The following is a 144,179-nucleotide window of genomic DNA, read 5'->3' as shown; positions in this document are numbered from 1 at the left end:
ACATGGTTAGGTTTAATAGGCAGCATGTCAGCTTGGACTTTGCAATTATAAAAAAAAAAAGCAACAGCAAAATGTCCTCAACAATATTAGTATTTTCTCTTTGTAAAGTGGGCTTTGATTTGCCATCAGTGTTTGGCCAATCCCTTTCCATGTGATTGTCACTTTCTAGAATATGTGTCTAATTTTACTCTGAAATAAGGAGAACCCAACTTTTCTAAACTCATTTTCATTTTGACATCAATTATAATTATATTTTATTTTGCCCTGGCATCTCGTTCCAATTGCCTGTACTAGAAAGAAAAAAGAAGGTTGGGAGAGTCACAAACTAGATTCTGAAATCCTTAAATTGTTGATTTTAGATCTCTCCATTTTGTTGATGTAGGAACTCAGAGCTATACACTTGCCTCTGAGTACTGCTTCTTCTGTGTCCCAGAGGAGCTGGTAATTTGTGTGCTCATTTTTGTTGAATATCATGAACATCTGAATTTCCTTTCTAATATCTTCATTGCCCACTCGTGATTCAGCAGTGTGTTGTTCAGCCTCCATGTGTTACTGGACTTTCTATGGTGGCTTTTGGTGTTGAGTTCTAATTTTATTCCCTTGTGGTCAGGGAGAATGCAAGGTATAACTTCAATGTTTCTGAATTTGGACAAGTTTTCTTTGTGATCTAAAATGTGGTCTATTTTGGAAAATGTTCCATGTGCTGCTGAGAAGAACGTGTATTCTGATGCTGCTGGGTGAAATATTTGGTAGATGTCTGTTAAATCTAGTTGATCTATGCAGTTGTTTAGATCTGCGGTTTCTCTGTTAAGTTTTTGCTGAGTTTATCTATCTGGTAGGGATAGTGGTGTGTTAAAGTCCCCAACTATTAATATCTTTGGATCTATGTAAGATTTGAGGGAAAGTAGTGTTTCTTGGCTGAATTTGGGTGCTCCGTTGTTTGGCGAATAGATATTTAGAATTATAATATCTTCCTGAAGGAGAGATCCCTTAATTAGTATTTAGCAACCTTCTTTATCTCTTCTCACTAATTTTGATTTGAAGTCTATTTTATCTGATATTAGGATTGCAACTCCCGCCTGTTTATTGGGGCCGTTTGCTTGGTAGATTTTGTTCTAGCCTTTTGCTTTCAAAATGTGTTTGTTTTTATGGGCAAGGTGTAACTCCTAAAGGCAGCAGATAGAAGGATCTTGCTTTTTAATCCAACTAGACAGTCTATGTCGCTTAATTGGAGAGTTAAGTTGGTTAATGTTGAGAGATAGGACTGAGAGGTATTTGGGAGTTCCTGCCATTTTATCCACCTTCTTGGGGGCTGCGGCAACTGGGTTCTTCCTGTGGTTCTTGGATTCTCAGTTTGGGTGTGGTATCTTGGCCTTTATTGTTGGTTTTCTATTGTAGAACATCTTTAAGTATCTTTTGTAGGGCTGGTTTGGTGGATATATATTGTTTCAGTTTTTCTTTGCATGAAATTGCAGAGGTTCTGCATGGCAAAGACAGAGCTAGTAAGATCAATAGAAAGCCCACCAATTGGAAGAAGGTCTTCACTAGCCATACAACAGACAAGGGTCTCATATCTAAAATATACCTGGAGCTTAAAAAATTAAATCCCCCAACAACAAATCCTCAAAGAAACAACTGCCCAATAATAAGTGGGCTTAAGACTTAAAGAGAAAATTCTCTGAAGAGGAAAGAAGGATGGCCAATAGACACATGAAGAAATGCTCAACCTCTCTAGCCATAAAAGAAATGCAAATCAAAACAACATTGAGATACCACTCACCCCAGTTAGAATGGCTATAAACAAGAACTCTAATAACAATAGATATGGAGGAGATGTGGACAGAAGGGAACCCTACTGCATTGTTGGTGGGAATGTAAACTTGTTCAACCACTTTGGAAAGCAGTATGAAGGTTCCTCAAAAGACTCCACATAGAGTTCCCCTATGACCCAGCAATCCCACTTTTAGGCATTTATCCAAATGATCACAAACAAGACTATACTAAGGCTCCCAGCACAACTATGTTTATTGCAACATTATTTACCATAGCTAAGATATGGAACCAACCCAGATGCCCCTCAGTAGATGAATGGATCAAGAAAATGTGGTATATATACACAATGGAATTCTATGCCTCCATCAGAAAGAATGGCATTGCCCCATTTGTTAGGAAATGGAAAGACTTGGAAAACATTATATTAAGTGAAGTAAGCGAGGCCCAAAGAAACATAGGTCCCATGATTGAAATCTTTTCTTATTATTCTACTGCTTTATAATTATACTTGTTTTTTTAAATCTGTTCCTTTTTAAAAAATTTATCTATCTATCTATCTATCTATCTATCTATCTATCTATCTATCTATCTATCTATCTATCTATCTACCTACTATCTATCTATCTATTTATTCATTTATTGTGAGAATACCTTACAGAGGAGTTAAAATTACATGGGCAAGATGAGTACATTTCTTACCAAGCATTGTTGCCTCCTCTTTGTTTCCCCTTCCCATCCCTTCCCATACTCCCCCCACACCTCCCACCTGATCTTCCCCAAGCCCCACCAAAGTTGTAAAGTTCGTTTTTGACATAAGGACTTGTACATCTCATTGTTGCAATGGGTCCACCTGTATCCCTAGTTAAACGATTTGTTTTTTTCCTTCCCTCCACAAATTATACCAACATCAAATATAGTGAAAGCATTGGTTATATCATGGGGGAGGGACATACAAAGCAACATAGAAACCATCTTGTAAATATGTTAGAAACAATTGCATGAAAGGAAAAAAACTCATTTGAATACTTATCTTGGGGTTCATTTCCCTAACATCAACTTATCTGACCTTTTCTGCTTGACTTAGACATATACTAGTTATTGCAATTAAGGGAAAACATGGGACCTATGTTTCTTTGGGCCTGGCTTACTTAATATAATGTTTTCCAAGTCTTTCCATTTCCTAACAAATGGAGCAATTTCATTTTTTCTGATGGAGGCATAGAATTCTATTGTGTATATATACCACATTTTCTTGATCCATTTATCTACCGAGGGGCATTTGGGTGGGTTCCATATCTTAGTTATGGTAAATAATGCTGCAATAAACATAGTTGTGCTGGGAGCTTTAGTATGGTCTTGTTTGTGATAATTCAGGTAAATGCCCAAAAGTAGGATTGCTGGGTCACAGGGGAACTCTATGTGGAGTCTTTTCAGGAACCTCCATACTGCTTTCCAAAATGGTTGAACAAGTTTACACTCCCACCAACAATGCAGCAAGGTTCCCTTCTGTCCACATCTCCTCCACATCTATTGTTATTAGAGTTCTTGTTTAAAACCATTCTAACTGGGGTGAGTGGTATCTCAATGTTGTTTTGATTTGCATTTCTTTTATGGCTAGAGAGGTTGAGCATTTCTTCATGTGTCTATTGGCCATTCTTCTTTCCTTTTCAGAGAAGTTTCTCTTTAGGTCTTAAGCCCACTTATTTATTGGGGAGTTGTTTCTTTGAGGATTTGTTGTTGGGGGATTTAATTGTTTAAGTTCCAGGTATATTTTAGATATGAGACCCTTGTCTGTTGTATGGCTAGTGAAGATCTCCTCCCAATTGGTGGGCTTTTTATTGATCTTGCTAGCTATGTCCTTTGCCATGCAGAAGCTCTGCAATTTCATGCTATCCCATTTGTCCAACCTTTCTTTGATTTCTTGTGTTTCTGGGTCTCTATTAAGAAAATTTCAGCCTGTGCCAAGAAGACCTAGGGTTTCTCCTATTCCATGCTGTAATGTTTTCGGAGTGTGTGCTTTGACTCTGAGGTCTTTGATCCATTTGGAGTTGATTCTGGTACAGGGTGATATATAAGGATCTAGCTTTAGTTTTCTACAAGTAGCTAACCAATTTTGCCAGCATCATTTACTGAAGGGGCTGTCTTTCTTCCATTTTATTTTTTTTAGCTCCCTTATCAAATATTAAATGGCTATAGGTCTTTAGGTTCATTTCTGGGTTTTCAATTCTATTCCATTGGTCTGAGGTCTGTTCTTGTGCCAGTACAAAGCTAATAAATTATACTTTTTATATTTATTATAGATCATGATTTTATGAGACAGTAATTTTGACAGGACTCTTGCTCCTCCATGTCATCTGGAGGGAACTTCGGTACAGGGTCTGAAGGCTTCACTCATATGCCTGATACTGGGGGAGATGGCTCACCTGGGTTTCTCCTCCCTTCATAACCTTGAGGTCTCACTAGATAGACTCAGGTCTCTTTTCCAAGAAACCATCACTCAATCCAATCTCTAAAATTCTACCTTATATGTTCTTTCAATAGTTTTATAGTTGTAGCTATTAAATTTAGGTCTTTCATCCATTCTGAGTCAATTTATGTATGTAACATAATGGAAGTGTTCAGCTTCATCCTTTTTCAAGTGGATATTTGCCTTATACTTGATGAATAAAAATATTTTTATTCACTAAATAGTCTGAGCACTTCTGTCCAAAAGTCAGGGTTTGTTTCTGGGTTGTCTATGCTATAGTCATTGATCTCTTTCTCTGTCCTCAGGCTAGTACTATACTGTAGTTATGTAATAAGTTTTTGAAACCATGAACTAGAAGACGTCAATATTTTCTTTTTCAAGATTGTTTTCACCGGTCAAGATCCCTTGAAACTACATGGAAATTTTAGGATATATTTTTTCCACTTTTTGACAAACATGTTTCTGAAATATTAAGAGGGATTGAATTAAATTTGCACATTGCTTTGCTTACTAATGATACCTTAAATACATTAGATCTTCTAATCCATGAACACAAGATGTCTTTCCATTTCTTGTGTCAAATTATTTTTTAATAAGTTTTTTATTGTAAAAATACCATACAGAGGGGTTACAATTACATGAGGAAGGTAATAAGTACACTTCTTATCAAGCATTGTTGCCTCGTCCTTTGTTTTTCCCCTACCATCCCTGCCTTCCCATCTCCACCCCTACACTCCAACCTCCTCCTGCCAAAGTTGTAAAGTTCGTTTTTGTACATCTCATTGTTGCAATGGGTCCACCTGTATCCCTATTTAAGCAATTTGTTTTTTTTTTCCTTCCCCTCCTCAAATTATACTGATATCAAATACAGTGAAAACAGGGGTTAAACTGTGGGGGAGGGACATACAATTCTTTACATAGTATAAGCAAAGCAAAAACATTTTGGATGTATACATAAATAATCAATTCAAAGAAGCTATCAAAGAAATGGTTTTGCATTTTTACCTTAACGAAAAACAGTATTTTTCAGTATAGAAATTAAATTGATCTTCTAGTTTTATGCCATAATTAAAATAAAAACATTGCAAATAAAAATTCAGATTTCCCATTAGAGAATAACTCTTGCAATGCACAAATATCTATACCTACAAAATATTACCTGTTGTTTTGCCATTTCTCATGGCTTCAGAAATACATATAATTGAATGTTCTGAGACTTAACTTGCTATCTATTAATAAATGGTGGTCAGCAAAAGATTCTAAACTCCTCAATAACAAGAACTGTATTTCTTTTCTTTTCTTTTATCAATTTCTCTCTCATGCATAGTGTTTCTCGGTTATTTGAGCCCAGGGGCCAAACTAAATTAAGGCCAATGATTTAAGCGTATCAGCATTTTAATGCTTAGCAAACATTTATTATTTTATTGGATCTTATCAACAGAGATGCCTAACAATGTCTGAAGTTTTGTTTTAAGGAAACCTGTCAAGTTGCTACTTCACCATTTCTTCTTATTTTAGAGAAGCTACATTGTCTAGACACCTATATCTCAGCTGGAGCAGACATTTATGCCATCTTCTGTCAAGTTACAATATTATTTTGTACACTTCAGGCATGTGTACAAAATGATTCCTGCTAAGCTTTCATGCTAAGAAAATGAGATGTTTTCATTTAAAAATTTGCCCAGTAGATTATTTCAACAATCTATTAAATCACTCACCATTGCTGGTTTATACTTCGTGTTTGCACCATTCTCTGTTAAAGAACAATTGCTATATGTTTCTTTTGGGCTTTAATGGAATTAAATGCGGAAATTAATACATTGCTTCTTACTGATTTGAGCAAAATTATGAAAAAGAAAATAAGGAGGGCTGGGAAGGTGGCTCAGTGGTAGAGTGCTTGCCTTGCATGCCTGAGGCCCTGAGTTTGATTCCTCAGCACCACATAAGCAAAAAGAAAAAAGCCGGAAGTGGCACTGTGGCTCAAGTGGTAGAGCGCTAGCCTTGAGCTGAAGAGCTGAGGGACAGCGCCCAGGCCCAGAGTTCAGGCTCCACAACCGGACACCCCCCCTTGCCCCCCCCAAAAAAAAAAGAAAATAAGGAATTTCTTTCACATAATCTCAGGAGACTCATGAGCTCTCTTTTTCATGATTTGGAACATAGTAACACCAATGTGTTGAAAGACAAGGTAAACAAAATTTCTTATGAAGAAAGAGTCTGCTTTTCAATGAGTACCCTGTACTTCATCAGGAATTAATAACAGGAAGCAAACAATAAAAGCTCCATAATACTCAAATTCATCTAGATTATGAATACTTTAGAAATTCTTTAGACTAAATTTTTGGCAAAATTGCATTTCTGTTTCATATGCAACACAACCAGGTTAGTACACACCGGACTGCTCAATTTTCTTTGGAAAGATCAACCTTCTTATTTCCTTATCCAAACGATAGAGTAAAATGGTCCTCTGAAGATTTTTTTTTTAGTTGTGAAAATACCATACAGAGGGGTTGCAATTACATGGGCAAGGTAATGAGTACATTTCTTATCAAGCATTGTTGCCTCCTCCTTTGTTTCCTCTTCCCATCCCTTCCCATCCCTCCCTCACCTTTCCCCTCCTCCCACCCCCCTGTGCCAAAGTTGTAAAGTTTGTTTTTTGACATAATGACTTGTACATCTCATTGTTGCAATGGGTCCATTTGTATCCCTATTTAAACAATTTGTTTTTTTTTTCCCTTCCCCTCCACAAATTATACCAACATCAAATACAGTGAAAACAGGGGTTATGCCATAGGGGATGGACATTCAAAACAACAAAGAAATCATCTTATAAATATGTTAGAAACAATAGCAAGAAAGAAAAAAACATTTGAGTCCTTATCTTGGGTGATTGAGGGCATTTTCATGGTTCCACTAGATAATCAATAAAACATATCAATATGGTGCCGGTGAGGGGCTTCTTTGCTTCCTGTTTCCAAGGGGGAAGATGTATGGTGAGACTCTGAAGTTCAGACCCCCATTGTTTAGTTGGAAAAGTGGCAGATGTTTTTGTCACCTCTGTGTCTATATATTTCCTGCTTTGTATTAGAATAGTATCAAACTTGAGGGCAGGCACAAAAATGACTCCAGCTCAAACTTCTTGCTAAGAAAATGAAGTGCTTTCATTTTAAATTTCACTTAAAATATTATTACACAATATACTACATCATGTGACATTTTGCTGATTTTTTATTGTGTTCAGTTTACCAAAGGGAAAATTCCCTGTAAGAGCAAAGTCCACAGACAAACATACATTTAATTCAGTTCTTTCTCGTGGAATTACAGTATTTCTCTCTTCCATATACATCAAAAGTTGATCAGACTCTAGGGAAGTTGAAGTAAAATTTACTTATTTAATTTAAAAACCACAAGATTGAAAATTCATCTCTTTATCCTTAAGAAGAAGTTAGTTTTATTTTCTTTCACTGAGATGATTAAAGTGTGCTTTTGGGGAAAATATTCAATATTTGTTATCAGGTTTTATGTACACTCATGAATCCATTCAGGACAAAGCACACTATATGAATGAATTTGCTTTGTTTCACTTTTATTTAAAAAAATATGAATCCTCACTTCCACATAATTAAATCTAAGGACTTTTAAGTTGCAATCCTCCTAAATATCGAAGAATTGCTTGCACCTTGAAGGTTCTTGAAACTTTGGAATTGCCCTTCTAAAAAGGATCATGGGGAGGCTTTGGGAAAGTTTTCACCTCGATTTACAACTCAGGCATAGATTTAAGGAGAATGTAATTACTGGATACAATCCCTAACAGAATTGAATTGCTTCATGGGTGCCAAGTGTGTTGCAGGCTGACCTTCAAAGGGGAATACAAACCTCTGCAGTTTTGTGTCCTTGTTCGATTTCTGCAGAATCTAAAACTTTTTCTTTTTCTTCCTGTGTGTAAATGGGAGAATGCTGGTGTTGCTTCTTTGATACAATTTTCTTCTACTTGGTCAGAGAACCAGAAATCCCAGTTATCATTGCATTTCTTTAAAAACAAACTAAATCTTATTAAAGGAGCAATTCTAGAAGATCCGCAATAAATCACTTGCTCTGAAATTGAACCAGCCCAACGGTCTCTAAATCAACCACCTACTTCTTGTTCTCTTGAAGGAAACAAAAATCATTTCTTGTTCATGAGGCCTTAGTAGGAAATTGACCACAGAAAGCCCTAAATCAGGAAATAGGGTCTTTACTCCCATGTTAGTTCATATTCTAGAAATAGTCAAGTTTAATTCTGCTGTTTCATCCTAGAAAATAAAGGCTTTTTCATTGATAGGTTCTTTTTTTTTTATCTCTCTGCTTCTCACCAATAATTACACATGATAAATTATAGGTTATTATATCTTTCTTTTTTCTCTGGAAATGAAGCATTTTTGTTTTAGTCAACATCCGAATTAATGTTTAGATAATTAGATACTAGGGTAGGAAAAATATTCTATAAAAACCTGTTTTCAAAAGAAAACCAAACCAAAAAAAACAACCCCACCCAAAAAAAACAACAAAAAAACCTGTTTTCCAGAGTAATCTTCAAGCCAGTAAGTTTAATTGCCTGTATACACATATTCACACACATGCAAATATGTGCTCATGTGTACCAGTATGCACACACACGTACACCTGCACATATTTATGTGCACTGCACACAAAGGCTTTGTCTCTATGCTTGTACATCAGACAAAAGAGGCTTATACAATGCAATTACTGTTAATAGCCAGGTGTTCAGGTGCTTTTTTTTGTGCAGGGGTGAGGGGGTGTCGGTCGTGGCCCTAAACTTTGGACCTGGGTCCTGTTCCTCAGCTCTTTAGCTCAAAGCTAGTGTTTTACCACTTGAGCCACAGCACCAATTTTTGCTTTTTTTTGCTTATGTGGTGTTGAGGAATCGAACCCAGGGCCTCATGCATGCAAGGCAAGCGTTCTACCACTGAGCCTCCTTCCCAGCCCTATCTGGTGCTTTTTTTTTTAAAGCATGAAATGACATCATATTATGTATTTGTGGTAAACAGAATTCAGAATCTGCCAGGCTCTGATGGCTCATGCCTGTAATCTTAGCCACTCAGGAGACTGAGGTCTGAGGACTAAGGTTCAAAGCCAGTCTGGGCAGAAAGTTTGTTCTTATTTCCTTACCTGTATATTCACTCTACCACCATTGTGCTCCACACTCATGCAATCCAAGTAAGAATAATCCTTCAATCTCTTATATAAGCACACATAATTATACACACCCTTAGGAACTTTGCTCCCTCTTTATCTCACAAAGTATGTGACAAATGTGCAGCAGCTGACCAGCAGCTGGCCACCTGTGAGGCGCCTTTCAAAGCAGATGGTGCAGTAGCCAATTGGTTCAAATGTAGGCATTGCAATGTGAACCCGGAAAACACTAATGTGTGAGTCAGGCCTACTAAGCCAATTGGTTCTGATGAGAATGCAATGATTTATCTTGTGTTCTCTTTCTTAATAAGAAGAAATTGAAAAATGTGTGTCATGTAAATCTAAGGCGACTGTTAAGATTAGACACAAATATAACCCTTTCGGGTATTTACAGCTTTTTTTTTTTGTCTTTGGCAAATGGATAGTGCTCACTCGTGTTGCAACAGATGAATGCAGGCACTTCCCGTGCTGGCTTCCGTTTCTCTCTCTCCCATTCTCTCTTCTCTCCTCTTCAGTGCTTAACAGATCATGCTCCACTGGTATTGATCTATATCCAAATGGTCTGCACTTATTTTTGTTTTCCTCTGGGCTTTGTACAAAGTCAGTGTGAATTCTAAGACATGTTTCCTGATTTCCTCAAGTGGAAACTTCATGTTTACCCATTGAAATGCACCTGTGCACCTACCACCACCTCTACAAGGGGTTTCCGATCTATTACCAATCTATTCCACTGAGACAAAGCACTGTGCCTCCCCATCTACCCGTTCCACATCATTAAAGTTGTTCTTATAGCCACTTCCTTGTCTGCTCTATGCACTCAGAGAGGAAAGTGGCCACTTCTCATCCTCTCTCCTTCCAGAATCTGAAATAAGGCCTGAGCTACATAATCAATGGTCAGCAAATATTTGCAGAAGAACTATAGTTGGTCAAATAAATACACTGAGGTTTGTATGTCTTTCAGGATCAGGGCCATCTTTTGTTCAATTCTCTTTTATATCAACTAGCAGTGACTCTGGTGTAAGTTATCTAATTAAAATATTGTTCTACCCCCATCTTTGTTAATACTTCAATTAGGTAGAGCAGCATAAATAACATAGTTTTCCCTTTTATGAAAGTGGAGAGTAACCATAAATATCTATGTTACACACACATTTCCTAATTCAGGAAGAGACGGTATAACATGGTGACAAACTGACTTAATTCTGTTTTAGCTCTATGGCCTTGGAGATACTATTTTACATTTCTAAGCCTCAGCTTCCCCATCTGTCTATGCATCAAGTTGCTGTGGAGTTTAACTAATACATATAAAACAATGCAGTAACTATAAATATTGAGTTCTAACTATAGATTGCCTTTTAAGCTTGTGGTTTAACAATTTAAGGAGTTGGAGCAAAATGGTGGATTAGAAGTTCCATGAATGAAGAAGAGTCATGGTAACAAAGGAGAGACTATATTTTGGAACAAGTAAGAGAGGTAGAGCACCAGGAATCACAAAAGAGGGGTAGGATGGCTGAAAAGCATGGAGAAACAGGAAGATGGCAAGAACCAGGCTGACGTTCCTGGCTCCTCAGAACGGAGGGGAAGCCAAAGATCCAAGCACACAGTGAAGTCAGATGGCTCTGATGACACACTGGCAGACTAGGCCATAGGAGAAGCCCACACTTCCCACAAACGTCAGTCCAAGAATGGGAATTTGTTGTGGCAGTGACCATTAATGCAAGGAAGATAGCATTGAATAAGAAAGATACTTCATTTACTCAAAGGCCACCATGTGGACAGGTGTAGTGCTATGTGCCTCCAAGAACAGCAGGAGGTTGGGAGGCTGATGAGCTTGAGATTAGCCTGGACTATGTCGTGAGAACTTTCCTCAAAAAACAAAAAAGACTTATATATGGGTATTAGTTTAAATTTACATCTTAAATAAAAGCCCGAAAAAGCACAATTCTACCACAGATCTCTCCACTTTCTAGCGCTAGGCAAAATGTACATCTTTGCGTTTAAAATGTCTCACTCAATGCTGATCTTTATGTAATAAAGGACAAATTCCAGCTTGCTTCAAAGTAGATGTCTCACATCTGCTTCTTGGACACTTTACAATTTTCACTTTGAAATGAAGATTTGAACTCCACCTGTGGAAACAGGCAAAGCTGCCAGTAGCCCCTTCCATTCTTCAAAGAAAAAAGTTTGCATTTCTTTGTTATTCTGGGAAACTTTTAAAGCAGTATATATTGGGAATACTGAAAATGATAAAGTCTACTAATCAAATCTATTGTGTCTCTCCAAAGAGGTATGAGGATATAGCCTGATGCTAGTGTTATCAGCAGAAATGGACAGAAAGATATTGGCTTAAGATGTGAATGGCCAGTATTAAGAAAATGTGTTCTATGGTCAATTGGGGAGTAGAGGTGGGGTTCAGTTTCCAGTGTCACCACAGATTTGTTGTGGAAACTAGACAAAATTGACTTATCCTTGCCTAAATTAGCTCCTCTATAGAATGAGGACAACAATATTGTAAAGGCTGTACTGATGAAAGCTATGATGAGATGTGAGGTCAGCAATATTAGTAAAGAGAATACACATAGAGCCATGTTGTCTGGAATGAAGTAGTATTAGTGTTTGACTTTAGTGCCTTAGGCTGTTTGGGCTTGCTGGCTTAGCTAATATGATCGTACTTCAATCATGCCTCCAGCCCTGCCTTTTGCTGGTTACTTTGGAAATAGAGTTTCTCAGATGTTCCTGTCTTGGCTGGCTTTGAACAGAGATATATGTTTCCACATCCTGAGTAGTGAGGATTACAGGAATGAGCCATTGATGCCTGGCTAATGCTTTAGATATTATTGATATCTTCATTGCTGTTGCTGTAGTTATTAAGAAAAGAAAAAGAAAGGAAATCGAATATGGTGATTAGTAAATAGTTCTTTCTTTCCCAGATTGCTTCAAGTCAGTTCTACTCAGACAGCATATATTGTTATTTCTGCAACAGGGTAATGGGTGACCCTCTGTGGCAGGAACTCGCTTTCCTCTCAGACTGCTGAAAACAAAAGGTAATAAAGATAGTCACCTACTTTAAATCATTCAGAATTGGTTCAAACCACCTTGTGGGGTATCTTCTTTAAGATTCTACTTTGTATTTTTTATGCCCTTTGAAGTTCATATAAAATCAATACACAGAAATCAGCTTTATAAGTATTGAATTTCTACAAAACAGTTTTGTTTGGAATTCAAGTCTCACAAAGCACCGATCCATGCTTTTTATTACTATTAGAATAAATGGATGTGGTGCTTTATTATACTTGTTGAACCGTGGGTAAAAGACCATGAAACGTCCAAATAATCCAGGAACAGTTACCTTAAGTCCCCTGGGAAGGAAGGAGGATGGCTTGCTAAGAGTCTTTAAAGACCAATAGGTGCTAAGAAATTTGTTTTGACCCATTAAATTTATATTGGCTTCATAGCTTTCAATCTCCCTCTGTCTGCCTTTGCTGCTGTCTACAAGCTGCAGGCTGGAAATGACCAAGTTTTCATGCATATGTTAAGTGAGTAAGAGGATTAAAATGAGAACAAACACCATGCCAGGGAGTTCCACTCCTGCTCTTGCATTGCTGGCTGCTCAGTGGAGCTTGTGACCAGCATTCTTTCCTTGATAAGAACAAAATACCAAACCTAGGGAGGTTTCTTCTGCACTGGGCTCTTAGAGCCCCAGGAGAAACATCTCCTCCAACTGGGTGTAGGGATACAAAGGCTTCCCTACCCTGAGCTTCCCTGTACCCCAGCAGTGAGACATGACATCCAAGTAAGAAAGGCTGCTACTGCTGTTGAGGGAGATAATTGCAGATGCAAAGCAGCAAGTAAAAGGCTAAGCTTCCTGGGTTGGGACATAAATCACAGCAGGGCTGTGCCAGGGAGGAGGTGGGACTAAGTGGATAGACATTAAGCCTAACACAGGCGTAAATGTTTGAGGTATTTTAATGGAGTGTGTAACTGGGCCACATGCTCCCATTACGGTGGCCAATGGTATGCTGCATGAACCTGGCTCTTCACTGCTGTGTGGCATCCCACGATGCAGCTGTTGGGCCCTTGGAAGCAGATGGTGGACGGATGACCAAGCACTTTCCAGGAAGCTGTGCCAGATTTGAAAGGGAGAGAGAGAGAGAGAGACAGAGAGACAGAGAGATAGACACAGAGAGGGGAGAGAGAGAGAGACAGACAGAGAGACAGAGAGATAGACACAGAGAGGGGGGAGAGAGAGAGAGACAGAGAGACAGAGAGATAGACACAGAGGGGGGGGAGAGAGAGAGACAGAGAGACAGAGAGATAGACACAGAGGGGGGGGAGAGAGAGAGAGAGACAGAGAGAGACAGAGAGAGAGAGAGAGAGAGAGAGAGAGAGAGAGAGAGAGAGAGAGAGAGAGAGAGAGAGAGAGAGAGAGAGAGAGAAAGGAAGGAAGGAAGGAAGGAAGGGAGAGAAAGAAAGGGAGAGAGAAAGAAAACTTCAGAGAGAGATAGAGAGACAGAGACAGAGAGACAGAGAGACAGAGACAGAGAGACACAGAGAGACAAGAGACACAGAGATACAGAGACACACAGAGGGAGAGAGAGACAGACAGACAGAGACAGACAGAGACAGACAGAGATAGAGACATAGACACAGAGACATAGACAGAGAGATAGAGACAGAGAGACAGAGACAGACAGAGACAGAGACAGACAGAGACAGAGATAGAGACATAGACACAAAGACATAGAGAGACAGAGGAGACAGACAGAGAGTCAGAGACAGACACACACACAGAGATTTCACCAACTAGTGAGAGCCTCTAAATTCCCAAACACAAGCTTTTACAGGATTGAAAAGAACTAGAGAAACTAAGTTAAGTGCATTAGTTTCCAGTGATCAGGATTCCTTTTCATCATTAGATGTGCACATGAGCCCATAATCAGAATTCAGTTAATCTTTCTTTTCAATAAAGTTTTTAAAAAATATTTTGTTTATGGTGCTAAGCTCTCTCTGCGGATTCTTGGTGAATTTCATGATTTGGAATATGCATTAATGTCCTTTAATGAACCTTAATGTACCTTTCAGAGAAGTCTGCGCTTGGTAAGAGCTCAACCAAGGAAAAATAAACCTCACAAAATAGAAAATCAACCAAAGAAGAATTAATTTTTAGAGGAGAAAGAAACATAACTGTAGAGCAAGGAATAGACATAAATATAAATATGTTTTAATGTTGGCCACAGATAATATGCATTTTAAGTTTTGTCTTAAGATCAAAATAGTCATGATTATCCCATTTTTAACCTTTTGGATTCTGTGGAATTACTTTTGTAGCTAATTCCAGTGGTGGGTACTGGATCACTGAAATCACTGGCTATGCTCATCCCTTTACCATGGTCTGATTCAGGCTTGGGCAGTCATGAAGCAATGTTTTCTGGAAATTCTGTGAAAGGGAGTTTCAGTTGTCATCTGTATCTCCTATGAGAGATGTTTGCCCTTCCTCTTCAGGGTGTGGTCTGGTGTCAGGTTTTAAACTAACTCTGATGAAAGCCAGTCCACAAAATGAAGTTGATTCCTACAGGATACCCAAGCTAAGAACAAACTACAAAACTTCCCTCCTTCACTCCCTCCCTTCTTTTCTTCCTTCCTCCTCTTTTCCTTTATCTCTCCTTCCTTCTCTCTCTCCCTCTTTTCTCTCTGTCCTGTCCTCCTTTCTCTTTCTTCTTCTCTTTTTATTTCCCCTCTTTGTGGGGATCTGACTGAGATTGGCTTTGTTTACTGGTACTTTGGATCATTATTACTGTCACCATACTTCCTAGCTTTGAAAAACAATTCACCCTTTCTTCCTTTTTTAAATGAAATGCTGATTTGAAAAGCTTAATAAATTTTGGGTTACTTCACACACTGCTTGCTTCTACAAAGAACTGCTGGATTATCTAGTCAATCCTCACAGGTTATTCATTAGGGCTCCATGTTTACTCTTTCCAGATGACACTAACGGATTTTGGCACACAGATCTTTTGCCCTGAAATATAAGGGATATCAATGGCTGAGAGAAGAAAATAGGCTTTGCTTAATAACTGTATCTACATGTTTTCAGACATATCAAATCATTTGGAACAACCAAGCCCTTGTGAAAACAAGTGAATCTGGTTAGATGAGTTCTACAATAAGGTAGGTTGTGCTACTGGTTATTTAATATTTGGGGGTTCTGTACTGTTATGAAAAATCGAAATAATGAAGTGTTTTGGCTCTAATTCTCCCTGTAACTCCTTTAACAATCCCAGTGTAACATACCACTAATGGTATGACCAGAAGCTGTCCTGGAAATTAGTGCAATTAGTCAAACCAATGTTAAAACAGATTTTGTTCAGTTCTTTCACTACTTTTATAACCTCTAGTAAACTATAAATTGAAATAAATAACTCAACTCTTGTCTGTAGCATGATATTTACAAACTTTGAAATATAAAGCCCATTTTATCTGCAAAATTTACACTCCAATTAAATTTTTATCATGTTTCTAGGACTTGTTATTTTGAAACTAATTATAGATCTCTTTGTGACTTTGCTAAATTACTTTGAAATCATAGTCATATAAAAGTCAATAAACTCACTTATATCCTCGAGTATATCATTTAACTTGAAGGCACCCTATAAATCTATACTTTCTACCATGATCTCTTTCTAAGAATCTTTTCCATTTCCCAATTGGCATTACCCAAAATATATCTATTTACAGATCTATTTTATATTGAATTTAAATAACCTAAGCATATGTTTAACCTTTTCAGATTAGAAAGGTTTGGAAAAAATCTGAACATCTCAGTTAAAAATAAAACTTGAAATCATTTCTAAAAGTTTTTATTTTCAGCAGGAAGTATTTCAAGGCATAGTTACATTGATAGATTTAATATGTAGATAAGACAATTGGAAAGTTTATCAATATGAAAATGTAAATAAAATGAATTAAATGAATTAAATCCATAAATACCAACCTTTAAAGTTATTTATATTAAGTAAAAAATTCAAGCTATATATGTATAGAATATGTATAGAATCACCTTTTTTGTTGATAACAAATGAAAACCCTATGCTAACTTTCTGCATTTATTTCTAACCATTGAGTAAAATGTGAAGAATGATATTGGTTACTTCATTGGCTGGGGATTGAAGAATGGGCAAAAGGGTTTACTAATAACTTTTTATACAATGCTATATGGTTTGACCTATTGTAAGGAATATATATTACTTTTGTAAGGAAAATATATTACTTTTTTTTTTGGTCGGTGGTGGGGCTTGAACTCTGGCCTAGGGGCTGTCCCTGAGCTCTTCAGCTCAAGGAGAGCACTCTACCACTTAAGCCACAGCAACTCTTCCAGTTTTCTGGTGGTTTATTGGAGATAAGAGTCGCATGGACTTTCCTGCCTGGGCTGGCTTTGAATGGAGATCCTCAGATCTCAGCCTCCATAGTAGCTAGGATTTCAGTCATGAGCCACTGGCGTTCAGCTATGTATTACGTTTGAAATAAGAAGTGAAAATAAATAACTAAGTGGGTTGCAGAAGCTGTGCCAAAGGTCTCATTTTAGTGTTTTTTGAGCATATTAATTTCCCAAGAGCTGATGCAACTTTGAGTTCCTAAAGCATTACAAAATGGGACAGGTAATGCATATTAACCACCACCCCCCACTAAAAAAAAAAAAAGAAAAGAAAACAAAGTATTAACACATATCATTCCAGGTGTTTCCAGATATGGGGATGTTTACTTTCACATAATTGAGACATTTGGGTAGTGACTGATACAATGGGAGTGGCCATTATCTTGTGTCATCTTGTAGCATACAAAGGAAAACGTGATGTCTCTAGTTATGGCTTTTGACTGGGTAGTAGTGACATGGCCATACCAATGAGGATGGCTGACTTTAGAATAATGAAAAGGCTGTTAGGAGACAAATTACGCACCCTTCTCTCCCACCAAAGATGTTGATGTCTTGGCTTGTGATGCCTGTCAACATAACCTTATTCAGAAACAGGATTTTTGCCGATGACATCAAGTTAAGATGAAGTCATTAGGGTGAGCCTGACACTAATGTGACTGAGGTCCTTATAAGGAAAGGGAGAGCCAAACCCAGAAGGAGAGAGCTTCAGAAGTGTTAGAGGCCAGGACTGGAGGGAAGCAACTTCAAACCAAAGGAGTGTCCAGGCCTGAAGATGACATCAAAAGCTGGAAAAGACATGAAATACAGTCTCCCTGGGATCCTTCAAGAGAGAACAGAACTTCAAGACAATAAATCACTGTTGCTTCAAGCTACATAGTTTGTCCTGATAGGCAAAGGTAATTGACATAAAACACAAATACATCACCAGAAAAAATGGTAGGCAGAAATATGATGAACAAGAACACCTACACTGCAAAAACTGCATGACCAGTTGTTCCAATGTTACACTTAATAATCTTTTGAAAATAATATGTAAGAGGAAAAAAAGAGAATATAAGCAGAAATGCTTACATTCTCTGACAAAGCTGCTTAAAAATGACACTGACAGGGTTTGGAGGTGTGGCTCAGTTGGTAGAGTGCTAGCCAATGAACAAAAGCATCAGGTACCAAGTTTGAGTCCCAATTTCTGTGCAAAATAAATAACATTGACATTTAATTTTGTGTAATGTTTTGAGAAAGATATTCAAACCTTCAGTAAGATGTAGGCTTACAAAACTACTGTTAAATCCAAATTGATGGACCGTTTTTCATAATTATCTGATGGTTAGCAATCAGCTTGTTTACATCAAAATCTTTTGAGGTTATTTTCCTGAATCAAAGAGGCAATCATGTTGTCTGACAATGGGAAAGAAGGCTTGTGTGTAGGTGATAAATGATGAAGCATAGAGTATCAAGTAGAAAATCATGAGGACAATGTTTGACAAATGGGGAGAATGTTAAAGACTGTTACTTCATAAAAGCAATAACTTTTTGTTTCAGTTACCAAAGCAGAAATATTTATGTTCTGTAAGATGATTGTAATATTCACTTGCAAAGCATATTGCTACTTTTTTGTTAGAGTGAACCAGAGTAATAAATATTTTCTCTTGACAGTATTTCTGAAACAGAAATACACGAGCAATTATGAAGGCAGTGATCATAGTTGTATAAATATGGGGCTGGTAGTAGGGGTAGTTTCTACTAAGTTGTAGTCAGTTATTTGCTGAAGTGGTTTGCAGGAAGTACAGTGTGAAAGACAGCCTCAAACTTCAGGAGCAACTTCAGGTGCTAATGTGGGGAAGTCATAGGCTTATTCTCATAAGCCTATGTGCCATGAGGCAGAGCATGAATTCCATCATTAAAAACAGGTCAACAGCAGCATCTATGACCCCTTCAACCTTTTCTACTATCTTAAAGCCACAGCTGGTACTTATTGTTTTGTTTCTCAATATCTGCTCATTAATTAACTATGGATTTTTCTTTCCAAGATTAATCCCTCCTTCCCTCCCTCCTTCCCTCCCTCCTTTCCTTCTTTCTTCCCATCCTTGCTTCCTTTGTTCATCTCTCCCTTCTTTCCTTATATGGTGCTGAGGAATCGAACCCAGGGCCTCATGCATGCAAGGCAAGCGCTGTACCACTGAGCCACCTTCCCAGCCTCTCCCTTCTTTTCTTCCATCAAGCCTTCCTTCCTTGCTTCCTCACTTCCTTTGGTCTTTACTTCCTTCTTTCCATCATTTCTTCCTTTTTACAGTGCTGGAGATTGAGCTCAGCCCTTGAGTATATTCCACTACTAAGTTCTCTCTCCAGACTTTTCAATTCCTCTTTTTTTAAAAAAATATTGTTAAGATGTTGCTTGATAGGAAATGTACTCATTACCCTACTCATGTAACCCTGATGTACAGTATCTTTACAATAAAATTATTAATAAAAGATGTGCAGACAGGTTATTATTTCATAAATCAGGTCATGAGTATATTTCTTCTTTTTGGACAATGTCACACTTTTCTTTTCTTTCTCCCAGCACCAAAGCAAAAAGCATGAGGCCCTGGGCACTGTCCCTCAGCTCTTCAGCTCAAGGCTAGTGCTCTACCACTTGAGCAACAGTGCCACTTCCAGCTTTTTTCTTTTTGCTTATGTGGTACTGAGGAATTGAACCCAGGGCCTCATGCATGCAAGGCAAGCACTCTACCACTGAGCCACCTTCCCAGCCCCTTGTTATTCGATTTCTTGATGTTGGTCAATCTAACTGGGATGAGATGGAATCTCAGAGTTGTTTTGATTTACATTTCTTTTTTTATGGCCAGGGAGGATGAACATTTCCTTGTGGGTCTGTTTGACATTCTTATTTCTTCAAGAAGTCTTAAGCTCCTTTGCCCATTTATTTATTGGTCTATTAGTTTTTTTTTGGGGGGGGAGGATGTTAATTTTTCAAGCTTCCTGTATATTTTGGATATTAGGGACTTTGTCAGATGTATTGCTGGTAAAATATCTCCCAGTCTGTTGACTGTCTTTCTAGTTTATCAGTTATGTTCTTTGCTGTGAAGACAGTTTCGGTTTATAGTAGTCCCATTTGCCTTAGTCCCATTTGCCAAGTCTTTCTCCTATTTGCTGTGTCCCTAGGACTCGTTAAAAAGCTACTACCTGACATCACTTCTAATGATTTTTCTACTCCATCTTGCAGTAGTTTCAGTTTCTAGTCTGACATTGAAGTCTTTGATCCACTTTGCGTTGATATTGGTGCACGGTGACAATTTTAGTTTTCTGCACACATCGATGTCCAGTTTTCCCAACACTGATTATTGAAGAGGCTATCTTTTCCCTATCATATATTTTTGGCCCCTGTGTTAACTATCTTGAGTAATTTATTCAGTATCTCTGAGGCATGGTATGCAAATGTCATTTGGATAGGTTACAATCAGTTTATACATTATACTCTCCTGTAAGCTCTGCAAAACATGCAAGACATATGTTTGTTGTGGAGTGCTAGCTTGTGCATTACAGGATTTCTAATAGCATCTCTGGCCTCAAACTCACTGCCTCCCAGTTATGACAAGACTAGAGAAAATCCCAATGGGTCCAAATCCTCCTAACCTTCAGTAAGCCACTGCTCAAAGGCATTGCTGGCTATGCAGATTGGTGGTGCCCGCGTGATTCTAGGCTTGTCAGAGCCATTCTGGGCCTATTTTCCATTGCAGTTAAAGTCTACATTATAAAATCTCATATACACTACTAATTGGGACTGAGAAAAGAAAGAGTGCGATTCTAAGTGTTAGCTCTATTCTCTAGCTGTTTGTGATTCCTTTAGGGTGTTGAACTAAAACAAAAGTCACAAATGCAATGCTGACAGGGCCCACAAATACAGAATCCGCCTGTGAGAGACATCAAAATACATGGAGGTCCAAAGAGAAATGCCCAAAGTGCAGGCCCTGACTAGAAGACTTTGAATCACATTGTTAAAACTCAAAGGTGTGTCTAGATCCCATTTGGTCTTCGACGGTGGGTTAAGGAGCCAGGAATAAAATAATCTCTAAGATTTTTTTTTCAGTTAGAGTTTCTTCTTCTGACTAGTAGAAATATGCCTCAATGCTGTATGCCAAGATGGCTTGAGAAATGCATAGATGCTCAAGATAAAAGGTCCAAGAAACATGCCCATCTACCTGTAATTCAATACTTTAACAACCCCACCAAAGCATATTAAAAATTGAAGTTAAATATGTCTGAGTTTTTGACCAACAAAATGGCTCTCATTATGGCCAGAGGTATACTGAGTGTTTTTGCCATAACTTGAAAGATGTGAATGGAAATCTCCTCATTCATTTATTCATTCATTCATTCAGTTATTCCATCAAATTCTACAGAGCTCATAGTCCTATACAAGAAAAGGAATTTATAGAGTGCACACCTGAAGTGCTTGCTTCAGTTTTGCACCTGCAGTTTTATTTTACCAACACAAACTCTGCAATCTTGTCAAAAAGTGAGAATATGTATTTGTATTTGGTGAAAAGGGAAAAGCTGACATCTATTTGTAGCATTCCCTACAAATATCTTTTTTTATTGTGAAAATACTGTACAGAGGGGTTACAATTACATGGGCAAGATAATGAGTACATTTCTTATCAAGCATTGTTGCCTCCTCCTTTGTTTCCCCTTCCCATCCCTTCCTATCCTCCCCTCTTCCCCCCACACAGTCCTCCTCCCTCTCCACAAAGATCTTTACTAGAGAATAATTCCTGGCTGTGCTAATGTGGGAAACCAAGAGTTAATTTCAGAAAGCATTTAAAAATCTGATATGAGAAAATTTCCTCTATAAAAAAACAATATCCTGAGGCAAGCAATTATATGCTGAAATGAAAACAGAGAGACAAGCTATAGGATAAGAGCAGAAACCTCAAAAAGAGAAATATTAATCAGCAGTAATTTAAAAATAAAATAACATAAAATTAATCCCAATGTCCTCTAGGATTTTCTTTCAAATGCCTTTTCTTTTTCTTGGCAAAAATTCTGTCAGTTTGAGTTGTGAACATTGTTACAAAAACTTCCTTTCTTTTTTCCACAATTATCAGGGAAAATGGAGATACATTCTCCAATGGAAACTCAGATATATTTATTCTGGTTTGCAATGACTTTCTGCAGTGACCGTCCTTTCTGAATGCTAACATCTAAAGAGTAAAGGGGGAAGAAAGCTATGACTAATCATAGGTAATTGCCATGAATTGGAGTTGCACATCAGCCTGGCAGGAATAATTACTTCTGGGAAGTTTATTGCTAACAATTTTAAGCCTAAGGGGACACCAATGAGGTCAGTGTTCTGTGTACAAGCCCAGTGACTGGCAACCAAAGTTAATGGCATATGCTGACAAGAGTGTAAGGACTAGAAGAGGAACAGCAGCATACTGCCCCTTCGAGATTCACAGCCCTGCAGCTCAGAAAGATCCCTAGAGCTTCTGCAATTCAATCTCTTAATACTATAGAAAAGGAAAGCAAGATTCTGGATGCTTATATTACTGTGCTAAGTCATACAAGTTGGTCTGATTCCTTCCCTTCCAGTTTTTTTTCTTTTTCTTCAGGTTGTTTCTCAAAATGACATATTCTTCAATAAGATAGAATTCAGAACCTCATTAATAACTGACATCAGTCTAGCATTTTTTTTTATGCTAAGACTGACGGACATCCCAACCTAGCTCCTTTTCATCTGACTACAGATCCAAGGTGGCTGTGACTCTAACCAAATCATTTGCCATGTGAACTGGGCTTTAAAGTTTCACTGTAGCTGTTGTTCATAGTGTGTGAATTTTCTGTTTTGAAGACATTCAGTTTATAGCGTTTGGAATTCCTGAATACATTTAAATTTTTTTCTATTCACAAAGTGACTCAACATCTCCCGGACAGATCATGGGATTCAGTGGGGAGCAAGGACATTTATTTTGTTCATTTCTTTTTCATTTCTATTTTTTATTTCCCTCTCCTCTCCTTCCCTCCCCTCTCTTCCTCTTCCCTCCTCTTCCTTCTCCTCTCTTCCTTTCCCTCCTACCTTTCTCTCCTCTCTCCTTTCCTTTATTATTTTCTCTTAATGGTGGTAAGATTCTTGTGCTTTCTGAGCAGGTACTCTACTATTTGAGCCATACCCCCAGCTTGTTTGGTTTCATTATTTTTCACATAAGCCTTGCATTTCTCCCTGGGCTGCCTAGACTGCAATGATCATTTTTATATATGCTTCCCTTGTAGCTAGGATGGAAGGCCTGTAACACCTTGCTCAGCTCTTTATCAACTGAGACAATTTTTTTGTCCAGGCCTGTCTTGAACCTTGAGTCTCATGATCTCTGTCTCCTGAATAGCTAGGATTACAGGTGTGAGCCACAATCTAGATCTGTCCACCTAGTTTTTAATAACTATAGGTGCTTCTACAGGTGGTACTAAAGCCTCATAGCCTTGTTAGTCTATAGAATTTTTCATGATAAAGTATACAATTGCTTCTCATAAACAGAACTCCACGTGCTTATTAAAAATTCAAAGGCTGTTCCATAAATCTGTTAATGTGAGAATTAAAATATAGGGTATCAGGATAAATTTTAAAATCATTTGGCTATTTATATTGGATGTCTGAAGAGTATGACGTGTTGAACAGATGGATAAACATGAACTGAAGTTTGAATATGATGCTAATTTACTTTTAACCTTTTATATTCTGCATTAAGAATTTTTGTTATGTAACTATACATTGTAGAACTTTTTTTAATAGTTGTTATGGGGCTTGAACTCAGGGCTTATGGTGCTGTCTCTGAGCTCTTTTACTCAAGGCTAGAACTCTACTACTTTGAGCCACAGCTCCACTTCCAGTTTTCTGGTGGTAAATTGGAGATGAGTCTCATGGACTTTCCTGCCTGGGCTGTTTTTGAACCACAACTCTCATATCTCAGCCTCCTGAGTAGCTAAGACGACAGGCATAAGCCACTGTTGTCTGGTTTGTATGACTATTTTTAATGATTTTTCTAAGTTACCATTTTGAGATGACAAAATTGATAGACAATAGAGAAATTTTGACAAATTGGAAGCATATAAAGAATAAAATAAGAAAAAAGTTACTTATTATATAAGTATTTGGAATAAGCCAATGTTGTAAAAGATTATTCATTAAGTTTTATCATTAGATGCGTCTTGTCTAGGAGGGGGAATGGATAAGAACTGCAATGGAGCTATGTTAAATCACTGTCCTAGAGGTAAGTTTATTTATAAATAACTCACTACATCTTATACCAGGTTTAGAATGATAAAAGTTCACATAAAGATACGAGAAGCTAGCAAAGAGCTGGAGGTCTTAATAAGTGCAAAGTCAGAGAACATTGTCATAAAGGTCAACGTGCTGACCTTGGGCTAGTCAATGAGTTCTAGCTACTGAATTGGAAAGAGAACTTGGGTGGTTGCATGATTCACAAAGGCCATAATATGCAATAAACCATATGATGGTGTCCTAGACAATCTACTGATGATACATGTAACAATAATCTTTATTTTAAAATAATCTCTCGATAAGGCAAGACATCATTCAGGACTAGGAATGTGGCACAATGGTAGAATGCTTGCCCTCAATACATGAAGCCCTGGGTTCGATTCCTCAGAAAAACAGAAAAAGCTGGAAGTAGATCTGTGGCTAAAGTGGTAGAGCACTATCCTTGAGCAAAAGAAGCTCAGGGACAGTGCCCAGGCCCTGAGTTCAAGCCCAGAACTGGCAAAAAAAAGAAATTATTCATGTAGCTCAGCTCTACAGGCAGTATGGTATGCGATAGAGGCTAATACCGTTTAGGTATGTTCTCTGCTGCTTTCCGCTACCCTGGCTTTGCGCCGTGAGAATTCCAGGTTAGCCACAAGTTAGTGTTAAAGGTACCAAAAAATGATGTGTCTATTAAAAAGAAGAGTAGTTTCTGATGAAAATATTCAGGAAGAAAATATTTTTTAAAAAATATCTTCTTTGGGGCTGGGAAGGTGGCTCAGTAGTAGAGCGCTTGCCTTGCATGCATGAGGCCCTGGGTTTAATTCCTCAGCGCCACATAATAGAAAAAAATCTTCTTTTTGGCATATATTACATTGTCTATGATTTTGGAGGATGGTCTATTTCAATTAGCCTATAGCAGGTTGTTAATCTTTTTAGTTCAGATGAATATCTTAGAATTGAAAATTCCCTTTTTGTTCAAACAATTGTGTTGAACTTTTTTTTTGTCTTTTTTTAAAATCTTGGTATTGTTTTGATAAATTCCAAGTGTCAATGACCCTGAAATCAAATTTCTTGGTGACTGTGAGGATGGTTAACTGTCATCAGACACGTGTTTCTTCAGAGTACTCTGAGGTATAGACAGGGCAGGTAAAAGTACGTCCTCTCCCTCTCCCCGCTGTGTCCTACATCTGCTCCAGGCGAGCCTGAGAAGGTCTCCAAAGGTCTAGCAACTCTCTAGCATCTCTTTTGAATTGACCCTGTATTGCAAATGAGTGGATTCTTTAAGTCCTTTCATTAAAAAGTTTCATGGCACTCTATAACTATACCTCCATACCTGGCAACAGCCAAAATACAGCCAGCCATTGAACCAGAGTAACTGCCAGGTACTATTTTACATGATCAGAACAAGGAAGTCTATATAATAAAAGAGAAAGAATATCTGAGAATACTGAGTATCTGGAAATAGCCTATGTCCTTACCGTGAGAGGTGGAAAGAATGGCTTGAAGACCCTGAGAATTTGTTTATATGTGATGTTCCATCTAAAATGGAATATTTTATAGTGAGTACATGGGAACCAAATGTCCACAGACTTTACTCCTACCCTCGGTTTTAAAACATGGACACATGTAACATGAGCACCAAACTCAAGGAGAATATTTGGGTTGAGATTTTGCAGGTATATTTTTAAAACTCTGCCCTGATTGTCTGTGGGAAAACTAAAATTATAATTTGCTCCCTGTTCTGGGGCAAATCTCATTTTCCAGAATTAAAAAATATTTTCAAATAGATTTCCTAACTCACTTCTTGTTATTTTAAATTTAACCTCTGTATATGACCAATGATGTAGGCCCTATAGCAGTTAATTCAAAGCTTCCTGGAACATATCCACAGAGAAGGAAAACCTTTTGTAGCAGAGAATTCTGCACATACGTTTCCCAAACAAAGGGACACTGTTTTCCAGATTATGGCAAGGTGTAAGGGAGGCAAGTAAACATAGAAACAGTTTTCATTAGTACTGAGATTAGCTGGTTAAATGTGATGGCCTGGCATTATGTGTTATCTTTGATTATTTTGATTCCTGCTACCTACTAAATAACTTAAACTGGTATGGCAGAAGGGCATGCATCCTTGATCATGTGTTGGAATCACACACACACACACACACACATACACACACACACACACACACACACACACACACACACACACACACACACACACACACACACACACACCACTCACAGTCAGTGGCTAATTTGTTGCTCTTTTGTCAAATCAATTAACTTGAAAAAATTTCATTGTCAGGGAGTGACCTCTTTGCCAGTTTGAAGGTCACACATACAGCAGAGCAAGAACAACCTGGGTGGTTTGGCTCATGGGCCATTTTATATTTAGCTCTGCAATTGGCTTTTCTTCTTTCTCTTTTAAATTGTATGAAATTCGGGAGGACTCAGGCTGCTGACTTTTTGCAAGCTGGTTCCACAGAGATTGGAAATTTTGACTTAGAAGTGAAAATGTATCTGTGTTCAGCTCATTATACTTGCTTACAGAGTCAGTCTTACTCAGGGGAGAAAGTTGGAAGCAACTGGTGGCATGATCCAGGAACAGAAAGAAGGCTCCCTGTTCAAAGACGCAAGGAGACCACAGTTACCAAGTGACATTGTGCTGTTAAAAAACATGTCCCAATCAAAACTACTGTTTGGGGTCTTGGTTTCCTCATCTTTAAAGTGCAGATAAAAATCCCTGATTTTAGGGCCATTGACAAATGAAAAACATACAGTGCCATACCTAATTAGTGCTCCAGAAAGATGAATGATCATGCCTACTGACCTGTTACAGTCTTAGAAAGGAACATCTCTGTACTACAGCCTACTGGGAAGGGGTTTCCATTAAATCTGAGCTGTCTTTTACTTGCTTGTGTGAGTTCATTTAACATAATTCTTTCATGTCAGCAATAGAGAACAGAACCAAGTGTGACAGTACCGTCCTGGAGTAGAGTTCCTTGTCTCATAAGAAAGGACAAAGAATGATGGGAAAATGTGCTACAAGAAGTTAACAGAAACAATGAGATGTACAAAACACTATGTTGGAAAGGAACTTTACAACTTCGGCGGGGGTTGGGGGAGGTGGAGGGGCAGTTGTGGAGGTGTGAGAGAAGGGATGGTAAGGGGAAAACAAAGGAGGAGGCAACAATGCTCAATAGGAAATGTATTCATTACCTTGCTCGTGTAACTAACCCCTCTTTACAGCATTTTTTTACAGTAAAAAATGTACCCCCCAAAAAGAAGTTAACAAAAACAGTCTGTGATTTGAACAGGTCAACTGCATGACTGGGTTAAAAAATCGGGAAATTTCCAGGTTACCACCAGGGTTTCTTGACATTTCAGGAATTGTAAGGTGGTGTGGAATCAAATAAAAGTACTAGTTCTAATGATTTAGAACAGGTCTGGGGTATTGAAGACTTGATATTTCCTAGGCCATGAGTTAAGAGGTAGTGATTACTCTTGGTCTCCAAAAGATCACACATTTACAATGCAGAATGCCTTGAGCTTTGATGCTGGCCCATGGAGATCAGGTAGCACGTGGTTCAAACACATGCTAAGATAGACAGTAAGCACCGTGTGAACAGACTGGTCTCCTGTTTCACAAATGGTATGACAACAGCTTTGCACATAAGCTTAGTGTTATTTAGTTTTGAGGTTTGTATATCATTCCCAACCTATTCTATAAACTAGAATTTATTCCAATTCAGGTCAAATTGGCATTTTATTCTTTGTGTACTCAAATTGAGGATGCTTCTCCTTGGCTCTATTCACAGAATTAAGAATTGATCCAAGTTTTTCAGCTTCAATAACTGTTGGCCTTCAGACAACAGCTTGATTAATAAAAAATGTGATTTGGTGCAGGGATTTCCAGAGCACATACTAGGCTGTGCATGTAGTTGATTCTCTTCTTGGAGCTCATTGTACATAAGGCTGTCTGGGTGGTGAGAGCAGATATAAATCCATGGTTACTATTGGTCAAACAAACAAACAAACAAACAATCAAGCAAGCAAACCAGAGCAAAAATTAGAAGCCAAAGGAATCAGATTGGAAATTTCAGGTTATAAAATTATAAGCATTCTTTTTTCTCACACAGGCAAGGGACTATAAGGGACCTTGTCAAATTGTTTTCTATTTTAATGTCAAGGTGATGTATAGAGGGGTTAAGTTTATGTAAGTAAAGTAGTGAGTAGATTTCTTGTTGAACTTGTTATCCCCTCCCTCATTTTTCTCCTTCTTTCCCTCACCAGCCCCCTCTCCCCAGTTTATACATTCTTATATCTTAAAATATGTTATGTGATATAATGTGATTGGAGTGTGTGTGTTTGTGCGTGTGCGTGTGTGTGTGTGTGTGTGTGTGTGTGTGTGTGTGTGTGCGTGTGTGTGTGTATCTAGTGTCTTTTTACTACAAGTTCCTTGTGGGCAGAGCTCATGTCATCTTTGGATACATAGCCTGGGATGCCTGGGATGTAGTGTTGGCACACATCATTAAATAGCAACTATATGTAGAGATAATTAAATGTATCCTACTTTATCAGCATCTGGTGAAGGTAAACACATAGACATAAAGTACCCAGTTTGTGGTAGGCACTATTGTAAGTAACACACACACACACACACACACACACACACACACACACACACACACACACACACACACACACACTGATCCATTTTAGTGTCCCATAAATGCTAAAAGTCAGTAGTATTACTATCATTTCTTATCACTGAGGCTCATGGAGATCAAGTGACTTACTTAAGGTAGTACAGACAGTTATTGGCAGAAATGGAATTTTAGCATTTGACCCCTTACACCATGATATAGTGATAGAGGATTTGATGCTACAGTTATGCTAAATATGGCTGATAGGATCCTTGCAGTAATCAAAGCCAGTCAGTTTATTCATTCTCTGTAAGAATAAGTTTAAGGCTATTATATTCTCTTACAAAAATATGTACATGTCCATCAACTATGTTCCAACTTAAAATATAAGTTATGGGTCAAACACAAAATCTATTTTAGTGGTTCTTGGATGGTTCTTCAAAAGTAAGTGATCAGTCTCTAGATCTGATTAAAACAGGCACAGACTAGTTGAAAAGACTGCTGACAAAAATCCACGCGGTATGTAGAGTATAGTTATCAGGCTCTGTGTGCTATGCATAGTGGGTTAAGTAGTCAGTATGCATTTAATGACCACCAAAAGTCAAGAAATCAATAAGGTAATGACATTAAAAATGATTAGATCCATTCATCTACTGAGGGGCATCTGGGTTGGTTCCATATCTTAGGTATGGTAAATAATGTTGCAATGAACATAACTATGCTGGTAGCTTTAGTGTGTCCTGTTTGTGATTGTTTGGGTAAATGCTCAGGAATGGGATTGCTGGATCACAGAGGAGTTCTATGTTTAGTCTTTTGAGGAATCACTATACTGCTTTCCAGAGTGGTTAAACAAATTCACATTCCCACCAAAAGTGTAGTAGAGTTCCCTTTTGGTCACATCTCCGCCAGCATCTGTTATTATTTGTTTTCTTGATCATGGCCATTCTAACTGGGGTGAGGTGGAATCTCAAAGAATGACATTGCCCCATTTGTAAGGAAATGAAAAGACTTGGAAAAAAAATCATGTTAAGTGAAGTAAGCCAGACTCAAAAAAATCACAGTCTCCATGTTTTCCTTCATTTGTAATATGTTGATATGCCTAAAATAGCCCTAACAGAGGTTCACAATAGTCATTAGCCATGTACATATGACCACATAAAATGATAGAATCAAAAAACTGAGAGGGATTATTTCAGATGTTTTTTTTCTTCTTTTTTAGTATGTTGTTTGCAGTTATTTCTTTTGTCTTTCTTTTTTGTGTTATATAGTTTCATTTTATTTTACTTTTTATGTTTTTATTGTAAAAATAGTGTACAGAGGGGTTACAGTTACATGAGTAAGGTAATGAGTACATTTCCTATTGAGCATTGTTACCTTCTCCTTTGTTTTTCCCCTATCATCCCTTCCCTCCCTACTTCCCCTTTCTTTCTTTCTCTTTCTTTCTTTCTTTCTTTTTCTTTCTTTCTTTCTTTCTTTCTTTCTTTCTTTCTTTCTTTCTTTCTTTCTTCCTTCCTTCCTTCCTTCCTTTCTTTCTTTCTTCCTTCCTTCCTTCCTTCCTTTCTTTCTTTCTTTCTTTCTTTCTTTCTTTCTTTCTTTCTTTCTTTCTTTCTTTCTTTCTTTCTTTCTTTCTTTCTTTCTTTCTTTCTTTCTTTCTTTCTTTCTTTCTTTCTTTCTTTCTTTTTTCCTCCTCTAGTTTATTCCTCATGGTCACTGTTTCTGATTCCGGTACCCTTTGTCTTCTTTATAAGTTTATCTGATTCCAAGAAGAGAACAAAGGGTGAACCAATACAGCCCTGATAGTCATCACACTCTGTGTTGGAAATGAACTTTACAATTTGGGGAAGGGGGAGAAAATGAGGGAGATGGTAACACTGTTGGAAAAGAAATATGTTCATTACCTTACTTATGTCATTGTAACTCCTCGGTATATTACCTTTACAATAAAATTTTAAAAAGAATGATTAGAACTAGCTGGGTGCCAGTACCTCACACCGGTAATCCTAGCTCTTCAGGAGGCTGAGATCTAATGGTCATGGTTCAAAGCCAGCCTGGGCAGAAAAGTCCATGCAACTGTCATCTCCAATTAACCACCAGAAAATCTGAAGCAGAACTGTGGCTCAAAATGGTAGAGTGACAACCTTGAGCAAAAATGTCAGGGACAGTGCCAAATCCCTGAATTCAAACCCCATGACCACCACCATCACCAACAAAAAGAACAATTACAACTAGTTAGCACCATGACAAAATATAACACGGTACTTCCTTTAAAGGTATCTTCTTTCCATTTCTTTCCCAAAGTACTGTTGGGGCTTAAAACAAATGTTTTTTAGTTGGTATTCTATTCTTGTTTATTTCCTCACTGTTCATCAACCCATTTCTGAGAGTTTGAAAAGGCACGCTTTATTAGTTCTATTTCAATAAGAATGACTATATGGTGTTCCTCTCATGATTCTTTAGTTTCCAAATTCATAAAAGTTGGTAATTTTGGTAATACTTCTTCTATGTATTGTATAGGGTTTTTGCATCATTTAAAATCAAGGGGATGACATAAAACTAAGCAAAGCCAAAATTAATATGCAAATGCAATTCACTAATTACAACTAAATATTTAGGATCAAGGGCTTCAGTTTTGTCTCCTATTGCTTCTCATTTTCTTTGTCTTTACTCTTCTATGGTAGAGTGGGTTGTACAAAAAATAATAGTTTTCCACGTCCCACAGCTTTATGTCATAAAATGTTATAATCAAACCACAGTGTTTATGTGATGTGATAAAACACCATCTGAGTGTCATATTTTTCTCCATCTAAATATTTAATTGGTGAACCAATTTAACAGAAACTAAAATCAGTGGAGCCGTGTTGTTCTGATCTCTTGTGTGGAAAATTATGATAACTCTGTCTGTACAGAATCTGCATTTAAAATGGTTGAATAGGAGTTCTCCCCTCAACAAATACACTATAAGGATAAACACTGATAATGGAAGAAAATACCTATTGATTAGATTTGTGTACTTTCACTAGAGACATTGTAATGAGTGGATCCAATGCTTAAGCTTTAAAATTTGTTGTAGCTCCTAAATGCTGCTTGGGGTTTAACATTGTGTACCTTCTTCTAGCTATCACTATAGTTTAATCTTCTCATCACTGCCAAGCTTTTGGGAAGAGAAATAGAAACAAACTTATTTCTGCGGCCACATTTCCCCATTCATTCCTTGATGAATTACAGCCTGACTTTCACCTTGTTCTTCCTATTGCAAGGGCACACAAGAACTCCTTGCTGGTAAAGCTGAAGGATATTCTTGGATTCTTAGATTTTTGATAGTATTATAGTTCGTGACACCACTGATGCATCTTTTTCCAGCTCCTTCTTCTCTTGGTTATGAATTGCCCTTCTGTTTACTTTTCTTCTAGTCTGTATGTCTATTTTAAATTCATTATGCAGCTTAATTTACTTGGTCTGTCCTCTAAAAGTTGATGATGCAGAAGATTCTATCCTTGACCTTTACTTTTCTCGTGTTTTGCACATCATTTTTTGTCCTCATGCTTTCAAGGATCATCTTAGCGCTTGTCCACTCCAAAGTTCTTACTTATTTTTTTTATGACTTTCTTCCAGACTTTCTTCCTAGATTACAGACCCACATAATTAGTTGGCCATGGCAAAATTGAAAACATGCTATTCATTCATCCATATGTCAATCTATTTATTCAACTATCATGGCCTTTGGTATATCCCACAAACATCATAAATGTATCAAAAACCAAGTTCTGCCTTTTGTCCCCAGGGTAACATTTATTTACCTTTTGCTTTCTATCTGATGCCTAAAAATACCATCTTGCCAGTCACAAAAGTTAAACAAAATCTACTGCTGTAGTGGATCCATTAAAATAGAATCTGGGTAGGGGTTGCCTGGCCTTGGTAGTTTTAAAGACTCAGCAGGTGTCTCATATACCCTGTGAGTTGAGAACTCTACTGTAGACCAGCACTTCACCAATTCTAGTGTGCACTAGAATTGCCTAGGGATCTTGTTAAACTGCAGTTTCTGATTAGTGAGGTCTGGGTTGCAGCCTAAGTTCTGCATTTTTTAACAAGCTCCCAGGTGGTGACAGATGCTGTTGGCCTGTGGACAGACTGAATATTAAGACTACAAATGATTCTGTGATATGGCCGGGTGACCTGCCCTCTCTTACAGGCTATTTGGTGGAACATCGGTAGCATTCCCGGGGTAGAGTGTGGGGTCCTTAAACCCATGCTTTTAGTCGTGTACACTCTTTGTGTGAAATACGTTAACATCTTTGCTTCCCTTTTCTTTTGCACAACATACTCTAGTTTTTAATTTTAAATTAGAAATGTACTAGGCACTCTGGCTACAGGACTGAAAGCACCAAGTCATTCTGCAAGGAGAATCAATTCACTCTAACATTTGTCTTTGTTTCCATCTCCAAGCTTAAATCATACCTCTTGTCTTTGGAGCCCAACTTCATGTTCTCATAGCCTCATTTCCCAGGCTCTGCAGTTTTACAAATGCCATCCTGTCTAGGACACTTTCATCTACACCCTACTTGTCTTTCAAATTGCAGCTCAGAGGTCATTTTGTTTCAATTCTGACATTGTTCATGTGCTCCCATAATACCCTTTATTATACCTATTAAACATAGCTGCAGTATTGCTTTGTAAATTTTTAGTTTACTTGCCTGTTAACTCCATTAACTGCAAATCCCTTAAGAAGAGCACTTATAACTTCAGTGCTTAATACAATGCCGAACACATTTAGAGAGTCAATAACTTTTTCTGGAATGAATTGCAACCACCATTGAAATTAAAGTTTGACAAAATAATTTACCTAACTTATTTTTCAAGTTCTAGAGCTTGATGTGCCTCTAGATACATTTTTTTCCTAACATGGTCTAGTTTGAACAGGCAGCATGATTAGATTAATTAGGATAAAAATGACTAGAGAAATATAATTTTGATCATTTAAATTGGTTCACTTGATAGTTCATAAGTCATGAATTCAAACTTCCTTATTGATTTCAGTTCTTAAATAATCATAGAAGTTCACTGGCAGACAACATCATTTAAAAAGATATACCATAGGAGATTGGCTGCCAGTGTCTCATGCCTGTAATTCTAGCTACTCAGAGGGGCTGAGATCTGAAGATTGGGGTTTGAAGGCAGCCTAGGCAGGAAGGCCTGTGAGACTTTAATCTCCAGTTAACTTTCCCAAAAACTAACAGTGGAGTTGTGGCTTGAATGGTACGGCTCCATTCCCCTACATAAAGGATAAGGGACAGCAATCAAGCCCTGAGTTCAAGTCTCGGTATTAGCACAAAAAAATTATCACAGGAGATTTGGAGTTTTCTAAGAAAAGAGGACTTAAAGCTAAAAGCTGTTTTTTCCAACATTCTTCTCCTCCCCCACCATCTAACACAAAGAAAGTTAGTGATTAGCTAGGGAATAAGAAATTGATTCACTCATGAGGGTCAATGGAGTCTGTCTTATCTTGTCACGGCAGCTGGCAATGGAGACTCAGCCTGATGTTCCTGAACTTGGCCTGAGAGCAACCTCATCATGTTTCACACCACAGGCAATCATCAGCCTGAATAATTAAGAGTTAGTTGAGTAGCTCCCTTCCAAGAGGTGGTCACGAACTTGAAGCGGTTGGAGAGGATAGTTGTAATTTGGAAATGCCACAAACTCTTTATTGAGGCGGATCAGATGAGATTCTAAACAAAGTTGCTTTGGAAAGAAAGGACTCATGGCAAACACGTTTTCAAAAATGATTGAAAATGTCACAGCTAAACTAATACCTAATCTGGGAACTCTACATATGGAATATGTAGACTTTTCATTCTACTTACCTTCTCATGCTTGAAGTCATACAATATTATAAAAATACCTTCTCACAAAAGGGTCTGTACTTTTTACCCCAAAGCCTTAAGCTTGGGCCAAAATTAATCAGCTTGAAGAAAATTGAAATGCATCTGATTTTTCATTTATTAAAAGACATTGACCCATTTAATTGGTGACTTAGATATGTCTTTATGGTTTATCAAGTTCAGAAAATAACAAGGCTTAAAAAATTGGATGTTGTGACTTGAATGTAACAACCAGTTCTCTAAATATTCCAGAAATGAATGGTGCTTCATCAACTCACAGTTCTCAAAGCTATTATGTTCTGTACTCATGATGCTATCCTCTGTTGGATCAGTTCTTGCTACAAAAATAGCTGTGAAAGTCCTTCCTGGGGCTTCTTTGTGAAGACAATAACCTCTAGGAAGATAGAGTTGTTAGGTCTTTCTGTTCAAAGCTCCAGCTCAAGGACAATGCCAGGCATATACCATACATTCAACTATGAGTAGATGAATGTAAACTACAAGGGTGTCATCTAGATCCTCATTCCATGATGTTTTAGAAATGACAATTGTCAACATATTCTTTGAGTTTTAGTTTTTCAAACAGAACCAGTTCACTGACTTGCAAGGATACTGCGAACAGGGATCTATGTTACTTTCTCTCTAGGCCAGTGAAAATCAATTTATAACGAACTGCACTTTCAACTCACTAAACTAGTGATCCCTTTTGTGCCTAATTTGCCTGGCTTCACCAAATTCCTAGGGTACGTTTCCAAGTCATGGCATAGCATCTAAGTTCTTCTAGAAGTCGCTTATATAACTTTCCAACCCTTATCTACATGAGTTTTCCATGTGGGCTCCATGGTCCTGCTAACCAAGTCTTCTTTTATTCAATAAAATTTGCATTTCTCTGAAAGTTTCATTTGATTCTTCTGAAAATATCACCCATTTCCCTTTTCATTATATCTTTGTCTTGTTTTTTAAATCCCTGAACATATTTCTAATAGCTTTTGTGTTTTTAACACTCTTGTCTACTAATTTCATTATCCTTATTATTTTTGAGTCTGTAGCTACTGACTGCATTTTTTTCTCCTGATTTTGTGTCTGGTTTTCTAACATCTTTGCACTTTTTTGAATGGAAGCTATACATTGTCAATTTTCCATTGCTGAATGATTGGATTTTTTGGCTGCTTTCCTTTAAGCGTGCAACCTTGAAAGCTCCTTGTGCTATTATTTGATTTTTTTTTGCAGGCCTATTTCAAGCCAAATCAGAGTAATCTTTATTTAGGGATACTTTAGCTCTACCATGGAGGTAGACCATAAATAGTAGTCTTTCGGTTCTTCACGAATCATATATATTTTTTTGCTTTTGTATTTAGTATATTCTGACCCCTATAAGTTTGAGTTTTTCCACATATATATATATATATATATATATATATATATATATATATATATATAATTATATAATTTGTTGGGTTTTCTCTTTTGAAATTGAATGTATAATTACATATTTAGTGATACTTTTTCCTGTTGTATGGCAGCAGGAAAAAAATGAACAATGGATTCTGTTATATAGTACCAAAAGAAGGTACTATATTTTGGGACTATTGCAGAGATGATTTTCCTAATGAGAACTTGGTCACTGAACAAATGAATCAGTCAGAAATGAACCTTCCTACTAACCTGAAGGTACCAGAGATGCATTTATTGCCTTGAATAATATTTCCTCCTCTTTATTTACTTCTGAAATGTCTGCTCACATGGATCCTGCTGAAGAAGCAGTGATTCTTCTGATCTTCTCTTTCTGGACATGACTGGTCAGATTGGGGGTAGAAAGCCACATAGGGAAAGTCAATTAGATTCTTTATTTCAGAGACACTATTGAGGTTGGGGTTTTCTTTCCTGAGGCACCATTATACTTGCAGTGGGACTGAGCTACAGGGCAACAGGCCCAATAGAAATCTGTTGTCTGGCAGAACATGATGCCCAGAGCATATGTTCAGTTGATTTGTTGATGCCAATGAAGCTCAGAAGAGGGTATAAGGTAGGGGAGAGGCAGGCAAGCTAAATCTGGAAGCAGACCAGCTAAATCTATGAGTAGAAAAAAATCAAAAAGGAGCATGAATGCTTTGGTTAAAATTAGTGCTTGGCGTAGGTATGCTGTCCAGAGAGAAGTTAATGGGGCAGGGACCGGGACATTAGTCCACAGCCTGATTGATAATAACAGCTTCCTCGGGCTAAAATAACACATTACCACAAACAATGGCTTATATAATAGAAATTTATTTCCTCAGAGCTTTGGAGGCTGGAATTTGGAAGACAATTTACCAGCAGACTTAGTTACTTCAGCATGCTTGCTCCTCTGTTCCACCCCTCTCTCCTAAATTCTGGTGTCAGAGAGCAGTCCTTAGCATGCCATAGCATAGTGATGCATCCACTCAATACTCTGACTCCATCTCCATGTGATGTTTCTTCCTTTTGTCTCTCTTGTTTTCAACCTTCCTCTTTCTTTTCCTACAAAGATAAAATCAGATTAGAACCCACTGTAAGTCCAGAATGATTCTCTCTCTCTCTCTCTCTCTCTCTCTCTCTCTCTCTCTCTCTCTCTCTCTCTCTCTCTCTCTCTCTCTCATTGGTCATGGATCTTGAACTCAGGGCTAGGGCACTGCCCCTGAACTCTTTGTTCAAGGCTTGTACTCTCTCACTTTGAGCCACAGAGCTACTTCTGGTTTTTCTGGTGGCTCATTGGAGTTCAGGGTCTCATAGACTTTCCTCCCCAGGCTGGCTTTGAGCTGGCATCCTCAGATCTCAGCCTCCTTATTAGCTAGGATTACAGCTAAGATCAGAGGATTGTAGTTTGAAGCCAGCCCAGGTAGAAAAAGTCCTCAAGACTCCATCTTCAATTAACTAGCGAAGTACTAAACTGAAGGCATGGTTCAAGTAGTAAGGCACCAGTTTTGAGCAAGAAAGACAAGCAAGAGCATTAGGCCCTGTATCTTAGTACCAAGCCTCAGTACCAAGAAAAATAAAAGAAAAGAAAGAGGCAAAGAAAAGAAAGCAGAGTCTCGTTCCAGGATCTCACATTCAAATTCAAAGTCAAAATAGGACCAGTATCAATAAGAATGATTTCTTAGTTGATTCCAATAGAAAAGAAATAGACTACAATAGCCTTTGAGGGCAGGAATGATATATGAACTGTTATAGCAATGATTTTTCAGTGTTGTGATCTGGGAGATACAAACTTAATAAAATAGAACTGATTTGTAAAGAAGTTAATAGGTTTAGTTAGTTATATGTATAGAAATTTGTAACTAACTCTTCAAATTTTCTCCTTTGTATGTTCTGCAATTTTTTTTCTAAGTTAATGTGAATTCTTTTTTTTTTTTTTTTGTCGGTTGTGGGGCTTGAACTCTGGGCCTGAATGCTGTCCCTCAGCTCTTCAGCTCAAGGCGAGCGCTCTACCACTTGAGCTACAGCAACACTTCCGGTTTTTTGGTGGTTTATTGGAGATAAGAGTTTCACAGACTTTCTTACCCAGGCTGGCTTTGAACCGCAATCCTCAGATCTCAGCCTCCTGAGTAGCTGGGACTACAGGCATGAACCACTGGCACCAGGCTTAGTTAATGTGAATTCTTAATTTTCCTTTTGCTCCATTTCCAAATATGGAAAACTATATTATGGTTCTTCAATTCATCTCACCCTGGGTTATTCAGAACAAAGTGGAAATAATTTGGTTAAACTTTAGCCATTTTTTAAGACTCATTTTCTCCTTTCAGTTTCCTTAGCATTTGCATTATTTAAAATATTTTAATACAGAATAAAAATGAATATCACAAATATCCTCACTTCTTTTTTCTTAGCAGACAGCACTTCCTTGAACACTGACTTTTTAAATTCCATTTTTAGATTTCTTAAACAGTGGTGTCCCACTTTTAAAGATATTAAAATAAGCTCTAACACATTCAGAAACATATGTCTTGTCATTACAAATCTGGTTTTTCCCCCCCTACTATCTCCCAAAAATGAAAAGAAAAAGTTGAACACTTCCCTTTTCTGAGATCCAATAGTATGGTTTAGAACAGGCATGGCCATTACTGAACCTCTGGGCTCCTAGGTCTGAGTCTTCATCAAAGTTACAAAAATAAGTTTCTTCAGAATATCATGACATTTTTGTGCCCTTCCGTATCAAAATAGTGTGTAACTTAGCATGTTATGTCTGTTCAAATGACAGGCAGCTCTCTGTCCTTTTAAGAACAAATATGTCTCCCTTGGCTTTGAGAAACCTCTCTCGTTGGTCTGGTGTTTGATGAACGCAGTCCTGGAATCAGTATGTGCATAGTGCTTATGGCGGGGATTTGGCCAGGCTCCACACAGCCTTGGAAAATTCCCAGCTATTCCTTTACATGGCTTAAAGGAGCAGCTCTCTGATGACTCATGTGGAGGTTAACTGATCTAATACATGCCACATCCAATTGGTTCTTCAGTGCCGTCACTGGCTATCAGTCCAAGAGAAGACAGAGGCTTCTAAACCAGACAATCAAAGGGTCACCTCTAGTAAGTTCATAGGAAAAAGCCCCCCAAAACAGACACTTCAGAGAGTTGCTTGCATAGAGCTCTGTTTCTTTGATATTTTCTCTTACTAGATACTTTGAAAGCTCAAGAAGAATGAATTTAATCTATTCCAAAGGTCACTGCAACAAAGATTTCTGCTCCACTGCTTGGTCAGGTTTTAAAACTTCAATCTTCGTATTCTTTTTTTTTTAAAACACATCATCTATAGGAAGCAGTGAATGAAAATTGTCCATATTCAAGGCTGCAGATGAAACAGAGCAGGCCTTTTCTCTGCATGTATTAGGTTGCATTGAAATAGAGTTCCCATATTCCCTGAATCAAAAATCAGTTCTGTTATCTGACAAATACAAACAAATATAAACATTTTATTGCTAATCTGGGTGTGTGGTTTTTATATGGACAAAGGTTTGACTTAATTCATATTTAGTAATAGCTGAAGAAGACTCTGTGTATATTTGAGTGCAAGGTCTGTGCAGATTTGCCCTATGTTATTGCATGCTTTCCTCCTCCTCAGTCTCTGCATGATGGTAAGAGTATATAATAAAAGGCAGTTTTCAGAGGTGTCACATTTCCTCAGCCAACCATTAATAATGGTGAAACACAATGTCTGTTTGCTAATCAAATGTAATGAGCAGGTTAATGAAAACCACATTGCAAGTTCACCTAAGTAATGATCTTGCCTCTCTCTCTCAAGTCACCAGGGATGGTTTGACAAGCATGTGGCTCAGGGGTATTCAGTGATATGAATTTAGTTAATATGCTGCTGGATTTTCTTTCTGGAGAAACTATGGAAACAGTGATTTTCATTTTCAATACAAGTCAAGTTTCTCAAAATTCCATTATTATTACAATGGGGAGAATAACAAATTTAGAAAGTAAAGAGACAATAAAGGAGTATTAGTTCACTAGAAGGATAACAAAGATAAAGAACAGGGTGAAGGTGCTATGTGATTGATTTATGCTTTATTGTTTGGCCAGCATGATCAATCTGCCTTGTTGTTAGTCCCTTTCTCCCCCAAAACCAAAACCAAAACCAAATCCACCCACAAACAAAGACTAGTAATATTAATGCCTGTAAAGTGCTTTCCATGAATGATTGCCATAGATCCCAAGTCATTCTGGGAGTTAAATTAATGATGCTATCCCAGGCTTAGCACAATGAATCTGGAGGTTTGATAGGTTAAGAGACTGCTTCTTGGTCACAGAACGAAGCTGTAGATCCAAGATTGGAACTCAAACAATTTATGAGTTCTCTGAGCTTCTCTGGTTTTTAGGCAACCATTTATTTTTTAATAACGCCTCTGAGCCTCTGTGTGCTAGGCACAGGGCTGCAAGCGATCTGTGCTGTGTGCTGTGTCATTTAATCACCACCAAGAGTCAAGAAGTCAATGTCATTAACTTTGTTCTCAGTGAGAAAATTGAGACTCAGGGACATTAAAAATTCACCCCAAATCACAGAGTTAGTAGGTAATACATCCTGGATGTAAATCCAGCTCTATCTGACTTCCAGGACTAAGCTCATATTCATTCATTCCATACATGCCTTTATTCTCTCCCAGGAAAGGCTGCAAATAATCACAGATTTCCCAAATAAGATTTTTGCATTTCACTCAAATTTCTCTTCCTGAAATTTGAGCTAAGGATCTTGGCATTCTGCCATCACCTGAGCCATACCCTCATTTCTTTATGCTTCAGGTTTTTTTTTTTTTTTTATAAGTTCTAGCCTATATACCAGGTTGGCCTGGACCACAATCTCTGTATGTTTCTTGCATAATTAGGATAAAAGACAAGGATGGTTGCACCTGTCTTTTTCTTGGTTGAGATGGAATCTAATGAACTTTTTGTCTGGGCTGGCCTTAATATATGATCCTTTTGATCTCTACCTCTTGAGTAGCTAGAATTATAGGCATGAGTTACAACGATAGGCCACTTTTAGTTTCTTTATCAAATCTTCGATAAGGGAGCTAAAAAAATAGAATGGAAGAAAGAGAGCCTCTTCAGCAAATGGTGCTGGCAAAATTGATTAAACACCTGTAGAAAACTAAAGCTAGATCCTTATATATCACCCTGTACCAGGATCACCTCCAAATGGATCAAAGATTTCGAAATCAAAGTAGACACCCTGAAAACATTACAGTAAGGAATAGTAGAAACTCTAGGGTTCCTCTGCACAGGCCGAAATTTTCTTAATAAAGACCCAGAAACACAACAAATTAAAGAAAGGTTGGACAAATGGGATTGCATGAAACTGCAGTTTCTGCGTGGCAAAGGACATAGCTAGCAAGATCAATAGAAAGCATACAGATTGGGAGAAAATCTTCACTAGCCATACAACAGACAAGGGTCTCATATCTAAAATATACTTGAAACTCAAAAAATTAAACTCCCCCAACAACAAATCCTCAAAGAAACAACTGCTCTATTAATAAGTGGGATAAAGACTTAAAGAACAATTACTCTGAAGAAGATATAAGAATAGCCAATAGACACATGAAGAAAAGCTCAATTTCTCTAGTCATAAAAGAAATGCAAATCAAAACAACATTGAGATTCAACCTCACCTCAGTTAGAATGGCTATAATCAAGAAATCTAATAACAACAGACGCTGGAGGGAATGTGGCTAAAGGAAATCCTACTGCATTATTGGTGGGAGTAAATTTGTTCAACCACTTTGGAAAACAGTATGGAGGTTCCTCAAAAGACTCCACATAAAGCTCCCCTATGACTCAGCACTCCCACTTTGGGGCATTTACCCAAATGAGCACAAACAAGGCCATACTAAAGCTACCGGCACAACTATATTTATTGCAGCATTATTTACCATAGCTAAGATAGGGAACCAACCCAGATGCCTCCCAGTAAATGAATGGATTAAGAAAATGTGGTATATTTATACAAGGGAATTCTATGCCTCCATCAGAAAAAATGACATTACCCTATTTGTTAGGAAAAGGAAAGACTTGGAAAAATTTATAGTAGGTGAAGTAATCCAGGTCCAAAGAAACATAGGTCACTTGGTTTCCCTTATTTGCAATAACTAGTATAAATCTAAGACAAGCAGAAAAGGTCAAAAGCTATGTACATAGGACCATATAAGATGATGTTAAGCGAAATGAACCCCAAGATGGGTTCACTAGAGGATTTATCTTTGTTGCTGTTGTTTTTAATGTACTTATAATGTACTATGTGATTTTTTTGTTTGTTTTGTATGTTCTCCCCCCAAGGTATAACCCCTGATTTCACTGTATTTGATGGTAGTGCCTTGCATCTTGTATCGACATTTTTCTAATTTGGGGAGGGGAAGAGAAATAACAAAATGCTGCAATAAGGATACAGGTTGACCCATTGTAACAATGAGATGTATAAGACACTTTGTTGAAAACGAACTTTACAACTTGTGGGGGAGGAAGGGAGGAGTTGGGGAGGTGGGGAGAGAAGGGATGGTATGGGGAAAACAGAGGAGGTAACAATACTCTATAGGAAATGTACTCATTACCTTACGTAACTGTAACCCCTATGTACAGTATTTTTACAATAAAAAAACAGGAAAAAGAAGACAAAAAAGAATTTCAGGTACAAGATACTATGTTGAAAATGAACTTGGGGGAAGGAAGGAGTTGGGGAGATGAAGAGGGAAGGAATGGTAGGGAGTCACAATGCTTACTCATGTAACTGTAACCCCTCTCTACAGTATCTTTACAGTAAAATAGATTTAAAACTAAATAATAATAATAATAATAATAATAATAATAATAATAATAATAATAATTTCAGAATTTCATTGATGTCTCCATGATAGCTGTGTGAGTTTAAATTCTCACTAAAATTTGTAAGTTTCCTTTTCTTCACTTTTTTTTAAACCAACATTTGTGAGTTTTTAATGACAGTCCTTCTGAGATAATATTTCACTGTGATTTTGAACTGTACTTCCCTAACAGCAATTTTGAACATATTTCTTTTTTATAATTTTAATTGAGATTAAGTGAATACATAAATTTCACACTATTGTGAGGTAGTGATACTTAGTTATAATTCACAAATGTATTTTATCCTTCACCAGGAACATTGTCATTATCATAGTCTATAATGTTTGTGAATGCTATGAGTGCTGACAATACAACTATTTCTTCCACATTGGGTGATATGTACAGCTTAGTGTTAGCTGTTGCCTCTTTCCCTCTCATTCCCTCCCTCCCATCACTGCCCTTGAGTTGCTTAGTCGTATTCATCAATGTCCAGTGCAGCTAATGGGCCCCTCTATTGTATATTTTCCCCTGTTTCCCTCTGATTCTGTGTCCTCCTAGCTTTCCTCAGATGTGCACATATATATACCATATATGTGGTCAAGAACATAGAGTCATTTAGAAATGATATGACAAATTGAGTGGAGGTCTTTTGTTTCTCGAGCCCTGTTTACTTTGTCATACATATCTCCTTGCATTTTGGATTTAACATCCACATATCAGGGAGATCATGTGCTGTTTGTCTGTCTGCTCTTGGCTTACCTCCCTCAAAATGGTTTTTTTTCTAGTTCCATCCATTTCCCTGTGAAGGCCATTATTTTGTACTTTCTAATGGCTGCATAAGATTCCATTGTGTATAGGTGTCACAATTTTTGGATCCATTCATCTGTAGTGGGACATCTGGTTGTTTCCATAGCTTGGCTATCGTGAACAGCGTTGCATTGAACATGGAGATGCATGTGTCCTTGTATCCTTGTTCCTGTTGTTCAGGATAGATGCCTAGGAGTGGTATGGTTGTGTCATGGGGGAGGTCTATATTTACCTCTCTGAGGTACCTCCAGACTGCTTTCCAAAGTGGTTGTATTAGTGTACATTCCCACCAGCAATGCAATAGGATTCTTCTTTCTCTGCATCCTTACCAACATTTGTCATTGGCTGAATTTAGGATGTGGGCCATTCTGACTGGGATAAGGTGGTATCTCAGGGTTTTTATTTGCACTTCCTTCATAGCTAGGGATGAAGAGCATTTCCTCATGTGTTTCTTTGCCATTTTTATCTCTTCTTCTGAGAAGTCTCTCTTTAGTTCCCTTGCCTATTTAGTAATTGGTTTGTCAGATTTGGGAAGAATTGGTTTCTTGCGTTCCCTGTATATAATGGATATTAGGCCCTTGTCTGATATATTACTGGTAAATATTTTGTCCCAATTAGTTGGCTGTCTTTCTAGCTTGGTTGCTATAATTTTAGCTGTACAGAAACTTTTTATTTTAAGGTAGTTCCATTTGTCCAGTCTTCCTCCAATTTGTTGTGACTCTGCAACTCTGTTCAGGAAGTTCCTGCCTGTGCCTATAAGTTCAAGTGTCTCTCCTACTCTGTCCTGCAGTAATTTCAGAGTTTCAGATTTGATGTTAAGGTCTTTACTCCATTTTGAGTTGATGTTGGTGTATGATGACAGGCTAGGCTCCACTTTTAGTTTTCTGCATGTGGCCACCCAGTTTTCCCAGCACCAGTTGAGGAGGCTATGCTTTTTCCACTGTATGTCTTTGACTTCTTTGTCAAATATCAACTAACTATAGGTATGTGATTTTATTTCTGGATCTTCTCATCCATTCCATTGGTCTTTTTTTTGCACAAATACCAAGCTGTCTTTGTTATTATGTCTCTGTCGTATAGCTTAAAATCTGGTATTGTGATCCCTCCCCTGTTGTTTCTTTTGCCTAGAATTACTTTGGCTATTCTAGGTCTTTTGTTGTTCCATATAAACTTTTGGATTGTTTTCTCTATTTCGGTAAAGGATGTCATTGGGATTTTGATGGGAATTGCATTGAATTTGCATATCATTTTTGTTAGTTTGGCCATTTTCACTATATTAATTCTGCCTGTCCAAGAACATGGAAGGTCTTTCCATTTCCTGGTGTCCTCTGTTATTTCTTTCTTTAGGTTTTTATAGGCTTTCATAGTTTTCACTAAATAATCCCTTTATATCTTTTGTTAGGTTAATTCCTAGATATTTTATATTTTTGAGGTTATTATGAATGGGTTTGTTTTCTTGATTTCCCTTTCTGCTTGTACATTGTTGGTATTCAGAAAGGCAACTCATTTTTTGTGGGTTAATTTTGTATCCTGCTACTTTGCTGAAGTGGTTTATAAGTTTTAGGAGTTTGGAAGTGGAGTTTTGGGGATTGTTAAGATATAATATCATGTCATCTGCAAATAGGGATAATTTCTTCCTTGTCTATGCAGATCCCTTTAATGTCTCTTCTTGCCTTATTGCTCTGGCTAAGGGTTCCAGAACTATACTGAAGAGGAGTGGAGAGAGTGGGAATGCTTGCCTTGTTCCTGATTGTAGGAAAATTGGTTGTAGTTTTCCCCTGTTTAGTATAATATTGGCTATTGGTCTGTCATATATAGCTTTTATTGTTTTAAGGAACTGAGTCTATTTTCAACATTTTTGTTTGCTATTTATATTACTTCTTTTGAAAAACATCTATTCAACAACAACAACACAGACAGACCTCTTGTGTTCATATCTTGAGGTTTATTTCACTTAGCATCATCTTACATGACCATATATACATGACTTTTGAGTTTTTCTGTTCATCTGATAAAATTATCCTAGACATATACTAATTATTGCAAACGAGGGAAACCATGGGACTTATATTTCTTTAGGTCTGGCTTGTTTCACTTAATATAATTTTTTCCAAGTCTTTCCATTTCCTAACAAATGGGGCAATGCCATTCTTTCTGATGGAAGCATAGAATTCATATATATATATATATATGCATAATTATCACATTTTTTGATCATTCATCTACTGAGGGGCATCTGAGTTGGTTCCATATCTTAGTTATGGTGAACAATGCTGAGATAAACATAGTTGTGCTGGTAGCTTTAGTATAGCCTAGTTTGTAATCATTTGGGTAAATGCCCAGAAGTGGGATTGCTCTACCTTTTCCTTGTGGTATATCCCCTGTTATCACTGTATGTGATTTTGGTACCCTGCATCTTGTATATACATTTATGTAATTTGGGGAGGGAAAAGGGAATAATAAAATGCTGAAACAAGGACACAGGATGACACATTGCAACAATGATACTCACAAGACACTGTGTTGGAAATGAACTTTACACCATTGGAGGTGGAGGGGAAGGAGTGAGGGAGGTGGGGAGGGAAGGGATAGTAGGAGAAAAACAAAGGAGGGGTAACAATGTTCAACAGGAAATGTACTCTTTACTTTATTCATGTATCTGTAACTCCTCTGTACATCATCCTTACAATAAAACAGAATTAAAAAAGAAAAATATCTATTCATTTGTACATTTTAAAATTGGTTTATTTTTATTGTTGAATTAAAGATATGAATTCTATTAGTTAATAGTAAGCAAATTCTTTTGGGGGGGGTCCTAAACTCTGGGCCTGGGCACTGTCCCTCAGCTCTTCAGCTCAAGGCTAGCGCGCTACCACTTGAGCCACAGCGCCACTTCTGGCTTTTTTTTTCTTATGTGGTGCTGAGGGGCTCGTGCATGCAAGGCAAGCGCTCTACCACTGAGCCACCTTCCCAGACCAAGTGAGCAAATTCTTTGTCCCATTTAGGAAGTTGTTCTTCACTCCGTTGATTATCTCCTTTACTATGCAAGAAGCTCTTAGTTTAGTGTAAGTCCTATTTGCCTATTTTTTTCTTTTGTTGTTCACGGTTTTGAGGTCTTATTACCCAAATTATTTGATACACCAAGGACTTGAAATTTGCTTCCCTGTTAGTTTCTTCTAGTATTTTTTTTTTTTTTAGTTTCCAGTCTTACATTTAGGACTTTGACCTAATTTGAGTTGATTTTTGAGACTGGTAAGAGATGATATAAACTGAGCTTCAATCCTCTCTATATGGATATCCAGTTTTCTCTGTGCCTTTTACTGAAGAGATTGTCCTTGCTTCAATGTATTTGGCACTCTTCCTCAAATTCTGCCCATTAATCTCTTTCTAATTCCCAGGACATGTTACCTTGTGACTTGTTATGAGCAAAAAGTGCTATGTGTTAGATGACATAGTTAATCAGTGAACTGGAGTTGCATTTCCTCATTAACTTAATGAAAAGACAACTTCTTTCTGTTGGAAATATAAAGATGACCTTTAGATACTTTTTCCACTAATACTTCAGTAAATTTTCTGTATCAAAGGATTTTGAAGAGCTAGTGTTGGCAGCACTGAGAAATGCAGGGACATCACAGACTTAGGTTGAAGAGAAGTGGTTTCTTCTGTATTTCAGTGACAGCTCCTTTCCGTCTGGCAAGGAGGTTCTGTAGGTGTGCAAGTGGTGTCTTTCTTAGAGAGTTTTTTGGAGACTTTTCCCTGTAGGCAATAGGTAGAAATGCAGATCTAGACTTTTTGATCAAGAAATAATGACAGCTGATATGGTATTTCTGGAAGTAATAGGCAGATTAAGGGGAAAAATCAAGTTTATCTCGTAATATCCCAAATATATGGTGATCATATTTTATAAAGTTCATGGGAAAATATTAATCTGTCTTACTTTTATAGCATCAGTTTTAAGAATACTACTTACAATAGTTAAAGCATTAATAGATAACACACACACACACATATATATAAATATATATATATATATATATATATATATATAGAATGCAAGGACATTGGATTCTTACAATAACTCAAAGAAATAGATGTTTTTACTACCATCTACATTAGGCAAGTGGGGAAATAGATACTGAGTGATTAAGAGTTCACCAAATTTATACAGCTATTAAATGATCAAGTTAGGATTTGAACTCAAAAGGTGTAGGTGGATGGAACATAGTGCATAGTGATCACTGTTCTAAAACCCATAAGTATATTTTTAGACAGATAAAAATGCAGATAAAATCACAAATTCATCCTCAATAAAATTTATTTGGCAGTTTTTAAACATCTTTGTTGTTTCTGTGTGGTCTTTGTTATTTTCCAGGTTAGACTCATGTCTCCAAAATTTCAGCATTTCTTTTGTGATATTATTTCCCTTGCAAAAAAGCATACAAAAAGGCTTGTTAATCATTTTCCTGATACATAAACTCAGAAAATTATAGTTAAGTATGTGTAAATGCCAGTTACAGAAGAACAATTCAGTTATTTGTCTGTCTTTATTGTTACTAATACTATGTGCTATTTTGTCAATGAGCAAAATGAAGCACAGAAGGCAAGGAAGTTGTGAGAATTTATGTTGTTACTAAGGCACAAAGCAAAGATTCACGATGTATTTCTCAGGCTTCTGAAAACCACATTCAAATGGTATTTTCTTTTTTATTTTTATTTGGTGGTAGACAACAAAAGCAGGGCCAGTGTGCAAATAAAGGGCACAAAGAAGACAACCTTGTAAAGATATAAGGCTTAATCAGCTAGTGTCAGTTTGGGGTCAGGCTCAACACATCTGATAAAATCTCTGTATCTTAGCAAGGCCGAGTGATTGCTTTTCACAATCACAGCACTGTATCTCAAAGAGTAAATTCTGTCCTGTACATTCTACTTCAAAAGACATCATATTTAAAATCAGATGTTTTAAATATACAGCTTACCCCCAAATCTCAACTACATAGGACAATTGACATCGAGAAGACCCTAGGAGGCAGAATATGACTACTAGAAGTTATTTCTAAAAAATATTCTTGCTGTTGATTGGGAGAGGAAATTTATATACTGTACTTAATTTCTTTTCAGGTGACAGGTTATGTTTGAAGCGTAATCAATGGTCTGGTCATCCAAAATACTACATCCTGCTTCCTATACCTATTCCTAGTTTATGAGCTGTGTTAGACCTTAAGAATGAAAGGCTCATCTGAGTGGTTTGTTGAGGATATTGCATTCTCTGTACTTTCCATTTTAATGGAGTAATAGTCATTACTTAAAGCTAAGGATCAAGTTTTATCCATATTTCCTAAGGAATTTTTATCTGCTTTTCTTCCAAGTAGATTATTAGTGCATCCAAATGCTATAGACTCTCATTAGTATATTAAAAGAAAATATACATCCATCTTTTTAGAATGCTGATAAAATAGAGCCCTATAGTTAGTTTTCATTCAACCCTTGCTAAAAATAATAGAGAGCAAATTGCAAAGCTCTGAGAAGTTCATCCTTGCTGTGAAGAGCAGTCTGTTTTGCCTCATGTCTGCAAACCTGGTGGTATAATTTCAAATGTATCCAGCTAATTAAGCAACCTTTGTGTTTAAATCTTTCATACCCCTTTCATTACATTTGATGGTTTATGAGAAAACAGCTGGAAATTTCTGTCAATGAAAACAGATTTTCTTTTATGATTATTAAATTTCTTTTTCATCTCGGCATGCCAGTGGGATGTACTGCAAATCATTTTAAAGTCCTATACAAGCTGGACATATTGACATTAAAATAAAAGCAGAACCTTTTGCTTGTAGATATTAAAGTAAAGTATTAAATATTAAAGTTGATTTACTGACAGACTTATCATAATAGACAGTTGAAATAAGTGGTGAGAATGGATGTGAATTGAATTATTGTTTGTGGCTGAAGCTGACTGGGGTAGCAATATTTTTTTACTTCATGAGAATAAAACAAAAATAAATATTGACATTAACTATCTTAAATAGTCATGAAAGCAATGATGTGACCACTTATAGAACTTAGTGAAGATAAAAGTCATAACAATTCCATGGGTATGTCCTTATGTGCAGTTTAGGAAGAGAGTAACTTCCATTTAGGCCCATGACTGCCAAATTTCTGTTCTGGGTGGTTTTAGAAGTCAATCATTTAATCAACTAAAGAGATAAACAGGTTCTTAGACCAAGTTTGAAGTGCTTTAGAAATTCTTTGCTGAATCTTTAAAAAGGGAGAAAGCCTCTGATTGGAGAATTGGAGTGAACCAAAGAAAGGGAAGGAGAGGGAAGAAAAAAAACGAAAGGATCAAGTATCTCCAATATCCGACACTACTGTCTAGTATTGAAACTGTGAAGTTCCCCTAAGACACTTTAACACAATAATACTTTCTTAAAATGTTTTTTTATTGTGAAAATACTGTACAGAGGGGTTACAATTACATGCGGAAGGTAATGAGTACATTTCTTACCTAGCATTGTTGCCTCCTCCTTTGTTTTTCCCCTACCATCCCTTCCCTCACACAATAATACTTTTTATAGTAAGGAAGTAAAGAGAGAGAACATCTGGACTTGGAATCCAGCTGTCCCCACTTTAACAAAATTGGTTATCCCTGTTCAAAATACCAATATTGTAAACCGATTTTATTTATTTTGTTCCAGTACTCGGGTTTGAATTCAGGGTCCCATGCTCTTGCTTGGCTTGTTGCTCACAACAGGCATTCCATCCTTTGGAACACAATTCCAGTTTTGCTAGTTATTTTAGAGATGGAGTCTTACAAACTTTTCAGCCTGGGCTAGGTTTAAACCTCAATCCTCTAGGTCTTGGCCTCTCAAATAGCTAGGATTACTGTTGTGAGCCACTGGCACCTGCCTTTTGAACCTATTTTAACCTATCTAATTCCATCTCATCTTGTTCTGTACTTCATCCACCTATTATTGTATTCCAGGCATGTTGACTGCTGTTTGTTCCCTTGAGCACAATAAAATCTGTTTTGTTTTAAGAATAGCTTTTCCTTTAGCACTCTCACTTTTCAACTATATTAATAGTTATACTGTCCAAAGGCTAGTTCTTTCATCATTAAATTCTTGCATTGTTTTATTTTGGGAACAGAATAAAGACAGCTTATTGTATAATGGCTTAACACTAGAGAAGTTAGATTTTTGATGCAAATTTGGTAGGCATTTCAGTGATTTTTTTTACAAGGCTTCCATATCTGGATCTAAGTCCCAGTTTGTGCTATTTCCTAAGGAAATAGATGAAGGAAGGAGGAAAAAAATGAAGGGAGTGCATGTCCAATTGTATTAAGAACACCCAGAAATGGTTTATATTTAACCTCCCACTCAGCAGAATTTCATTGTTAGGTTTTTCCTAGTTGCCTGGGATTGAAAAATAATATTTAGTTTGGGAAACATGGCTTTTGTCATGACCACAGTAGAACTGTAAAAGTGGAGAGTGATTTATCAGTTATCAATGATCATTTACCCACTATCAAGTAAAAATTCACACTGATGACATCTTTGCAGCAAAGCCTTCTTTGACCGCTATGTCTCTTGAGGTACTGATGCTTTATCTTTGAATCTTGTGGGTTTTTAAATAGCAATGATCACTTTTTAATTATATATTTATTGGATTTAAAATTTTGTAAGTTTTAAAAAATATATACTTTTTATTGTAAAGATACTGTAAAAAGGAGTTACAGTTACATGAGTAAGGTAATGAGTATGTTTCCTATTGAGCATTGTTACCTCCTCCTTTGTTTTTCCCCAACCATCCCGTCTCTCCCCATCTCCTCAACTTCTTCCTCCCCCCAAAGCTGTAAAGTTCATTTTCAACATAGTGTTTTATACATCTCATTGTTACAATGCATCAACCTGTACCCTTATTTCAGCATTTTGTTATTTCCCTTCCCCTCCCCAAATTATAAAAATGTATATACAAGATGCAGCACACCAAAATCAAATACAGTGACAACAGGGACTATATCATGGGGGAAGAGCATACAAAAGAAACAAAAAAATCACACAGTAAATTATAAGCACATTAACAGCAAAAAAGATGACACCTCTTGTGTCCCTATACTGGGGTTCATTTTGCATAGCATCATCTTATATGGTCATATGTGCATAGCTTTTGACCCTTTTTGCTCATCCTAGACATAGACTAGTTATTGCAAATAAGGGAAACCATGGGACATATGTTTCTTTGGGTCTAGATTATTTCACTTAGTATAATTTTTTCCAAGTCTTTCCATTTCTTAACAAATGGGGTGGTGTAATTTTTCCTGATGGAGGCATAGAATTCCATTGTATATATATATATATATATATATATATATATATATGTATACACATATATACACACACACGCATATATATATATATATATATATATATATATATATATATATATGCACACACACATACACACACGCGCACACACACCCACACACACACACACACACACACACATATCCCATTTTTTGGATCCATTCATCTATTGAGGGGCATCAGGGTTGGTTCCATATCTTAGCTATGGTGAATAATCTTGCGATAACCATAGTTGTGCTGGTAGTTTTAGTATGGCCTTGTTTGTAAGTGTTTGGGTAAATACCCAAAAGTGGGATTGCTGGTTCACAGGGGAGCTCTATGTTTAGTCTTTGGAGGAACCTCCATACTGCTTTCCAAAGTGGTTGAACAAGTTTATACTCTCACCAACAATGCAGTAGGATTCACTTTTGGCCACTCCAGCATCTGTTGTTATTAGATTTCTTGATTATAGCCAGTTCAACTGGGGTGAGGTGGAATCTCAATGTTGTTTTGATTTATATTTCTTTATGACTAGAGAAGTTGAACATTTCTTTTTTCCCATTTTTAGTTTGTATTTTATTTTTATACTTTTTTTTTTACTGTACAGAGGGGTTATAGTTACATGAGCAAGATAATGAGTTCATTTCCTATTGACCACTGTTGCCTCCTCCTTTGTTTTTCGTCTACCATCCCTTCTCTCCCCACTTCCCCAACTCTTTCCTTCCCCCAACTTGTAAAGTTTGTTTTCAACATAGTGTTTTGTACATCTCATTGTTACAATGGGTCAACCTGTATCCTTATTGCAGCATTTTGTTATTTCCCTTCCCCTCCCCAAATTAGAAAAATGTCGATACAAGATGCAGGGAACCAACATCAAATACAGTGAAATCAGGGGTTATACCTTGGGGGAGAACATACAAAACAAACAAAAAATCACATAGTACATTATAAGTACATTAAAAACAACAGCAACAAAGATAAATCCTCTTGTGAACCCATCTTAGGGTTCATTTTGCTTAACATCATCTTATTTGGCCCGATGTACATAGCTTTTGACCTTTTCTGCTTGTCCTAGCTTTATACTAGCTATTGCAAATAAGGGAAACCATGGGACATATGTTTCTTTGGACCTGGATTGCTTCACTTAATATAAATTTTTTCAAGTCTTTCCATTTCCTAACAAATGGGGCAATGTCATTTTTTTTTCTGATGGAGGCATAGAATTCCCTTGTATAAATATACCACATTTTCTTAATCCATTCATTTACTGAGGGGCATCTGAGTTGGTTCCATATCTTAGCTATGGTAAATAATGCTGCAATAAATATAGTTGTGCCGGTAGCTTTAGTATGGCCTTGTTTGTGCTCATTTGGGTAAATGCCCCAAAGTGGGATTGCTGGGTCATAGGGGAGCTCTATGTGGACTCTTTTGAGGAACCTCCATACTGTTTTCCAAAGTGGTTGAACAAGTTTACACTCCCACCAACAATGTAGTAGGATTCCCTTTTGGCCACATCCTCTCCAGTATCTGTTGTTATTAGATTTCTTGATATAGCCATTCAAACTGGGGTGAGGTGAAATCTCAACGTTGTTTTGATTTGCATTTCTTTTATGGCTAGAGAAGTTGAGCATGTCTTCATGTCTATTGACCATTCTTATTTCCTCTTCAGTGAAGTTTCTCTTTAAGTCTTTAGCCCACTCATTAATCAAGAAGTTGTTTCTTTGAGGATTTGTTGTTGGGGGAGTTAATTTTTTGAGCTCAAATTCTAGTTTAAATATGAGTCACTTGTGCATTGTATGGCTAGTGAAGATCTTCACCCAATCTATGGGCTTTTTGTTGATCTTGCTAGTTATGTCCTTTGCCATTCAGAAGCTCTGCATTTTCATGCAATCCTATTTCTTTGATTTGTTGTGTTTCTGGGTCTCTATTGAGAAAATTTCAGCCTGTGCCTGGGAGCCCTAGAGTCTCTCCTATTCTTTTCTGTAATGCTTTCAGGGTGTCTGCTTTGACTTTGAGGTCTTTGATCCTTTTGGAATTGATTCTGGTGCAGAGTGAGAGATAAGGATCTAGCTTTAGTTTTCTACAGGTGTTTAACCAATTTTGCCAGCACCATTTGCTGAAGAAGCTGTCTGTCTTCCATTCTTTATTTTTACCTCCCTTATCGATGATTAGGTGGCTATAGGCCTGTGGGTTTATTTTTGGGTCTTCAGATCTATTCCATTGGTCCTCAGGTCTGTTCTTGTGCCAATACTAAGCTGTTTTGATTACTATAGCTTTGTAGTAGAGTTTGAAATTTGTTATTGATATTCCTCCAGCACTGTTCTTTCTGCTAAGAATTGTTCCATATGAATTTTTGGATTGCTTCTTCTATTTCATTGAAGATTGAGGTTGGGATATTGATAGATATCACACTGAATTTGTAGATAGCCTTTGGCAGTATTGCCATTTTTGGAATGTTAACCCTCTCAATAGAAGCATGGGAGGTTTTACCACTTCTTAAGTTCTGCTTTAATTTCCTTTTTCAGGTTTCTAAACTTTTCATCATAGAGTTCCTTCACTTCTTTAGTTAACTCCTAGGTATTTTATTTTTGTGGGGCTATTACAAAAGGAGTTGCTTTCCTGATTTCAGCTGTGGTCTTCTCATTATTGGCATACAGAAAAGCCATTGACTTTTGAGGGTTAATTTTTTACCCTGATACTTTGCCAAAGTTTTGAATCAGCTTGAATAACTTCGGAGTGGAGTACGTGGGATTCTTTAAATACATGACCTTGTGATCTTCAAAGAGGGAGAGTTTTACTTTATCTTTCTCTATTTGGATCTCCTTTATGTTTGCATCTTGTATTATTGCTTTATCTAGGTGTTCTAATACCAAACTGAAGAGAAGTAGACAGAGTGCACACCCTTGTCTCATTCCTCAATTTAGAGGAAATGGCTTTATCTTTTCGCCATTAAGTATAATGCTGGCTGTAGGTTTGTCACACACATCGTTTATTATATTGAGGAATGTTCCATATATTCCTAGTTTTCCAGAGCCTTCATCATAAATTGGATCTTGTCAAATGCTTTTTCTGCATCTATGGAGATAATCATGTGGTTCTTATACATGCTCTTGTTGATGTGATGAATTATATTGATTGATTTGCATATGTTGAACCAGCTGTACATCACTGAAATGAATCCTGTTTGATCATGGTGTATGATTTTTTTTGACGAATTATTGAAGTTGAATGGCCAAAGTTTTGTTGAGAATTTTACATTGATGTTCATCAAAGAAATGGGTCTATAGTTCTCTTTCTTTGATGAGTCCCTGCCTGGTTTTAGAATGAGGGTTATGATAGCTTCTCTTTCAACTTCATTGGTATGAATTCTGCTTTGAAAGCCTTGTAGAATCAGTTGTAAGTACATTCAGTCCTGGGATTTTCTTGGTTGGGAGGTCTCTTATTGATATTTATATTTCAATGCTGGATATGGGTCTATTAAGTTGGTTTAAATCATCTTGGTTTAGTGTGGGCATGTCAGTATTTTCTGGAAATTCATCCATGTCTTCCAGATTCTAAAGCTTATTAGCATAAAGGTTTGAGAAGTATTCCCTTATAATGTTCTGAATCTTGGTTGTTTCTGTGGTGATGTTTCCATTCTCATCTCTGAGTTTGTTTATTTGGGTGTGTTCTCTTTCTGATAATATTTGCTAAGGGTTTGTCAATTTTATTAATTTTTTCAAAGAACCAATGCTTTGTTTTGTTGATTCTTTTTATTTTTTGGACTAATTCATTTAATTCTGATTTAATTTTAATTATTTCTTTCCATCGACTGGATTGGGGTTTAGCTTGTAGCTCTTTTCCAAGGAACTTCAGGTACCTCATTAAATTGTTGGTTTCAGATCTTTCTAATTTGTTGATGTAGGAACTCAGAGCTATAAACTTTCCTCTGAGTACTGCCCTTGCTATGTCCCAGAGGAGCTGGTAATTTGTGTTCATTTTTGTTGAATATTATGAACATTTGAATTTCCTTTTTAATCTCTTCCATGACCCACTCCTGGTTCAAGAGTGTGTTGTTCCATGTGTTACATGATTTTTTTTGGTGGCTTTTGGTGTTGAAGTCTACTTTTTATTCCCTTGTGTTCTGAGAGAATGCAGGGCATAATTTCAATGTTTCTGAAATAGGACAAATTTGCTTTGTGACTTAAAATGTGGTCTATTTTGGAGAATGTTCCATGTGCTGCTGAGAAGAATGTGTATTCTGATGCTGCTGGATGAAATATTTGGTAGATATCTTTTAAGTCTAGTTGATCTATGCAGATATTTAGATTTGAGGTTTCTCTGTTGAGGCTTTTGCTTGGTTGATCTATCCAGCTGGGGTAGTGGTGGGTTAAAATCCCCAACAATCTAGTTGAATGCATACAATCTAGTTCAACAACAAACAACTAGGGATCAATGGACTAACAAAATCAAAGAAAGAGTCAGCAGACCAGAAATTAATATGTTTAGGGAGAATTGTGAGGAGAAAATATGATTAGAGGAATTTAGGGAGGAAAAATAACCAAGACCTAAATGCAGAGAGAGGAAAAGGATAGAAGGAAAGGAGAAGGGAGATAGAGAAAAAGGAAAAATGAAAAAAAAATTAAAAATGAAATACTTAAAAATTATATAAGTATAAAAAATAATACTACAAGTAAAGTAGTTAAAGCTGAGAGTTTGTGAATTGAGTTACCAATATCTGAATTAATTATGCACACAATGAAGGATAAGGTCTAATAATTGAAGACAGGTATATATCTGGGGCTGAACAGAACTGCAATTAAAGTAAAGCCAAAAAACAAATAGAACCAAAGGGAAAAGAGTAAAAGAGAATTAAAAAAACCCCTAAAATAAAAATGATTGAAAAAAAAACCAACTTTTTAAAAAAAGTATAAAAAATGAGGTAGAAAAAAGAGTTCTTTGATTTTTTGGGGGGTGGGGGGATCTTGTGTCTACCCAGAGTGTGTAACCAGTCTCATGGTGGAATCTCTGGTTTGCTTGTGGTGTTTGGGCTTCCTGTGTCTTGATTTGTTTCTTAAATCAGTGTGTTTGAGCAGGCAGAATGAAGCTCTGCCTTACTGTGGACTTTATGACCCTCCTCCCAGGCTAGTTCAGTGAGAGGGCTATGTATCATAAAAGATGAAGATGGCTGTTTCCTCTAGCTTGGAGTTGCTGTGATAGGGCTAGGTTGTGGATAGAGTTGAGGCTTGTCATCCATCAGTAGCTTTTCCCTGAGGGGTTATCTCCTGAGATACTCACACAGCCCAGCCTGGAGCCATTCTCCAATTCCAATTGTTTTTCTTTTACACTTCTGCATCTGGGTCTGCTATCTGAGCTACAAGGGGGTAGGGCAGCCTCTGGCTCTGTTTACCTAGTGAAGAAGTCACTCCTCTATGGGCAGAGCTCCCTCTTCCAGAGAAAGGCAACTTTCCCTGTGGATAGAGCTGAGCCCCATAGGTCAGGTTCCTTTGACCTGTTGAATGGTTCCTATTTTCTTCTTCCAAGCCTGAGTTATGGGCTATCTGCTCTGTCCTGGTCTTTGCCAGTGTCAAATATGAAATTCTCCCATGTTGGGGAGGGTCTACCTTCCTACTGCTGATCTGTAAAAAAGAGTGAGGATGTCTTGTGTGATACTCATGCCTTTCCTTTTGTTTCTGGGCAATCCACAGTCTGCAAGTCTGTGGTCAGCAGGATGAAGATTTCCACTCCTTGTTTGTCAGTTCTTGCTGGAAGTGAGCAGAGTTCTCTCGCACAACACCTCTGATGCCTTTTTCCTGGGCTCTCCAGCCACTGCCACCACAGTGAGTGCTGGAATCTGTCTCCTTAACCAAACTGCCTGAATTTTTCCTCTCTGGCCAAACTCTCTGTACTATAATGGCACACTTGGTGTGACTCTCTAGCCTTGGACTTTTCACTGGAACACTAAAACTAGTTTCGACATGAGAGCTTGTTTATCCCCCAGCTTCTCCCCCTCCATCTTCCTCCAGACTCCTGTAAGTTTTAGAGATAACTTTCTTTTTAAACATTTTGAAAGTAGCACATGTCTAGTTGTCTGATATATTTGATATAAAAGTAGTTGACCTAACAAAAATTAGAGAATGATTGAATAAAAAGTCTAACAAACTTTCAGATACAACCTCAAATTAGGTGTATTTTTTGGCTGAAATTGTGGACAATTCATAAGGTAGATGACAAAGTTATCTTTGAAGTGAGCAGATAATCCTTCTAGTATAGTGTTTTCTAAAATGTTGTTCAAAGACCTAGTAGTGGATTCCAAAATTCATTTACATAGTCACAATCAACATTTGAAATCAAAGAAAGAGAAGAAAACAGAATATACCAAAAATGACAGAACAGGATAACATCAGTAAGGATTTGTAATGCTATATAAAACTTCAGTTTCAGTCATAGGTCTGTGTGTATGTGACTGAACATATATTCTGGTTTACAAGATAGAAAGTAATTCTCATTGTGAAAGATATTACAGAAAGTTTGGATGGCACTGTCGAAGGCACTTAGAAGAAATAAGCTCAAAGGCAAGACAGTAGGGGAGGGAAAAAGTTGATCTTTATTGAACTTACTGTGACCTGCCTCATGGGCTAACAAAATGACATCAAATGGTGACTCATCTCTGCACCAATTCCATGACTTTTGATTTTCGGTTGCATCTTTTCCAGCAATACACTATTAAAGTATGTTTCAAAGAAAAGAAGAGCATGTGTTTCAAAGCATTGTTTCATCTTATCAATCACAGTGGTCTATTATCTTCAAGTATGAAAACTTCAAAAATAACTTTGAATTGTAGTTCAACTTGAGAACATAGTTTAAAGAAATCTTCTATACCTAGGGAAATCACATATCTACTTTCATGTTCAGTCTTAGATAATTGATTGTGGTCTTTTCTAATATGCATGCCTATGAAGATCCCATGTTTTATTTAGGACAATGATTACTTGTCTTCTTTGAGCTCTTTGCATGAATAAAACTTTGTTTCTTTTTAACTTCCTATAATTGAGAATTGCTTCCCCCCTTCTCTTTCTCATTTCTTCCTTACTGGTAGAATCTGACTTGAAAGCAGTATTCATCTATTTGACTGTAATACAATTTTAGTCTTATAATTTACTCCCCCTTAAAAATCAATATAGTGTTTTTCTTTTGGCTCTATCAGTTTTTACATGAGACTTACCAACTATACTTTAGCAAAACCTATTTAAAGAATAATATCAGAGCCAGAGTTAAGAGAGAACTCATAACACACAGCACAGTCACCATCTAACCTGCTTGTCCATATATACAAAACATCACTTAAACTGATAGGAATTTTGTCTGCCACATGAAAGAATTACCAAAAAATGACAATAATTTTTGCCTTAACAATAAGTTCCATTAGTAATAAGGACTAATTCTTTGTCATAGCTGACATATTGGAATCCTGAAATATCTACCCATGTTAATGGGCCAGTTCTACATGAAATATCTTTGCCCTAAAGGAAATGCAAATCAAAACAACACTGAGATTTCATCTCACTGCAGTTAGAATAGCCATCATCAATAATATGAACAACAACAGATGCTGGAAGTGTGTGTATGGGGAAAGGAACTCTGTTGGTGGGAATATAAACTTGTTCAACCACTCTGGGAAGTAGTTTGGAGATTACTCAAAAAATTAAATATAGAAGTATCCTATAATCCAACAATACCACTCCAGGGCATTTATCAAAAAGATGTCAAGTTATGAGGTAGGAAAGCCAGTAGCAAAACCATGTGCATCGCACTTTTCATCATTGCCAAGGTTTGTCTCTCAGATACCTCTCAATTAGCAAATGGATCAAGAAAATGTGTAGATGTACACATGCATATATAAATGTACATATATTTATATACACAAGGGAGTTTTACTAATTCATTAGAAAGAATGATACTATATCGTTTGTACAGAAATGGATGGACCTGGAAAAAGTTATTTTGAATGAAGTAAGTCAGACCCAGAGAGACAAACGACAGATATTTTTCTCTCACATATGGAAGCTAGAGCTAATTGATAAATATGCAAGTAAACATATACAGGGTTGTATGAAAGTATACACAAAAGAATTGATCAAAGTATGGTATTTGCAGAGAAGAATTCAAGCTGTAATTTCTTAGAAAATCTCACTCACAGTCCAACAGAATGAGTATCAGGAAATTGGCACTGAAAATAGGGAGGTCAAGGGAGGTTGGTAGAGGAATGAAGACAGAGAGGAAGGGGGGAATGAAATCATAATAGTCAATGAATATTCTATGAAACTAGGAAAATTGAGGGTTGAGAGCGATGGGGGAGAATGATGAAAGGGTGATATTGATCAAGATCAAGAAAAACTGATGATTATTATAAACTGATTTGTTGAATGGTACCCCCTTTGTACAGCTACTTAAAGATAATAAAAATGTAGGTTTTTAAAAAAAAGACCACCTCATTGTTATTTTAGGTCTTAATTGGATGTCAGCCAGATCTGTGCCATGTTGCATGCTCTATTCTATTGGGTTCTCTGAAACCTCAGCTCTCTTTCCTTATCAGCTTTGCTCAGAACTTCATCCAGTTTTAGCTGCTATCATTTATTGAGGGCTGACTAGAGTTCAGGCCTATGTTAAGTGCTTTATTTGCATAATCTAATTTAATTCTCACAACCAGCCAGTGAAGTAGTTATTGAAATTAGTTATGGATTGTGCATCGCAATCCCAAAATGCACTGTCTTGAAGCAATAAAAATTATTTATTGTGTCTCCTGCGTTAGTGGCTCAGTTATTTTGAAGAGACTCAGGTGAGCATTTCTAGTTCAGTTTCTCTCAAGAAGGTGCCATTGGTCTGAGCCTGATACTGGGCTCATTTTAAAGGCTTATTCATACCCTTCTATCTATGTCTGAGTTCAGAGCTGAGACTCCTTAGACATATCTCTGCAGTTTCATATAATTTCCTCATGTGGTAGCTGGATCAGTTGGGTTTGACTAGAAAGTTTGGTCACTTTGGCTATTCCCTGAAGGAAAAAAACACCAAAGATGAGTTCTGTCAGAAATAAAAGATATAAGAAGGATGAGAGCAGCAATTTCAGAATCAATGCACAATTTAGATAAGTTTTCTTGATGGATACTTTTTGATGCCTACCTATGCAGTTTCAAGATGATATTTGCTAACACTGGTGAATTTTAGGATCAATTTCTTAAGACAACAAAATAACATAGAAATAATCAGAACAGTCATATTTGTTAAAATTTAATTAGTAACTCAATTTTCTCAAAAAGAAATAACTAGGTGTAGGTGGTATTTCTACTGGTGAATTTTAACAAGCACTTAATCAAGAAATGCTAATTTTCTACAAGCTTATTAAAATTTTTGAGATAAGCAGAATACTTGCCAATTCATTCTTTGAGATCAAGTTTACACTAATTCCAAAGCCACTGAAGAAAAGAAAAACACTTTAGATTCAGCATTTTTTTATGAACATGAACCCTCAAATCCACAAAATTGTTTAGTATACTTTGAATCTAACAGTGAATTATACAGATGAAATAGTGAACATTCAGGTTTACAGGATTAAATACACTTTCCAAAATCAGTGTAACCCACCACCACAGCAAATGGGAGAGGGAAGTTTCTGAACTCCAGCATTTATAAAACCCTACAGCAAAGCCTAGAGTAAATATTAAACATAATGGTGAGAAACAGGACAATCATGAGTCATAAAGGTATCATTTCTCCACTCCTCTAACAGTGTACTGTGGATGAGTAAACCTAGGCATACATGTTGGGAAAGAGGAGATGAAGCTCTGCTAATTTATGAAATGATTGTCTAGGTAGAGACCCAAGGAATCACTACAAATCTACTATAAGTTAACAGTCACATCGTACAGAGTTCATATTTAGAAATCAAGTGCTTTACTATAGAGTAATACTGAACAATTGAAATAATAAAGATGAGTTATACTATTTTGCCAGGAGTAAACGATGGGCATATCAATCTATCAAAGATATAGAAAATTCCATATGAATACATGAAGCTATTCAGTGTTCATGGTTGAAAGATTCAATGCTAAGATGTGAATTCTTCCTTTTTTATAGATTCAATTCAATTCCAACAAAATTCCAGCAAGTTATTTTGTAAACACTGATGTGTTGATTTTAGTATTTTATACGCAAAGGCAAAAGGACTACGATAGTCTACGTGATCCTGAAGTATACGTAAAAGCAAGCAAAACTATACAATGTCTGGATTCTGGTGGCTCATGCCTATAATCCTGGCTACCAAGGAGAGTAATGTCTGGAGGAATGAGTTTGGAGACCAGCTCAGGCAGAAAAAGTCAATCAGACTCCAAAATAACCCACAAAAGTCAGAGCGGGAGATATGGCTCAGGTGGTGAGCAAGCCAGCCCAGTGAGTGTGATCCCTAAGTTCAAACTCCACTGTTACCAGAAAAACAAAAAAGCTAGACAATGTATTGAAGAGGCATGCAGATCTAGATAGATGGAGGAGAGGTGATAAAGATGAATGGATGGAGAGGGCTAGATGATAGGTGGGAGGCAGGGTGTGAAAATAAGTCTTCCCACCTCTAGTCTAGCCTACCTCAGTTCTGTTTGGCACAGCGATTTAAAAATTCCCCAGTGCTCTAAGGTCAGATAGGATGAAAGAAGGGTATGGTAACTGATAATTAATGGCCCTGAGTAGGCAAAGAGAAAGAACAAATGTTTGGAGATAGGTGGGAATTTGTGGGGTTTATTTTTTTTTTAAATACCATGTTTTTGTTTGAAAGATTTAGCTGTCACTACAGGTGGAGGAATTTAAAAAGGTTTTAAGTAAACATTTAAAACTTCAGAGTTCCCTTTGCATGCTGCAAGTTTCCCTTTCAAGTTAAATTTAATCAAACTTGTGTGGGCATTTGGCCAGTTCATCAAATGAGTTAGCATTTGTAAGTCTCCTCTTAGTTGTGGAGTCCTTTATCAAAGGACTTCAGAGATGGAGATGCATTATTTGATGTATTATTTCAGTCAACTTGAGTCTTGTTTACTGGATTGTGATATGATCTGTTGCTCCACAATTAGTTTAAGTAAAGTTGAATCATTGTTCAATCATTGCTAGAATAAAAATCTAGTTTCAGGTTGACAATTCCTTTAGTGGTTTTGAAACTTTAGCGGCCCTTCAAAGAATGCCATGAAAGATTTCCTCCGTGTTTGCTGGACTCTTGAGTTGATGCCTCAGGATATTTTGTATAATTGATCAGATTTTTCTTAGCCAAAAAACACCCTAAAATCAGCTTTCTTTTTCCCATCTTCTTCTCAGGTGAAACAGAACTGGCATTGCTGACAATTTTCTTCCCTCCCTGTGTGGATTTCAGTTTTTTAGACCTTGTTATTCTTTAAAAATATTTGACTTTTTTGACATGTTCTAGTTTTACTAGCAATTGTATTTTATCTTAAAAAAAAACCCACCTCACCTTCACCCATCTGTTTCTTCCTTTTTCTTTGTTACCTTCCAGTTGTAAAGTTCATTTCCAACATACAGTCTAGTGAGTATCACTGTTTCATTGGTTCACCCTCTGTCCCGCCATTTCTGTGATTCCTCTTCCCTTCTGCAAATCAGATAAGCATATATATATATATATATATATATACATATATATATGATAAACAATACATAAATTAAAAAAGTGATAGGAGGGCATAAACCAAAGGGGGAAAAAGAAAGAAAAAAAGAAATAACTGAAAATAGTATATTATAAAAAAAACTCCTGTTTCCATTTCTTGGAATTCATTTTGATAAGCTTCATTTTATATGGTTATATGTGCCTAGCTATTGAACTTTTGTGATCCTCTATTAAGAATATCATAGATATATTCTAGTTATTACAAATGAGGGAAAGTTTCTTTGGGTCTGGCTTGTTTCACTTAATATATATATTTTTTACAAGTCTTTCCATTTTCTTATGAATGGAGCAATGTCATTCTTTTTGATAGATTCTATACTATTTTAATCTTCATATTATTGTTTGTGTATGGACTCCTCTTGAAGTTCTGAGCTTCTTTTTTATTTTATTGTAAAGATGCTGAGCTTCTTTTTTATTGCCATTTTTCCTTTGACTAAAGAATTCTATTTAATATTTCTTTCATGAGAGTCTACTGGTGATGGATTTGATTCTTTTCATGAACCTTCAATTTTGAAAGATCTATTTCCCAGTCTAGAATTCTCCTCTGGCTTATATTTTCTCTTAACAGTTTCAAATACCATTCCACAGTTTTCTAGCATTCTCTCTTCTGGCTATTGGTCTCTTATTGTTGCTACTTGAAATTAATCTTTTTTTCCTTGGGTTTACTTTTTAAAGTGATTTTTCTCCTTGTTCTTGATTTATAGCCATTTTAATCTTATATGCCCTTTTCATTCTTTGTATTATCATGCCTCAGACCTGTAGCACTCCAAACTATTTTGTCAAGTTTGAAAAGTGATTGTCTGTTGTCTTACCTTGTATTCTCTAGTCTGTATTTTTTTTTCTGGTTCGGAATGCAAGTTTCCTAGATCTTTCATGTGTCATCTTCACTTTTTCATGTTTTTTTTTCATTTTCTCTTCCTCTATACTAAAAAAAGTATAGTTTTAATTGACTTATTTTCAAATCTATCAATTCTTATTATCTTTGGTCCAATCTACTTTAATGCTATTCTTGAGTTCATTTCAATTATGGATTATTTTTATTTCTAACACTTTTATCTTATTTTAAGCTCCAATTTTCCCAATTCTCTACGTTGTTATGAATTTTCTTTACCACTGCTATTTATTTTCTTGGCATCTGAATTTGAACTCAGTGGTATAATGCTTTCAAGACCGATTGGTTCAGCTAGTGTTCTACTATTGTAGCCATACCTGTATAGCCCAGCTTTTTGCAAATTATTTTGGAAATTATGTCTCTAGAACTTTTCTTCCTGGGCTAGCTTTGGACCACAACCCTCCAAAGAAGCTAGGATTACAGGCATGAGTCACTGGCACCTGGCTTAATCATTACTCTTGTAATATTTTGGTTATCTGTTGGTTTGGTTTGTTTCTATTGACCAAGAGATTAATTTTCTGTAGATACTTTTTGTTGGTATACTGGCTAAGTTTGATCAATTTATTTACACAATGTATTGACAAATGATATGTATGCATATCATGATATATATGTATATATCTATATGTCAAGAAAGGATTCACCCTATCTCTTCAGAAGCCTGGAGAGTAGAGCAGATTGTCTCATTTTGATCACAGCCTGAAAGCTTGGCAAGGACTATAATTGAAGATATGGTTCAGATCCAATGTCTGCATCCCTTTGTGTAATTTCTCCTTTGGTATGTATTTCTGCAAGCGTTCTCAGAAAGTCTTGGACCTCCTCTTTGTTGTGGGGTCCTGAGCTCTAAGTTTTATTTTGATGCACCATTAGAATTTGCTTTATGCACCACTAAACTTATGCTCTGTTTCCAGTTTTTTCTAATTGACTTTTTAGACTCTCTTCTTGTATAGCTGAAGCATTAAGCAGATGACCTAAGGAAAAACCCATTGCTTCTTGGTCTTACCTTGACCCTTCTTGTTTTAGAGGACTGGAGCCTCTCAAGCACCATCTGAATCAGCAGCCCCAATGCCATTTTTGTCTCCTCAGTCACAAAAGACCTCAGTACTTGGATACCTTCTTTTTTTGTGATATATATATATATATATATATATATATATATATATATACATATATATATTTATTGTAAAAGTGTTGTACAGAGGGGTTATAGTTACATGAGTAATCACTATCTTCTTGGCTTTAAATATTTTTTCCATCTACTCAATAAAATGCATATAAATACCACAGTGAGAGAAGCTGGTACAGAATATAGGACTTACCTCCCAGAATTTTCTGGATTTTGACTTTTCGATCTTTCTGATCAGCACTCCAATTCCTTCCAATAGTTTCTTTATATTCTAACTTACTGCTCATGTTGTTTATAAAAGAAGTACTGTTTGCTACCTCAAACATAATCAGAAATAAAAATCAGTGTTCAATTTCTTTTATAGTCCTTGTTTACCTATCAATTCATTTATTTAGTCATTTTTGCTGATTTGTAATTTGCATGCAAGGGATTGTATAATCAGAACGTAGTCCCACAGGTTGACATAACCATTTTAAAAATTTTAATATGTACATTTTTATTGTAAAGATACTGTACAGAGGGGTTACAGTTACATGAATAAGGTAATGAGTGCATATCTCTCCAGCATTGTTACCTCCCCCTTTGTTTTTCCCCTACCATCCCTTCCCTCCACATCTCTTCAACTGCTCCATTCTCCCCTCCCAAAGTTGTAAAGTTTGTTTTTTTCAGTATATATATTTTTATTGTAAAGATACTGTACAAAGGGGTTACAGTTACATGAGTAAGGTAATGAGTACATTTCCCATAAGCATTGTTTACCACCTCCTTTGTTTTTCCTCTACTATCCCTTCCCTCCCCACCTCCCCAAGTCTTCCCACTTTCTGAAATTGTAAAGTTTGGTTTTAACATAGTGTCTTGTACATCTCATTGTTACAATGGGGCAACCTGTATCCTTGTTTCAGCATTTTGTTAGTTCCCTTCCCCTCCCCAAATTAGAAAAATGTATATACAAGATGCAGGGTACCGGAATCAAATACAGTGAAAACAGAGATTACACCATGGGGGAAGAACATAGGAAAGAAACAAAAGATATCACATAGTATATTAAAAGCAACAGTACATTAAAAGCAACAGCAACAAAGATAAAACGTTTTGTGTCTCTATCTTGGGGTTCAATTTGCTTAGCACCATCTTATATAGTGATATGTGCATAGCTTTTGACCTTTTCTACTGATAAGATTATCTTAGATGTATACTAGTTATTGCAAATAAGGGAAACAATGGGACCTATGTTTCTTTGGGTCTGGCTTACTTCACTTAGTATAATATTTTCCAAGTTTTTCCATTTCCTAATAAATGGGGCAGTGTCATTCTTCCTGATGGAGTCATAGAATTGCATTTTGTATATGTGTGTGTGTGTGTGTGTGTGTGTGTGTGTGTGTGTGCACGCGTGCGCGCACGGACACACACACACACACATCACATTTTCTTGATACATTCACTTACTGAGAGGCATCTGGGTTGGTTCCATATCTTAGCTATGGTAAATAATACCGGGTTAAACATCGTTGTGATCGCTTAGGAAAATGCCCCAAAGTGGGATTGCTGGGTTATAGGGTAGCTCTATGTGGAGTCTTTTGAGGAACCTCTACACTACTTTCCAAAGTGGTTGAACAAGTTTACACTCCCACTACCAATGCAGTAGGGTTCCCTTTTGGCCACATCCCCTCCAGCATCTGTTTTTATTAGAGTTCTTGATTATAGCCATTCTAACTGGGGTGAGGAGGAATCTCAATGTTGTTTTGATTTGCATTTCTTTTATGGCTAGCGAAGTTGAGCATTTGTGTCTATTGGCCATTTTTATTTCCTTTTCAGAGAAGTTGTTTTTAAGTCTTTATCCCAGCTATTAATGGGGCAGTTGTTTCTTTGAGAAGTGGTTGTTTGGGGAGTTAATTTTTTGAGTTCAAAGTATATTTTAGGTATGGGACCCTTGTCTGTTGTATGGCATGTGAAGATCTTCTTCCAGTCTGTGGGCTTTCTATTGATCTTGCTAGCTATGTCCTTTGCCATGCAGAAGCGCTGCACTTTCATGATATCACATTTGTCCAACCTTTCTTGCCGGGTCCCTATTAAAATTTCAGCTTGTGCCAAGGAGCCCTAGAGTTTCTCTTATTCCTTCCTGTAATGTTTGCAGAGTGTCTGCTTTGACTCCGAGGTCTTTGATCCATTTGGAGTTGATTCTGGTGCAAGGTGATATATAAGGATCTAGCTTTAGTTTTCTACAGGTGTTCAACCAATTTTATCTGCTGAAGAGGCTGTCGGTATTCCATTCTATTTTTTTTTTTAGTTCCCTTGTCGAAGATTAGGTGGCTATAAGACTGTGGGTTCATTTTTGGGTCTTCAGTCCTATTCCATTGGTCCTCAGGTCTGTTCTTGTGCATTCACCAATCTGTTTTGATTACTATGGCTTTGTAGTAGAGTTTGAAATTTGGTATTGATATTCCTCCAGCCCTGTTCTTTCGGCTAAGGATTGTTTTTGCTAATTGGGGTCTTTTATTGTTCCATATGAATTTTTGGATTTCTTCTTCTATTTCATTGAAGAATAAGGTTGGGATATTGATAGGTATCGCATTGAGTTTGTAGATAGACTTTGGCTGTATTGCCGTTTTTTAGGATGTTAATCCTCCCATTTGAGGAGCATGGGAGGTTTTTTTTTTCCCACTTCCTAAGTTCTGCTTTAATTTCCTTTTTCATGTTTTTAAACTTTTCATCATAGAGGTCCTTCACTTCTTTAGTTAACTCCTAGGTATTTTATTTTTGGGAGGCTATTAAAAAAGCAATTGCTGGGGCTGGGAAGGTGGCTCAGTGGTAGAGCGCTTGCCTTGCATGCATGAGGCCCTGGGTTCGATTCCTCAGCACCACATAAGCAAAAAGAAAAGAGCTGGAAGTGGTGTTGTGGCTCAAGTGGTAGAGCGCTAGCCTTGAGCTGAAGAACTGAGGGACAGTGCCCAGGCCCAGAGTTCAGGCCCCATGACTGGGCCCCCCTCCAAAAAAAAAAGAAAGAAAAAGAAATTGCTTTCCTGATTTCATCCACGCTCTTCTCATTGTTGGCATACAGAAAAGCCATTGATTTTTGAGTGTTAGTTTTATACTCTGCTACTTTGCCAAAGTTTTGGATCAGCTTGAGTTACTTGAGAGTGGAGTTCATGGCATGGTTTAAATGCAAGATCATGTCATCTGCAAAGAGGAAGAGTTTTACTTTATCTTTCCCTATTTGGATCCCCTTTATGTTTGCATCTTTTTTTTAAAATATTATTTTATTTTATTTGAGAACATACTGTACAGAGGGGATACAATTACATGGGCAGGATAATGCATACATTTCTTACCAAGCATTGCAGCCTCCTCCTTTGTTTACCCTTCACCTCCCTTCCCAGCCTCCCCCCTCCCTCCACCCAATTATACCCCCCTCCCCCCCCCGACATTGTAAAGCTGGTTTTGACATGACATTTTGTACTTCTCATTGTTGCAACAGGTCCACCTGAATCCTTAAACGACTTGTTTGTCCCCATCTCCTCCACATGTTATACTGACATCAAATATAGTGAAAGCGGGGGTTACACTGTGGGGGAGGGACATACAAAGCAACAAAGAAATAATCTTATAAATGCATTAGAAACACCTGCATGAAAGAAATGAAAACATTAAAATACATATTTAAGGGTTCATTTTCCTAACATCACATTATCTGACCTTTTCCGCTTGACTCATACCTATACTAGATATTGCAAATAAGGGAAACCATGGCACCTATGCTTCTTTGGGCCTGGCTTACTTCACTTAATATAATTTTTTCCAAGCCTTTCCATTTCCTAACAAATGGGGAAATGTCATTCTTTCTGATGGAGGCATAGAATTCCATTGTGTATATATACCACATTTTTTTGATCCATTCATCTACTGAGGGGCATCTGGGTTGGTTCCATATCTTAGCTATGGTAAATAATGCTGCAATAAACATAGTTGTGCTGGTAGCTTTAGTGTGGTCTTGTTTGTAAACATTTGGGTAAATGCCCAAAAGTGGGATTGCTGGATCATAGGGGAGATCTATGTGAAGTCTTTTGAGGAACCTCCATACTGCTTTCCAAAGTGGTTGAACAAGTTTACATTCCCACCAACAATGAAGTAAGGTTCCTTTCTGTCCACATCCCCTCCAGCATCTGTTGTTGTTAGAGTTCTTGATTTTTGCTGTTCTAACTGGAGTGAGGTGATATCTCAATGTTGTTTTGATTTGCATTTCTTTTATGGCTAGGGATGTTGAACATTTCTTCATGTGTCTATTGGCCATCCTTGTTTCTTCTTCAGAGAAGCTTCTCTTTAAGTCTTTTGCCCACTTATTTATTGGGCAGTTGTTTCTTTGAGGATTTGTTGTTGGGTGGTTTAATTTTTTGTGTTCCAAGTATATTTTAGATATGAGACCCTTGTCCGTTGTATGGCTAGTAAAGATCTTCTCCCAATCGGTGGGCTTTCTATTGATCTTGCTAGCTATGTCATTTGCCCTGCAGAAGCTCTGCAACCGTATGCAATCCCATTTGTCCAACCTTTCTTTGATTTGTTGTGCTTCCGGGTCTCTATTCAGAAAATTTCGGCCTGAGCCAAGGAGACCTAAGGTTTCTCCTATTCCATCCTATAATGTTTTCAGAGTGTCTGCTTTGAGTTCAAGGTCTTTGATCCATTTGGAGTTGATTCTGGTGCAGGGTGATATATAAGGATCTAGCTTTAGTTTTCTACATGTAGTTAACCAATTTTGCCAGCACCATTTGCTGAAGAGGCTGTCTTTCTTCCATTCTATTGTTTTAGCTTCCTTATCGAAGATTAGATGGCTATAGGTCTGTAGGTTCATTTCTGGGTTTTCAATTCGATTCCATTGGTCCTGAGGTCTGTTCTTATGCCAATACCAAGCTGTTTTGATTAGTATGGCTTTATAGTAGAGTTTGAAATTTGGTATTGATATTCCTCCAGCAGTGTTCTTTCCATTGAGGAGCGTTTTTGCTATTCGGGGTCTTTTATTGTTCCATATCAATTTTTGGATTGCCTCTTCTATTTCCTTGAAGAATGAGGGTGGAATTTTGATAGGTATCGCGTTGAATTTGTAGATAGCCTTGGGAAGTATTGCCATTTTCACGATATTAATCTTGCCAATCCAGGAGCATGGGAAGTTTTGCCATTTTTTAAGTTCTGTGTTGATTTCCTTTTTCAAGATTTTAAAGTTTTCATCATAGAGGTCCTTCACTTCTTTGGTTAAGTTAATTCCTAGGTATTTTATTTTTTGTGAGGCTATTACAAATGGAGTTGCTTTCTTAATTTCAGCCACACTTTTCTCATTGTTGGCATATAGACAAGCCATTGATTTTTGGGGGTTAATTTTATAACCTGCTACTTTGCCAAAGTTTTGAATCAGCTTGAGTAATTTGGGAGTGGAGTCTATGGGATTCTTTAAATACAAGATCATGTCATCTGCAAAGAGGGAGAGTTTTATTTCTTCTTTCCCTATTTGAATCCCTTTTATGTCTGCATCTTGTCTTATTGCTGTAGCTAGGCATTCTAATACTAGATTGAAGAGAAGTGGAGAGAGTGGGCATCCTTGTCTTGTTCCTGAGTTAAGAGGAAATGGCTTTAGTTTTTCACCATTGAGTATAATGCAGGCTGTAGGTTTGTCATATACAGCCTTTATTGTATTGAGGAATGTTCCATGGATTCCTAATTTTTCCAAAACCTTCATCATGAAGGGGTGTTGGATCTTGTCAAATGCTTTTTCTGCATCTATTGAGATAACCATGTGGTTCTTATTCTTGCTCCTGTTGATGTGATGAATAATATTAATTGATTTGCGTATATTGAACCAGCTTTGCATCCCTGAAATGAAACCTGTTTGATCATGGTGTATGATTTTTTGGATGAATTGTTGAAGTCGATTGGCCAAAATTTTGTTGAGAAGTTTTGCATCAATGTTCATCAAAGAAATGGGTCTATAGTTCTCTTTCTTTGATGAGTCCTTGCCTGGTTTTGGGATGAGGGTTATGATGGCTTCATAGAATGTGTTCGGTATGAGCTTTCTCTTTCAATTTCATTGAAGAGTTGGAGGAGTATTGGTGTGAGCTCTGCTTTGAAGGCCTTGTAAAATTCCGCTGTAAAACCATCTGGTCCTGGACTTTTCTTAGCTAGGAGGTCTCTTATTGCTCTTTCTATTTCAATGCTTGATATGGGCCTGTTAAGCTGGTTTAACTCATCTTGGTTTAGTTTTGGCATGTCAATATTTGCTAGGAAAAGGTCCATTTCTGTCAAGTTCTCAAACTTATTAGCATAAAGTTTTGAGAAGTATTCCCTTATAATGTTCTGAATCTTGGTTGTTTCCGTGGTGATGTTTCCATTCTCATCTCTGAGTTTATTAATTTGGGTGTGTTCTCTCCTTTTTCTGACAAGGTTTGCTAAGGGTCTGTCAATTTTGTTAAGTTTTTCAAAGAACCAACTCTTTGTTTTGTTGATTCTTTCTATAGTATTTTTGGATTCTAATTCATTTAATTCTGATTTAATTTTGATTATTTCTTTCCATCTACTGGATTGGAGTTTATCTTGCTGCTCTTTTTCAAGGAGGTTTAGATGTGTCATTAAATTGTTAGTTTCAGATCTCTCCAATTTGTTGATGTAGGAGCTCAGAGCTATAAACTTGCCTCTGAGTACTGCCTTTGCTGTGTCCCAGAGGAGCTGGTAATTTGTGTGTTCATTTTTGTTGAATAGCATGAACATTTGAATTTCCTTTCTAATCTCTTCCATGACCCACTCATGATTCAGCAGTGTGTTGTTTAGCCTCCATGTGATACCGGACTTTCTTTGGTGGCTTTTGGTGTTGAGTTCTAATTTTATTCCCTTGTGGTCAGAGAGAATGCAAGGTATAACTTCAATGTTTCTGAGTTTAGACAAGTTTGCTTTGTGGCCTAAAATGTGGTCTATTTTGCAAAACGTTCCATGTGCTGCTGAGAAGAACGTGTATTCTGATGCTGCTGGGTGAAATGTTCGGTAAATGTCTGTTAAGTCTAGTTGATCTATGCAGCTGTTTAGATCTGCGGTTTCTCTGTTGAGTTTTTGCCGAGTTGATCTATCTAGTGGGGAGAGTGGTGTGTTAAAATCCCCAACAATTAATGTCTTTGGATCTATATGGGATTTAAGGGAAAGTAGTGTTTCTTTGATAAATTTGGGTGCTCCATTGTTTGGCGAATAGATATTTAGAATTGTAATATCCTCCTGAAGGAGAGATCCTTTAATTAGTATGTAGCGACCTTCTTTATCTCTTCTCACGAATTTTAATTTGAAGTCTATTTTATCTGATATTAGGATTGCAACTCCCGCCTGTTTATGAGGGCCGTTTGCTTGGTAGATTTTGTTCCAGCCTTTAACTTGGAAAATGTGTTTGTTTTACAGGCAAGATGTGACTCCTGCAGGCAGCAGATAGAAGGGTCTTGTTTTTTAATCCAACTAGACAGTCTATGTCGCTTAATTGGAGAGTTCAGTCCGTTAACGTTAAGAGATAGGACTGAGAGGTATTTGGGAGTTCCTGCCATGTTATCCACCTTCTTGGGGGCTGCGAAAACTGGGTTCTTCCTAAGGTTCTTGGATTCTCAGTTTGGGTACAGTTTCTTGGCCTTTGTTGCGGTCTTGTTGGTTTTCTATGTGTAGGACATCTTTAAGAATCTTTTGTAGGGCTGGTTTGGTGGAGATGTATTGTTTCAATTTTTCTTTGCTATGGAAGTTTTTTATTTGGCCTTCAGTTATGAAGGAGAGTTTAGTTGGGTACAGTATTCTTGGTTGATAGTTGTTTGTTTTTAGGGCATGGCATACGTCATTCCAGGCTCATCTTGCTTTGATTGTCTCTGCTGAGAGATCTGAGGTGATTCTAATTGGTTTCCCTTTATAGGTGATTACCCTTTTCTCCTTGACAGCTTTAAGGATCTTTTCCTTGGTCTGGGTTGATCCTGTGTGGATTATAATGTGACGGTGGGATGTCCTCTTCTGGTCTGGTCTATTTGGGGTTCTAAAAGCTTCTTGTATCTGAATAGGCCTATCTTTTTGTATGTTTGGGAAGTTCTCTGCTAGGATCCAGTTAAACAAATTTCCTAGACCATTAACTTCTGTTTCTATGTGCTCCTCTACACCCATTATCCTTAGATTGGGCCTTCTGATGGTGTCTTCCAGGTGTTGGATAGACCTATCATATTTCTTGGACTTGTCTTGGATGGTTGTATGTTCTTTCTCTATAATATCTAGGCTGTCTTCAATCCCTGAGATTCGATCTTCTGCATGGTCTCACCTGCTGTCAAGACTCTCTACTTTGTTTTTTATCTCTTTTCCTTCTAATTGGTCAGCTTTGATGGCTTCAAGTTCTTTGTTGAAGCTCTGTTTTAGGTCTTGTATGAATTTCTTTACTTCCTTAATTTGGTGTTCAGTGTTTGTTCTCAAATCACTTAGTTGATTGGTTATGGTTTCTTTGGACTCCCATTCCTTCTGTTGGGTTCCATTCAGCATTCCCTTTGTGGTCTCCCTGACTTCCTTCAGCTCTTTGTTAATGGATTCCATGAATGCCTTTAGTGATCTTTGTGTATTCTCTACCTGGTCTCTCAATTCCTGAATTACTCTTTGATTAGCTTCCTCCCGTCTGTGGGATTCCTGCAATTCTCTTCCTTCCCGTTCGTGGGATTCCTGCAGTTCTCTTTGAGTGTTCTCTGCCTGCTCACGCCATTCCTCCCTTTCTCTTTGAGTATTCTCAAGTTGTTCACGCAAATCCTGTATCAGTTTTTGAGTAGCTTCCTCTCGCTTGTGATATTCCTGTATAACCTTCTGGGATGCCTCCTCTCTCTCCCTATCACGCTCATACAGAGTCCTTTGTACATTGTCAAACTTCTCATTTATCATGTTTGCTATTAGTGTTTGTAGAGCTATTTGGGTACTCTCCTCTGGATTATTCTTTATCTGTTCTAATCCCTGATTATCAAGATTGGGAATTGAGATACCCAAATTTGCCATTTTTCTTGTGTTTTTCCGGCTTACTCGGCCCATTTGAGATGAAGATTGCACCAGTTTTGTGCTAGAACACTATCTTAAGGCAACCATCAACCAAAGTTTGCATTTGTACAGTCAATAGTCTACAGATACAATCTAGTTCAACAGATACATGTATTCAACATCAAACAACTATATGTTAAAGGACTTCGAACCGCAGAAAAGAATTTGGAAAACCAGAAATTATTAGGATTAGGGAGAGATGTGGGTAAAAAATAGGAATAGATTGGTGTGGGGAGGCACAGGGAGAGTTAACTATGTCCTAATCACGATGCAGGAAATGGGTTGGGTAGGATGCAAGTAAAGAGAGAGAGAAAAAGAAGAGACGGAAAGGGGAATGAAGAGAGACCAGAAAAAAAATAGAAATGTAAAAATTAATGTTATTATAGAGGTTAAAAGACGGTCTATTTAGAGAGGAATGTGAATATGTTCAGAGAAGGGGAGGGACATAGAGGAGATGTGAAAAGCTTTAAGGATGGGAAAGGGAGAAGAGAAGATCAGAAGTTCAGTAGAGCTAGACAAAAAACAAAAAGATAATTAAAAAAGAAAGAAAAAGAGAAAGAAGACAAGAAAAGAAAGGAAAACGCTCATTCACATATTCCTAAAATAAAAATTACAAGATGAGAAAAAAAAAGTTACTGGAAAACAATTATTTTTTCAGAAGAGGCAAAAATTAAAGATTAATAAAAGTTTTAGAAGGGAAAAATTTATATATATATATATATATATATATATAAGGTAACAAAAAACAAAAAACAAGCAAAAAAAAGAAAAGAAGAAGAAGAAAAAAAAAAGAAAAAAAAGTCTTTTGAGTTTTTTTTTTGGGGCGGGGGGGAAGGAGTGGGAAGAATCCTGTATCTCCCTTTTGTCTGTAACCAGTCTCTTGTTGGAGTCTCTAGTCAGCTTGAGGTCCTGTGGCTTGATTGGTTTCTTAAGTAGGTTGGTTGGAAGAGGCAGAAAAATGCTCTGCTTTACCCAAGATTTTGAGATCCCCCTCCCAGGTTAGTTTTCTGGGAGGGTGATCTGCTTTGAGAATCACAAAAGAGGGGGATGTGGTGATGAGGCTAGGTTCTGGGTAGAGTTGAGGCCTTTCAACAAACAGTAGCTTTTCCCTGGGGCTATTTTGTGATAAAGCTCACAGCGCCCAGCCTGGAGCCATTCTCAGGGTTTCAGTTTTTCAATTGATTGTGGTGGCTGCTAGAGGGAGGGGCAGCCTCTGGCTCTGGTTACCCAGTGAGGCAAGGCACTCCAATGGCTGGCGCCTGAGCTGGGTGACTTTTCCCTGGATGGAGCTGAGTCTGGCAGGTCACCTCGCCTTTAAGTTCTTGTGACCTGCTAAATGACTCATTTTATTCCAAGGCCTGAGCTGGAGCTAGCAGCTCCTCCGAGCTTTGTCGGTATCCAAGATGGAGATCACCGGTGCTGGGGGGGGAGGGGTGGCCTTCCCTCCTCTGCTCCCTGAGGAGTGAGGATGTCGGGCTTGTACTCACGCCGAGTCTTGGATCCTGGGTTGTCTCTGGTCTGCAAACAGCAGGATGAAGATGTCCGCTCCTTGTTGGTTCTTGTTGGTGTTGAGTAGAATCCGCTCGTCCGCTGCGTCTGGCTCCTTCGTCCCGGACTCTCTGTGTCTCAGGTATGACCCCGCGGCGGTGGTCGCCGCCGCGACCCTGCAGCCGCGCGGCAGCTGATGTGTTTCCTTGGCTTCCCCTCTCTTGTCTAACTCTCTGTCCTGTGATGGCACACTTGGTGTGATTCTCTGGCTTAGGACTGTTCACTGGAACTCTAAAACTGCTTTCTATGCGAGAGCTTGTTCAGATTCCAGCTTCTCCTCCGCCATCTTCCCGGAACCCCCTGTTTGCATCTTGACATAACCATTTTTTCTTAATATATATTTTTCTTGTAAAGATGTTTTACAGAGGAGTTACAGTTACATGAGCAAAGTAATGAGTTCACTCCCTATTGCGCACTGTTACACCCTCCTTTATTTTTCCCCTACTATCCCTTTCCTCCCCACCTCCCCAACTCCTCACTCCCCTCTCTATCCCTAACCCCCTCAAAATTGTAAAATTCATTTTCAACATACTGTCTTGTATATCTTATTGTTACAATGTGTCATACTGTATCCTTATTTCAACATTTTATTATTGAAGAGTACATTTCTTTTTGTTTGTTTTTTGGTACATTTTTAATTGTAAAAATGTTGTACAAAGGGGTTACAGTTACATGAGCAAGATAATGAGTACATTTCCTATTGGGCATTGTTGCCTCCTCCTTTGTTTTCCCTGTACCATCCCTTCCCTCTCTGCCTGCACAGAAAAGCACGCTTTTGTTTTATTTTATTGGAGGCATGCCTGTATTTATTTTCTACATATTCATTTTCTTAATGGAGGCATATTTTTGATACCTCATATTGATTTAAATATAACAAAATACGATTTTCTTTAGAAGAACATGGACTTGTCTGAAGGAGTTTAAAACTTGTATGGAGGGACTTAAGTGTATGCACTCATGTGAGTTATTTTCAATGTTCTTTGTCTGACTGAATGCATTTCTTCCTTTGACAGATAAGACTGAATAATACAGAAAGACAAAGATTCAAAAAGTTAAACTGACTTGGGATTTTTGTCTTGTACTAGACTTTCAAAGGGCAAGACAATTAACTCTAGTGACCCTTGGCTTTTCTGTTTTCACAAATTGAATGATACATAGACTGTAGCATCATTGGGATAAAATGTATATAAGGTCCCTCAGCCTATATGCCACATGCTAGTGATGCACTGGTATGAACCACTACTCCATTATTCTAGGGGGTGTGAATATGGCTTAGTGGTAGAGTGCTTCCCTAGCATGCATGAGGCCCTGGGTTCAATTCATCAGTACCACATAAACAAACAAACAAACAAAAACCAAACCAAACCAAAAATCAATGATTCTATACACAACTTCTTTTCTTATTAGCTGATTTCAACGCCTGATTCTTCTCCTGTCTTCTCCTATCTTCTCCCTCCTGTTTCCATTACATGTATGTGGATTCCTATATTACACCCTTACTATCTCACCAGAGCTCATATACCTAGAAGACAGCAGCATAATATCTGTTTCTAATATTAGCCATCATTCTCCCTCTTATCTGAGAGGGAGAATGTTGCTGGGATGCTATTTGTGTTATAGAAATACACAAGTGGACCATGGAGGTGTGGGCTGAAGGGAGAGGAGTGCCCTTTAATTGGAGAGATTGTCTCCAATCAGCAAGAATTATATATATATATATGTATATATATATATATATATATATACTCATATGTATACATATAACACTCTGTATATATATGTATATATGTATATATAACACTTTTTATATAGATATCTATAGATATCTATATAGATATCTCTGTATCTATAGATATCTACCTATATATCTATAGATATCTATCTATAGATATAGATCTATCTATCTATCTATCTATCTATCTATCTATCTATCTATCTATCTATCTATATCTATCTATCTATCTATCTATCTATCTATCTATCTATCTATCTATCTATCTATCTATCTATCTATCTATCTATCTATAGAGAGAGTGTGTTATTTCTCCCTTTTCCACAATCCCAAGCTTCCAAAATGTTTAAATTAGTACATCTTAATATCGTTGAGGCTCTGATCAAACTTTTCTCTGTCCAAGTTCACTCCTGGAGGGTTTGGGGATTGTTGTAAGGCATTTGTTTTTAATTTGGCAAAATTAAATCTCCTTGGTTAAATCTACTGTGAAATTAAAACCTTGACTCAAACCTGACATTCAATAGACTCCTTCTGAAAGTGGCCTGGTTTTATCTAAACTCAAATGGCCACTGAACTCTTTAGGTCCCTTGCAAATCTTTCAGGTTCAGCTACCCAATGGGAGATGCAAGATTGTTTCAAAAAAGACTGAAGTACCTTTCCAGACTGGGGGAGAGGTGTGAAGTACCAGAAGAACATTCTTTTCCTCTACCTGTCTTTTAGGGACTTTTGTTAAGCAGCTCATGTATCATTTAGTGACTAGTTACTGAATGACGTGTACAATGATTCTGATACCACTGGGCCTCTTTCTGCTTAATGTTTTTTCAGTTTTATTGATAGTATTAAAAGAAGTGGCACTGAAGATATCTTCTTTTATTTTTTTTTCTATTTCAGAAGCAAGCTCATCCGTCTACTTAGCGTGACGTGTTAGTCAATTACATTTGGTCTGATATTCTTGGCTTTCTCTAGGTACAGGCATTTAGTATACTTAAGGAGAGACTTAATTGGTAATAGTTGATTAAGAGTATATTTTCCAGGTAATTTGTTTAAATAAACAGAAGGATGTTTGATTTCTTGCCTTAATTCCACAAACGAAGCTACATTTCAAATTTTTATTAATGGTAAGAAAATGTGTCTTTCAGCACAGAGTTCTAATTTCTTAATTGGTAGATTGCATATATGTGAAAAAATGACTATTCATCTGTGGTATCATGGCCTGTGCCAACACATTTTCTATAAATATCTTATGATTTATTTCTCTTGAAGTCAGACTAAGCCTTGAGTCTGTGCTCTCAAAGTTTCTCTTGAAAGAAAATTATTAGGGAGGTATGTTTCTAGATTGTTGTCATTTAAAGAAATCATTTTACTTTAGAATACTTTTATGTCTGAAGAAAAATTATCATGATAGAACAGCTTCTGCATGCCTGGCTTCAAGTTTACTTAGTAGTATCACCATTTGTAGAGCATCATAATTACATAATACTGATATATTATTAAATAAATTCCACATGACAACCAGAATTTAGATTTATCCCTAACAGCCCTTATTCATTTTTTATTTTATTTATATATACATATATATATTTATTGTAAAGGTGATGAACAGGGGAGTTACAATTAAATAAGGTAATGAGGACATTTCTTTATAAACTGTTAGTCCCCCCTCATTTTCTCCCATATACCCTTCCTTACTCCCCTCCCCCCAAATTGTAAAGTTCCTTTCTGACTTAGTGTCAAGTGAATATCATTGTTGCATAAGTTCAACCTTTGTCCTGCTGTTTCTGTGATTCCTTTTCTCTTTCACTGATCAGATAAACTTATGTTTATATAAGATAAAGGGTACAGAAGCCAGGCGCAGGTGGCTCATGCCTGTAATTCTAGCGACTCAGGAGGATGAAATCTGAGGATCTCTGTTCAAAGCCATCTTGGACATCAGAGTCTGTGTGGCTCTTATCTCCAATAAACCACCAGAAAACCGGAAGTGGTGCTGTGGCTCAAGTGGTAGAGTGCTAGCCTTGAGCTGAAGAGCCCAGGGACAGCACCCAGGCCCACAGTTCAAGCCCCATGATCAACTGGAAAAAAAAAAGGTACAGAAAACAAAAGCAGAAAGCAAAAAAAAAAATTAGAAATACCTGCATACAGCACATAATCAGAACCTCTTGTTTCCAATTCTTGGAGTTCATTTTAATATGCTTCATTGTGTTTGGTCCTAAGCACTTAGTGATTGGGCTATTGTGATTCTCTGCTAAGAATCTCATAGACGTATTCTAGTTTTTACAAATAAGGGAAACCATGCAACCTACTTTTCTTTAGGCCTGGCTTGCTTCACTTAATATTCTGAGTCCCATCTAAGAACCATATTACATTCAGCTACCATTGTCTGTAGGTCCCTCTTGACTGTGACAACTTTTTGGTGTGTGTGTGTGTGCCAGTCCTGGGGCTTGAACTCAGGGAGCCTAGGTGCTGTCCCTAAACTTTATTTTTTGTTGTTGTTCAAGGCTAGTACTCTACCACTCGAGCCACAGAGCCATTTCTGGCTTTTAAATTTTTTGTTGTTATTTGGAGATAAGTCTCATGGACTTTCCTGCCTGGGCTGGCTTCCCATCTAAGTCCTCAGATTTCAGCCTCTTGAGTGGCTAGGATTATAGGTGGGAACTACCAGTGCCTGGCAGACTGACAATGTTTAACCACTGAGTTTAGATTTATGATGGTCTAGGTAATTTCCAAGATATAACCCAACATATTCTCTCCCTCCAACCCTCTCTCTCTTTCTTCTTCCTGGTCTCTTTCTTTCCTATTTCTCATATTCAATCTCTTTTCCACTCTCTCTATCAAGTCCTATCCATATGGCATTGGCTTTCAGTCTTTCATTCGGTTTAATTTGATCTTCTTGTCTACTCACTTGAGATCTTCCCTTTGTGGTTTTCAGCTTTTTGTTTTCTCATCTCTGACATGTTTTGTTTTTTCCTTGCACTGAACATTTTTCTAACCTAAAGTGAAGGAACCTCCACTGATATGTGCATATCTACAGGAAGACAGGCAGCTTCTTAGCGCTGTTATTTCTGATTTAAGCAGCAGTTTAGAATACAGAGCAGATGCACATTTTCTCTGTGACTTAGAGTGGTTAACTCCCCTAATGGATGTTCTTTTCATAATAATCTTCTCTTAGAATCCCTATCGAGGACTCAAAAGATTTTGCTACAAAGCATGTAGCACTGTGCTTACTGTGGCATTCTTTTTATCCTCTGCCTTCTCTTCTCTATAAGGTTGGTCAACTGAAATAAAACATAAAAATTGTTTGGAATGAACACTTGCTTCTGACTGTTGATTTACACTTTACATTGTTGATGGATTAGAATTTTAATAGAATATTGAAAGCAAAAATGTTCATTACATGTGACATAAAGAAAGTGCACAAACTTAATTACATGAATGGACACCAAAGAAATGAAAATATAGGCAGCATGGCTCTATCAGTGAAAATGAGAGTAGCCTGTGGTTTACATGGAGGTTATTGTAAACAAACCACTGCCGTAAAGCAGCTTAGTGTATTCACATGGGTCAGGGACTCATCAGAAGACATTAGCCTGCTTTTAATTAAGATAGAGATAAAGATTGTACATTAATGCAATATTAATGGCAGAACAAGCTACATGAAGAAATAACCTGTTCTGAAGTCTACAGATCTTTCTATACAAAAGTACCATTTGGGATAATATAAATTATGGCATGTGGAACCAACAATTTTGGGGGCCAGTTTTACTGTTACATGAATTGGCTTCCTGGCCCAGCTATCTCCTGAGGCCCACTGCTGCTCTGTAGTTACTTCACTTCCAGCCCTACTCTGTTCATTCACCCACAAGCTCTGTCTTGATATATTATAGATCATTGCCTCTTAAACTAAGGGCCACTTAAGGTTCTTAGTGTATTGCTGTGGGATCCTTACTTATGGGACTTGACATACTACTACTGTAGTTGGATTCTGTGGAGGGGCAAAGGAAACAGGACAAGTCCATTGTTTTGTTCCTTGAGGGATTTCTTTCATAATTTTGCTACAAATATACACTCAAATTCCTCTTGCGTTGTGTTCTTATTTTTCTTCCTTGGCAAGTATTAGCCTTGTGAACATACCGGCAAAATTTCTTTGTTTTTCACATGTAGCTGGTTTTCTACAAAAGTCTGAGATGCTGATGCCAGGGCCCAAGTGAGTCCATCAGTCATTTCCACCATTTGCTTAGTAACTGGGCTGTCTACAGACAGAGATAATGAAGAACGTGATAAAAAAGTCATTAAACTTATATGTATTGCCTTTAGACTTATATGTAAACTTATTTTAGACATATTTTAAAAGATTTTTAAAATTCTCTTTAAATAACTATACAATTGCCATTTAACAAAGCAGTTTATGAATACAATGCATCTTAATCAATGTCACCCCTTTCAACCTTCATCTATTGTTCCTCTATTCTATCCACCCCTTCCCTCACTCTTCTTAATTTTATAGGATATACTTTGTGTTCTTGACTGCATTCTCACCCTCTTATCTTTTTCATTTGTAAACTTATATTCATGGGTTTTATTTTAGGATTAACTTAACCCATTAGTTTTTCTGAAAATGGACTACTCTGCTAAGAGATAAAATAATAAATGCCTTTTACTAATTGAAAAGTTAATGTAGGTGTGTGTGCCATATCTAATTGAATCCTCACAATTGAGGTACAATATACTTGGGATCAAAATATTCAAAAGAAAACTGAGTCAGATCAGAAACAACAAATTAAAGAAAGGTTAGACAAATGGGATTGCATGAAATTGCAGAGCTTCTGCATGGCAAAGGTCCTAGCTAGCAAGATAAATAGAAAGCCCATGGATTGGGAAAAGATCTTCACTAGCCATACAACAGACAAGGGTCTCATATCTAAAATATAACTGGAACTCAAAAAATTAAATCCCCCAACAACAAATCCTCAAAGACACAACTTCTCTGAAGAAGAAAGAAGGATGGCCAATAGACACATGAAGAAATGCTCAACCTCCCTAGCCATAAAAGAAATGCAAATCAAAACAACATTGAGATACCACCTCACCCCAGTTTGAATGGCTATAATCAAGAACTCTAATCACAACAAATGCTGGAGGGGATGTGGACAGAAGGGAACCTTACTACATTGTTGGTGGGAGTGTAAACTTGTTCAACCACTTTGGAAAGCTGTATGGAGGTCCTCAAAAGACTTCACATAGAGCTCCTCTATGACCCAGCAATCCCACTTTTGGGCATTTACCCAAATGTTTACAAACAAGACTACACTAAAGCTACCAGCAAGACTATGTTTATTGCAGCATTATTTACCACAGCTAAGATATGGAACCAACCCAGATGCCCCTCAGTAGATGAATGGATCAAGAAAATGTGGTATATGTACACACAATGGAATTCTATGCCTCCATTGGAAAGAATGACATTGCCCCATTTGTTAGAAAAGGGAAAGACTTGGAAAAAAAATATCAAGTGAAATAATCCAGGCCCAAAGAAACATAGGTCCCATGGTTTCCTTTATTTGCAATAACTAGTATATGTCTGAGTCAAGCAGAAAAGGTCAGATAAGTTGATGTTAGGGAAATGAACCCTAAGATATGTATTCAAATGTTTTTTTTCTTTTAGGTGATTGTTTCTAACACATTTATAAGATTATTTCTTTGCTGCTTTGTATGTCCCTCCCCCATGGTATAACCCTTGCTGTCACTGTATTTGACGTTGGTATAATTTGTGGAGGAATGGCAAAAACAAATCGTTTAACTAGGGATACAGGTGGACCCATTGCAACAATGAGATGTACAAGTCGTTATGTCGAAAGCGAACTTTACAACTTTGGTGGAGGGGGGAGGATTGGGTGAAGGAGCAGGGGGAGGATGGGAAGGGATGGGAAGGCAAAACATAGGAGGAGGCTACAATGCTTGATAAAAAAATGTACTCATGCTCTTTTCTAGCTCTATCTCTTTCCCAGCTATCTCTTTCCCACCTCTCTCTTTTCCAGCTCTATCTCTTTCCTAGCTCTCTCATTTCTAGCTCTCTCTCTTTCCCAGCTATCACTTTCCCAGCTCTCTTTCAGCTCTTGCTCTTTCCCAGCTCTTTCTCTTTCCCACCTCTCTCTTTCCCAGCTCTCTCTTTCCCAGCTTTCTCTTTTCCAGCTCTATCCCTTTCCTAGCTCTCTCTTTTCTAGCTCTCTCTCTTTCCCACCTCTCTTTCTCAGGTCTTTCCCAGGTCTTTCCCAACCACGTGGAGGTACAAGATAGCCTGGTGCCCACCAGAACAATGAATAAACCTACCCCTTACCTGAAAAACATATGCATGGTGCTGTTCTTACTCGGCCACCTCTTTTTAAAAACTGAACATAAATGGTGCCATGACTTGGATAAAGGGCTTAAAGTCAGGATAGGTGGGATTCCTCTCTGTTTTTTTTTTCCTCTTTTTTCTTTTTTGTTTGTTCTTCCTTTTTTGCTCTGAGGAATACCCACAGTTCTGACAGCCTTTTGCAAACCCGTCTGTCTGCTGCGGACACAGCGCATCAATACCATTGCTGGCCTTCACAACCATGTCCACACCACTTCTGGTGAGTGAAACTACTCTCTACGGTTCTCTGTCAGTCTCTATCCAGATGTGGTGCCACGACAGAGAGCTCCTACGGCCTTTAGCTGAAAGGCCAGTCACCTCTAAAGCCGAGGACGCTTGGCTTTGGGGGCTTGGCCATTTCTCTCTAGAGGGCTCTGGGGGAAGTTGGGATGCCGCTTCTGCCTGGTCAGCTCTCCTTCACTTACCAGACTGACTCTCCTACACATTTAATGGGGTGCTGCGAGTCACGCCTGAGCAGTGAAACCCCTTTGAAATGCCTCCTGCGCTCCCTGGAAAGCCAGAGAGCCTAATTTTATGCCATTCTCAGATGTACACAGTTTTTGCTACTGCATTGGTAAATGGTCAGAAGTCTGCTTAATTTCAGGCTTTCTTTGCTCTCTCTCTGCCATTCATGTCCAACTTTCTATCCTTTTATCTACAACTTTTTGGCTTGTGCCCTGAAGAGTGCAACGCAGGATGGGTCCCAGGGACCCCCCTCTGGGTTCCCTCTCAAAGGCTAGCCAATGTAGGCTTGATCTATTTGTTCAGTGTTTCTTTGAATTTTTTAGAAATTCACCATCTTGGCCACATGGTGGGTTAAGGGTTTGGCCCCATCTGACCCTTAACCTTCCACCAAGCTTACTACTCCATCCATCTATTCTAAGGTACCTTGCTAACAAGTTGCTCTTTTCACAGGCCCTGGTAACTGAGGCCCAACTATCTCATGTGCTTTGTTAGCAAAGATGTCTAAACATTGTTGTCTAAATTTTAGGTTTTGAGTTTTGCCTTTTTTGTTTTGTGCTGTGTATTCTGGTACTGACTATGTGACTCTAAAATATTGGGCATATCTGTGCTAAGATTCTCACATCTAAGCAGTTTGTCATTCCAGAATATTTGTCGGTCAATTTTTGATAAGAACCAGGTAAGCTCTACTTATTCTACTTGATCTCCTTGTTGCTTTAATTGCTTTAATAATAAAGGGCTTTTGTGGCAAAGATTTCAGTTCAAAGCCAGCCCGGGCTGAAAAATCCCTAAGACTCCATCTCCCAACTAACCTGCAAAGAGCCAGGCTAGAAGCATGGCTCAAGACTCTTATCTCTAACCAGTCAAACACTGGAAGTGCAATTGTAACTCAACATGGCAGAGCACTAGCCTTGAGCAGAAGTGCTCAGGGACAGTGCCCAGGCACTTGAGTTCAATCCTTCTTGAATATCAACTGGGACAAGCTATCCCAGCAATGAGCACCTAGACTTAGCCAGTCTGGGAAACAAGGAAACATGGAGAGGAGTAAGAGGAGATGATGTCACATAAGCTACTTTGTGCCTGCCCTTTCAAAATTAACCAGAGCCAGGAGGTCAGTAGAAGTAAGAAACCTGCCCATCTAATGTATATGTCTGTCTACCTATTAACAACAGGAATTTATATTCTTGCCTTTGTCACCTGACTTCTCTACTTAGTCGCCAGATGTCAGAAGTAGCTAGGGCCATTTCTACCAACATTTTCAGCCCCAAGTCCTTCCTCTTGCCATTTATTTGCTCTCTAGTATTTTTTTTTTTCTGGCCCCTCAATGCCTCATGAGACTTCTCCAGACTTCATCTAAGGACTCAAGCCACCAAGGACAGCTGCTGCTCACTGCCTTCTCTGGGAGGGGATCAAATTCCAGCCTTTTACCCCTATTGTTGATGCCCCTTGTCAGCAGGAAGTAGCCAGAGAGAATCTGCGCCCTATTTCATGATTATTAAAAGATTGGAATGTAAGGTCTGCTCCTGGATGGCTAGCAGACTCCACCCTCCTCGCAACAAAGTCTCCACCCCGTACCTGTGTTACATAGGCAACTGACACACCTGGAAGAGGTCACATCTGCATCTGCTGAGGCACATCTGAATTTGATGTGGCCACACTTTTCTCCGCCCATACCCTAGATAAGGCCTATCCCAGGGCCAGACACCCTCTTCTCTAGCTCTATCTTTTTCCCAGCTATCTCTTTCCCAGCTCTCTTTTTTCCAGCTCTATCTCTTTCCCAGCTCTCTCTTTTCAAGCTCTCTCTCTTTCCCAGCTATCTCTTTCCCACCTCTCATTCCCAGGCCTTTCCCAACCATGTGGAGGGCCAAGATAGCCTGGTGCCAGCCAGAATGATGAATAAACCTACCCCTTACCTGAAAAAAAAAAAGAAATGTACTCATTATCTTGCCCATGTAATTGTAACTCTTCTGTACAGTATTTTCACAATAAAAAAAAAGAAAACTGAGTCAGAGAGATTGAATGTTGTTTATGAGCTCTTTATTTCATTCACTTCTATTTTTATTATCTCTTACCTTTATACAATTAGACTTCAATTGGACCCTAAAGTTCATAGGTATTATCTGCTCAGGGAAAAGGAGATTCAATCCGTTCAAGGGGTTGAGTTCAAAAGATTTCTTTCCTAGTGTTTTCTTGTTCAGAGAGAAAATGAGAGAAAACTAAATGGGGAATGTTGGAAAGATTAGCAGGGAAACAACAACCCAATTAATAAATACACTAAAGACTTAAAGAGAGACGACTCCTCCAAAGAATAAATAAGAATGTCCAATAGTCACAGGAAGAAATGTTCAACACCTCTGACCATAAAAGAAATGCAAATAAAAACAGCATTGACCTTTTCTGCTTGTCCTAGACATATACTAGTTATTGCAAATAAGGAAAACCATAACTAGTATATGTCTGGGACAAGCAGAAAAGATCAAAAGCTATGTATGTATGACCAGATAAGATGATGTTAAGAGAAATGAACCCCAAGATAGGAACACACATTTTTTTCTTTTTTGTTTCTAATGTATTTATAAGGTACATGTGATGTTTTTGTTGCTTCATATGTTCCTCCCCCATGGTATAACCCTTGTTTTCACTGTATTTGATGTCAGTATAATTTGGGGACGGGAAGGGAAAAACAAAATGTTTAAATAGGGATTCAGGTTGATCCATTATAACAATGAGATGTAGAAGACACTATGCTGAAAAATGAACTTTAAAATATAGGCAGGCGCAGCAGCTGCTGTGGCGGCGGCAGGGTCGCAGCGGAGTCCGCAGCCGGGGCCATACCTGAGCGCTCACAAAGACAGTCCCGGACGAAGGAGCCAGACGCAGCAGGCGAGCGGATTCTACTCAACACCAGCAAGAAGCGACAAGGAGCGGACATCTTCCTCCTGCAGTTCTCAGACCAGAGACGACCCAGGATCCAAGACTCGACGTGAGTAGAAGCCCGACGTCCTCACTCCTTCTCAGAGAGCCGAGGAGGGAAGGCCACCCCTCCCCCCCCAGCACCGGTGATCTCCATCTTGGATACCGACAAAGCTCGGAGGAGCTGCCAGCTCCAACCCAGGCCTTGGAATAAAACGAGTCATTTAGCAGGTCACAAGAACTTAACGGAGAAGTGACCTGCCAGACTCAGCTCCATCCAGGGAAAAGTCACCCAGCTCAGGCACCAGCCATTGGAGTGGCTTTCCTCACTGGGTAACCAGAGCTAGAGGCTGCCCCTCCCTCTAGCAGCCTCCACAATCAATTGAAAAACAGAAACCCTGAGAACGGCTCCAGGCTGGGCTCTGTGTTAGCCCCAGGAAAAAGCTACTGATTGTTGAAAGGCCTCAACCTTACCTAGAACCTAGCCTTACCACTGCATCCCCCTCTATTGTGATTCTCAAAGCAGATCACCCTCCCAGTAAACTAATCTGGGAGGGGGATCTCAAAATCTTGGGTAAAGCAGAGCATTTTTCTGCCTGTTTGAACAAACTGACTTAAGAAACCAATCAAGCCACAGGACCTCAAGCTGACCAGAGACTCCAACAAGAGGCTGGTTACAGACAAAAGGGAGATACAGGATTCTTCCCACCCCTCCCAAAAAAAAATAAAAAAAAAAATCAAAGAACTTTTTTTTTTCTTCCTCTTCTTTTTTTTTTTTTCTTTTTTTCTTTTTTTTTGGTACCTTATATATATATATATATATAATTTTTTTCCTTTTCTAAAAATTTTATTAATCTTTAATTTTTGCCTTTATTGAAAAAATAATTGTTTTCCAGTAACTTTTTTTTCCTCTTATAATTTTTATTTTAGGAACACATAAATGTGCATTTTCCTTTCTTTTCTTGTCTACTTTCTCTTTTTCTTTCTTTCTTAACTATCTTTTTGTTTTTTTGTCTAGCTCTACTGAACTTCTGATCTTTTTTCTCCCTTTCTAATCCTTTTCACCTTTTCTTCTCTTTTGATCTTCTGTATGTGACTTAAATCTTGTCCTGCACATACTCAGATAAACCCGTAGTTAACTAGTGGACCCTATCCCCCATTGTGTACACACTTAATCCACAAATTTATTACTCAATTCAAAACCTCTGAGACTTAAATTCCTTAAAAGAAGTACTACCTCTTTATATCTATATAATATTTTAAGCATTTTTTAAGGTTTTCACTTCTCCTCTATGTCCCTACCCTTCTATTAATATACTCACATTCCTCTCTAAATAGATGGTCTTTTAATCTCCATAATAATATTAATTTTTATGTTTCTATTTTTTTTCTGGTCTCTTTTCATTTCCCTTTCCCATTCTTCTTTTTCTCTCTCTCTACATGCATCCTACCCAACCTATTTCCTGCATTGGGATTAGGACATAGTTAACTCTCCCTGTGCCTCCCCACACCAATCTATTCCTATTTTTTACCCACATCTCTCCCTAACCCTAATAATTTCTGGTTTTCCAAATTCTTCTCTGCGGTTCGAACCCCATTAACATATAGTTGTTTGATGTTGAATAGATGAATCTGTTGAACTAGATTGTATCTGTAGACTATTGACTGTACAAATGCAAACTTTGATTGATGGTTGCCTTAAGATAGTGTTCTAGCACAAAACTGGTGCTATTTTCATCTCAAATGGGCAAAGTAAGCCGAAAAAACACTAGAAAAATGGCAAATCCGGATATCTCAAGTCCCAATCTTGATAATCAGGGGTCAGAACAGATAATGAATAATCCAGAGGAGAGTTCCCAAATAGCTCTACAAACACTGCTGGCAAACATGATAAATGAGAAGTTTGACAACTTACAAAGGACTCTGTATGAGCGTGATAGGGAGAGAGAGGAGGCATCCCAAAAGCTTATACAGGAATATCATAAGCGTGAGGAAGCTACTCAAAAACTGATACAGGATTTGTGTGAACAACTTGAGAATACTCAAAGAGAAAGGGAGGAATGGCATGAGCAGGCTGAAAACACTCAAAGAGAACTGCAGGAATCCCACGAACGAGAGGAAAGAGAACTATAGGAATCACATGAACGGGAAGAAGCTAAGCAAAGAGTAATACAGGAATTGAGAGACCAGGTAGAGAATACACAAAGATCACTAAAGGCATTCATGGAATCCATTAACAAAGAGCTGAAGGAAGTCAGGGAGACCACAAAGGGAATGCTGAATGGAACCCAACAGAAGGAATGGGAGTCCAAAGAAACCATAACCAATCAACTAAGTGATTTGAGAACAAACACTGAACACCAAATTAAGGAAGTAAAGAAATTCATACAAGACCTAAAACAGAGCTTCAACAAAGAACTTGAAGCCATCAAAGCTGACCAACTAGAAGGAAAAGAGATAAAAAACAAAGTAGAGAGTCTTGACAGCAGGTTAGACCATGCAGAAGATCGAATCTCAGGGATTGAAGACAGCCTAGATATTATAGAGAAAGAACATACAACCATCCAAGACAAGTCCAAGAAATATGATAGATCTATCCAACACCTGGAAGACACCATCAGAAGGCCTAATCTAAGGATAATGGGTGTAGAGGAGCACCTAGAAACAGAAGTTAATGGTCTAGGAAATTTGTTTAACAGGATCCTAGCAGAGAACTTCCCAAACATACAAAAAGATAGGCCTATTCAGATACAAGAAGCTTTTAGAACCCCAAATAGACCAGACCAGAAGAGGACATCCCACCGTCACATTATAATCCACACAGGATCAACTCAGACCAAGGAAAAGATCCTTAAAGCTGTCAGGGAGAAAAGGGTAATCACCTATAAAGGGAAACCAATTAGAATCACCTCAGATTTCTCAGCAGAGACAATCAAAGCAAGAAGAGCCTGGAATGATGTATGCCATGCCCTAAAAGCAAACAACTATCAACCAAGAATACTGTACCCAGCTAAACTCTCCTTTATAACTGAAGGCCAAATAAAAAACTTCCACAGCAAAGAAAAATTGAAACAATACATCTCCACCAAACCAGTCCTACAAAAGATTCTTAAAGATGTCCTACACATAGAAAACCAACAAGACCGCAACAAAGGCCAAGAAACTGCACCCAAACTGAGAATCCAAGAACCATAGGAAGAACCCAGTTTTTGCCATCCCCAAGAAGGTGGATAACATGGCAGGAACTCCCAAATACCTCTCAGTCCTATCTCTTAACGTTAACGGACTGAACTCTCCAATTAAGCGATATAGACTGTCTAGTTGGATTAAAAAACAAGACCCTTCTATCTGCTGCCTGCAGGAGTCAGATCTTGCCCATAAAAACCAACACATTTTCAAAGTTAAAGGCTGGAACAAAATCTACCAAGCAAACGGTCCCCATAAACAGGTGGGAGTTGCAATCCTAATATCAGATAAAATAGACTTCAAATTAAAATTCGTGAGAAGAGATAAAGAAGGTCGCTACATACTAATTAAAGGATCTCTCCTTCAGGAGGATATTACAATTCTAAATATCTATTCGCCAAACAATGGAGCACCCAAATTTATCAAAGAAACACTACTTTCCCTCAAATCCCATATAGATCCAAAGACATTAATTGCTGGGGATTTTAACACACCACTCTCCCCACTAGATAGATCAACTCGGCAAAAACTCAACAGAGAAACCACAGATCTAAACAACTGCATAGATCTACTAGACTTAACATACATCTACCGAACATTTCACCCAGCAGCATCAGAATACACTTTTTTCTCAGCAGCACATGGAACGTTTTCTAAAATAGACCACATTTTAGGCCACAAAGCAAACTTGTCTAAACTCAGAAACATTGAAGTTATACCTTGCATTCTCTCTGACCACAGGGGAATAAAATTAGAACTCAACACCAAAAGCCACCAAAGAAAGTCCAGTATCACATGGAGGCTGAACAACACACTGCTGAACCAAGAGTCGGTCATGGAAGAGATTAGAAAGGAAATTCAAATGTTCATGCTATTCAACAAAAATGAACACACAAATTACCAGCTCCTCTGGGACACAGCAAAGGCAGTACTCAGAGGCAAGTTTATAGCTCTGAGCTCCTACATCAACAAATTGGAGAGATCTGAAACTAGCAATTTAATGACACATCTAAACCTCCTTGAAAAAGAGCAGCAAGATAAACCCCAATCCAGTAGATGGAAAGAAATAATCAAAATTAAATCAGAATTAAATGAATTAGAATCCAAAAATACTATAGAAAGAATCAACAAAACAAAGAGTTGGTTCTTTGAAAAACTTAATAAAATTGACAGACCCTTAGCAAATCTTATCAGAAAAAGAAGAGAACACACCCAAATTAATAAACTCAGAGATGAGAATGGAAACATCACCACAGAAACAACCAAGATTCAGAACAATATAAGGGAATACTTCTCAAAACTTTATGCTAATAAGTTTGACAACTTGACAGAAATGGACCTCTTCCTAGCAAATATTGACATGCCAAAACTAAACCAATATGAGTTAAACTATCTTAACAGGCCCATATCAAGCACTGAAATAGAAACAGCAATAAGAGTCCTCCCAGCTAAGAAAAGTCCAGGACCAGATGGTTTTACAGCGGAATTTTACAAGGCCTTCAAAGCAGAGCTCACACCAATACTCCTCCAACTCTTCAATGAAATTGAAAGAGAAAGCTCACTACCCAACACATTCTATGAAGCCATCATAACCCTCATCCCAAAACCAGGCAGGGACTCATCAAAGAAAGAGAACTATAGACCCATTTCTTTGATGAACATTAATGCAAAACTTCTCAACAAAATTTTGGCCAATCGACTTCAACAATTCATCCAAAAAATCATACACCACGATCAAACAGGATTCATTTCAGGGATGCAAAGCTGGTTCAATATACGCAAATCAATTAATATTATTCATCACATCAACAGGAGCAAGAATAAGTACCATATGGTTATCTCAATAGATGCAGAAAAAGTATTCGACAAGATCCAACACCCCTTCATGATGAAGGTTTTGGAAAAATTAGGAATCCATGGAACATTCCTCAATACAATAAAGGCTGTATATGACAAACCTACAGCCAGCATTATACTCAATGGTGAAAAACTAAAGCCATTTCCTCTTAACTCAGGAACAAGACAAGGATGCCCACTCTCTTCACTTCTCTTCAATCTAGTATTAGAATGCCTAGCTACAGCAATAAGACAAGATGCAGATATAAAGGGGATCCAAATAGGGAAAGAAGAAATAAAACTCTCCCTCTTTGCAGATGACATGATCTTGTACTTAAAGAATCCCATAGACTCCACTCCCACATTACTCAAGCTGATTCAAAACTTTGGCAAAGTAGCAGGTTATAAAATTAACCCCCCAAAATCAATGGCTTTTCTGTATGCCAACAATGAGAAAAGTGTGGCTGAAATTAGGAAAGCAACTCCATTTGTAATAGCCTCACAAAAAATAAAATACCTAGGAATTAACTTAACTAAAGAAGTGAAGGACCTCTATGATGAAAACTTTAAAATCTTGAAAAAGGAAATCAACACAGAACTAAAAAAATGTCGAAACCTCCCTTGCTCCTGGATTGGAAAGACTAACATCATGAAAATGGCAATACTTCCCAAGGCTATCTACAAATTCAACGCAATACCTATCAAAATTCCAACCTCATTCTTCAAGGAAATAGAAGAGGCAATCCAAAAATTCATATGGAACAATAAAAGACCCCGAATAACAAAAACGCTCCTCAATGGAAAGAACACTGCTGGAGGAATATCAATACCAAATTTCAAACTCTACTATAAAGCCATACTAATCAAAACAGCTTGGTATTGGCATAAGAACAGACCTCAGGACCAATGGAATCGAATTGAAAACCCAGAAATGAACCTACAGACCTATAGCCATCTAATCTTCGATAAGGGAGCTAAAACAATAGAATGGAAGAAAGACAGCCTCTTCAGTAAATGGTGCTGGCAAAATTGGTTAACTACATGTAGAAAACTAAAGCTAGATCCTTATATATCACCCTGCACCAGAATCAACTCCAAATGGATCAAAGACCTTGAACTCAAAGCAGACACTCTGAAAACATTACAGGATGGAATAGGAGAAACCCTAGGTCTCCTTGGCTCAGGCTGAAATTTTTTGAATAGAGACCCGGAAACACAACAAATCAAAGAAAGGTTGGACAAATGGGATTGCATAAAGTTGCAGAGCTTCTGCAGGGCAAATGGCATAGCTAGCAAGATCAATAGAAAGCCCATGGATTGGGAGAAGATCTTTACTAGCAATACAACGGACAAGGGTCTCATATCTAAAATATACTTGGAACTCAAAAAATTAAACCCCCCAACAACAAATCCTCAAAGAAACAACTGCTCAATAAATAAATGGGCAAAAGACTTAAAGAGAAACTTCTCTGAAGAAGAAAGAAGGATGGCCAATAGACACATGAAGAAATGTTCAACATCCCTAGCCATAAAAGAAATGCAAATCAAAACAACATTGAGATATCACCTCACCCCAGTTAGAACGGCAAAAATCAAGAACTCTAACAACAACAGATGCTGGAGGGGATGTGCACAGAAAGGAACCTTACTTCATTATTGGTGGGAATGTAAACTTGTTCAACCACTTTGGAAAGCTGTATGGAGGTTCCTCAAAAGACTTCACATAGATCTCCCCTATGACCCAGCAATCCCACTTTTGGGCATTTACCCAAATGTTTACAAAGAAGACCACACTAAAGCTACCAGCACAACTATGTTTATTGCAGCATTATTTACCATAGCTATAATATGGAACCAACCCAGATGCCACTCAGTAGATGAATGGATCAAGAAAATGTGGTATATATACACAATGGAATTCTATGCCTCCATCAGAAAGAATGACATTGCCCCATTTGTTAGGAAATGGAAAAACTTGGAAAAAATTATATTAAGTGAAGTAAGCCAGGCCCAAAGAAACATAGGTGCCATGGTTTCCCTTATTTGCAATATCTAGTATATGCATGAGTCAAGCGGAAAAGGTCAGATAATGTGATGTCAGGAAAATGAACTCTTAGATATGTATTTTAATTTTTTTTCTTTCATGCATGTGTTTCTAACGCATTCATAAGATTATCTCTTTGTTGCTTTGTATGTCCCTCCCCCACAGTATAACCCCTGCTTTCACTATATTTGATGTCAGTATAACTTGAGGAGGAGATGGGGAAAAACCAGTTGTTTAAGGATACAGGTGGACCTGTTGCAACAATGAGAAGTACAAGTTGTCATGTCCAAAACGAGCTTTACAACGTCGGTGGGGGGGGGAGGAATGGGGGGAAGGAGAAGGATTGGGATTGGGGGGGAGGGGGGAGGCTGGGAAGGGACGTGAAAGGTAAACAAACGGAGGAGGCTGCAATGCTTGGTAAGAAATGTACGCATTATCCTGCCCATGTAATTGTAACCCCTCTGTACAGTATGTTCACAAATAAAATAAAATAAAATAAAATAAAATAAAATATAGGCAGGCGGTGCAGGGGAGTGTAGTTGTGGAGGTGGGAGGGAAGAGATGGTAGGGGAAAACAAAGGAGGAGGCAACAATGCTTGATAAGAAATGTACTCATTACCTTGCTCATGTAACTGTAACCCCTCGGTACAGTATTTTCACAATAAAAAACATAAAAAACACTTAGGAAAAAGTTAACCAGAGAGGGGGAAGATATGCATGCTGAAAAATATCAAACATTCATGGAAAAAAGTGCATGACAAAATACACATGTTCATGACGCAAATATATATGTACATAACACCAAAGCCTATATGAATGACACAAATACATGGGCAATTAAAAACAAACAAACAAACAAACAAACAAGAAACAACATTGAGAGTCCACCTCACCCCATTGAGAATGGCCATATCAGGAAAACTAACAATAACATGCTGGTGGAGATGTGATCAAAAGGGAATTCTACTACAATGTTGGTGGGAATGTAAACTTCTTCAGCCACTCTGGAAAGCGTTCAGAGGTTCCTCAAAAGACAATATAGAGTTTCCCTATAACCTATGTCCAAGAAATCCCACTTCTGGGGCATCTATCCAATTGATCATAAATCAGGATACACTAAAGCCATCAGCAAAACCATGTTCATTGAAGTATTGTTTACCATAGCCAAAAAATGGAGTCAACCTAGATGCCCATCAGTGGATGAAAGGATCAAGAAAGGTGGTATATATATGTATACCCCCCACAACACAGAGGAATTCTATGCTTCCATCAAAAAAATGACATTGCCCTATAGTAAGAAAATGGAAAGACTTGGAAAAAAGTATACTAAGCAAATTAAATCAGACCCAAAGAAACACAGGCTGCCTAGTTTTCCTCATTTGTAATAACTAGAATGTGTGTATAAATCTATAAGTAAACACAATGGAAAGTAAAAGACAATTATACCTGTATATGTTTAATTAAACAGCAATATAAGCATTCACACAAGGAGGATATTCTTAGCAGAGGATCACAGAGGCTCCATAAGTATGTGCATAAGATCATGTAAAATGATGCTCATCGAAATTAACCCAAAGAAATGGAACTAAGAGGATTTTTTAAAATTATTTTTTCTTTCCTTCTATCCTTTTTTCCCCCTTTGGTTTTATTCCCATTTGTTGCTGTTTTTTTTAAAATTTTTATTTCTGTACCCTTTGTCTTGTATATAACTTTATCTGATTTGGGGAGGAGAAGAAGCCCAGAAATGGTGTGACAAAGGATGAACCAATTCAGTGGTTAAACCCATTAGACATTATGTTGGAAATGAACTATACAACTTGAAGGGGTGGGAAATTGGGAGGGGAAAAACTGGGAGAGAATGAGGGGGTGATACTATTCTAAAGGAAATATATTCATTGCTTGACGTATGTAACTAACCCTTCTGTACCTCACCTGTACAATAAATATTTTAAAAAGATTAGTAGGCACTTGTAATTTGGAAAACAGGAGAACTACACAAAAGCAGTTGAGGCTCTGAACAACAGTAAGATGTGCTAATGTGGCATTTAGCACTTGTATTACATGACAGTTGGCTCAAGTTCAGAAGACACTGGGGGTAGTCAGCCAAGAAAATGTTTAGAAACTGAATTTTATCACATTTTTACGTGATTGTGGTGTTTGCATTTGGTAGGTAGGTTTGTTACTCCTATCAGATTTATATGGCTTATGTTTTATTTGACAGGGAATCTATCATCTTTGGGCCATTTTTTGTCCTTACAAAATTAATGATAAATAAATGGAGTAGAACATTGCTCATTGGTTTTGGATTTCTCCTGGGTTTGGACTCTGAGGACATTCTAATTCCTGTGCTAGCACAATGAGTGCTAATTATAGACCTGCTTGAATGTCATCCTTCCTTTCCTCTCTCTTAATGAAATTGTGGCTTCTGGAATACTTTTTATTAGGCAGGATAGGTGTTTGAAAAGGTGTTTGCTGGCCAGGCACTATACTACTTGAACAGTGTCCCCAAGCTCTATTTTCCTTAGTTATTTTTAAGGTAGAATCTCACTTTTTGCCTAGAGCTGGCTTCTATGAGCTCACTCATAATAAGCATTATAGACACAAATAGACATTAGCTTTGAACTCATTTCCTCTATATACCTAATTTAAGATCTTGGGGAGGTTAATTTCCCACATAGAACATGAAAATAACAATGGTCTGTAACACAGAGACATGTGAATGTGTGCATCACAGGATTAATATGTGTGGAGCTACTCTCAATGTTAGCTACTGCCTTTTAGGTATTTTTATGTAATTATTATAGGGAGCTAAAATCTTTCATTATCTTCTACCCACAGATAGGCATTCAGAGTCCACTTTAAAATGAGGTATCTATGATTTAAGAAATGCTTCTGTTTTTATTATAGCCTGTTTCCTTTAGTTTTGTTCAGGGTTCTGGCTTAGAACATAGTGCTGTTGTTTACATTCTTTTTGATTGGCTTTATCTAACCCGGATGTTCAAGTCGTAGACTTGGTAAGTGAACATCATGTATCTGTTTTGTTCAACTGTTTTGTCAGTGATAGAATTTTGCTGCAATTCACTTGCAATTTTCTCCAAGAGTACACAGAGTCACACACATTTAATTCCCAGCCCTGAGCTCCCGTTGCTCTAACTGATCAGCTGGATCCTATTAAATGAAAAACAGAGCGTCCCTTGTATACTGTCTGCGCACTAATGCGGTGGGAGTTACAAAAGCTGGCTAAGAGGTGACCTATCTCTCTTAAGCTACAGTGTGGAGACATATAAAATAAGAACACTAAATTCAGCATAAAGTTTAATATAAAAAAGCTCCACAAAAAGACAAAAATAGTGGACTGTGAAGGTTTCAGAGGAAAAGGAAGGTATTAGGGTGACAGAATGAAGAAACTATTCATCCTGGGTATCTAATACCAAACTTCTGTATATCATTTTTTTAAAACAATAGCTTGACAGAAATGCACAGAATGAACATTTTGTTATTAGAAAAAGTGTGGAAATAAGTGTTCACTTTCCCATGCTGTTGTCATTAAAGGTACATTATGGCTTTTGGGAAGTAATCTGGCTGTATTTTATTACATTTAAAAATGTACATGCTATCTAACCTTGTAATTCAATTCTAGAAATGACTTATAAAAAGTAATATTATGAAAGTCTACATATCAAATGTGTTTATTTCAGTCATATTTTGAACAGTTCTTAAAATGGAATAAACTGAATGCTAATCTATGGAAAGTGGTGGAATAAGTTAAGGAATATGTATATTATAGCATATGAAACAATTATTAATATGAATGAAGCAGATCTCTATAAATTGAGATGAAAGCATGTCTGCGTAGATTATATGAGAAAAGCTAGCTGCAAAATATAGGTGTATATATTAATATCATACATGTAATATAATCTCTTTATTAATTAAATTATTCACCAAATGTATACACTTGTGCATTTTGGTGTATGTGTGCCTGCCTCAAGCTGTGAGCATTGTCCCTGAACTTTTTTGCTCAAGATTGCAGTCTACAACTTGAGCCACATCTCTACTTTTGGATTTTGGGTGGTTAATTGGAGATAAGAGTCTCACAGACTTTCTAACGTTGGCTGGCTTCAAACTATGATCTTCCCACCTCAACCTCCTGAGTAGTTAGAATTATAGGCATGAGCCACCAGTAACAAACTGTACAACTATTTTAAAATAAGGCAAAGGACAATTATTGGAGGAAGTTCATTAAATGATTCCCCTGGAGAAGTGGAGTTAAAGAATGGAAGATGTGTTTATTAGAGAAGGAATATACCTTGGTATGGTTTTATGGCAATAAAACCCCATTCTTTAGCTATTACCAAACTGACAATAGAAAACATTTATGCTGCTTAGTGAGGAGGATAAAATAAGAGACTGCAAGTAGTCAAGAGTGGTTTGGGCCTCAAGAATGAGGGCTGTAAGCATAACAGGTAGAGACTCAAAACTTAGGGAAGGTCTACTGTTGAAGGACTGGGTAATAGAACAAAGGGTGAGAATGCAGACAAAGCAGATTAGATGTAGAGTAAACAGTGAGTTTTTCCTTTGGTTCCTTGTGGAATGATCTGTTACTCTCTTTTTAGGAGTTTTTTTCTAACCTAGGGCTCCAGATGGAGTACACAGAGCAGGGCCTAGGAGTTGAGAAAGCTATGATGAAGCTATTTGCAACATACTATAAAAGAGATAATAATCTGTGCTAGCCAGGTGGCAGTGACTGGAAAAGAGAAAAATGAGAGTGATATAATGGAGAAAGATTTCACAGAGCTGTCAAGTTATTCATGTAGATAGTTAGGGAGGGGGAGGAGGAGGAGGAGTCAATGCTGATTGCGAGAACCATAATATCCTTGGCAGGAAGAGAGGGGAGCTTGAGGTTGTTTGGAGATTAAAGATGACATGTATGGCTAAGTGAGGGACAAGTTGACTACTAAACATTGTCACTCAACTTGAGGAGAGTTATGGTTTTGTGGTGTGCAGAAAGCTGGTAGGAGTTTGCCAAGCATGGATACAAATTAGCAGGAAGAGGAAGTAGAGAGATTAAAGGTATAGAAGATAGGGCTTTGGTAGCTATGTGTTCAGTCAGAAGAATTAAGAAAATCATCAAGTAGGGAAACTAGAACAATTGAAGGATGGAATCTAAGTTTCTGAGATTAGTTAGAATGAAGCATAGGACAGACTTATTTGGTGCTTTCTGTCTTTGGGTTCAAAGTATGGGTGGAGTAAGCAAAGTATGGAAATGTGGATATTCAATATACAGATATTCACATCCATTGGATCTGTAGTGATTCACTCAATTTCTCTGTAGCCACATAATAAAAGGAAGAAAGAAATGGACCAGGAGAGCAAATATCTTCTCCCACCGCAAGCAAACATCACATTGAAATACTAGAAGGGGGACTGCTGTAGGAGGGATGAAAAATCATTTATTTCCCTGAACATTTTATAGACTGAACTCTGAGGGTATTATCTTCCTGTAGGGGTACAACAAAGATGCTTCACCTTCTTTTCTTCCCCTACGTATACTTGTGTACTACAGAACTCTCAGAAACTACCAGTTAACTGCCTTGGGCTTTTCTGAAGAATGAAGGGGAGAAAAACCTTGAAATTCAATTGTTTGACAACTTTTGTGCATCATGTCACTAGTGGTGCACCTTTACTGAATATTTTTGCGAATAATAAATACATTTTTAGAGGTAACTAATGTCAAATAGAATGAAGAGTGATGAGATGGAGGAGGATACTTTCACTGAGAGGGGGAGGTGGAGGTATAAGAAGAATTTATGGGAAGCCAGTGCACAAATGGACCTCTTTGAAGATCTCTCGCTGAGAAGGTCTCTGCCAAGAGTGAAAACTCTTCAGGGGAAGGAATGGCAGCTGATGCATATTGAAGAAGCAAAATCATTTGGAAGGACTCAAAGACACATTTGAAGTAGAATTAACTCTCTGCATTGTATTAAAATTAGGACGCACTCTCCGAAGCTTCTGCCTGAAAGGAGGGAATTAATAAATAAATAAATTAATTAATTAACAATACACTGTCTCCAGTGTATAAAGTTCCTTAGCCAGGGAAAGTATAGTTCTAATCAGTCACACAAACCACTTTTGCTCATAAAAAGCTTCATCAGTGTGGTGAATGGGTACAATGTGTCACGTTGTAGAATATTGGAGAACTTTTATGTGTCATTTACTCATTTGACTTACATTCTTATAGGTTTCCCCATAGACATAGAAATGTTTATGTTAAATTTTTAGATGAGGAGGATGCATCTTTCTTTTCAGGGAGAATTTTAGGATGCACTGGAGGTGGTCCAGCATGACTTTGTGTCTTGACTCTGTGGAGGTATTTCAGGATGAGAAAATCCCAAAGGTCTCCAAGACTTCGTTAGTCACATTTGATGGTGACAGGGCTCTGTGGTAGAAAGGAATGGCAGAGGGTAAAGCTGAGTGCAGAACTACTGAGGTGAAGTATCAAACAAAATTGGTATTATCTCCGATTATACTTCCCCTATGCCTTCCATTCTATGATGAAACAGATTTTAAAGGTAAAAATCAGATGCATGGGCTAACTGCTTTATTTAAAAACCCTTTCTATTTCATTTGTTAGTATTTGGAAAGAAGTATTTGTGGGAAGTATTATATGCATAACTGTTTGCTAGTATCGATTGAAAATAATTCCTGACAGACAAACACTAACTATTTTGAAAGAAACATGAGCTTTGGAGCTCTACTTTCCCAAAGACTGGGAGTAGTTTCCAAAGAAAACAGATCTAGGGAGCTCCTTCCACTTCTGATAAAGGCAGATGCAGGGGAAGGTGGCTGTCTATGAATCAGGAATCAGACTTGCCACATGCTGAATCTACATGCACCTTCATCTTGGATACGCAGCCTTTGGAACTATGGAAAATAAAGCTGTATTTTATTAATAGCTACCCAATCCATAGTATTCTGCTATAGCAACCCCAATCAAGGAGAGAGGCCAAGTCAAACTGGAGGCCACTTGCATTCATTGATGTGTCAGGCAAGGCTATTGTTCAGTCTTCCTTTAGTATCTACAGTCTTACAGTCTACATTTAGTATCTACATCTTACAGTCTAGTTTTTGTTTACTGAACCAAATAAGCTTCTTTCTTTATGATTCAAAAATTTTCAAAATTAACTTCTAGTGATTGGTTGAAGATTAATCTCTTATAGAAGACTTCCTTAATGGGGTAGAACAGTAATGAGCTTATGTCTGGAGTCAAGGACACCCAACTCTGCTTAATTTCTATAGCAGTGCTAGCTCTATGGCCTTGTGAAAATTATTTCAGTGATTTGAACCTGGATTCCCTTGTTTACAGGCCAGAGATGATGATAGCAGTGTACTCTTGTTAGTATTCTTACAAGAATTAAATTGGATAATGCCTTTTGTGGCCATTATACACACATTAGATATTACCAACCATGATTATCATCATTGTTGCTACTTTTTGCCTAATCAAGTGCTATTAAGACTCTAATACTACTGTATTTTATTTGTGGAGTGAACCATTCCGTCAATGGAAGTACAATAAGCCACTTAGCTGCTCATGAACGTTTTTATCCCATTAAATCAAGACAAGACAAACCATTTTGACAGGTTGAGGAATTGATCTCATTTAGAATTCATCATTCTTAGAGGAAAGATTCAGTGTGCTTCATTGCTCATTAGGCCTTCCAAGGAAACTACCATCAATATCTGCAATGACAGGTGCCTATCATGGTGGAGACATTGTATTGAGGGCAAAGGTGAAGGAAACACATAGAGCAATCACTAAGTGTACAGGCCTTGGTCTGAGACAGGTTTGGGTCTTTCTCTTGATGCTGTCCCTCCTACAAGTAGAATGATTTCAGACAAATCACTATACCTATGATTTTAGTTTTTATATCTTAAAAGCACAGATAATGATACAGTTTTGCAAGAACTTACAGGAAGTTCCCACTTTAGGTGTGGTGAGAGAATGAGTGGTCTGTAGTAGGTGTTTGATGCGTAGTACTTCAATCAAAGTAACTAATCGCAGTGGCATTGGGATGGCCAGTAATGTCAAAGGAGATGAGATTAGGATTAGGTTTTCAGGGGTGGGTATGATTAGAACAGTGTGGAGGAAGGAAATGGGTGTTGGAAATGTGATGCCGACCAGGACTAGAATTTGTAGAAATTTCCAATGGACAGTGCTATCTTTATAGTTATGAGGACTTCACACACTAAGCTTAGGTTGTAAACCTTAAAGTCCAATTTGAAATTTTAACCACACAGGTCATCATTCCTGGAGCCTATCTCCTGATTTTCTGAATCATTAAATCTAGTATAGACATAGCAATCTGCATTTTTAACAAGACCTCTGGAAGGTTTTATGAAGATAGGTCACAACTTTAGGAACATTTCATAAAACAATGATGAATTATTGTAGGTCACTAAGTGAGAGAGATTAGCCTTACCGATGAACTCTGTCTCAGCATCTCTTGAAATTATATCCTTGGTCTGGGGCATATAGTAAAGAAAAATTATGGTACTTAATTACCAGAAATGCAAAGGATGACTCTCTTGGACAAAGCCTATTTACAGGAATAAGTGGCAGTAAATAAGATTTATTGAAGAGAATAAATAATAACTAATAGAACATCAGGTTAAGAGTGGTTAGAAATTTGGAGAAAATAGAAAAGGTGATGAGATTTTGATTTTGATTAACAGCAAGATATCATCCTTCTTTTATGATTCACGCTTTGTATCCATTCTTTCCACTTTCCCTATGGGTGTTACCATATGGAAAATTTTTCTTTCAGCCACGAGTCATTCAACATTGGACCATAAATTTATTTGAGCACAGATGTTTTCTTGATACCATAAAAAAAAAAACGAGTGTACACTGACCCACTAAGGAGACCAACTAATCTAGTTTGCTGGAATATGAGGGGTTTCCTGGGACCTGAAAAATTCAGTGTTAAAACTAGGACAGTCAATTGCTGGCAAATTTGAATGGTTTGGCCACCTGGTTCCTCTCTCATAACACATATCCAAACACTCCATGTTGAGTCTCTCAGGAGACTTTATGTTGGAAATGAAAAACTTGTTTTATAATGTGATGTTTGATTTTGGAACACTCTAAATATCATAAAACACATCAAGGAATATTTCCATGTACTTCTGTCAGGACTGTGGTACAGGATACCAAAAAATATTTTTCAACGTAAGAGCAATGTTGTCAGAGTTATGTTGTGGCAACCATAGATATAGTAGAATGCAATGTGTGTGTGTGTGTGAGAGAGAGAGAGAGAGAAAGAGAGAGAGAGAGAGAGAGAGAGAGAGAGAGAGAGAGAGAGAGAGAGAGAGAGAGAGAGAGAGAGAGAGAGAGAGAGAGAGAGAGAGAGAGAGAGGATGGGCGAGCAGGAGAGAGGGAGAGAAACGAAGGGAATGATGGAGGGAAGGAGGATACCTCTTAGTTTTTGGCATAAGTCTTCTGGAGAAGAATGAGAGAGTGATCTTTTTGCAGATGCCAAGAAAAAAATTACTTTAAAGCCATTGTCCAAATACAAAATTTGAGCATGAAGTGTAACAAAAATAAAAACAGTAAGATAAAGATCTAGGCAGAGAAGTTTGAGGAAGAAAACAGGAAGAAATAAGTTTTACTTTTAAGAGGTAATGGAAATCATTATTTTCCATTTTGACTGTTTCTTACTTCAGATTCATTGCTAATTTTGAAACACCCTGGTCACACATAAAGATAGCTTTGTAATAGCATAGGTTCACGTTTCCAGTAGATGCTGAGACAGGACTTGAATGAAAATAATCCCTTTGGAGGTGCTTGGAACTGGGGAAAAGAGATAGGAAAGGAAGGAAGCCCAAAAGGGTAAAGTCAGATTATTACCATAGTTTCACCTTCTTTGGGAATGCTGGATATCACTATAGCATATATTTTAGAGTTGTCACATCCGAATGGTCAGGAAGTTAATTCATTTGGCCACAAATTCCCATTGTTATTGGCTTAACAGATGGGCCAAGAGGCTTTAACCTTCCCTGATGACAACAACATCTCCCCATTTTGGTGCACATTAGGATGAAATTCAACTACCACCAGGTAAATCTTTTTAGCTGAGGTCTTTTCCTGCCCAAGGAGCTTGCAAAGAGTGTCCAAAGTGTTACTTCCAGAAACACCCTCAATCTCTGGGGTTTGTGATAGGGTATTTATTTTTTTCTCAAAGCTCTTCCTTCCTTCCTTCCTTCCTTCCTTCCTTCCTTCCTTCCTTCCTTCCTTCCTTCCTTCCCTCCCTCCTTCCCTCTCTCTCTCCCTCTCTCTCCCTCTCTCTCCCTCTCTTTCTTTCCCTCCCTCCCTCCCTCCCTCCCTCCCTCCCTCCCTCCCTTCCTTCCTTCCTTCCTTCCTTCCTTCCTTCCTTCCTTCCTTCCTTCCTTCCTTCCTTCCTTCCTTCCTTCCTTCCTTCCTTCCTCCCTCTCTTCCTTTCTTCTTTCTGGAGCTGTTTTTGACCAATACCTCTCCTGTATTTGCATTACAAGTAATTTTCCCTATGTTAAAAGACAATTGCTGAGGAGAGAACCAACAGTGATTTCCTGGGGAGATTTAGTTCTGATCTGACTGAGGAAGATGGGAATGTACAGGCAAATTCACACGAATGGCTAAGGCTAGCTTGAACTATTTCATTTTAATGACGACCAGATTCCAACTGGGGAGAGCGGAAAAAGAAAACACGTACATTCCAAGGTGACAGTTTATAACAGGTAATTAATAGTGAGGCTTTGTAATTCATTCTCATTTGGTACCGAAATACTCATCTTAAAGCCTGAGGATGAAAATTCAGCGCTTTAAAGAGAAATATACAACTCTAGAGGTTGTATTAATACCTTATCACTTGCTTGCTTAATGATTATAGTTATGATTTCCAAGAGGAAATATGCACCCAATTATTTTACTGAATGTTAAAAGAACACACTAGACTATAGGAGAACTTGTTTCTGGTGGAACAAAATTCCTGTGCAATGGAAAATAACAGATCATAGCTGTTAGGCCTTCTCTCTACATTTTAATATTAACATGTTGCCATGCTTTTAGGACACATTGTTTCAGAAATTAGTTGTGGGTTTCCATATTTTATGGGAAGATGATTCCATTAGCTATAGGATGTCTATTTTTGTTGCTGCTAAGGGGAGCTGGAGAAGTTCAAATCATCATTGAAATAGTACATTGATGCAGTTGCTAAGCAACACACTTTTATATAAGCAGACTAATCATTTAAAAATTTCGTTACCTTAAACTTTCTGACTTGTTTTCAGCAGATCGCCTCACTGTAAAATGTGGATTTTTTCCTCAATAATATTATATATATGTTTGTCATCTGAGAGACATGTCTCATAGGTCATATCCCAAATTTGATTTGTTTTTCTTTTGGATTATTTACTTGGACCAAGTTGACCTGGAGTTAATGAAAACTTTTGTGACTAGTGAGACTTTTTTTTTAAACTTCAGTAACAACTCCAATAATGCTAAGGTTGTTAAGAGCAACAGTAACTGTGTTGTCAAAATGACAGCCCTGGCTCTCACATTTGCTTTCTCTCCCCCACCTCCTCACTATTTAAGCCTTTACACTCCCAATCCCTCAACATAACCAACTAGCAATTATTTCCTTGGTAAATTGCTAGCATCACAACAGCAAAAATTTAAATTTCTTTCCTCCTGAAGTGTAACCATTTATGTGGTTCACAAGTTGCTGAAGGGTTAAGTGGACAGGACCTGAGCTGCAGTCACAAGGACTTTGGTTGACATCTTTGCTGAGCTGCTCACTTGTTGGGTGGTCTTACCTAAAGTAGTGTGTGTGTGTGTGTGTGTGTGTGTGTGTGTGTGTGTGTGTATGTGTGTGTAGTTGTTTACACAAGAGCCTTGTGGGGCTGTTGTCAGGATCAGAGATGATTAATTGAGGACCCTTTCTATCTAATCTAAGTGCTCAAGGAAGGGTAGGTGTGGAAACATGGCGACAGTGCTGCTGTAGGAGATCGAGTTGAAGCTCCCGAATGATGGTTGTATTATGATCCACAGTCAAATCTATTACTGTTACCTCTGTATTTGTTGATCGATATCTTTCCCTAAAAATACATCCTAAGCTGTTATTCTATGATGATCATCAGGGTATATTAATAAAACAATAGTCCCTGCTCTAAAGTCGTTAACTAGATTTGAATTGGATAAGTATGTTAAAGAAGACATAGCCATGAATATGTTACATTCAAATAGGAAAAAAGAGAGATGAAGAATGTTACCAGAAATAGACTATCACTGCCCACAAGGAGTGCTAGACATCCTAATTTTTCAGTAGTTATGAATAACCATCCCTCTGTATTTGAACTGGATTTCTATAGATTTCATTGACCTCATCAGAACCCTGTGATTTGTCTTTTCACAGCTGTATGCAGTTCCAATGGAAGCAAAATCACCCAACCATTGCCTATCCCATTGAAGGCTCTCTGCAAGTATGCTTATTATCGTCAGCTATGGAAGAAAAAACTTGGTAGTAGATAATCCTGTGATGATTGTCCCTTTTATTGCTACTTATATTGGCTCAGGCAAGCCACTAACAAGCCCCTTGGGCTAGATTTCTTTTTTGATCAAATGGGGATGATAATAGCTTCAATGGAGAGAAGAAGAGTAAATGAGATAATGTAACAAATATGCTGAGCACAGCCTTAGGGAAAGCAAAGAGGATTGTATCCCCAGCCTATACTCACCACACAACCACGTGAACTTTAACACAAGGTGCCCAACACCATTTGGCTGTGGACATGATGGAAAAACATAGATTTTTGTCTGTCCTTGAGATGCCTAGACTTCAATAATGGAAACAGATTGCAAAAAGATAGGTAATAACAATAACAAGCATTTTCATTTTATTCAAAAGTATGTGGGTAGCAAGATGACAACCACACACTTCATGGCAGAGTTTAGAAGGACTTGATAAGAGGACATTGGGATTGGAATGCGGTGAAGCATGAGTTTGCCACATTAACAAAAGGACGTGTGGATGATTGAAGAGAAAGACTAGTATTTTGTACTCCATATTTCACTTTTAAATGGAAACATTATATCTTTAACAGATTGTCTTTGGGGAAGGATGAGTGAGAGATTTAGTATTAGCTTTTTTTTTAGGCCCCAGATCACACGCTTTTAGGCATCGAATTCTATTCCAAGCATTTCTGGGAATGAGTTGTTTGAGCACATATTATGTCAGAACCATCACATTTGTTATCTCCAGGAAATTACAATGTCAGAACCTTGGACTGAATGTAGCTAATGTCTACAGAAGGTAAAATATAATCGGCAATCTCATGAATTAGATGTTTGATTTTTTTTCTTTTTAAGTTTTAACGATGATTTGTCTCAAGTCAGAAACTCTGGCTTGCTTAAAGGCATGAGTAACCACAACCAAATTAAACTAGATTTAATTTTCTCTAAACAGATATGAATTTCAGATGTCTTTATCTTAAAGAGAAATTCCTGTATAGCTCTTATTCTTAAGTGCTGACACAGGCTTAAAGATCTTATTTAACAAAAGGCATCTACATTTGTTTGTGGCTCTATCCCTGAGTCCGGAATTTGTAAGGCAGTGTTTTATAGTATTTACAATGAATGTTGACCTTGGTGTTTCACCTTTATATGAGAAGGCTCATCAGGGAAGACTATGACCATTCAGTTTGTTCATTTGTGTTTAATATGTTTATTCTAGGATAAAGCTCAATGGTAGAACACTTGCCTAGTAGATGCCAGGCTCTAGATTTATTTCCCAGCATGACACAAAAAAATGAAGATGATAATTTAGCTTTCTGGTGAATGGTATTCCAGTTCCTGTACCTGACTGTAACTTGACTTCCACATACTAACGAATGTTAATAAAATATTATCTGCTACCCTGTGGATTTTGCAAATCACAGAGTACTCAGAACTGACAAGATGTAAATACATTTATTTTTTTTTTGCCAGGAATGGGGCCCAAGAGAAGGTCTGAAGTATAATAAGGACTACTGTAACCTTTGATCACCCTATACAACATAAAGGCATAGAGTTGAGACTATTTTCTAATCCATTTTAGCTGCCATTTTTCTTTTTCTTTTTTCTTTCTTTCTTTTTCTTTTTTTTTTTTGGGGGGGGGGTCCAGTCGTACTCTGGGCCTGGGCGCTGTCCCTCAGCTCTTCAGCTCAAGGCTAGCACTCTACCACTTGAGTCACAGCGCCACTTCTGGCTTTTTTCTTTTTGCTTATGTGGTGCTGAGGAATCGAACCCAGGGCCTCAGGCATGCAAGGCAAGCTCTCTACCATTGAGCCACCTTCCCAGCCCCTAGCTGCCATTTTTCTATGTCATAAGACAAATTCTCTGAAAATGATTTTAAGATATTATAGATGTGATACTTAAAGCAAATTCATTGTGAGAAAGAGTGCCTCTGTAATCTTACATTTTTGTCCTCTACAGCTAGGTAGCACACTCATTTTAATCACTTCTGTTCTAAATTGTAGGGGCAAGGTGAGAGCTATTGACGTCCTGTACCTTCAGTGAGCCTGAGCAAGTAGAAGTTCATTAGGGAAAAAAGTTTATTTTTCTTAGTGTAGAGGTCGAGGTAAGTAAAGAACTAGAAAGACCATTCCTCTCTCCGATGGATCCACCTGCCCAGTTAGGATGTCTTTATTGTTGGTTAACAACAGCCATACTAGTAATTCTTCATAGGACCATTATGCCCATCAAATTCTTCACCTAAACTCTTCACGAATTTATCTTGTGCATATGTGATTTGCGTTCATGTAAAGCTTTTCAGAACAAGGACCATAGCCAATATCATCATCGCTTTGTTTCAAAACTATGCAGGAAATTCAAAATAGTAAAAAAAAAAAAAACCCCAAAAGCAAAATGTATGATGTGGAATAGAAAAACAAATGGGGGAAGAAAGAGAATATTCTCTCATACAGGAATGTTGGAAACTTTAGAAATGGTATTTACTGAAGAATGCATAAATTTGGCAGAAAAGTTATCTTTCTGAAAGGCTCATTGCCTCTGTGGCTTTTGTGAGGTTGTACGGCTGGGCACTGGGTCATCTCTCCACAGCTTTCTGTTCTATGGGCTATCTTCCTATTCCTGACTCAGGGTCCCCACTGACATAGACCCTCCCTCAGCCTGATCTCCACACATGGCTCTGATGCTTTGTCCTTCTGTCCATTTCAGGATGCTTTTCTTCCTTATCTTTCGCAGACCATGCCCCATACTTTAGTCTATACTGTTTTCTGTTTTTCACAGCAATTCATGTTTGTTAAGCATTGCTTATGTGCTATGACTGACACCATGGGAGAAACAGTCTCCACTTTCAAGAAACAAGCAAATGACAAAGTAACTCCAGTGTGGCACTAGAGTTCTAGAAGCCTCCATGGAAAGTCAGCGGTGCAACTGGGTGTTCAAAGGCTGAAGAATCTTCTGTGAAACCCAACAAAAACAAAACATACATGCTCAAGAAGGGACAACGTAAGCAACACCCAGGTTCCCATTTTGGTTCTTTGTTATTTTCTATCTCCCATGCTGCTAGTCTGTCAGATGGTGATATATCCACATTCAGGTTAGGTCTTCCCCACTCAATTCTATGACCTGTATTCAATTGTCTCTGCAAACATCTTCACAGATACACCCAGAAGTGTGCTTTACCAAGTCTCTGAGCCTCTCAGAATCCAGGCAAGTTGACAATCAGAATGAGTCATTACAGAGGGATAAGGGGCTTTCTCTTTTGAAGGTGCCAAGTATCTTAGGATGGATCATAGAAGAGTCAATTGATCAAGTAGTATACATTGTCTTAACAGTGCTTTCCATAGAATCTTTACCATTATGATGTATCTACACCTTACCTTTTCATAGCATGTTTAGAATTTACAACATGTTAAGAATGTTCCTATTTTCTCATATGATTTTGTGATGGCCCTAATTCTGTATTTTCCTTCAATATTATTGATTAATAAACTAAAACTCATAACATATATCACAAAATTGTAACTTTGGAAGCATACTGTGGAGATGGAACTAGATGTGGGTTCTCTTTTCAGTACCCTACAACCTTTATTTAATGGCTAAGATCTGTGCACTAAAGCAGTGGGAAATTGTACTAGATGAAAAGAATGTAATTTTGGATCTTGACACATTGGAGATGACATTTTGGGTAAAGAACTCTGTTGTTCATGACTGTGAAAATAATCATATCTACTGCTCCAAGGATAAGATAACAGAATCAACTGCTATTAAAAATGTTGTTTAGGTCATTAGAAAGAATAAAATAATGTCATTTAGAGGGAGATGGATGGAACTAGAACAAATCATGTTAAATGAGATAAACCAAGCTCAGAGAGACAAACAGCGCATACTCTCTCTGATATGTAGACGTTAGATCTAAAATGCATTGGGAAGCTAGGCGCCAGTGGCTCAAGCCTGTAATCCTAGCTACTCAGGAGGCTGAGATCTGAGGATCACGGTTCAAATCCAGCCTGGGCAGGAAAGTCCGTGAGACTCTTATCTCCAATAAACCACTAGAAAGCCGGAAGTGGTGCTGTGGCTCAAGCGGTAGAGCGCTCGCCTTGAGCTGAATAGCGCAGGGACAGTACCCAAGCCCACAGTTCAAGCCCCATGAAAGACAAAAAATGAAGTTAAAATTCAAAAAATGCATTGGCATACTACCAACTATACAACATTCTAGCTACTGTCACATAGAGAGAGATCAAAAGAGGATACTCTTAGGAAAGAAACAGAAAGGCACAAGGGCCTCTTCATATTTATATAAAATTATATACTTACTCAAACGAACTCCAAGATACAGAAACAAAAGACTGCTCCTTTTTAGTTTTTAGTTTTTTAATGATTCTGTCTTCTTTACCTTTTGTATGGTGTGTTCACATGTATATCCCTTGGGAAGGTTGGGGGTAGGGCACAGAACTCGAGGGAAAAAGGATGGAAAACGGGGAGACTGGGAGAGAGTGACAGAACAGAAGACATTGTACGGAAGGAAATTTACTCATTACCTGACTCATGTAATTGTAATCCCTCTGTACATCACTTCTATAATAGCAAAACAGTAAATTAATTTTAAAATGTATAGGTATCAAAGGCAGGAATGAAAGTTTCCTTTTCCTACATCCTTTAACATAAAATATAATACTTCTTGTCTCCAGATTCCCAATCTCTAGGTTAATATTGTTACAGATTTCCATGTTTGTTCTGGTTCCAAAATTTTGAATGCAGAGCCTTAAGCATGCTTAGTTTGCTTGCTTGCTGAACCACATTTCCAGCTGGTATTTTCGAGATGGAACTTTTCCCTGGCTTACTTGGAGCCATGGACATCCAGATCTTAAACTTCTGAGTAGCTAGGATTATAAGTATGAGCCACTGACACCTGGCCAATTATAATCTCTTAAATGTAGGGTGAAATTGTGGGTTGGTGCAAGGATACAAACATGATATATAATTTTGCAGTTATGAAACAATTAATTTTGAGTTCCCAGTGAACCATTCTCAAGTAGGCTATTCCCTGTCTTTTCTTTGTATACACAGCTGCTTCTTAATTGATAGCTTAATTCACACATCATTCTAGGATGATTTATAAAGCAATTTTAGCTTGCTGATTCTGATAATGTGAGGATAATGTGAGGTTGCTGGTATGTTTTCTCCTGTGTTTCTGGTTTTTCCTGGTCCGTATTTCAGGTTTGCTGTCTCTACTCTTTTGATGTTAGAAATGGTTACCTGTGTTGATTTGGCCAATGTAATAAGAACCCTGAATTCTGGGAAGAATCCTTGTGCTCCTGTCTGTGACTTGACATGCTGTTTTTCCTCTGTCAGGCTGACTGACAAAGCCTTAGGCTGGTAGCTGCTCCATCAGTTCTCGTTGCCAGTCTGCAATGGACACACAACATGAAGGCCAAATAAACTATTTCAGTAAGCCACTGTGAAGCTAGGCCTATTTGCACTGAAACAGAACTGAGCTGATCTGCCTTGTGTAAATGCTAAAATTGACGAAAGAAATAGCCATGAAACCTGACTAGAGAACAAGACAACAAAAATCCCCTACACACACACACATGTGTACACCACTCAAGCACACATATATACACACTTCAAGCATGAATCTTAGTTAATGAGAAGTGTGAACACTCTTGATCTTAACTTCATGGTGTCTAGAACAATTCAGTGCTGTATGATAAGTTAAAAGTGGAAAAATGAAAGGACTGTGTTGTCATTTTGCTATACATAAATAGAATAGTCTTTAAAATAATTATGTAATTAACTAATTAATTGTATTATTATTATTATTATTATTTTAGTGATACTAGAGTCTGATTTCAGGGCCTCCTTCTTGTTAGGCCGATACTTTACAATTTGAGCTATGTCCTCAGACCTTTTAATTTAGGATCTTTTTTTTTTTTTTTGCCAAGACCAGTGTGAACTATAATATTCCTGCCTATGTCACTGGGATTATAGGTCCGTGTCATAATATTCATCTTTACTTGTGCACGTGTGTGTGTGTGTGTGTGTGTGTGTGTGTGTGTGTGTGTGTGTGTGTGTGTGTGTGCCTGTAGATATGGGCCTGTGTACCAACTACTTTTTAAAAAAAATTTATTTTATTGTAAAGATGCTGTACAGAGGGGTTACAGTTACATGAGTAAAATAATGAGTACATTTCTTGTCCAGCATTTTTACCCACTCCTGTGTTATTCTTCCACTATCCCTCCCCTCCCTTATCTCCCTCACTCCCCTGCCTCAAAGTTGCAAAGTTCATTTCCAACATAGTGTCTTGTGAGCATCATTGTTGCAATGGGTCATCCTGTGTCCCGTTTCAGTCTTTTTTTTTTTTTTTTGTGCAGATTCTGGAGCTTGAACTCAGGGACTGGGCAATGTCCTTGAGAATCTTTGAGCTCAATGCTAATGTTCTACCACTTGAGCCATAGTGCCACTTCTGCCTTTTTCTGTTTATGTGGTACTGAGGAATAGTACTCAGGGCTTCATGCATGTTAGGCAAGCACTCTACCACTAAGCCATATTCCCAGCCTTGTTTTAGTGATTTGTTATTCCCCATTCCCTCCCCAAATTAGATAAATGTATATACAAGATGCAGGGTACCAAAATCAAGTACAGTGACAACCGGGGATATATCATAGGGGAAGAAACATAAAAAGGAAACAAAAAAAATCACATAGTACATTAAAACAACAACAAAGAAAGACCTCTTATGTCCATATCTTAAGGTTCATTTCACTTAGTATCACCCAGATGCCCCTCAGTAGATGAATGGATCATGAAAATGTGATATATACATATATGAATTCTATGCTTCCATCAGAAAGAATGACATTGCCCTATTTGTTAGGAAATGGAAAGAGTTGTAAAAAATCATAGTAAGTGAAGTAAGCCAGACCCAAAGAAATATAGGTCCCATGGTTTCCCTCATTTGCAATAATTAGTATACACCTAGGATAATTCTATCAGATGAGTAGAAAAGGTCAAAAGCTATGTAATAAGGCCTTATAAGATGATGCTAAGTGAAATGAACCCCAATTATTTTTTATTTGGCCTCATCTTAAACATGATCCTTCTGAACTCTGTTTCCTGAGTAGCTATGATTATAATATATAGGCATAAGCCACTCCCTCTGATCTATATTTTAATTTTAATATAAAGATAATGGATCTATTCAGTAAACCAACTGCCTTTTCTAGAATCTTTCAAGATTAATTTCCTAGGTAGATGTAACTCCTTTGTGCTATAATGCACACTGTGTGGATTTGGTCCAGAGATAGCCTGTCTGTTCACTGTTAGCTATACTAGCCATACTTAGGAATTCCTGTAAACCTCTACATTCTCTCCCTCCCTCTCTCTCTGTCTCTCTCTGTTTCTCTCTCCTCTCTCTGTCTCTGTCTCTTGTCTCTCTCTCTCTCTCTCTCTCTCTCTCTCTCTCTCTCTCTCTCTCTCTCTCTCTCTCTCTCTCTCTCTCTCTCTCTCTCTCTCTCTCTCACGCTTGTCTGTTGTGTGGCTTGAACTCAGAGTCTAGGTGCTATCCCTGAGCCTCTTTGTGCTCAAGGCTAGTACTCTACCACTTGAGCCACAGCACCACTTCTTTACTGAGTGGTTAATTGGAAATAAGAGTCTCATGGGAACTTTTCTGCCCAGGCTAGCTTTGAACTTTGATAGTCAGATCTTATCCTTCTGAGTTGCTAGTATTATAGGCATGGGCCACTGGTGTACAGCTCCTCCTGTCTCTTTTTAAATTCCTACTTTCTGGTCATGTAAATATAATGATAGTGATTAGGTTATAGGAAGAAACTGCTGATTAGTCACCACTGTTAAAAATTTATCGCTTTCCATGAAGAGTTAGCCACATCAAATCTCAGTGATTTAAGAATAGAAACCTCTGTCATTGTCAATCACCAAATGTCAATCGTCTGAAGTGACTTGGTCTTCTGTGGTGCTGAATTTAATGGGCATCTGTAACCTTCTCTTTAATCTCTATTCAGGAAGTTGAAATAAGAGAGAAACCCCAAAATGAGATCCATTTTCATTATGGCTTTGCTATTTTTCTAATTTTTTAGCTCTGGAAAAATTATTTAAACCCTTTGAATTTCATTTTTTTCCCACTAGTGCCAATGGTACTCACTTCAAAGGGAATAATGGATTCAGTACATCAAACCTAGTACCTGCCACATAGCAGCCACAACATTATCTGTTTCCTTTCTCTCAGTCCCATACATATTTTGTTATCAGATATATTATATTATAGTTTGAAAAACTCTAGAAATTTAAGAATATATTAGCTATTGATTACATACTTGTTCTAACCTACTTTTTCAATCCTCTTGAAATTTCCAAAACCCAGACTTTGCCTGGGTTTTTGATAAAAGGAGAATCAAAAACTTAACACCAAAGCAAATGCAATGCAAGGAGATAAATTGTTTCCAATGCAAAAATATAATTGAAGATAAATGGAAAAGCTTTCTTCCTGTAAAACCCCTTTGTTTTATAACAATTATTCATAAGGCTCTATGCAGTCCTGGCAGAGTAATGAGTCCATTTCTGTGGAAATAGATTCATTTCTATTCAGCATAACTGAATTCCCAAGGGAATTATGAATTCCTTTCCTAGTTTGAAAAATGCAGTTCATGAATCTCAAGTAGAAAAAATGTCTAAGAAATCAATAACTCAACAATTTACCTTTAGATATTTAGACAATTGTCAAAATTATTTGGGAAAAATTCTCAAAAAATAAAAGGGAATGAAATAAAAATCAACAGAGTCATTGCTATTACTAGAATGTGTAGTCTTTTATAACACATCCTTCATGGGCTGAGGGTGGAAGTGTGGCTTGGGCTGTGGCAATGGGAACCTACCTGATCATCAGGAAGTTGCTACTGAATGTTCAGATGCATGGTCCTCTTCTCACCACTCCTGTTTTCCTGGGAAATAAATGGCAGAAGTGTTCGGAAGAGGTGAAAAGGACATCTTTCTGGAGAACCAAATGGAGCGCTGGTTATCAAATGCTGGCTGTAGACAGTTAATGTGTTTGTTTTTACACCTGTAGACATTTCCCCTCTAGTTCCCAAAGACCCAACTGCTGTTCCCTGTTGTCTTGCTAGACCATTGGTACTGCAACTTCTTTACATCTTTGCCCATATATAGGGACATTTCTGTTGAAAGCTTATCTTCTTTTTTATTCTGCTACAAGGGAGGACATGTCTCTTTTCCCACCTGTGGCCAGCTTCTGCCTGTTTTCTGAGCTTCCTCTCCTTGGCCACTTAAGCTCTCTGCTCCTGCAGTTACATACTCTTCCTGCTGCTCATCCTCTACTGGATTTTATCCATCAGCATAAGCATATGTTCTCCTACCTTCAGCAAAACACAATGCCTGACTACCCCTTGGCCCCATGTCTTGCTTCAGTTTGTATTTAATTAGAGTGCTTAGTGCCTTTGTTTAATATGAGATATCTCCTGCCAGAAAACCATCCAATGTGGGCACAAAGGACAAACTGGCATCAAAAAAACAGGAAATAAGGTTTGTTGTTCACATAATAAACAGCAAAAGGATTCCCCAAAGAGCAGGGCTCAGATCCAGTCCACAATGCACCAAGAGCAGAGCAGGGTGGTTGTCCTTGGCTTTCACTGGCTTAGTTAGAGGTTGGGCAAGTGGGACAGGGGTCTGGATGATTAGGGAGCTTGCATGAATTGAACTTCTCCAGTGATACCTAGAGAGGGAGCATGGGGGTTTTCTTCTTCCCTTGTCTGGTATTGGGACAAGATGGTCGTTGAGAGGAGTGGAGTATGAAAATAGTCGTGTTCACAGCATTAAAATTACCATTTTTATTTATAACACTTTACACTTTCTCCTCAATGTAATACTCCTCAAGTCTCCATTTCTTCACTTCCCTATTAACTTTTTTTCTGATTGCCTTTTGTTGACAATACCCCATTCAAAGCTTTCAAGTCACAGAAGCTTTCTTGTAGCTCAGATCCAATAACCAGCTTCTCTTCTTTTTTCCTAGATTACCTAAGAATCTTCAGCACAACCAACTACGCTGGTTTTCCTGATAAGTTTTTCCTTTTCTCTATTTCTGTGACACCACACTCTCTATCTTTCCTCCTATTTTCTGGCTGGTTTTTCTCAGTCACCTCCTCTGTCTTGAAAAATTTTGGAGTCTTTTCAATGTTGCCTTATCTTCTTATGTGGATCCTGGAGCCATAGCAGAAATCACTGATGTCTTTAGTGGCTATCATCTGATGCAAGCTGATTTTCCCACAGAGATACCTAATAGGATTTCTAAGTTTAAAATCCAAGCTATTTCAACTTGGATTTCTCATAGACATGTGGAATCTATCACTACTTGGATTTCTCATAGATACGTGAAGGTTAAAATTCCCCAGGGAAAGTTGTGTTTCCTTCCCAAGGTGTGTTCCTCCTGCAGTCTTCGCTATGTCAGGACATCACAGCGCTGAGCATCCATACATAAAGCTAGAGCCCTGCCATCATTATGGATTCCATTTCCTCCCTCCCTTCCCACCTGCACTCTGTCAGCACATCTCAGATGCTCCACAGGCTCAGCAACTCTGGCTTGCCGTGTCTGCAGTCAGCCATTGCCTGCTCAGAGCCAGTCCTATTTCTTTCTAGTCTAGTGTGGTAGCTTCCTCAACTCTTATCTACATTTCCAAACCTTTGCTCTCAATCCAGCTCAGAGTGGTATTTAAGGAAGAAATGAGCTGGTGTTATTATCCTGCTTAAGTCTTTCTGATGGCTCACTAATGCCTTCAGGATAAATGCCAGACTCCTTATTATGCTGTTCAGTGGCCTCTACATACCTTGCACTGGACAGGGGCTTATTCCACATTATACCTTATTGCAAGCACTTTCCAGACATTCCTTTGTTTAATCTTGAAAAGATCTGTTACATCCATCCCAGGGGACTGCGCAGAGGCAGGCAGGCACAGGAGAAAGATTATCACAAGGTTTATTAGAGGAGCCCTATTTCCCCTGGAGAGAGAGCAAATGGCAACCTCCACTATCTAGGTAGCAACAGGGTCTGGGGGTAGGAAGTGCGGTAGATGGGATTTCATGTGGGTCTGGGCAGAGAGAAGGTGGAGCTGAGGAGCAAAGGTAGGCATAATGCTTACAAATCTTTACATCAACTCTTGGATACAAATACTGTTGTCTTCATTTTGTTGCAGGAGAAGTGAAGCATGATGGTGTTATGTCACCTGCCTAACAAGACACAATTAGAAAACAGTGGGGCCAAGATTCAAATCCTGGCTGCCTACCTCCAGCATCCATCCCCTAACCACTGTATTTTTTTTTTTGTTTCTCATAAGCAAAAGCATGGACAAAGAAATGATCATGACTAGCCAGTGAAGCATGAAATGAATGGCCATTCAAGTCTCCCTAATTTCACCCAGAGAAGCAAAGCCCCTGTATCACTGTCCAGGACTCAGAAGCCTTGGCAAGTCAGCACAGTCACTCTGCCAGTGCTGGGCCTGGATTTAGCTTGAATGGGGATTTACTTCTTTTCTTTGGACTTGAGCATACTGTCATCATGGTAACCATGGAATTCCATGACAGTGTGCCCTGACTGCAGATGGCGTGGAGAGGACAGGGATGCTGCCAGCCCCATTGTTCCACAGAATTGCTTGAGGGTACTTAGCACATCCATCACAGTGTTCCATGTAATTGCTGGGGGTACTTTACACAATGGAACCCACCTTCCCTCTCAAGAAATCAAGTGTCGCCATTGTTCCCCATCACCTTGATTATTATTATTATTAATAATAATTATTTTTGTTATGTCAGCATTATTGGTATATTTGCCAATTTCTGTTCTCTGTTTCTAATTCCAAAGGGCATTCAAAGCATTCCTTGAACCATAGTGCACTCAGATAGTAAAGTACTTCTATCAAATCCTGCTCTGCGCAGGACGAGATGTAGATTATAGATTGAAGGAGGTGGCACTCCTGACATTATGGCAAGAGGAACAAACAGAATTCCACTAACTTCTAGCAAAAGGTGATGTGTAAGAATTTATTTATTTGTTTATTTAGGGTCCGGTTGTGGGGCCTGAACTCTGGGCCTGGGTGCTGTCCCTCAGCTCTTCAGCTCAAGGCTAGTGCTCTACCACTTGAGCCACAGCCCCACTTCCGGCTTTTTTCTTTTTGCTTATGTGGTGCTGAGGAATAGAATCCAGGGCCTTAGGCATGCAAGGCAAGCGCTCTACCACTGAACCACCTTCCCAGCCCATGTGTAAGAATTTTTTAAAGGGGTATGTAAAATGCTGTTAGAGCGCAAGAGAGAGAGATTCTTCCAGAGGAAATGAAAAGGGGCCTTAGAACATGGATGAGAATTGATTAATTCAACAAATACATTTAGAATCCTTATAGATGGGAGCCCCATTCATTTCATGGCATTTATATTTATTTAGATAGGAAATTCATATGGTTTAAAAACAGATAATCTCTCTTTTAATTTTTCTGTCAGTACGGCCAGGGCTTCTTGTTTGCTAGGCTAAAACTTTACGACACTTGAGCCATACCCCAGCCCTGATATTTGCTGGTTATTTCTGAGATAGGATCTTACTTCCCACCTATGCATGTATCTGAGCTGTGATCTGCCTACTTTAGCCTTCTTTTTGTTGCTGTAATCAAAGGGATGCGCTACCCCTCCAGCTTTCCTTTGCAGATGGAATCTTGCAGACTTTTCTGTACAGGCTGGTCTTGAACCATGGTCTTTCTATGTTCAGACTGTCACATAGCTTTTGGTGAGAGGCACACACCACTGCATCAGGCTATGGAGTAGAAAGGAGTCTTGTGTTATTTCTGCCCAGGCTGGTCTTGGGAAGTGCAATCCTTTTGATCTCAGCCATAAGTCACTAGGTTATAAAAGTGAGCCACTCATGTTGGGCTAAAATAATGTCTTGATGCTTCTCAAGTAATATTTATTTTCTAAGTCTAGGACAGTGACTTCGTTTGCAAATTATACTTGTTTACAGTGTGAACCTTTCTTGGTAGGAGAGGGTAGGGATTGAGAAATGAGAGAGCTAGTTGCATATGTTCTGCCGTAGAGAGAAAAAGGCCATGGGCAAACTGTTTTCAATCATGAGGTACCTGAGTGCCAGTTATACGTAATGTGGTAGAAATTCATGCTGGAGCATGACATTGTGACTGTTATAGGAAGATTGTCCTGTACATTGGCTTGAAAACATTTTGAAAATAGCCTCTTGATGGTATCTTGGAAATATCTTTTTTTTCTCATTGAGTAGCTATCTTGCTTTCCCTCCAAAGCCCTTCCAATTCATCCCATAATTACACACTACCTTTGTTAGGTTGAGATGGGAAGTACTGGCTATGAAATGCTTTTGAACTAGACACAGAAAGCTATTCTGGGAAACAGCCAGGAGTCACAAAGAGAAATAGCTGCAGAGACAGTAGGATAAATGGGAAAAGCAAGGTGAAGCAGATGGGTGGCATGGTTAGAACACTGCTCAAAATAAGTTCTTGACCTTCAATAAATTCCTGGTTTTGTTGTAGGCTTTTGGATTTGGAGTCAGAGGAGATGAAATGCAGCATGGGAGCAGGAGAAAAAGAATCATTAGAATGCCACTTTGTGCAGGTGTTCTCAAGTCGATCATTCTCATAGATGAGAATTTCAAATCAGCAGCGTTTGGTTCAGCACCCCTGGCTGGCAAGGAGTTACCCTGTTTTCCTCCCTGGCCATGGAAATGTGTGTATGTGGGCCTTTGATCTGGTATTGTTTCATAGCTTTGTATTTTACTTTTTGTTTGTAAATGCAGTTTACTTTACCTTCCTCCCCAAATATCTGTAGGATAGTTAGGAATAAAATCACAACTTTAGCCCTCAAATATGATCTTACATGCTACAAATCAGTGCAAACATTTTGCATTCAAAAAATATACATCTGTATCTCCATTCACATCCTAAGTTGTAGTGTAAATATGAGAAAATTCATGGCTCGCACCTTGTTTCTTTCATGTGTATGCTGAAGGACAAATGATACTTCATAGTGTTCCTAAAATCAAGTAAGAGATGCTGTGTTCAGCAGCGTGAAGTGTAATGGCACCTGGGTGTCCAGGTCAGAATCAACCTGTATGGATGGCACTGGTGGAGGATGCTCAGGGCCCCCAGGCCATGCCATCCAGATTGCTCTTAAGGAGCAGGGCAGTTATTCCTGAGAGGTTGAAAGTGTAGGCTGCTGCCAGCTCAAGACTGCTTCCTGCTGTGGAAATTGTCCTTTTTGGACACACACTGCCTTGCCCAGGGTTATACTTCCTCCCCACTGACAGCTCACACTCAACGAGGGGGTCACTGTTGGGTGGCAGAAAGACCCAGCCTCCTTCCCTTAAGGAGAAACACCTCCCAGGCTTCACAGCTTCAGAACTCCCTCAGTGACTGGCAGAGATCACTGCTGAAAGAACTTAGTTTTCCTTTCTTCAGCACCAAAAACTGGTGCATCCTTCCAGAGGTGGGGCTTTCTAGAAACATCTAAAGACCTAGTGTCTTTTTTTTTTTTTTGGTAACTAATGGGGCTTGAACTCAGGGCCTAGACACTGTCCCTGAGCTTTTGTGCTCAAGGCTATTGCTCTACTACTTTAAGCCACAGTTCTACTTCCGGTTTTCTGGTGGTTAAATCAAGATAAGAGTCTCTTGGACTTTCCTGACCCTCACTGGTTTGTAACCATCTCAGATCTCAGCCTCCTGAGTAGCTAGGATTACAGGCGTGAGCCTCCAGCTCTAGGCAAGACCTATGGTCTAAACAATCATCCACATACCAACACCACTACAGCTGCTTTGTGTGTGCCATCAGAATGGTTTTCTTCTCCCTGGAATTTCTAGGTTCTTCAAGCTTCTCTTCAGGCTTTGTTCACACGGTCTGCTCAGACTAATTAAATTTTTTGCTTCTTCTACCCTTGTGAGCAAGGCCACGAGTTGAAGACAAGACAGATGCTCCTGGCACGAATTCCACATGTTCCTCTTCTCTTTGCTCTTTAAGAGGAAGTGACAGACACTTTGCCGAGGCAGCAGGAAGAGAGCCAAATGAGAAAATAGAATCTTGAGTACTAGAAAAGAGTGCCTGTCTCCGTTGGACTTTGATTTTTCTTTCCTTTTCCTTTTCCTTTTCCTCCTCCTCCTCCCTCCTCCTCCTCCTCCTCCTCCTCCTCCTCCTCCTCCTCCTCCTCCTCCTCCTCCTCCTCCTCCTCCTCCTCCTCCTCCTCCTCCTCCTCCTCCTCCTCCTCCTCCTCCTCCTCCTCCTCCTCCTCCTCCTCCTCCTCCTCCTCCTCCTCCTCCCCCTTCCTCCTCCCCCCTCCTCCTCCCCCTCCTCCTCCTCTCCCCTCCCCCTCATCCTCAGCCTCTTCTTTTTCTTCTTCTTTCTTCTTCTCCTGCTTCTGCTGCTTCTGCTGCTTCTGCTGCTACTTCTTCTTTTGTTTAAATGAAGTGGCTTGAACATCACCTAGCAGGCCACAACAAACTTTTGAAAACTCAAAAGGCTCTTCTCAAGCCTTTGGCCTTAGGAAGATTTCTAACAGATGAGCACGTTAAGTAAAGCCTATTAACAAATATGAATCCAATGAATCACCACAGGCAAGACCCCTGGGTTTGTTTTTTTTTTGTCATTCTGGGGTTGGTCATGATGGCTGATTGTTGCCTCAGAGAACCCTAGAGTTTGGCTGGATCTTAACAGATACTGCATGAAAATGTCAATCCCATGACTTCAAATATTTTGAGGGTCACTCTGAAGTCCTGATTGTTTTCAAGTCTGTGGTCACCATCTGCTGTAGTATACAACCTTTATCTTAATAGAGTAGCTGGCTCAAGTGAATGTTCTAACCCTCAAAAAGAAGACAGCTGGGATATTCTTTTGTTTATATTTTCGAATGTCAGGATCCGTTCCTGAGACAATTAAAGACAATTAAGGATTGAGTGCTATATAGTCTGTGTTTAATTTGACTGCAAAAAAAGTCTTCATGACTAAGAACATAAAATGCCAGGGGGAAAAGGTCCACTTCAAATAGTAGTGTTTTCCTTTGGGACTCTGCCATGCAAACTGGATCTGCAACTATTGGAGTATTATAAATCTTTCCAAATGTTATGTGTTACAGAAAATAGAAAAGTTATTAAACTTATGCCTAAAGGGAACTATGAATCATAAAAAAATCCAATCAACTAGAATTAAAAGCTTCAGTTTTATGTAATTGATGTTGAGATTAGTAGTAACTCTAAAAACAAATTTATTAAAAGCAAAAGAAGTAAATGTAGTTATCTTCAGGCATTAAAAAGTCTCTTTAGATTGCAGAATATATAGTTTGCCTTTAGAAGCCTTCTTAATTATACAGAAATGGATAATAAATCTTGCTATGCAATTGGGGCAACGTTGATTAACTGGAGAAATATTATTTTTAAAAAGAAAAAAGTATATTACACTGATTTTTAAACTATGTTACTGTTTGTTTGAAGCAGGATTTCATTTTGCCAAATAAGATTTTTAATCTTGAAATCTCAATTTATGAAACAGGTGAAAATTATGCTTTTATAAAATATATTTTCTAACATTTGTTTAGTAAAGTGAGTTTAAACATCCCACCGAAACCGCTTTGATAAAATTTAATTCTGCATCTGAAATTTTGTTTATGTTATTTTCTCAACATAGGGAAAATTGCCATTCACACAGATAAATAGCAGAACATAACTTTAGAAAAAAAACCCCCACAACTTAACACCTTGCAATCACGGTATAGTTTTCAAACAGCTAGGAGATGAAAACATTATATTTGGATGTTTGCCACTAAATCATTTAACCTGGCAGAAAGCATGAATACTTTGGTTTTATTCTTCCTAATCTATTATAATTTAGGATTAATGTGTGCATGTTGTTTAAATTAAAAAATACATTTGGTCTCAAAGAGTGATTTTAGCTTCACAGCAGAGTTGAGAGGAAGGTGATTTCACATTTCCTCATATGTGCTCCTTTGCAAAGCATCTTCCCTGGTCAGGTGCCCGTATAGTGGTGCATTCTCCTAGTTCATAGCCCAACCTGTTACTCTGTAGCCTCTTGAAGCCCACATCTTACATTATGTAAAGTCTCTTGTGCTTTTTACTGGTTCAGACTCTTGGTAAGTATCCGCCAAGAGAGGCTCATACAGAGAGTCGTTACAGCACCAAACATCTTTTGTGCTCTACTTATTTAGCCCTTTCTAAGTTCTAATCCTTTAAGCTACTGACTTGTTGAATATCTGCAATAGTTTTACCTTTTCCAGACTGTCACAGACTTGGGCTAATAGATTATGCCTATGTTTTTCAATGGCTGCATTCACTTGGTAATCTGCAATTACTTTTGTTTGGTGCTCAATATTCCACTGGTTGAGTGTGTTACAGTCTATTTTACCCATATACATTCTGAAAGGCATTGTGGTTCATTCCACACCTTCACAATTATGTGTAAAGCTTCTATAGACTTTAGTTTTTGGGTGATTTGGGAAAATACCATAGAGTAAATGCTAGATTGTATGGGAAGAATGTGTTTATTTTAGCAAGAAATTGCCAACTCCTCCTAGTAGTATTTTTTAAACTTGCTTTTAAAAAGAGAAGTAAATTTTGAATGAAATATTCAAAAACTTAAAAGCACTTTTTCAAAGGAAGTCAATACTCATAGTACATAATGATTAAAATCAGAACAGTGAGGATGTACTAATTGTAGTTTGTCATTGACAGGAATATGAAATGTTATATATATGGTCATTTGTACATGGTTTTTGAGCTTTTCAGCTCATCTGATAAGATTATCCTATATTTATACTAATTATTGCAAATAAGAGAAACCATGGGACCTAAATTTCCTTGGGACTTCACTTTCTTTGGATAACTTCACTTAATATGATTTTTTTCCAAGTCTTACAATTTCCTAACAAATGGGGTGGTGTCATTCTTTCTGATGGGAGCATAGAATTCCATTGTATATATGTAACTGTAAACCCCTCTGTACAGCATCTTAACAATAAAATAAAATAATAAAAATGGTATATATAGCTATACTGGAAGACAGTTTGTGCAAAATGTAAATTACAAAAATCAAAACAGTGATACCTACATCAGAAAATTAAATTAATGAACATGGGGTAAAGTATGATAGATCTAAATTAGATCCCTTTTCAACAATTATTTCTTTATTTAAAAAATCCGGAATCTCTCTCTATGTGGTGATTTACATGTGTAATCCTGGCTACTTCTGAGGTGCAGATTAGGAGGATGAAAATTTGAAGACAGCTTGTGAGACTTCTTCTAGCACATATTACTGAATGTGGTAGTGTGTGCCTGCCATCCAAACTACTCATCCAAGCATGAAGAGAAGGCTTTCAATTCAGGCATACCTGGGCATAATTATCTCCTCCCTTCTCGATACAGTGTGCAGGAAAAGAGTTATGCTTTCGTAAAGACAACCATATTTTCCTTGGGCATGTGAAAATTTTTATATATAAAGAAAAATGTAGTGATGTTTCCATTCTCATCTCTGAGTTTATTTATTTGAGTGTGGTCTCTTCTTTTTCTGATAAGATTTGCTAAGGGTCTATCTATTTTGTTAATTTTTTTTTGAAGAACCAACTCTTTGATTCTTTCTATGTTTTTTTTTTGGATCCTAATTCATTTAATTCTGATTTAATTTTGATTATTTCTTTCCATCTACTGTATTGGGGCTTATCTTGCTGCTCTTTTTCAAGGAGGCTCAGATGTCTCACTAAATTGTTGGTTCAGAGCTCTCAAATTTGTTGATGTAGGAACTCAAAGCTATAAACTTGCCTCTGAGTACTGCCTTTGCTGTGTCCCAGAGGAGCTGGTAGATGCTAGAGAGGATGTGGACAGAAGGGAACCTTACTACATTGTTGGTGGGAGTGTAAACTTGTTCAACCACTTGGGAAAGCAGTATGGAGGTTCCTCAAAAGACTCTACATAGAGCTCCCCTATAACCCAGCAATCCCACTTTGGGGCATTTACCCAATGATCACAAACAAGACCATCCTAAAGCTACCAGCGCAACTATGTTTATTGCAGCATTATTTACCATAGCTAAGATATGGAACCAATCCAGATGCCCCTCAGTGGATGAATGGCTCAAGAAAATGTGGTATATATACACAATGGAATTCTATGTCTCTATCAGAAAGAATGACATTGCCCCATTTGTTAGGAAATGGAAAGACTTGGAAAAATTATATTAAGTGAAGTAAGCCAGGCCCAAAGAAACATAGGTCCCATAGTTTCCCTTATTTGCAATAACTAGTATATGTCTGAGTTAAGCAGAAAAGGTCAGATAAGTTGATGTTAGGGAAATGAATCCTAAGAGATGTATTCAAATGTTTTTTTTTTCTTTCATGCAATTGTTTCTAACATATGTACAAGGTGGTTTCTATGGTGCTTTGTATGTCCTTCCCCCATGGTATGACCCCTGCTTTCACTGTATTTGATGTTGGATTAATATGTGGAGGAGAAGGGAAAAAACAAATCGTTTAACTAGGCATACAGGTGGACCTATTGCAACAATGAGATGTATAAGTCATTATGTCCAAAAACAAACTTTACAACTTTGGTGGGGGGGAGGGAGGATCTGGTAGAGGGATGAGGAGGGGTAATGGGAAGGGATCGGAAGGGGAAACAAAGAAGAGACAAAAATGCTTGATAAGAATTGTACTCGTTATCGTGCCCATATAATTGTAACCCCTCTGTACGGTATCTTCACACACAAAAAGTGTTCAGGGCTGAAGAGCATCATGTTCATTAAAATAAATCAGACTCAGAAAGACTGTTTTTTCAAAATCTCTCTTACAGAATCTTTCTTGATATGGTGGAGGAAGTAAAGATGGAATATAATATTTGGAAAAAAGAAAAATGTAGATGCAAAACTAAAGAAAATTTATGGAAAAGGAACCACTATATTAATTCCATTTGGTTCATATACAGTTTATGGAGGTGCTGGGGTTTGCGTTCAGGGCCTTCTACTCGCTGGGCAAGTACTTGAGCTTCTAGCCTTTTGTACTTGAGGTTATGCTTTGGATAGTCTAGGGGTTTTCCCCAGGGTAGTCCTAGATCATGATCCTCCTACCTATACCTTCCTAAACAAGCCACACACCCAGCTTCTATGTTGAGATGTGGTCTCACTAAAATTTTTCAGGCCTGACTGGCTTTGAACCATGTTTTTCTCTCATATTTTACTTCTGAATAGCTGTGATTACAGTCATGCAGTACTATTCTCATTTGTGTGAATTGTTTGACTAAGTCCTGACAAAGTATGTTTTACAGTACATTTCTTTACCTTACTGTTAGGGCACGTTAATTGTATGAAGTAATAGGTATCGTGCTATTTTCTAATGTGTACTATGTCCTTAAATCATATTCACTTCCTCTATTATTATCTATCTCCCTTTTCTTTTACTTCGCTCCCTTCTATCTCCCCAGTAGTCACCCTTTGACTGTCATGTCTCTTTTTTACCCTGAGTTTTACATATGAAAAAAAGCATGATGCTTGTCTTCCAGTGTCTGGCTTATTTTGCTTAATGATCTCCAGTATCACCCATGTTTCTGAAATGACATCATTTTTCTCTCCTTTATAGTTGAATGAGACTCCTTGAGTGTGTATGTGCCACATTTTCTTTATTTATCTCTGCTAATGGGCATCTAGGCAGATTCCAGCACCTGGTTCTTATGAGTATTGCTGTGATTAACCTGGGTGTTCAAGTGTCTTCATAGTAAACTGACTTTGGATCTTTTGAGTTTCCGTGTAACTAGAAATATAGGTGGGTCAAAATGGGAAGCTGATTCTTGAAGAACTATTCCCGAGGTTGGGAAGGTGATAGCCCATTGAGCTCATTGCCTTTTTAGCTTGAATATTTGTATTGAAACCATTAGATTTTCATTGCATTATTGAAATTTGGTTGCAGTGTAGGTTGGACAGCCTTGATGTGGTGTTCAAAGACTTAGGCTGATGACTGCTTTCAGGTGGCTCCACTTGGCCTCATTAGACTATTGCCACATCTTGCCAATTTATGCATGCTTAGCCATTCCAACTTCTGCTTGCTTGAAGCTTTGGTCATGCTCTTCAGGGTTAAAGTAATAGCATCAGATCTGTGCTTTCTGTCCCCCATGACTTTGAAGAAATCACTCTCTATTTGAAAACACATCAATATCTCATATAAGTAAGCCCAGCTTCCAGGCTGTGTCTTCTGCTTCTCTATGGGTTTCCTTTTCTTTCTCTTGTAAAGGAGATGTACAGAGGGCTTATGGTTATATAAGTCAGGTAATGAGTTCATTTCTTTTTGTACAGTGTCACTTCTTCTCTCGCTTTCTCCCATTTTTTTTCCCTCCCCACTGCTGGCCCCACAAGTTATATAGTTCATTTCCAACATAGTGAGTGTCTAGTGAGTATCACTGCTGTATTAGTTTACCCTTCATCCCACCATTTCTGTGCTCTCTCTTACCTTCCCCCAAACAGATAAACTTATATATAAGACAAAAAGTTCAGATGTCAAAAACAGTGACAAAGGGGGAAAAGTAAAATAACAAAAATCTCTTGTTTCCATTTCTTGGGGTTTATTTTGATAAACATCATTTTTATATTGATCATATGCACATATCTATTTGATCCTTTGTGATCCTCTCCTAAGAATATTCTCCTTTGGTGTGAATGTTTAGAGATGACATTCTATGGGCTTATTTTTCATGGTTCTGTGTGTGTGTGTATGTGTGTGTGTGTGTGTGTGTGTGTGTGTGTGTGTGTGTGTGTGTGTGTGTGTGTGTGTGTGTGTGTGTGTGTGTTGGAATTCAAGGCCTTACACTTTTGCTCAGCTTTATTTTCTAAAAGCTGGCATTTTTACCAAATTGAGCCACATCTCCATTTTTGGCTTTTTGCTTGTTAGCTGCCACTAACACATTTCCAGGATTTGCTGCCTGGGCTGACTTCAACTTGTGATTCTCAGATCTCAGCCCGCTGAGTTGCTAGGATTATAGGTATGCATCACCAGACACCCAGCCTTCCAGGGTTATTTCAAGCTTTCTCCTGTCCAACAGTGAACTGCTTGTAATTCTTGGTATATACCACAGGGTAGCATTGATATATCCTTGACTTGTTCCCTTATTTTCCTCTGGTATTCCAGCTCAGACATAAGTGACTTCCAGAAAGTTATTTTCTCTTCTCAGAGTCCTTCCAAATTAGTTGAAATGTTTTATCTCGGAGGGTCCTATAAGTTTTCATTCATTTCCTATCATTGTATTTGGGATAAAACACTGTAATTCTCCATCTAAGTGTCACTGTATTTCTGTGAGTTCCTGGAAGAAAAGCACTGTGTCACATTGAATCCATGTACAGTATTCTTTGTGGCTTCTAAAATTTTACGGGAAAAGCATGTTTTTTCCCCTACACATGAGAAACAATAAATTCCAGGGTTACTGATGGCATTACTTTTTCTCAGTAAAATCGAAGGTTAGTCAATATTATATTGTACCACTGGCAATACGGTTTTGTTGATTGCTTGTTTTTCAGTGCAAGCTATTCAGACTCTTTTGCTTTGAGGATGCCTTTATAAGATCCTCACAAAGAATCAGCTTGGGCAATCACATCCATTCTCTATAGTAGTGGGAAGTTCCTGTTTGTTGGAACTAAATAATTACAGGTGCCAGCATGTCTCCTCATGCCACTGTGAGTAGTGCAGTTGACAGATAAAGTGCCATCTTTATTTAATCAATGGGGTTAGGCCATTGTATAATCTGACTCCTTTTAGGTAGACTCTTGTTGGCAAGCTCAGTAGGACAACAAAGGCAAACTCCTTCTGTATATTCCTAAGCATTTACTGAGCTTAAAAAAAAAGGCAAAGACATATGTAGTACATTTATGGTGTGGGGAATGTATGCAAGAGAGACTGTAAAAACATCCTCTTATCTTCCTTTGGTGCCTTTGGTCACTGAAAGTCCCTGATTTTACTGAAATATGAATATAAGCAAACTGAACAAGCTCAAGAAATGGCAAATCAGATCACCCAAGACCCAAGCAGAGGAATAGAACTTTTGCATTATTGAGTAAACCAACAGGTAAAGCCCACAACGAGAACCTAACTATGTAGAGGTGTCCGGCATAAGCATGTAGTGTTGTAAGAGTCCCAGTCATTCTAATAATCTGTTCAGTTCACTTTCTGTCTTGTGGATATCTGTCTCCTCAACTGTGCATGGCAGCTCTATTAGGGTAAGTGTTCCCATATGCCTTGTTTGCATGCCATATCTTCTGGGTGTGTAAAATGGTAAACATTCAACAAACATTCTAAATAAACATATGCACAGTTCTGTGAGATTCAATATAATAATGTCAAACCCTACTAAGGATGGCATTATGGAAACTAGTTCATCTCATGCTGCCTGGAAAACCTCTGGTGGTATCATTCTTCCCTCTCAAGGTAATTAATTCATTTTCCATTTGGAATTTGAGAAAATTATCCCACCTGGAAATGAGTGAAATACATTCAAATATTTGTGGAGCACAGAGACTGAATCAAGCACTATTGATCATTAGACATTTAGAATCTCTTTACTTCAAAATCACCCACCACCCAGAGTAGCTCGATCAGACATCATCATATCTTCGTAGAAATAAACATTCCTATTTTAAACATTCCAGGCAAGATTCTCATTGAAGTGTAAATTGAAATGAAAATGGAAACCACTAACTGAATATGAAGTCAACCCATACTTTCTATTTTTTCTTGAAGTCCTGAATAAGTAAACAGGCACCACAGTGACACACATAAGAGACAAAAATACCTGGCAAATCCAGATAGCCAGGGACATCCTAGTATTCTTAACAAGGTTCCTGTTTCATTTCTTTCAGGATGTTATTAAATGGGAAGACATTTCTGTAGTCGGGTAGCAGGGTAACCAGTATCCTTTGAAGTAGTAAATTCTTTAAATCATAGTTCTGGTAAATCTTACAATATTTTCTTATTGAACAGTAGTTAATACATAGAGCAATGTTTTTCTACAACTAATGATGCTAAATAGTTATTCATTTAGCCAAGCATTTCATTTTCACTACATACAATGTCCATTTGTTTCAAGTCATGTATTATCTTTAAATAGGTAAGAGCTTTTCCCTGAAAGTTAATTTCTATGATGCTGCATCTATCGACCTCAGCAATCTTTAAACTTGAGCATCTCTATTATAAGCTGAGTTTTGACCATAATCAGCTCTAATCCTGTAGGCCACTTGTTCACTGGGCCTCAGATTTCTTATCTATCAAATGGTCTTTATAGTTTCTTTTTTCACTAAAATTCAATGAAAACTTTTATATTTTATTTATGCAAGAAATGCTCAACCTCCCTAGCCATAAAAGAAATGGAAATCAAAACAACATTGAGATATCACCTCACAACAGTTAGAATGGCAAAAATCAAGAATAATAACAACAGATGCTGGAGGGGATGTGGACAGAAGGGAACCTTACTGCATTCTTGTTCAGCCACTTTGGAAAGCAGTATGGAGGTTCCTCAAAAGACTCCACATAGAGCTCCCCTATGATCCAGCAATCCCACTTTTGGGCATTTGCCCAAATGTTTACGAACAAAACCACACTAAAGCTACCAGCACAACTATGTTTATTGTAGCATTATTTACCATAGCTAAGATATGGAACCAACCCAGATGCCCCTCAGTAGATGAATGGATCAAGAAAATGTGGTATATATACACAATGGAATTCTATGCCTCCATCAGAAAGAATGACATTTCCCCATTTGTTAGGAAATGGAAAGACTTGGAAAAAATTATATTAAGTGAAGTAAGCCAGGCCCAAAGAAACATAGGTCCCATGGTTTCCCTTATTTGCAATATCTAGTATATGTCTGAGTCAAGCAGAAAAGGTCAGATAATGTGATGTTAGGAAAATGAACCCTTAGATATGTATTTAAATGTTTTTTTCTTTCATGCATTTGTTTCTAACGCATTTATAAGATTATTTCTTTGTTGCTTTGTATGTCCCTCCCCCACAGTATAACCTCTGCTTTCACTATATTTGATGTTGGTATAATTTGTGGAGGAGAAGGGGAAAAACAAGTCATTTAAGGATACAGGTGGACCCGTTGCAACAATGAGAAGTACAAGTTGTTATGTCAAAAACGAACTTTACAACTTTAGTGGGGGGGGGGGAGGATTGGGTGGAGGGGTGGGGGGGAGGCAGGGAAGGGATGTGAGGGTAAACAGGGGAGGAGGCTGCAATGCTTGATAAGAAATGTACTCATTATCTTGACCATGTAATTGTAACCCCTCTGTACAGTATGTTATAATAAAAAAAGTACAGAGGATACTTATATTAAAATATTAATATACATGAATCTTGAATAAAATATTCAGTGTATTTCAAATATAGTATAATAACAATAACTCTTTTCAAATTAATCATTAGCACTGAGTATAAGGTTTCATGCATATGTATGAGTAAATAGCAGTTTGAGCCTTTCAAAAGCAGAAAAGATGGATCATATATTTGATAGTCTTTCCTTTTTAGTGTACATTTAGGAAAACATGTTTTTTTTTAAGAAAAGGAAAATCTGATAGCAAAATAACTTGAACTTTATGCTGAGGCAAGTGGATCACGTAATAGACTAGACTGTATTTCTAGTTTCATAATCAATATACTTGGATTGTTTTGCTGTACAGGGTCTCATACAAATTTCCATTATAAAATAATGCTTCTTTTCTTATTCTTTTCTTATTCTGTACATTTAACAATGGAAGTTAATGGTAGATACAATTTGAGGATAGACTAACAATGTTCCTTTCTTTTTGAAAACAGAGAAGTATAAAATATATTCTGATTTGTTCCCCTTGAAGTTATAGAGGTCAATTAATTTCTTTTTTCCCCTAAACTTGTGCTAGACAAACACATGGCATGGTACATGAAAGAGTAGTTACTGAAATATACCAAGAACCAACAGTATAAATAAATATGTGATGGTAAAACAGTGCCTTGAATGACAATAATGCTGAGAATCTCTCTGTAATTACTTGCTAAATTTCTTCAAAATGCACGGCACAGATGCATTTAATACATCATTTAAAAAAAGAACTTGAATTTAAGCAGCTCTATGTAAACTAAAAACAAAAAAGACCCTATGTGTGTACCCATGTTTATCTTTTTCTCCTTTTCTAGAGGGTTTTTCTTAGAGAATTATGTGATGTTTGGGTAAAGGTGTCTTCAGGTTGCTTCCTATTTACATATAAACACACTCTCACACACAATGTATGTATTTAAATGTTTAAAAATGCTGAATACATATGCCTACATATTATACATACTGATGTGCATAAATATTTATTCTTATTCTGGATTTTTCTACTTGAAAATAGCTGGTAGGTATTTTTGTAATTTACTATTAGTAAGTTTCCCTTGTTCTCCTGTCTGTGAGTTCATTAAATGCAATTGATTTGGTTTCCAAACCTATTTTTAGAAATTCCTTTCATTTCCTGCTTCTTGATGTCACAAAACAAAGATTGCATTTTTATAAATTTATTTTCTTCCAGGAAACTCACGTTGTGAGCCTGCAGCCCTGAAAGCACCTCGATTTCATGGGCTTTGGTTTTACAAAGGTCTTATCTCTCAGTGCAGAAAGTGAATGTATTGCAGAGTTTACATGAGTCAGGAGTTGCTGAGAGGGTTATCAAATCAAGTTTAAAAGCTTATTAAATGATTATTGGATTTGAAAGCCTAGCAAATATCATTGCATTCCCTGATTATTATTAACAAATAATGTATTTCATATGCATAAATATTGAAATATGAAAATATAACATGCAATAATATGAATGTATAAACAGTGGGAGTTATGTATATGCATAGATATGTAATATAAATATAGCATTTAGTAAATATTTAGTCATATACATCTATTTCAAAGAATATTACATAGTCACTTAGAAGTGCATGAAAAAATAGTTTAAAGACTTTTTTTTTTTTACAAAATTCTTTCTGACTTTTTTTATGCTAGTCCAAGAGCTTGAACTCAGAACCTGGATGCTGTGCCTGAGATTTTTTTGCTCAAGACTAGTGCTTGAGCTACAGCTCCACTATCAGCTTTTTTGTTGGCAAATTTGAGTAAAAATCTCAAGGATTTTCCTTCTACGGGCTGGCTTCAAACTGCGATCCTCAGATCTCAGTCTCATGAATAGCTAGAATTAAAGGCATGAGCCCTGGGCACCTGACTCAAAAAATAGTTTTGAAGATTTTTATTTTTATTTCTCTTTTAAAGGTTTTTATCTATCTTTCCACGTTTTCAAGAAGAGGATTCTAGGCTTTCCTAAGATGATTCTTAGCTTCCCTAAGCCAAGCTATGCCTAAGAAACTGCTAACCATGAAGACTATCCTTTATCACTGCATATTACACTCTGTGGTTACTCAGGCCCTTGACTATGTGATCTCATTCTATGAAGCAATTTGTGGGGAAGACCTAGGCTCCATAGGATCTAGAATCCTTTCCACTGGACCAATAGTCTGGAGCTGGCAGGATGTGCTGAAGTGGAAGGCAGCAGGTGCTCAGTCTGCTGAGCCTGAACAGAGCAGCAGTACTGTGTACACGAACATAATCTTCAGAGTTTAATCACAGCTTTCTCGCTTGCAAGTTGTAAGCCTGGCCAGGCTATGTGAGGGCTCCAAACCTCATACTTGTTATTTCCAAAATAACAATTGAATGTGACAGCACTTGCAATAGAACACAGTGCCAGCTACCACTGGGCCAGACTCAGGTAAATGCTCAGCCAATGGTAATTGAGGAGTCATTCAGGACCTTTTCATGTAGAGGGGACAGAATACCTGTTTCCGAATAGCTGGCAGGATATTCAAAATTAATTGGCTCACATAACACAAAAGTTAGTTAAATTTTCTAGTAGCTTAATGTTGGCTAGGTCTAATTCTTCAGGAGCTAGAATAAGTTCATTCTCTTTGCCTTCATCTTTCAACCTTGTTTACTTCTACTCCTGCTTGATTTTGAGATGTTTTCTCTAGAATTTGAAAAATATGGTTCCTAGTAGCTCTTGCTTATGCGATCCTTAGAGTTAGAGATCTCAGAACAGAGATAATATTTTTATCATCAGAAAATACCTCAAAGGAAATTCTCATTCACTCTGATTGGGTAAGGAGTGGAGATGAGAATTTCCAGGTGTGTGTGTGTGTGTGTGTGTGTGTGTGTGTGTGTGTGTGTGTGTGTGTGTGTGTGTGTGTGTGTGTGTGTGTGTGTGTGTGTGTGTGTGTGTGTGTGTGTGTGTGTGTTGGGGAGTTGTCATTGGAAACTTGTGCATGGCTCGTGCACTGAGGATAGAAATGGGCTCATCCAAAGGATAAGAAGTTTTGTTGCAAAGGTAAAAAATTTGACAATAACTCACAGAAGTTTCTTGTGACATCTTTTGCATACTTCCTTGATAAGTATTTTTTGCCATATTCTTTTGCTTATATTCTTTTTAGTGTGATAGGATATTTTACATTTTTTCCTGCCAGTAATGGGGCTTAAACTTTTGGCCTTGCACTCTTTCTCAGTTTACTTTCTTGCAGCTCAAGTGGTAGAGCCACTTGAGCCATACCTTCAGCATGGCCTATTGTTTTTTAGTTAAAAATTTTTTTTGTTTATGTGGTACTATGGTATCAAACCTAGGGTCTCATACATGCAAGGCAAGCACTCTACTACTACGCCACAGTCCCAAACCCTTTTGTTGGTTACTTTGGAGATAGTCTGGTGAACTTTTCTGCCTAGGTTAGCAATACTTTTATCTCTGCCTTCTGCATAGCAAGAATTACAAGTGTGAGTTATTTGATTTCTAACATTCTTCTCCAAAAGACTGTAAACTTTATTTTATTTCACTGTCTTAGGATATAGCCTAGCATATTATGGATCTTTGATAGCTCTTTTATGAGTAAATGAATATGTTACCATTTTGAACAAATTTCAGAAATCTCTTGTTGGTTATAGGATTTAGATGTGTCTGGAGTTGAAAGAGAGAGTCTGATTTAGCTGTTCATTGTCAACATGAAATTGAGATTAGAGAAGAGATGATTGAAAACCAAGTCAAGGAGAGGAAGATAAATTGCTAAGTAAAACTAAGGCAAAGTTACTTGAATGGGAAGTTCAGGAATGAGTTTTATAGAGAGGTGTCAAAATAAGAAGGCTGTCTTGCATAAACTTGTGAATCAAAAATTATCAAAATCTTCTACTTTAGTCATCTTGACCGGTTTGATTTTAAGTTCTAACTCATCTTCCTGTGAAATGTAGGACTTAGAAACAGATCCAGTAAGTTCATGGGAAACTTCTCAAACACCATAATAGTGGACAGAATTGGAGCACATTGCCTATTGAAGTAGAAGGAAAAAAGTTTCTATAATGACTACTCTTACTATTACCATGGACAACAGTAACAGTGAACATGATTCAAGTGATGATCACACATTTTCTTGAGTGCTAATGGATCCTGCTAATTGCTGAAAAGTCATGATCTCAAAAACATAACTTAGCATAATAATTTTTTCCTATTGATTTTAGGAAAACAAGAAAAGTTTTGAGAAATTGGGTTAATTGCTCAAGACTTCACAGCTAGTAAGTGGTAATGGTGGGACTCCAGGATAGGTCTAATTAACTATAAAATCCATGATTGTGTACCCATGGCTTGTGCCTGTAATCCTAGCTACTCAGGAGGCCCGAATTTGAGAATTGAGGCAGGACAAACAAATCTGAGAGATTCTGATCTCCAATGAACCAGCATAAAATCTGGAAATGGAGCTGTGGCTCAAGTGGTAGAGCACCAGCCTTGAACAGGAAAGCCAAATCAGAGCATAGGGTCCTGAGTTCAAGCTCCAGTACAGGCAGAAAAAAGAATAAAACAAAATCCATGATGTTAGTTACCAACAGTCTTTTTTGTGGTTGTTTTCCTTATCATGTGTGTAATAATTACTCTAAAATTAAATGTATAATTTTACCATGCTCAGGCTAGACCCTGCACAGCTAAGTAAAGCTTAGACAGCAGATGAGGTCCACTGGATAATAATCATCTTCCCATAGGGTTAACCACTTTCATTTGCTGTCCACCAGCTCTGGTTTGTCTAAGAAAGCACTAGAGATCTCCTTAGTGCTGCTTCTGTGAATCTTTAAAATCCTATTATTGGATTCTGAAGGCTTTCATCCATCACCCCGTCGTGATGAATTTCTAGAAAGGCTTTTGCTCCTCTTTTTACTTTCAGATTCCCTTATCCTCAATAAATTTCTTCGTGAAGTCACAATTAATCTTGGGTAGCACATTAACCTTGTTCATATCATGGTAACCCTGCAAGTTTTGCAGTTTTACATATGATTAGAAACAGGTACCTCACACACTGTGAGTCTCCTTTCTCAGTGGGCAGAAGGGTAAGGGTGAGCTTTCTGATCTCTGCTCCCATTTATCTCTGTTCCCTGGCCAGGCTCTGGTATCTGCAAGGCTCTCCTTGCTGCCTAGCTTTTATATAACTGTGGCTGAGTCATCAGCATTTTTTTCCCTCTCATACCTCCTTGTCATCTGATAAAAGCCCTTTTGCATCATTCCATTTTCCTTAAGTGTCATTGCTCCATACATCAATTTGAATTAAAAAAATTTAAGCCTGTCAACTGATATGGAAAATTTGAACCTTTTATTTAATTGGTTCGAGGAAAGAAAAAGCCTGGCATAGTGTCTGAGTGACTAGATCTCTCTCCAAAGAGCATCCTCTTTTTGTACCCAGAAGTTCAACTGATTTGTGATCACTTACCTCTAAAGTAAGAAGGCTGATTAGTTCATCGATATTCCTCCAGAATCCCTTCACACAGCACAGATATCTCGTGGCAGATTGCAGTAAATGGGGGCAGTCATGCTCAGACTCAGAGCAAAAAAGCTTAACGTTGTATAATTGGTAAGTGACAGTAACTCTTCATATCAGCTGTATATATTTTGCTTTCCCATCCACTAACGATTTGCAGCTTTAAAAAATTATACTTAATATTTAGTCATTAAAAACATTCTGAAAGTTAAAGGAAGTCATCTGAGAAGGGTCACCTCTCAAAGCAATAATGATTATTAACACCAAATTGAAGAGTGATTTTGTGTCAATTTAATGACTTAAGAAGGACAAGAAGAAAATAGGAGGATGACATGATAAATTTAGATGGGATGGAATGTCAGGAAAGCTACAGAGCAGGGGTTTTCTTGTCTGGAGGGCAGATTTGAATGGGACACTGGTGGAACTTTAAGGAAAGTCAGCATGAAGGATGAAGGCTTTCAACATAAATGAGTTGGTAGAGGAGAAATAGTTTTAAAACCAAGTGGGCAGAGTATCTGGGAACACACTGAAATACATCTGTCTATCAATTTTATTGAAGTCTCAAACTTATTATTATTTTTTTTGCCGATACTGAGACTGAACTCAAGGCATTGCTTTTGCTAGACAAATACTTTACCAGCTCTTGAACCATACCCTCAACTCTTTTTGTTTTAACTTGCACTATGAATGACAGGATCTGGAAACTCAACATCACAAACTATTTTTATAGGATGATTCAAAGGGTTCCATAAACAATTAAGGAGAAAAAGGGGTCAGAATCTGGTGGCAAAAGAATGTTTTCAATGGTGGAATAACTCTGGAAAACCTAAAGGAAATCTATATTAGCAGACATACTTAAAAGGAGAAACTGTGATTGTTTGCTGTTAGTCTTTTTGAGGAAACCAACTGGAACCCCTACTATGGAACAATCTCTTACAAAGGTAAAAATATTACTAGAGATTGATTTTTTTTCTTTAGCACAGTGTCAGGAAATATGCGACTTGAAAAAAAGTGAAACTATAATCTATGTTAGCTTCCAAAGAGGTTAATTTCTATTTGAATTTGGATGGCAAGATTCACAGGGATTGGTGAATTAAAAAGCTAAAGGGGTGGGACGTAGACAGGACCAAAACATTCACATGCAAGGACTCATGCGTGTCAACATTTCCATTCCTCTCGCTGTCTGCTTTTTTCATACTTTCCAACAAAAAGAAACTCATAAAATACCAAGTGGCATTAACATAGAATCAAATCTCAGGCCTGGATTCAAATTCATTTCTATGATCTTGGCAGGGCATTACCACCCAGGTCATTAGCTATTTCTGGCTCACTCATTTCTCAAGCATGGTGGCACTGATGTTTAAATGATATCTCTTCTCTTGCAAGCATTTGTGAATCAGAACTTGTCTTCCTCCCAAGACCCAACAGTCATTTCAGCTGAATGAAGTATTTAGACTTGCCAGGGTTCCCAAGTCAGAGACCAAATCACACACACACACACACACACACACACACACACACACACACACCACCACCACCACCACCACCACATAGAACCCTCTTCTGTGTTAGAATTTGATTTTCCAGCCCAAGTGCCAAACAGAAATGGAGAATGGAATTATAACTTGAGCAAGATTAAACTTTGCTCACACAGTAGCACTTGTACTAGGCACTTGTCTGAGCCCAACTGCTTACCTAAAAGGCCCTGTGAGTAGTGGTTGATATGCAGTCTCTTATATATAGTTCCCTTGCTGGGATTACTTAGTAGCAGGTGGCACAATGTTACCCTGGCAAGTCCACTTAGAGTGGGTGGCGAAGGACCAAGAAGAGTCTTGGATGATGGATGATGGTACTTCTAGACATTCCAAATGCTCAATTCTTGGTCGACTCAATCTTTCCATCACAGGCAACAGCACTGATGACAAACAAACTGGTTTCAGGACAGGTTTGAATATTTTGCCATTCCCTGATGATGCTCAGATTACAAAGGCAGTACTCTGCCTCTGTTTGCAGAGCTTTGAACAACTGAATAATCATAAACTATTTTAAATGTAAGAAAAAAAGAGAAAACAACCCACCTCATTCAAAACACAATAACCATTGATTCGGTGACAGCAACATTCTCCGTTGATGCTGTTCTCAATTCTGCTAAACGTAAATGGAAGGTTATATCTTCTGACTTGGGAAAGCCTACTATTTATAGAGTACTTATTTATGTCTGAAGCACATTTAAATATAAATTGCAATACTTAATGCCTAGTTTTATAACATGTCATTCACAATCCATTAAGTATTTTATTGCATGAATTGTATAAGAAACAGATTTATGGCCCTCAATTACGGTATTAATAAGGGATGATGGAATCTCACTAAAGATGTATTTCCCTTCAGTTTTTTACTCAATTTTATTGTTACGGCATGATGTGAATTAGAATCTTAATGTTTTATTATAAAAAGACCAGAAACAAGTACTCTGATAGGCAGAAGGTGTAAGAAAAACATTAATATTCTCCCTGAATGTTATTATTTTGAAAACAATGCAGGAAAAATACTGAAGGTATGTTTTGGGTTTCCATAGTAGGATTTTAGATCAAGTTTGACAATCAAATTAGCTTTAATCTCATGCTGTATAGTCATTATGCATTTCTAAAATGTTTTCTGTAAAGAGGGACAGCTTACATTTGTGAATATGGTAGTTCACTTTTTTGGTACAGAATTAGATATTCCCCTTTCAATTTTGGTTCTCTCTTTCTCTCCTTCTCTCTCTCTTTATATAGCTACATTATTTATATATGCTCATGTATATAAATCTTTATCTATATAGATAGGTCTATATATCTACATAGATCTCTGCTTATGTATCTATGTATCTATCTATCTATGTATCTATTTATCTATGTATGTATGTATGTATATATGTATGTATGTATGTATCTATCTATGTATCTATGTATGCATGCATGTATCTATCTATCTATCTATCTATCTATCTATCTATCTATCTATCTATCTATCTATCTATCATCTTGAAGGAATTTCAAGTTAATAGATGACCTTTATATTTAATTTCTGAAAGGTATGGAATTGTTAGTTGATGGGTATAAAAATACTGGATAACATGGATTTAGTGGTTTAATAATCAGAAATTAAATGACATAGAAGGAAGAAGGACCAAAGATAAGAGGCCTGAGGTTTCATAAACAATGAAAGGCTGAACAACGTCTTACCTGACAGAGAACATCCTAAGCACAGATCTGGGAGGTAAGCAAGGGCCTAGGAAGAGGACCATAGGGTGAGGCAAATAACCCAGGAGTCTGGAGAAGTATATGTCATGCTGTATTTGGAAATTCCTACACTAAAATTTCTGCTAATGCCATTTGTTGGGAACTTTAACTGGAAGAGTGGAGGATAATAACTTGTCTGGGATATGATCTAGTTGCTAGTCTTATATACAAGGAAGAGATTACAGGTGGATTTTAAAGTTTTGAGGCCTCATTGAACATGAGGAGTTATCTGGTGCTACTCTTTCCCGGGAAGCATGCAGGGCAGCAGAGCAGTTCTCCAAGCACCATTTTGGAGCAGGTGAGGCACACACAGGTATTATAAACCTGTCTGGTTCTCTTTCCTGTGTATGAGCTGTGAATGGAACAGCTCAGAGGACCAATTTCATTGCTGATGTGAGGATTTCTGCCCATTTAGAATGATTGACTGTAATTCCTAAACTGTGTTCTGAAACTGCTCATTAAGGGATTATCTCCATTCCCTGTAACTGTGAGTGGGTACATTAATTAAATCTTATTTCTTTGTTTAAGAGAATCAGTTGGCTGACTAACAATGAACGAGTCATTTATATTTGCTTTGTACCATTTATTAACACAACAATGAATATCTTTATAGCTATTTTCAGTGACTCATTTCCTCTTGCTCTGGACATTATCAAGTTTATTAGTCATTATTTTATGTCTCACATTTCCAAGACAGTGATGACATTCTTCCATGATTACTGAAGAGGTTTTCAATATTTAACTCTTCATATTTATCTGAATGGAAATAACTCAGAAAATCATGCAATTTAATCTTGGAAAAGAACTTTAGAAATCATCTGTTTGAAATTGAAACACTTATTTTAAAGTGTATGGAGCTGGAAGTTTGAAGACATAAAGTAACTTCTCCACAATTGTTCCGTCAATTAACAGCATTTCTACAGCAGTTATCAAATAGCACGTACTTGATTACACATTGTGAAATACAAATCTTCCTGAGATTCTGCCTATACTGATTAATAGACTCTCCATAATTATTATATGCAGCAAGGATACAAGTATCCTTCTACTAAAGACAGGTTCCTGATACATAGACTGATTTTTCTGAAAATGAGCGGAACACATGAGGTTTGCCTCCAGAGTTGCTATATGGTATGCCCAGAGATACTGAGTTCAAGTCCAGTGTCCTTGCCATGACCTTTCATAAACTTGGAATCTCATTGTTTGAGATAGGTTCATTATCCTGTTTATTTACCAAACCATGGCAAATATTTTTGTACCAACCTAAACAGGTAGGTATAATAGTCTAGTCTGGAGATGAACAAATTAGAGGCAGAGATATAAAATAATTTTATGTTACTTTTTTAGACTCTGAAGTATGAGAGTGAATAACTGGTCAACCTCCAATGGGTATGTCAGCTGCAATCACAACACCTCTAGTTTCTCTGTGTTCTACAGTTTTTGCAAACTAAGAGCCATCTTGCTTTCAGAGATTATCTTTTTCTATTTAAATCTTTTTGCCCTTACCTCGCTCTACACTACTTATAATGATTTAGAGCTGAACTTAAACCAGTCTTTTGAGTTAATCTTTACTCACAGGGATCCTGCTTTGTAATTGTGCTGTTCACTGGACTCAAGACCAAATTAGTATTTCTATTATATACCCAAAGGTTCTAACTTCTTTTATTTCTTTTTATTGGCCAAGAACTTCTCAAATGTCTTAACCCAAGTAGCTACCTGTGCCATAATGTTCATGGTAGAGGACATGTCAGGGCCCAGGATTCTGTAAATCTTTGGTGTGGGGAGGAGGGTCTTCCAGGCAGGGCGAGCATGATGCTACTTTCTGTGCTGTAATATTTCAGTATAAGAAAAGCCTGAGAACTACATGTGACATGAATACTATAAATGGGAATCAGTAATGCAATCGTGGCTACAATTTTAAAAGCTTTTAGAAACTAGCCTTATTGTAACCATCTACCTCTAGTTTTCTAACTATACAGGTATGTCAAACACTCTCCATTATGCTTGGGGGAAAATTTCCTTCAGATGAAAATGTGATTAAAAAAAGATTACCTAATATTAAGGTGAAGAGGATTGACGAGTTGTTTTCTTTACTTTTAAGTATATTAGTATGCCGGTGCCAGTGGCTAATGGCTGTAATCCTAGCTACTCAGAAGGCTGAGATCTGAGGATCATAGTTCAAAGCCAGCCTAGGCAGGAAAGTCCGTGAGACTCTTTATCTCCAATAAGCCACTAGAAAACCAGAAGTGGAGCTGTGGCTCAAGTGGTAGAGCACTTGCCTTGAGCTGAGGAGCTGAGGGACAACACCCAGAGTTCAAGCCCCACGACCGACAAAAAATAAAAAAATAAAGTATATTAGTACATTTTAACACAAGATGATATTTTAATATCTTTCAGAGTGTGATAAAGTCCACAATTTGTTTTTGAGTATGAGAAAATTCTGCAGACATAGTATGTTCCTAGAACCCCCTCATGTTATGTTTGATTAGAAGAGAATGATGAGAAATTTCATCCCCAA

This window comes from Dipodomys merriami, unplaced genomic scaffold (genome assembly GCF_024711535.1).
Source record: "Dipodomys merriami isolate MVZ:Mamm:240054 unplaced genomic scaffold, mDipMer1.0.p SCAF_14, whole genome shotgun sequence".
Taxonomy (NCBI): domain Eukaryota; kingdom Metazoa; phylum Chordata; class Mammalia; order Rodentia; family Heteromyidae; genus Dipodomys; species Dipodomys merriami.
Note: the sequence above shows the minus strand (reverse complement) of the source record.